At 47.1% G+C, this 144,179-nt stretch overlaps 2 pseudogenes; both read left to right on the forward strand.

The window, feature by feature from the left end:
* Positions 1-46,147: 46,147 nt before the first annotated feature.
* On the forward strand, positions 46,148-102,396 carry LOC148142376 (putative G protein-coupled receptor 139; annotated as a pseudogene).
* Positions 47,428-47,582, forward strand: LOC148142377 (U1 spliceosomal RNA; annotated as a pseudogene).
* Positions 102,397-144,179: the final 41,783 nt, after the last annotated feature.

A 144,179-nucleotide genomic window follows, 5' to 3' on the forward strand; every position in this document is an offset into this window, starting at 1 on the left:
CGGTCCTAACGGATGACCACGTGAGTTTTATGAGGAATTTATAAACCTGTTGTCAGAGCCGATGCCTACTATGTTCGTCACTCACACAGTCCACTGCGTCCCACCATCCTTACGAGAGGCTCATATCTCTCTTATTCTTAAGAAAAGGAAGACACCGAAAGATTATGCTTCTCGTCGGCCCATCTCACTTCAAAATGTTGATTTCCAAATTCTGTCTGAGTCCCTTACATTAAGGATGGAAACTATTTATCCTTCCATTGTCAAAGTATACCAAACCGGCTTATAAAAGGCTGCAGACATTCCAACAATGTTAGGAGATTAGTCAATATGATCCAAGCGTGTTAACAGCAAATTATGCAGGTATTAATAATCCCTTTAGATGCAGAGAAGGCATTTGCTTGGGTTGAATAGCTGTATCTCTCCTATACGTTAGAATGGTTTAGTCTCGGCAAAGTTTTTATCAAGTGGGTGAGAGTCCTTGAAAGTGACCCTCTGTGTACGATCCTGTAAAATTAATATTTCTAGAGGCAGTCAACAGGTTTTTTTATGCCAGTGTTGTTTACGATAGTGATTGAGCCACTGGCGAAGGCCATCTGCAGGGACCCCAACATATCTGCCCCAGAAGTGGGATAGAAGTCACGTAAGATTACATTGTCTGCAGATGATGGTCTTAACTTTTTGTTAAATCCCACAGTTTTGGTACCTCACCTCATGCAATGCATCAGTTCGTTTGGTGCCTTTTCCGGCTATACTATTGATTTCGCAAATGCGGAGGCCATGCCTCTGGGCGAACTCAGGGAAATACCTGATGCCGTGGGAGAATCCTGATTTCCTTTTCCATGGTCCCAGGGGGAAATGGGGATGTTCCGTATTTAGGTATATTCATTAATCCTATCTTTGAACTTATATTTAACGTGGGATTTGTCCATTTGTTTGACAAAATTAAACAAGACCTTCGAATATGGGAGACACTTCCAATATCCTGGCTGGGTCAGATAGCTCTTATTAACATGAATTCCCTCCCTTGTTTGCTATACCCCGTGTGAATGCTTTCTTTGATGTTTCTCAGACAGATATTTAGGAGACTAAATGGATGATGTAGCTCTGATTTGTCACCATAAGCGACCCCTTATCAAGTTAACCAAATTACAACGACCCCACCGTTTGTGGGGAGTAGATGTCCTGGATATTAAAAGCTATCAATTAAGCTCTTCTTCACCCGATGTTAGTGAGGCCTCGGCGTCAATATGGTTAGATATTGAATCTTCTCAGGGAAAGTGCTCCCTTATTAGTCTGCTATTCATAGACAAAATGAGGACAGTTACGAAGTATTACCATTTCCCAATAAATATCAATAATTTTAAAGTAGGGAGGGCAATGTGTCCGATTGAGGGCAACATAGCCAAACCTCATTTCTTACCCCAAAACGTGGTCCACCATGTTTCCGACCGGGAATACTGGATTCCAAATTAAACTATGGACAACTCGTGGGTGTATCTTGCTTTGATGATTTATCTGAGGGAGAAACAAGGATGTCCTTTGATCAAATAAGTCGTAACTATAAACTACCGAGTAGAGATCGCTTCTATTTTCTTTTTATCAGATCAGAAATGTTATTCAGAAAAGAACCACGCTTTTAACAGACCCGTACAGATCCGATACAGAGAAGAGGGTGCTTATTGCTAAGAACACACTCTCTGTCAGTACCCTTTATCATTTTTTGGAGAATGGCTCCTCAGACGAGACTTTGTGTATTTCTGAGGTCTGCAAAGAGTTTTGGGGGTTCAGATCTCTTCGGACACAGGGGAGGATATTTGTGAAAATGCAAGAAGTATTTCGATCTGTAAGAAGACTCTTGCCATGTAGTTGAAGATTCTTCATAGAGTCTATTTGGCCACGGATGCTCTCTCAAAATTCAAAGCGGGAGTATGTCCTAAATACAAAATGACTATGGACACTCTTACTCATTGATTGTTGAACTTCCAACGGCGCTTTAGGAGCGGTGTGTTCGGTGGGATGCAGGGGATCTTGCGGACAGAATTGGAGATGGGTCAGGTTTCCCTCTTCCTGGGCCTGCCCCGTCTACCTTACTCAGATGTGAATAGGAAAAAAATACTTCAATACCCTCAGTCTCTGAGTTCAGAAAAAAAATTCTGTTGTGTTGGGTGTCTGAAAACCCCTTGGGTCTATTGGTTTGTCATAATCTCGTCATGGAGCATAGCCCTTGGGACTTTTTTTAAAAGTATGTTGCACCAGAAAATAGAGGATTTTTATTAGACATGGCAGCCCTTTTTGAATTACCAAGGTACAGGCTGAGTTCTAGCATTCGTTTTGCATTTTGTTTTCTTCGGTCCGTTGATTTACCTTGTTTTTCTTATGTACATGCCACATGGGTGTAAATTGTGTTCAATTTGCGTTGTTTTTTTTTCGGTTGGGTACTTACTTATTGGTTCACTGAAGCAGTAAAAAGATTTTCTCTGAATAAAAATATTTTTTGAAAAATTAAAATGTTAACATGGATAGAATAGAGTCCCAAAGGACCACTTTCTCATTAGTGAGACCACAAATTATGGTTTATCACACCTCGGGTGACAGGATGATGTTGAAAGGGTGTGCCCTTCGTAGCAACCTCTGCCTGTGTGGGGAATTGAACATGCGCTGTTGGCTTTCCTCTGCATCACAAGCCAGTCATCCAGCCAACAGATTGCGAGACTGTGTAACTGCTTTAAATAGAAATAGCCAAATTCAAAGTAAAACATAAACTTTGATAAGAAGGAAAAAAGGTACAAGTCAGATAACGGTCAAGATAATGGCTGAGGAGAAAAACATTCTCCGCTGGAAATTGTACTTTATAACGAGAGAGTTGATTGGATGTTATCTTTCGTTGAATAAGTTGACCCAAGCGAAATAACCAGAATTACTAATTGTGATTAGATGTCGACAACTATACAATGTGAGTACATTTTTGATTGGTCTGTGTGAGCACGCTAACCATTGTATGAAAGTAAAAAGCTGATGGAACATATTTTTTAGAGGGTTGGTCCCCATGGGAAATGAAAATGTGTTGCTGGAAAAGAAGGGCTTATGCCCGAAGCGTCGATTCTCCTGTTCCCTGGATGCTGCCTGACCTGCTGCACTTTTCCATCAACACATTTTCAGCTCTGATCTCCAGCATCTGCAGTCCTCACTTTCTCCCCATGGGAAATGCCTCCCAGACACATGCTTGAAGAAATCCAGGGTAGAAAGTGCGTGACTGTCGTCTGGTTTGTGACAGGAAACCAGGGGGCTGAATGATTGAAAGTTCCTGCAACGTGAAGCTCAGGAGACAGTCAGATCACCCCGATCTTATTAAATGGTACAGCACATTTGAAGGGCTAAATGGACTCATTATGGATTTTAATTGCATATGATTTAAAAAAAAAAACCACTCTCTTCCTTCACCTAATGTTTTACACACTGCGGCACTGTCATTTTCCTGAAACTGGGAATTATTTGGAATATTATCTGAAACATTCCATAATCAGCATTCCCCGGAGCATTCTACAATCTGTGGAGAGATATTACAAAGGAAAGAGACACGGCCGGGGGTGGGGCGGGAGGGGCGGGGGGGGGGGAGGGGAGGGAAGCGCGCTGCATGAAGAGTGAGAGTGGTGGAGCATGAGCCTTGTTCGGGTGTCGGTGCTACGTTGAGTGTGAGGGACAAGACAGCATACGATTACCCTTATCCTCACAGAGCTGAAAATGTGTTGATGGAAAAGCGCAGCAGGTCAGGCAGCATCCAAGGAACAGGAGAATCAACGTTTCGGGCATAAGGGCTTCTTCAGGAAGGCCTGCCTGACCTGCTGTTCTTTGGATGCTGCCTGACCTGCGGCGCTTTTCCAGCAACACATTTTCAGCTCTGATCTCCAGCATCTGCAGTACTCACTTTCTCCTTATCCTCACAGAGTTGGGAATGTTATTGATGTTTGTCCTGTATTGCTGGACATTGCTACTGATCGCAGATAATGCACTGAACTGGGTGGTGAGCTCAGATCATGCTCGGTGGGTCTGGAGGTGTGGCCCACTCTGGGAATAGATGTACTAACCCATCCACCAAGATATCTGTGACCCTGTTGACAAACCGTGTGTAATTGACCCTTATCTGCTATGCTCTGGGTAAAACGAACATGGCAGCTCCAAACTGAGGAAAGTTCAATCGAGTGCCCATTGTCCTTTTAAAGATGGCACCAGTGTCAGGGATAATTGAATATCCAGCGGTATCTGGGCGATGGTGGGTACCTCCAGCCAAAGTAGTTGGGAGAATCGGTTTAACATTGAATGAGAGTGACACCATGGGTTAGGGTGGGTAGTTAATGAGGTGAGTTCGCTAAGATAGCACCAGGAAACTAGCTCGGCCTCGTGCAGACAATCCCCCTATCACACTCAATGAAAATCACTCAAAGATAAATTATTGTTAGTTTCAGGCGGATGAGTTGAAGACTCTGCTGACCCCATTCACAGTTACAGAGCTGCAGAACAGATCCTCATCCACAACTCTCCATCATCTGAACTCACACCTATATTCTGTTCACCATCATACCTGGTAATACTGGCTGATTTTGCATGATGCTATCGAAATGTCTATATCTCAGCATTCTGAAACCTGTGAGCACATCCTTCCATGATGTTGTTGCTCAATCACACCCTCTCTGTCTGTACCCAAAACCACTTTCATTTACAGTCATGCACGGAGATAGACCCTTCAGCCAAAAGTGGTCCATACCAACCAAAATGTCCGTCCACATTAACCCCAATTCCCTGCACTTGGCCCATACCCTTCTCTGCCTTTCCAATTCATATATTGTTTGAACAAAGTGCAGCGAGGTTTTGTGACAACAAGGAAGGACTCAGGAAAGATCTCGCTGAATCTACCATTCATCTCACCTTAGCAATCAGATTACACAGAAACAATTTGACTGGAGGTTATAAACAAGAAGTACAAGCAAACACTGGTGGGAGATGTGTATGGAAGTCAATACTGCAGGGAAAAATGTGTACGTTCTAAACAGGAAATTAGATATACAAGCGTTTGCAGACAGGACCCGACGGGTTTGGTACCATTTGAGGGAAGAAAGTCGAAAGTTTGGCCCTCGAGTAGCACAGCAAGTCAGGGCGCATCCAAGGAGCAGGAAAGTCCAAGTTTCGGTCATAAGCCCTTCATCAGGAATTCACTTTTTTAGATTAGATTAGATTACATTACAGTGTGGAAACAGGCCCTTAGGCCCAACAAGTCCACACCGACCCGCCGAAGCGCAACCCACCCATACCCCTACATTTACCCCTTACCTAACACTATGGACAATTTAGCATGGCCAATTCACCTGACCTGCACATCTTTGGACTGTGGGAGGAAACCGGAGCACCCGGAGGAAACCCACGCAGACACGGGGAGAACGTGCAAACTCCACACAGTGGGTCGCCTGAGGCGGGAATTGAACCCGGGTCTCAGGTGCTGTGAGGCAGCAGTGCTAACCACTGTGCCACCGTGCCGCCCACATTTTGCTAATCCTCTCTAAGAAGAGAGTGAGTCAACATTTTTAATTTGGAATTTCTTCATCAGAACAGCTTTTGTTTTCGATCTCCAGTATATGCAGCTCTTTGTTTTATTTTAGATTAGCAATTATTTTGCATGCTGCAGTATTAATGGACAACTTGATCTGGGAAGAGGGGAAGGGTTGAGGGCAAAGAGCAGGCAATGTGTCAGTCACAGCTTAAGGCCCTGTAGAGGTAAAGGAAGGCTTGTTGGAAGCACCACACTGGAATTCGGCATCATTTGAACAGATGTGACAGATCCAGAGAAAGAGGGAGGATGCAAATTCTCACGCAGCTGGTCATTGAGTGTCACAGTAGTTAGCGATACTGCCTTACAGCACCAATAACCTGGGTTCGATTCCACCCTTTGGTGACATTCTGTGCGGTGTTTGCACTCTCTACTTGTGTGTGCGTGAGTTTCCTCTGAGTGTTTGGTTTTCCTCTCACCGCCAAAAATGTCCAGGTTAGGTTCAGTGACCTCACTAAATTGTTCCGCAGTATCCAGGGATGTACAGGTTCGGTGGATTGTCTTTGGGTAATGTAGAGTTACCGGGGTAACGTTTGAGTTTGGTGGTCGGGATGTTATCTGGAGGGTCAGTGTGGACTCGGTGGGCCAAATGGCCTGGTTCCATACTGCAGGGCTTCTATAATTTCTATGCAGCTGTCTGTGTTTGAAAACACTTCCTAGGATCCTACCTTTAAGTGCTAACAAAAGTTGCCTCAACAAAATGTTACACCTTCCGTTTGTCTAGCATGAACTCCATCAGCCACTCCTCGATGTGTGATCAGCGTCTCGTTTTACTCTTAGTAAACCATCTTCACTGTCCATTACCTCACCAATTTTGGTGTTATCTGCAAACTCACTAACCATTTCTATTGTATTCACATCCAAATCATTTATATAAAATGAAAAAATCCATTCGATCCTTTTGGTGCGCTGCTGGTCATAGGCCTCCAGTCCAAAAATATTAACAGTTCACAAACTTTTACTTCGTCTATTACATTCGAGCCAATTACCTCCAACTCTCCCTGTATTCCATGCGATCTCACCATGCTAACCAGTTTACCATGCGGATCCTTTTTGAATGCTTTACTAAAGTCTACATTCTACTCCACAGTTCTATTTCTGTGCCTTCGACAATCTTATTCGTCACTTCTTTAAAACGCTCAATCAAATTAGTGGGACACGATTTCCCACACACAAAGTCATGTTGACTATCGCTAATCGAAATTTGCATTTCTAAACAAAAGCTGTCCTTCAGAATCCCCTCCAACAACTTACCCACCAATGACATCAGTCCCACTTGTCTACAGTTTCCTGGCTTTTCCTTACCAACTGTTCTTAAACAATGGCACAACCTTACCTGCAACTGTCCATGATACAAATAGCTCAGCCAGAGACCGAACAATTACTTCCCTAGCTTCCCAACAGATCTTGGGTACATCTGATTAGTTCATGGATCATAGAACAGTGCAGCACAGTACAGGCCCTTGAGCTGTTGATGTTGTGCCGGCAGTTTATCCTACTCTAAGGTCAGAGTAACCTTCATGCCTTTCATTGTACTAAAATCCATGTGCCTAACCAAGAGTCACTTAAATGGTCAGAGGGAATTATACACTTTAATGTATTTTAAAATATCCAGCTCCTCATCTTCTGTAATATGGACAAATTTCAAGATATCACTATTCATTTCCCCAAGTTCTCTAACTTCCATATCCTACTCCACAGTAAATACTGATGCCAAATATTTATTATCTCACCGATCTCGTGAAGTTCCACACATTGGTCACTTTGCTGATCTTTAAGGGGTCCTGTTCTCTCTCTGGTTACTCTTTTGACCTTAATGTATTTGTAGAATCACTGTGGAATGTCCCTTACCCTATTTTCGAAAGAAATCTTATGTCCCCATTTTGCCCTCCTGATTTCCCTCCTGGGTATTAGCCTACATCCCTGGTACTCCACAATGGATTCACTTGATCCCTACTGTCTGTACCTATCATATGCTTCCGCCTTTTTTTTAGATTAGATTAGATTACTTACAGTATGGAAACAGGCCCTTCGGCCCAACGAGTCCACACCGACCCGCCGAAGCGCAACCCACCCATATCCCTACATTTATCCCTTCACCTAACACTACGGGCAATTTAGCATGTCCAATTCACCTACCCTGCACATCTTTAGACTGTGGGAGGAAACCGGAGCACCCGGAGGAAACCCACGCAGACACGGGGAGAATGTGCAAACTCCACACAGTCAGTCACCTGAGGTGGGAATTGAACCCGGGTTCTGGTACTGTGAGGCAGCAGTGCTAACCACTGTGCCACCGTGCCGCCCATTCTTGAACAGAACCTCAATTCTGGTCGCCATTCACCTAACAGCCTTAACGTGCTCATGGACAATAACATGCTGTCGCTAGACTCTGTAAATCATTCGTGAAGGCCTCCCACTTTCCCGCCAAAACTTCGCCAAAGCAGCGTTTCAAAGTGCAAACAAAAAACGTTCAAAGTTGGCTTGACTCAACTTAAAACTTTACAATTTATATTCGGAATATTCTTCTCCATAAGTATTTTACAACTGGTAATTACTGCATAACAGGGTCAAGAAGCAGAATGGCCTCCTCCTGTCCCTCTGTAACAGACTTGAGAGGCTGAATGGCCTCCCCTGTCCCTTTGTAACTGGGGCATGGGGGCAGAATTACTTCCTCCTGTTCCTGTGCTGCAGTCTCGATGCTCTGAATGATGTCCCAAGGTTATGGAAGAATTTGACAACAGTGCACATAAAACCAGGAGCAACATTACACAAAGTAAATGGGCAATAAATATATACACTGATTTATTGGCTCTGGAAATTACCCCACCAGTCACCTTATGCAGCGGGTCTGTTACTTTCTCACTGTCGTACTTTATAAACAGTATGTAATATACACAGTCCTGCAGTACTCTGGCACTACTCCCACATACAAAAGAAGCAATAAGAATATTGAAAGACTTATGGTCCATCCCTAAGCAATGCCCATCCATTCCACCCACACCGAGTAAATGTTCCTTTTTATTAGGATATGAAAAGTGATGTCAGGAAGGGGTTAACTGGACCTGTTTGTTCAGTGACTGTGATTAATGTTCGTCGCCATGGGTTGTAATTACCCCAGTGGACGGTTTCCATCTTTTAATGATTATTGGGCTCCGTTCAATGTGTTATCCCACAGTGCGGTGGGAGCATCACCAACAGTGTTAACAGGGATCAGCAGCTCCAGAGGGACGGGGGGAGAGATCAGAGTCTAAGCACAAGAGTCTGGAATGTTTCAACAATGAATCAGAATCTGAGAACATTAGACTGGAATGTTACAGCAATAGATCACAATCTGAGAACATTAGACTGGAATGTCCCAAGAATGGGCAGGAGTTTGTACAGGGATGTTTGGTTTCTTTCTACATATTATGATCGAAAGTCATTATCGTGGCGCATCAAATATGCACTTTACATTATACAATATTTTTATTGTCCAATCCTGGCTTTTGTTGGTGTACCTGGTAAGTCGCACTGTTCAGTCATTAATTCTATTAATCATGTTTGATAGTGATACTGTTCTTTCACGCACTCTACCCTCCTTGCCACTGTTATTGTTCCTGCTCAGACTCTCAATCCACATATTCACTTGACAAACCACTACTAAATTGTTAAATCACTCTCTCCCTCCTTGCTTCTGGCAGTGTTACTCATGGGTTGGTATGTTGACTTGCTCAGTTTCAGCTGTGAACCATGATTCACTGTATCACTGCACTTGCTATCTCAACATTGAAAGCATTGATGTCACTATCTTCTGTTCTGGTTACAAACTGCATTTCCTACCTCTGACTCCATCTCATTCCCGGCCAATATCTGAAGCTGAAATAGACAAATAACAACAGTGGTGATCCCTTTGGACATGAACCAATTCCTAACACTATACCTTGACCATTCCTAATTATAACTGCTGATAAATCCAGCATATACTTCACTGGTTCATCCCATCTGCTATTTGAAACATGAGCTGTGAAATACAGTCTTAAAGATGGCACTCGTCTGTTGCTGATACTCACAGCTGCAAAGCTGCAGAAACAACTCTGCGTCAATACTCCACAGCTCATATCTGATATCACACAGAACTCCCCATCCATCCATCATTCCTGTGCGTACTGCTCTATAATGCTATTGGGTCTGGCAATGCCTTTATTTAATATTCTCAAGCACGTCATTAACAGCTGCCCATGAACTATCTCTCTCTGTCCATTATACCAAGCCCTAACAGTTGCTCACATTTAAACTGATTTCCTCCATGTGTGCTCTCTCTTAGACAATGATTTTCACATCTAACACTGCCCCAGAACCACACACAGACGCACACATAAAACCCCTTGTCTTGAACTGATGCATGAAAATACAGAGACATTAATTTGTGGGAGCCCATTTACTATCACTCGCAATATGGGCGGCAAATTGCCCCGTGTTAGTCAGTTACGTAGTGCAAATGTAGCAGTAATATACCGGCAAAGTATTGCAATACTGCCATTCTGGGCAGCTGGTCCAGCTTACTGAGCAATACACTGGCATAGTCAGCACAGCTCCCCATGCTGGCCAGATAGTCCACCTTACCGAGCAATACACTAACATAGTCTGCACAAATGCCCATGCTAGGCAGATAGTCCACCTTACTGAGCAATACACTAGCAGAGTCTGTACAGTTCCTCATGTGGCCAGATATTCCACCTTACCGAGCAATACACTAGCACAGTCTGCACAGCTCCCCATGCTGGGCAGATAGACCAGTTTACTGAGCAATACACTGACACAGTCTACATAGTTCTCCACGCTAGGTTGTCTGCTTGTCCCAGTTTATAGTTTCTGCGTTTGTTCTGTGAGGCAAATTCAAAATTTCTTGGAACAAATTTGGTCAGCTGATCTGGCAATGCCTTTATTCAATGTTCTCATTCTTGTGACCTGACCCGCCAAGGTCTCACTGCTCCAGATAGACCCCCTCCCTTGTTTTGTTTTTATATCATATTTCAACAACATGCTCTGGATTTGTCTGAATTGTCCATTTCTATCGTTAATGTGAATGTCTCTGTCCATCTGTATCTTCCTCTGGCCTTGGTTTTTGGTTGTGTATTGTATCGAATTCGGGCATTGTGAAGTTCAGAAATAATGTAATGGTGTGTGTCAGGCTGTTGTTCATTTCCCGCTGTGTCCCATATGGTCCTCCATGGACGGGGGGGGGGGGGGGGGGGGGAGTGCTGGGCTGTTGCTCACTTCCTGGTGTGTCCCTTGAGTTGCTTCATGAAGAGGTGTGTGTGTGTGCAGGGCAGTTATTCACTTGCCGGTGTGTCCCAGGTCGTGCACCATGTTGGACGGCGGTGTGTGTGCTGGGCTGTTGCTCACTGGCTGGTGTGTCCCATGTGGTGCTCCATGTTGGACAGGGAGTTTCAGCATCTTTGACTCATGTCTTTAAAACTTGGTTTGTGCCTGTCTACTGAACGCCTGTGTTTGTCCCTCTCAGCTGATCACGTGGTCATAAACACGATGAGGATCCTGAAGTATAATCATAAAGGAGCAGATATCTCACTTTTAGTGGACGGAAGTCTTATTCTCTCCTGTTATTGATAAGTTAGTGGAGGAGGTGGGGATGGTTTGCTGGCGGTTGTGCTGTGAGCTACCTCAGACATTCAGGGAGACCAGAGGATTTGGTGACTCAACTCTGGATGGAGCATGGGGACTGTAGTTACAGCATCAGTGTCTGTAACATGAACAACAAATGGAGCAGAGGCTGCAGAGCATGGACGCTCTGAAACTACGGACTGGGTGTGTGTGGGGAAAGGGATCTGCCAGATCTGACAGTGTCTTAACGTAAGCACAGGCTCTCACTCACATCCTTAAACACACACACACACACCCTCTTTCGCTCACACACATGGAAACAAACATACACATCCTCTCTCTCTCACTCGCACGCCAACTCTCCCCCCGCCCCCACCACACACACACACACTCCACATCTCTCGCACAGACACACCTATAAATCTGGGGGGCTAATTTGCGATTGAAGATTTATATTTGTTGATAGATTGTATTTTGTTCAAAACGGCATTCAATTTGTACGCAGCCAATCATTGTGGCATTTGATAAAGTCCTGCTTTGGAAATAAAACCAATATGACTCCACGGTAAAACAAGTCGGACTCCACACAAGACCTTCCATGATTTGTGCAGGGAAGGTCACATCTTAGCAAACATAATAGAATTCTTTGAGGAATGACAAAGTTGATAGTGCGGAAAGGGATGTAGATGTCATATACATGGACTTCAGTAAGGCGTTTGATGCGATAGACTGATGGAGAAGGTGAAGTCGCAGAGGTCCATGGTGTACTAGCTAGATGGATTAGAGAACTGTCTGGGCAACAGTAGACAGAGAGTAATAATGGAAGGGAGTTTCCAAAATGGACAATTGTTCTGTGTGATGTTTCACAGGGATCCGTGCTGGGACCACTGTTTGTTGTGATATATTTACATGATCTGATGGAAGGTATAGGTGGTCTGATTAGAAAGTTTGCAGATGAAACTAAGATTGTAGATTAGCAGAAAGTTGAGGGAACTGTCAGAGAACACAGCTGAATGTAGATAGATTGGAGAGTTGGGTGGAGAAAGGGCAGATGTGAGGTGATGCATTTTGGAAGATCCAATTCGAGAAAGAATAATACATTAAGTGGAAAAAACCCTGGGGAAAACTGATGTACAGAGAGATCTGGGTGTTCAGGTCCATTGTTCGCTGAAAGTGGAAGATCGATAGAATGATCAAGAAGGAATTTAGCATACTTTCCTTCCTTCATTCTAACAATTTAAGAAGTGGAGAACCACAGACCAGTTAACTCGTCACCAACAGGAGGGGATCTGTCGGAATCTATTGCGTACAAGAGTAGGCAGGCCATATTACAGTTGCATAGGACTTTGGTTCGGTCACATTCGGAATACTGTGAACAGTTCTGGTTGCCACATTACTGAAAGGATCTGGATGCTTTGGAAAGAGGGCAGAGGATCTTCACCAGAATATTGCCTAGTATGGAGCGAACGACATGTAAAGAGAGGTTTGATAAATTAGGATTATTTTCATTAGAAAGATGGAGGTTGAGGGAGGACTTGATTGTTGTCTACAAAATCATGAGAGATGTCAACAGGGTGGATAGAAAGAAGCTTATTCCAGAGTGGGGGACTCAGTTACTAGGGGTCAAGAATTCAAGATGAAAGGGGAAAAGTTTATTGGAGATATGCTCGAAAAGTTCTTTGCGCAGAGGGTAGTGGGTGGCTGGAAAGCGTTGCCAGCTGAGGTAGTAGAGGCGGGGACGATAGCATCATTTAATATGAGGAAGCAGAGATATACAGATCCTTATAAAATAGGCGACAGATTTAGATAGAGGATCTGATAGATACAGGCTTGGAGGGCTGAAGGGCCTGTTCATGTGCTGTGATTTTTTTGTTAATTGTAAATACTGGCGAAAAGCGTCTGTTGATAGTTCAAAGGAAAATGAAATCAGGTGGGCGGCATGGCGGCACAGTGGTAAGCACTGCTGCCTCACAGCGCCTGAGACCCGGGTTCAATGCCCGCCTCAGGCGACTGACTGTGTCTGCGTGGGTTTGCCTCCGGGTGCTCCGGTTTCCTCCCACAGTCACAAAGATGTGCAGGTCGAGGTGAATTGGCCATGCTAAATTACCCGTAGTGTTAGGTAAGGGTTAAATGTAGGGGTATGGGTGGGTTGCGCTTCGGCGGGTCGGTGTGGACTTGTTGGGCCGAAGGGCCTGTTTCCACACTAATGTAATCTAAAGATTGAATGTGTGGTTGCGATAATTTATTGTAGCGAACAGAAAAATGACAAGGAGATGAAACAGTTACATTGTATCTGTCTTCAAAGAGGAGATCCAGAAAATCTCCCAGAAATACCAAGTCACCATGGGACCGTTGTAACTAAAGATTAAAATCAATCATATACAGTTATGAGGTAGTATTTGGAAACAGAACTGGGATGAGGATTGATAAGTCTGACAGACCAGATATAATTCAAACTGAAATTTCAGAGAAAACAGCAATACAAATATGGATTGCAATAGGGGCCACTGTACTTTTCTGTATTCACGTTGGTAGGTTATAAATGCATTCAAATGATTTACGAAGGGAAGAAGTGGGAGAGTGGAGGACTATAGGCCAGTTAGTTGTTTATCCACAGTAGGAAATCTGTTGCAAACTATTGTAACGAAGATCTTATTGGACACTGAGAAAGTAATAGCAAATTTCAATGAATTGTTCTGCATTTATGAAAGGGATGTTATAATTTACAAAATTTGTCTCGAAGATATCTCTTGTATTTGGAAATAATGGCGAATCAGCGAACATGGTACAGTCAGATATTCAGGAGGAGTTTTAATCAGCACACACAGTAAGTTAGCAGAAAACATTAAAGCAAAGTATATTGGGAGGAACATATGCAAACAGGGGAAGGTAGAGAAACATAGGTGGTAGTAGAAGGTTATTTGTGTGACTGCAGACGGTGTATGCTAGTGTGCCACAGGTTTCAGTGCTGTGTCACTTTAAACGCCTTCATTTAAAGAGAATCCGAATACAGACGATGAAGGATCAGTTAGACTCTAAGTGTCAGCTTGCTCTCTCTTTACGGTACTGTCTGACTCACTGTGATCACTATCATGTGTTGGGTTCAGTACAGATTCAGCTTCTGCAGTGATTTGCTCCGACTAGAAGTAAAGACATTCCGCACCAGTAACACAGAGAGTTGGGAAGACTGTACCTGGACTGTACCTGTACAATTTTGATGTCTTGATCTAAGTAAAATATACTGATCACATATACTGAATGGACATCCTCCAGATTAATCCCTCAGATGGCACGATGGTCTGCTGAGGAGACTTGGACTAGGATCAAGGCGGAAATTTGTGCATGAAACTGGAGACGCTGATTTATTGTTGTATGAGAACTTCATGTCTGTTTTACGTTGAAAAGGAGGAGGCAGGTACAGAATTCAAGAAGATGGACTGAGAAGCTCTTTTACAGATTGATGTAAGATGTGAGCATGGATTGATATATTGGCTGGTATAAAATTGGACCAATGGCCATGTCCAGATCAGTTACATCTCAGGCTGCTGTTGGAGACAAGGGATGAAAGGCGCTGATGCAAATATTTAAACAGAAAATGGTCACAGGTGAGGTGTCCGAGGACTGGAGAACACCCTTTATAGGAAGGGTTGTAGAGATAGAGCAGGGAACTATACACCAGTGTGTTTCAGATCAGTGTTAAAGAAAATCTTGCACACAATCGGTGGTGATAGAAGGCTTTTCGTGTGACTGGAGACCGGTGTCCCCTGTTATACCATAGTGATCAGTGCTGTGTCCCTTATTACGCGTAGTATTCATAAATGGTGCAGGTGTGAATGTAAAAGGGGAGTCGGAGTGTGATAAGTAAGTCTGTGTTTGAAACAAAGATTGACCATGTAGTAGGCAGTGAGGAGGAAGGTCTTATGTTACAGTAAGATGCAGATGGAATGGTCAGATGGGTAGATCAATGGTAGATGGAATGTAACTCTGATAACTGAGGTGATGCACTTTGGAAGAAGGAACTAAATGGGGAATACGCAATGAATTGTAGCACACAAGAAAGCTCATAGGGAGCTTTTCCACACATTCTTGAATGTGACGCGGGAGAATAAAAGGTTACGTAAGAAGTAAATGGAAGCAGTAGGCATAACCTTTACTCATCGAGGCATAGATTACAAGATCTATTTCGCACTTTGGTGTGGCCAATATGGAATACTGTGTGGAGCTCTGGGAGCCACATTACAGGAAGTATGTGAGTATTCTGGAGGGGGTGCAGAGATTCACCTGGATGTTTCCAGTGATGGAGCATATCAGCTATGGAGAGAGGCTGGATAAGCTCGGGTTGTTTAGTTTGAATGAGAGAAGGCTGAGGGGGACGTGATTCAGAAGGATAAGATGCCGAGGGACATGGACAGTGTAGATAGACAGCAGCTATTCCTTTTAGTCAAATGGCCAAGAACAGGGGAGTACACTTTTAAAGGGAAGGATTTGAGGTTTAGAGATGATTCAGTGATTGTTTTTCACCCAGAGGGTCATGGGATCTGGAACGCACTTCCTAAGGGGGGCAGTTATCACTGGTCACCTCACAACCATTAAACATTATTTTGACGAGCACTTGAAGTGTCATACCATTCATGGCTACGGGACTGATGTCGGAAATTTGGAATAATATAAATCGTGCTGTATTTTTGATAGTATAGAGTCTATGCTTCTGTGATTGTATGGCGTTGGAAGGTCAATCATTGAACAGCTTAAGACAGGAAGTAATGGGTTTTGGAAGAATACATTAACAAGCGTGAAATGTAAAATCTTCTCAATGTACAATATACCAAGGTGAAATGTTGAAGAAGATAATTGTAGCTTCCTTACAGTCCAAAACTAGCGAATGGAGAAAAGGAAAATGGCAGACTATGAAGCATCGACTTCAGTTCTGTCTTCATGATAGGATTAAAAAAAAATACTTCCAAACAATTCTAGGTCTACTGAGAAAGAAAGAAAATACAATAAAACCACTAAATAAGCAGTTTGATTGAATTGACTGATTTGAGAGCAGAAAATGTAATCCCAATATTTCTAAAGGAGGCAGGGAGAAAGCAGGGAATTACAATCTGCTTAGCACCAAAGAAGCAGTCCAGACAATACAAGAGTCTATTAGAAAGAATGCTTTGCCAGGGAACTTTGAGAATTATGTTAATTTGAAAGTAATGAACATGGATCAAGTCAATATCAAATTATTAATGGCGAATCATATTTAAGAATCCGACTGCGAAATAAATTATGGCGGAGCAATATATGCAGTGAATTTGAATTTTCAGAAACATTTTTGATGACGTCCCAATTGTAGTATTGTGACAATGCTACTCCTTTAACAAGGTTATGCTGTCCTTGTTTTTCTTTCACAGCAGTCTGAAAAGCAGCGAATCCGAAGAGTCTGGGTTTGACTACTTGGGAATGCTTTCAAATCTACAATTAAAACACGTACAATGAGGAGTGAGCTATGCTAGATCCGGTCCTGTGTAATGAGACAGGAATAATTAATGACCTCATTGTTAGGAATCAACTTGGAAGGAATGATCACAGTATGGTTGAATTTAAAACACAGATGGAGAGTCAAGATAAAAGTCAATACCAGGGTCCTGTAGTTAAACGAAGGAGACTACAACAGAATGAGAAAGGACTTGGCAAAAGTCGACTGGAAATAAATACTTTATGGTGTGAGTTGACGAGCAGTGGGGGATTTTCAAAGGATTTTTTCAAAGTCCTAAGCACAAGTATATTCAGTGAAAAGGAAAGACTGTAAGAAAAGGGCAAGTCTGTCGTGGGTGCCTAAGCAAATACTCAAGGTTATCAAATTGAAAGAGATGGAATGCAAAATGACCAAGAACAGCAGGAACCTAGAAGATTGGGAAAAGATTAAAGGTCAACAGACAGCTACGAAAAGAGCTATAAAGAAAAGTAGGATAGAACACGAGAGAAAACAAAACTAGCACAGTACATGAAGACAGATAGCAGATGATTCCCTAAATATATAAAATGAAAATAAGTGGCTAACTTAAATGTTGATCCTTGAGAGGGTAAGAAGGAGCATTTAGTTATAGGATATGATGAAATGGCTGAGGCATTGAACAGGTACTTTGTATCAGTCTTCATAGTGAACTACACTAATAACATGCCTATGATCGACGAAGAGGTGAAGCGTCTAGATTAGAGTGGTGTTGGTAAAGCACAGCAGTTCAGGCAGCATCTGAGGAGCAGAGGAGTCGACGTTTCGAGCAAAAGCCTTTCATCAGGAATGCTCTGAACTGTTGTGCTTTACCAGCACCACTCTAGAATGTAGTTTCCAGCATCTACAGTCCTTGTTTTTACCAAAGAGATGAGGGTAGGTGAGGACTTGTGAACAATCATTATTACAGAGGAGATAGCGTTGGGCAAGTTAATGGAGATAAGGGTAGACGAATCCCCTGTCCCTGATGTAATGTATCCCAGGGTACTAAAATGATAGCGGGAGAAATAACAAGTGCACTTGTGGGAATTTTCTAAAATTTGCTGAACTCTGGAGCAGTCCCAGCAGATTGAAAAACAGCAAATGGGACGCCATTGTTGAAAAAGGAAGGTGGATAAAAGTTTGGGAATTATAAACTAGTTAACGTAATCTGAGTAGTGGGGATGATGCCTTGACTGTATTATCAAGGAAGAAATAGCAAGGCATTTTGATAGAAAACGGCCCATTGCACAGATGCAGCAAGGATGCATGAAGGGCAGATCATGCTTAACAAGTCTTTTGGAAATCTACGGAGACATTACGAACAAGATAGACAACGAGGCCGCAGTGATTGTGGTGTATCTAGGTTTCAAAAAGGCTTTGACAGGGTGCCACATAGTAGGCTGCTGCATAAGATAAAGATGGATGGCGTTACAGCTGAAGTATTAGCATGGATAAAAGATTGGGTGACTAACGGGAAGCAAAGTGTGGGTATAAATGAGTGCTATCCTGGCTGGCAATCAGTGCTGAGTGGTGTGCCTCCGGGATCAGTGTTGGGGTTGCAATTATTCACAATTTATATAGACGATGTGGAGTTGGGAGCATGCGTAGTTTGTCAAAGTTTGCAGCTGGCACGAAGATGAGCGGCAGAGCAACGTGTGCAGAGTACTGTGAAACTTTGCAGAGGAAAATAGTTACATTGCATGAATGGGTAAAGGTCTGGCAGATGGAATACAATGTTAATAAATATAAAATAATCTATTTTGTTAGGAGTACCAGTAAAAAGGATTATTACTTGAATTGTAAAAAGATGCAGCATACTGCTGTGCAGAGGGACCTGGGTGTCTTTGTGCATGAATCACAGAAGGTTTAACTGCAGGTACATCAAGTAATTAGGAATGTAAATGGTATTTTGTTCTTTATTGCGAAAGGGGTTGAATTTAAAAGCAGGGAGGTTATGTTGCAGCTGTACAGGGTGCTGGTGAGGTCATACCTGGAGTATTGTGAGCAGTTCTCGACTCCTTACTTGCAAAGCGATGTACTGCCAGTGGAGGTGGTGCAGAGGAGATTCACTCTGGTGATTCTGGAGTTGAGGGGGGAGTCTTATGAGGAGACACAGAGTAGATCAGCATTATATTCATTGGAATTTAGACGAATGAGGGGAGGATCTTATAGAAACATAAAAAATATTATTAAGGGATGACGTAAGAAAAAAGTAAAGAGGATGGTTCCACTGGCAGGTGAAGCTAGGACAAGATGGAATAACCTCAAAATGAGAGGGAGCAGATTTAGGATTGAATTAAGAAAGAACCTTTTCACCCAGAGGCTTGCAATTCTATGGAATTCCCTGCCCAGTGAAGTAGTTAACGCTACTTCAGTAAATGTTTTTCAAGCTGAGATAGATATGTTTTGAACAATGAAGTAAATTACGGATACGGTGAGAGCGGTGGTAAGTGGATATGAGTCCACGAAGAGATCAGCCTTGATGTTACAGAATAGCTGAGCAGGTTAGAAGGACCAGATGGCCTACTCCTGCTCCTAGTCCTTCTGTTCTTATGAAAGGGGAGTGGCCAGTTCTCCCAGCGCAGACCCTCTGCTTTGATTTGTTTGGCCTGATTTCTCACAGACTGGCTGTTTACTAAAAGCAGGCAGCCAGTTGTGAAGATATCAGGCCAAAGAAGAAGGTCCATGCTGATCCCCCCTCTCTCTGACATCTCTTCTGGAAGAACCTGGGTTTGATTTTTCCTTTCGAATTTTCCATGGGGTGTTTATGGGGATTGTTTCAAGTACTCCGAACAACACCTTAGATTATTTAGATACAGATTACTTACAGTGTGGAAACAGGCATTTTGGCCGAGCAAGTCCACACCGACCCTCCAAAGAGCAACCCATCCAGATCCATTTGCCGACATTTACTCCTTCACCTAACACTACGCGCAATTTTGCATGGCCAATTCAGCTAACCGGCACATTTTTGGACTGTGCGAGGAAACCGGAGCACCCGGAGGAAACCCACACAGACACGGGGAGAAGGTGCAAACTCCACACATACAGTTGCCTGAGGCTGGAATTGAACCCGGGTCCCTGGCGCTGTGAGGCAGCATGCTAACCATTGTGCCACGGTACCACCCAATGGCATTCAAACATTTTCAGATTCTCAGTTTAGAAGTGGAGTGCTACTGAAGACCAGAAAGCTTCACCTGGAAGATTGGTTGATTTGCCAACTTTTAATATTTTTTAATATTTATTCATAAAACTTTAAAATGGCAAAAGCTGGGAATAGTCACTTTAGTTCTACTGACTGTGGAACTAGTAGCATGGATATGGCTTCTAATTGGCTGTCTCTTGGTATTGTCATCCCTAATCATGCTACTCAGTAATGCCCTACATTTTTGTAGGCTGGATTAAAAGTCAGTTCTTGGTCTTCCCATGTACCCACTCCTTATGAATTTAATTTGCTAACATTATTAAGTTAGGATAATCTGTTGGGTTTTCGGATAGGCTGTTATTCTGCATGCTATTCTCTTCTGTTTGTGTTTCATTCCGTCACCTTGAAAATAAATTCTGTTTTATATCAAACTAAGTGGCTTGACCAGCTGCATCACTCCTGGAATATCTGCCTTACACCTGCTTAAGGCAACAAGAAAAGTTTGAGTCTGCACTACTTCCTTGAAATGACTTGAGGTGGTCTGTCCTGGCCCATAACAGTGTGCAGCAGTGAGATCTAATATACCGGCATGGGTTGAGAACGGTAGAGAGCTGAAAGAAAAAGTGAGTCAGAATAAGCAGTTCCTTTTTTTGGAGTGGAAAGCAATTACGAGCAGGATGATCCCGGAATTGTTGTTTGGCATCCATCTATTCAGGAAGCAGATTAAACATCTGCTCGAGGGTACTAAATGTAATGTTTCAAGATCTGCTGATAGCACCAAACTGAGAATTGATTGGGTGAGGCGGATGTAAAGACGTTCAAGGCAATTGAAACACGTGGAGGGAATGGGCAAATACGTGGCAGATGAACAGCAATGTGGATTGACGTAACACTGAACATTTTGGTTGGAAAAATATAATATCAGGCTAGCATTTCAAAAGGAACTATTATGAAAATGTCGGTCTATGAAGATACTAACGTGCATACTTTTGTTGACTTCTTCACCGAATTCTGAGGTCCATTCACGGCAGTGCATTCTGAAGCCAGACGTCAATACTTGGATTGGCACTGGCACGCTGCCCAGTGTACATAGTCCCACAAACTGGGTACATGTAACATTGAAAAGGATCTGGATCTCCCTGTACACCAGTCACTGAAAGCATTATTGGAGCAACTGAAAGCAGATAGGAAGGTAAATGATGTGTTGACCTTCATTTCCGGGGAATTTGAGTCCAGGCATAAGGGTATCTTATTACAGCTGTACGTGACCTTGGTGAGACCCCATCTCGAACATTGTGCAGTATTGTGTGCAATTTTGGCCTCCTTACCTAATAAAGGACAAAGCTGACATTGAGGGAGAACAGCAAAGAATGACCAGACTGATCTCCAGGATGACAAACTTGTTGTGGGAGCAGAGTTGGGGCGACTGAGTCTGTATTCCATGTGGTTTAGTAAAATGAGTGGAGATCTCAGTGAGATATATAATACTCTGACAGGGCGAGATATATTGGAAGTAGGGATGATAATTCGCCTGGCGAGGACGTCTAAAACAAGCGGCCACAGTATTAGGTACGGTCAGGGCACTCTGCATTGAGATGAGAATAAATGTCTGAACTCACAGAACTCACAATTAATCTGGGAATTCTATGCTACACAAGCCTGTGGAAGCCAAGGCACTGAATTTCGTTAAGTATTTCTTGACACTAAAGGGACAAGATAGCAGCAGAGGTTTGGTGTGGGGAGAAAGGATCAACAATCGTTATATTGAATGGGAAAGCAAAATTGATGGACCGAAGTTCCTAATTCATATTGTTCCAATAATTAATCACTTCAAAGGATATACAGTATGAAGTGTTTGTGAAAAAAAAATTGAAGAGATGTTAGACCAAAAACTAGAATGGGGGAGGATCAATGTGTTGAATGACCTTCTCCTTTCCTGATGTTTCTGTGCAGTCTGTGGGAAAACTCTGTAAATGTGTCACAAGCTCTCAGCTGTTAAGCAGGAGGCATCTGCTGGATCAACAGGACTATGTTTCCCATTACCTTTTCTGATACCGAGGCTGGTGCCGGGTGTTCTGTCCAATTATATCAATCAAGGGCTCGGAACAGTTTGATACAATAGAATGTCTTGCTTGGCATTTTCGAGACCGTTGAAGAGTTTGCCACATGTCTGGCGTCTGGAGGCACTTTTAGGCCGGAACAGGAAAGCAGGGGCCATTCACTGCCTGAAAGTACATTGGGAAGGCAATTGGTGTTTACAATCGACATTGGCTTCAAGGTCACTGTTACTGACAGCAAAGTTGAGATTTCGATATCTTAATAGTTGATGTTAACTTCCACCAGCTGCCAGAGCATTAGCCTGGTCGGGATTGGTAATCCAGTGACATATCCACAACAGCACCATCTCTACATGGGGACCAATCGGAAACCACACTGAGCAGATAATTTCTGTGCTGCTTGACAGCTCTGTCAAAAATAACTCACACTATTTTGTCTATCGTGATGGGACTGAGGGGGTGGTAAATGGTCAGTTTGTAACTATTCTTCTCTTAAGGGACTGGACATAGTTGAGGAATTTTCCACTTTGCCAGGGAGATGTCAGAGTTGGAGCTGGAATGAAACAGTTTCCCCAGGGACACGGCTTGTTATGCTGCACACGTCTTCACTCCTACTGCAGGAATGGTGTCAGGGCCCATTGCCTTTTCGTACCTACTGTGTTCAGCTGTTTCTTCATGTCAAGTGCAGCGGATCAAATTGGTTGGAGACTGGCATCTGTGATTCTGTGGGCATCATCTAAGGAACACTTCTTGCTGAGGATGGTGCAGACATAGCATACTGTCTTTTACACTGATGTGCAGCAAAGTTCCATTCTTTTGGGGAATGGCAAAGTAATAACCTAATGGTATTTTAGCTGTTCGTCTAGCGACCCAGGCAATGCTCATGTGACCTGAGTCCGAATACTGCCACAGCAAATGGTGGAATTCAAATCCAGTAAATGTTTGGAATTAAGAGTCTAATGATGATCCTGAAACAGTTGCTGATTGTGTGGGAAACCCATCTTGTTCGCAGATGCCCTTTCGGGAAGGAAACTGTCATTCATTCCTGCTCTGGCCTACTTGTACCTCCAGACCCACAGCAATGTGTTTGACTCTTAACTACCCTCCTGTCAATAAATGATGACTCTACCCAGCGACACACTAATCCCATTGAATATTTAAAAAAAAAATATTTGTGGAGTCCTCTTCTTTCGTCAGTTGTTACATAGTTCAATTCCATTTCTAACTGGCTGTGGCAGGACTGCAGAGCCTCGATCTGATCTGTTTGCTTTGTAATCATTTCGTCCTCTCTATCAGATGTTAGTCCTGCTGATTGCAATGTAAGTGAGCAGTCAAGTGTGGTAGCTTTAAATGGGTTGTCATCAGTTTTAGGTACACACGGCGCTGACCCTGGTATGTTCGCCTACAGTCGTGACTGAAACGTCAATCAGCTTAATGGGAATAATGGACTGAGGAATTATCCTGGGAAAAAAGTTACAGATTGTGACTCAGTACAATTCTCCTTCTGTCCAACTGTGATCTACACTATTACATGAATTCCCGGGTTTGAGCTGCAGTTTCTGCAATGCAATTCTGATGTCTGTTGCCCAGTTCAGACCGAGACACATTGACCCGTACCCCGTGAGCTACTCTGGTTTCTGCTGTGGTAGCACTTCCATTTTCATATTCTCATTCCTCTGAGCGTGTGTTTATTGTGTCACACCTCTTACTTGTCATGTTTTTCAATACTCCAAAACATATTCCATGAGGTAGCACTATGGCTCATTGTTTAGTGCCGCTGCCTCACAGCGCTATGGACCCAAGTTTGATTCCATCCTCCAGCGACCGTCTTTGTGGAACTTGCGCATTCTCCCTCTGGGATTCTTCTGAGTGCTTTGATTTCCCCCCCAAAAACCATAAATTTCCAGGTTAGGTGCATTAGTCAGGGGTAAATATAGGATAAGAAAATGTGTATGCTTGGTTTACTCTTCAGAGGATCGGTGTGGACTTGTTGGGCTGAAGGGCCTGCTTCCACACTGTAGCGATTCTAATTCTAACATTCATCTGAACGTTTTCCCTTGCAGTTATGCCATTTTCGGTGTTTAAATTGAAGGTGCTTCACTTTGTTCTCTCCATGGCTTCTAATAAGAACTCTGTAGTGTCAATGATTCCAGACTTATGTAGTTTCTGAACCAAGATGTTTGTGCATCTTTTGTTATTTTTCACTTCCCAGTGTACGGCAATCCAAGTGGGTCAGGACATTTCAGCAGCTCTGACATATACCTTTGAACATGTTCAAAACCAGAAATTTTTGGAGAAACTCAGCAGGTCTGTCAGCATCTGTGGAGGCAGAGAAACAGAGATAGTGTTTCAATTCCAGCGTGGCCCTTGTTCAGAACTGAAAAGGGCTGCTTAATGCCTTGGCAAATGTGGACGAGGGATGATAGGAAACAGAGCATGTGGAGACGCAATGGCACAGAGTGATGGGCTTTACATTGTGGTGAAAGAGAAACAGATATAAATTTGGTGTAAATTAAAGTGTGGATGGCAGAAATGGGTTGTCTCTATTGAGTGCAGGATAAAAAAAAGACACAGGCGAGATCATTGGGAGGCTGGGAAGTAGAATATATGAAAAATGGAGAACAGCCTCTTACTTGGAGTCAGGCTGTGAATTTGGAATTGTGTATTAACTCCTGCAGGCTGTGACACATCAAAGTTTAAAGTTAGGTGTTACTCGAGCTTGGATAGTGTTTCACTGGAACATTGCAGCAGCTCAGGACCGAAATGTTAGGATGAGCGCAAAGTTGGTTATTGAAATGAGAAGCAATGAGAGGCTCAGGGTTATTCCTACAGACAGAGTGAAAGTGGTCTTCGAACCAGTCTCTGTTTGGTCTCCCCAGTGTAAAGGAGACAGCATTGTGAGCAGCAATGACAAGAGACCGGATTGAAAGAGTAAAAGTGAAATGTTACTTCACCAGGAAGGTATGTTTGGGGTCTTGGACAGTGAGGAGGGAAAGGTGAATGGGCAAGTGTTGCAGCTTCTGTAATTGCATGGGAAGGTGTTATGGGGGAGTTGGGAAATGTTCGGGATGATGGAGGGTGTCATAGAAGAAATGGTTCCTGTGTTATGCTGTCAGTGGTCGCGAGAGAAAGATGTGTTTGATGGTGCTGTCCCATTGGAGATGGTGGAAGTGGCGGAAGATGATTCTGTGAATGTGGATTCTAGTACAGTAGAAGTGAGGATGAGGGGAGATCCATCATTGTTCTGGGAAGGAGGGGACGGAGTGAGGGCAGAAGCGTGGGAGATGGGATAGTCACAGCTGAAGGCCCTGTCCACTGGAATTAGAGGATTTATGATTTGAAGGAAAAGGAGGTCACGTCACAAGCAGTTCACTGGAATGTGGCGTCATCAAACGAAAACAACAGAGATGGAGAAACTGGAAGAATGGAGTCAGCCTCCGCTGATCATGTTTACAGCTACATGCAGAAGTCCCCCCTGAATGATTGAAAAGAACCAGACATCTAAATTGAGGCTTTCTGTCTCACATCTGATCTGAAGCTGGATGTGGAAGTAGACCCAGAGGAAGGTCAGTGGGTATACCTGGCCAGACATTCAAGCAGATATCCAATAACGCTCAGAAATTGTTGTTTCTGTTCAAGAAGAAGGACTCGATTAGAAGATGTACCACCCATGGTTGACAAGGATACTAGGATGAGCATTAGTGTAGGGCCAGATTTAGGATGTTTATTTCAGGGATCATAAGCAGATGCTGGGCATGACTTTCAGCTGTGCTTCCTGAATTCCCCCCAGAAACCCCTGCAATTGCTGTTCCATCCTCTTCGCTGCTCCTCTCCCCTTCCTGATTCCAGGTTCTCTATCTCAAATTACAGAGCACATTCTCTCACATTATGGTCCCTCCCCACTTCACCTGAAGCTCTGTGACCAAGTCTACCTTTCCTGCACTAGCATCAAGCTGCGTTTTGTGCTGCCACCTTGCCTCTGGTCTCAGTGTAGCTTGGCCTCTTCATTCATGCTGTTTTAGACCTCCCACTCACATCTCACTCCGGAAAGTTTCAGTCTTGGAGTAAACTGTATTGAAAACACCATTCTCCCTTTGCACTGAATTCACATTGTGATCCCAAATCCAAAAAGTACACCCAGCCTTCATCGCACCCTGCTAAAGGTGCATGCTGACCGTATGGTATAAGATTTTGTTTTTACATAGAACTGGCCAAAGATACGTTTTCCCTGTAGAGATCATCACTCCCTTTAGACAAAGGAATTTGTTTGCTTGACGCTTTATTAGCACTAGTAAGATTTGCAAGCTGCCTTAGTATTATAACATGGAGAAAAATAAATCACATTATGAAGTTTGGGCAGAGTGTTGTTTACCTGTCATTTTTAATACTGTTACAAATTTGCAGTGCTTATCTTTAAATGCTTGCTCTTGAAGCTACAATCAGATGGAGTGTTGAGGGGTGACATTCTAGAAGTTTTAATATCATGGGAGGCATGAATATCCAAGGTCTTTTTGAGAGGATAGGAGAGTCCAAACATAGATGACATAGCTTTAAGGTTAAAAGGAGGAAATTTAAAAGGGACAAATGGACAACGTTTTCACACAGAGTGTAATTTGCTTATGGAATGAGCTGCCAGAGGAAGATGCAAGTACAGCTACAACATTTCAAACACATTTGGACAAATATATAAATGGGAAACGTTCAGAACCATATGGGCCAAATGCAAGCAGATGGGACTCGTTTAGTTTGGAAACCCTGGTCAGCATGGACACGTTGGACCAAAGGGTCTGTTTGTGCGCAATATGACTGTATGAATCAAGAAAGCAAGGAAAAGGGGAAGAAAATATATGATGTCAGCATACTGACAAGAAATATAAAAGCAAGCAGCGCAAGCTTTAATGTGTATATAAAGAAAGTTCAATAGGAATGTATGCCCTTTGGTAGAAATGAAATCAGGAAAATATATTGAGGATGTTTGGAGGGTATGCCTAGAGGGAACAGACAGATAATTTACACCAGAACTTTATATCATTCCTCACATTAGAAGGCACTGTAAGTATTTCAATGATATAATCAAAATAGCAATAGGAGGGAAGTTCTTGAACTGCCTCTAACAAAAGGAACAAGGCTTTTTAATAAACAGATAAGAGTAAGGGTACGCAGGTCAGCAGTAATTCACAGTTGGTTTTAAAAGCGGCGGTTACAGAGTGACTGGTGTTAATGTGAGAAATATTTCATAACTCTTTCGATTGCAGGAATGTTCCAGTGAAACTGGAGACCCTACAATGTGACGCCTGTTTACAAGAAACCAGCGAGACTGAAAGCAGTAACCATTTAGCCTCAACATTATTGTTGGAATTCTGCTAGAGTCTATTATTAAGGAAGGAATTGCAGGGCATTTAGAAAAGCTTCACGCAAAGTCAACATGGTTTTGTGAAAGGCGATCTATATTTTGCCTGTTAAATAATGCAAAATTTTTTTCTGGAGATCCCTGAGAATGTAAAAGCAGACATGATGAAGGGAATCTGGTAGACACGAGGCTTTCTTGAGATTTTTCATAAGGTTTCACGAAATAAAACTTGTTACACAAGACAGAAGCTCATAATTTGATAGCTAATATATTAGCATTGGATGACAGTTGGTTTTAACACATAGAAATCGGGCTGTCAGGGTTAACGGATCTTCCAGATGAAATATATCTGCTGGAGTATCATAAATATCAGTCCAATGCAAGATTTAGTTACAATCTATACTGAAAGCCGGAGCTCAGTGCAATATATATCCGAGTTTGAGGATGACACTGAGAATCAAAAGACAGGCTGTTACTTAATGGAGAGGACACCCACAAAAGGAACAGTGCAAAGGGATGTTTTTGTGTCTGGAACATAACGACAGCATGCTGATGCAGCAAGTAACTAAGTTGGTTCATGAGGCGGGTTCCTGGAATGAAAGGGTCGAATTATTGAGTACATCTAAAATGTGTGAGGCGTTTATTCATTGTAGTTGACATGAATGTGGATGATATTACTGAAATGGACAAGATGCAGAGGGGGTAGCTTTCGAGAATGTGGATCAATTCCAGGGCAGAGAGCCGAACTCAGGGTTGTAGGTACAGAATAAGGGATATCGATTTCAAACTGAGATGCAAAGAAACGTCTTCTTTCAGAAGGTAGGGAATGCCTGGAATTCCCTAACCCAGAGGTTGTGGAGGCTGGGTCACTGAATGGATTTACAGACTGGCTGGATTGCGTTTTGACATATCACCGAGTTGAGGGATACAAAGGGTTAGCAGGAAAGTGTAGTTGAGCCCTGAAGTAGATCTGCCATGTTCTTATGAAATGACAGTGCAGGCTTGAGGGGCCGAATAGCCTGCTCCTGTTTCTATTTCTTACGTTCTTATGTTATTCTTCTGGAAATTAACTGGTTATTTTCCTGAAAATGGTGTTATACAATGTTGCATTCAGAGAGAGCAGAGGATTTCTTTGAGCGAACGCTGGATGTGGGTACAGGGCTGTATTCACAGCGAGGTAAAAACAATGACTGCAGATGCTGGAAACCAGATTCTGGATCAGTGGTGCTGGAAGAGCACAGCAATTCAGGCAGCATCCGACGAGCAGCAAAATCGACGTTTCGGGCAAAAGCCCTTCATCAGGAATAAAGGCAGAGAGCCTGAAGCGTGGAGAGATAAGGAGTGGAAGTGAATCAGAACAATAGACTGAAATGTTCCAGCAATGGATCCGAATCTGAGAATATTACATTGGAATATCACTACAATGAACAGGAGTTTATCTTTGGGTCTTTACTGGCTTTCTCAGGATTGGCCATCGTTAGAGTTGCGGATTGAAGTCGTACTGAGGATTATTAAAGCTGGTTACTACCACATCCTAGCAATTATTGGTGTTCCTGGTAAGTCTATCCCTGTCAATTCTATAAACTATGGTCAAAATCATTGCTAATTCTGTTATTCATATTTCGCAAAGACGTAGAGTATTTTATTCAGTTTCACTCACAAACTCCACTTCCTTTAAATTAATTTCAGACTTTTCACTCATAAACATCTCACAAGGAACATGACTGTTCACAACCTCAACCTGACTTTTGCCCTGAACTGTTTTATGTCTCGATATTCTTTCTGTCATCGAATCTTCCCACACCCAACTCGATAATATCCCTAGTCTCGACCTCTGCCTCAATGCTGGTGCTGAATTAAACGTCATCTAGCCCTTTGTTAACTTCAGAATTTATGGCTCCCGTTGTATTCTGACCTGTCTACCAGTGACAAATATTTTGACCACAAACTTGTTGCCGACACTACAGGTACTTCACAACAGGTACTCTGTATCAGATTCATAATGTCAATGCACGTGTAATTCAGAGGCAAAGGTGATGACTCTAAAGGCTTTGTTTGAAATCCTACCACAGCCTATGACTGAACTTAAAGTCGAATGACAAAAATTGGAATGAAATTTCACTGATGGAAAAAATAAACAATCAGGATTTCTTTTAATATTTCACTGATAGCCTTTGGTAAAGAAACTTAACATTATTACCCAGTCTGGACTAAGGGCGACTTCAGTTCCACAATAAAATAGATGGCTCCATGTTGTCTTGACCAATGGCCTCACAGTCAAGGGCAATTTGGACAGACAACACATGCTGCCCTTACCAGTGATGCTGACATAGCATGAAACATTAAAGGTGAAATAAACCAAGGAACTGTGGATAATGGAGATCTGAAATAAAATTCTCCAGTGTCCAGAGAGAGAGAGAGAGAAAGGAAACGAAAACAAAAGGATTGCTGATGATGGACTGGAAGGAAAATAGAATGACAAGATATCCTAACATTTCTGCCTTTCCCATATTCCCGAATATCACGTCCATTTAGGTATGTCCCTGATTAAAGTGAGTTATGTTCCCTCTGTCTCTCTTCTCTGAGTGTAATGATCTATTTCATTGGCAATACTGGTGCTGCCCTAACAGTTGCTGAGATACAGAAGAAGGAAATGTTACAGAGGCAGCTGCTTCTATGGAGAGAGATCTGTTACTGTGGGGCTTTCCAGAGATGCAACGGCTTTCTCAGCCAGGAAGAGAAAATAAGGAGAGGGAGGCATTTTCAACACTGAATGGGTGCACCATATGTGTGGGGCATTGACTTGCTGCTGTCATTAGAAAGTCAGTGGAGTTTCTGTGGATGGTGTTCTCATGTTTGTTTTGTCAGCTGCTGAGTTCATTCAGGGAGACCATAGGGTCCGGTGATCGTACTCTGGACACTGCATTTACAGCGTGTCTGGGTCCATGGTAAACAAATGGAGCGAAGACTACACAGAAGGGAAGCTCTGGAAACAAGGAGAAGCAAAGCACTGCACTTTCCTTCCTGGGATTTCCAGGAACATTTGTCTAAGCTGGACCCATTCAGCTGTAAAGTGTGAAACCAGCTTGTTTCAAAAATGAGTTGCTCACTGAGCTGTGTCCTTCCTTCAGTATAACCTGTAGCCTCACACCAGGGACAGGACTGTGCTGACACTCACTATGAATTTACTTGTTTTAATTATGTAACTTTCCAGGCAGGAGTGAGTAATGTATCCACCATCTCTGAAGTGTAGTCCTCCGATGTATAACGAGATGACAGAAGCCACCGCCTGCTTAGAGGAATGCATTGGTTCCATCCCCACAGGAGAAGGTACAGAAACCAACTTCCAGATATACTAGAGAGAAGGGGCACTGGTGAAAATGAGGAAATGCAGGAAATTAGAATTAATGCAGGTTATCCTTTTGGAAATCTAATTGAACTGAAGTTTCATAAGTTGCTGCATCTGATGAGTTACATCCCAGAGTATTGAGGAGATGAAAACAGAGCTAGTGAAAAAATTATTGATTATTCTTCAAAGCTGGTTAGATTCTGGAAAGGATTCTGCAGACTGGAAAACAGCTATTGGAAACATAAATATTTAAAACAGGACGGAGAGAGAAAACATAAAACTAAATAGTTTGGTGAAAAAAAAAATCACTGGAACCTTTCATAAGGAACGTGAAAACTAGACACTTGGAAAATAATGATATGACTTGGTAGAATCCGTCTAGATTCAGGAAAGGGAAATGATTGTCGATAAACCTTTTTGTGGAGATTGTGCATTGTGCCATCGACAATTGAGAACCAATGGGAGTGGACTATTTGAGTTTTTAGAAGACGCTTGACCAGATTGAATACAGGTGAGTGGGGAATGTGAGAGTCCATGGGTATGTCGGGGAGGAATATATTCCATATGGATTAAACATTGGTAATGGAGATACGAGAAGAATACTGTTTTTCTCTGGACTGAAGGCTTGATGGGTGGCAGCAGGATCAGTGTTTGGGCAATAGCTGTTCACAAAGTATAAAAATAATTCACATGTGAACAACAAATATCATCATGTACACTTATATTTATTAAATGGTTATAGACAGGGAAGAGCTTCTGTTGAAAAGGACCTGGACGTCCTTGGTCATAATTCGCAAACAGATTACTTATGGGGCAGGAAGTAAGTGATATGTGGCTCTACATGCAAAATGATTGAAGCACCAGAGTTAGAACATCTTTCCCATTGGTCGTGTTTATTGAGACAATATTTATTTGGTCTGCTTTATAGATAATGATCTCTTTGTCTCCGAGACAGTACAAAGGAGTTTTACCAGACTAAACCCTGGCATGATGGTACCACGCGGAGTGAGAGCAGTGACTATGTGTTTAATGTGTAGGGCTCTGAGAAAATAAGAAGCTGAAACTTGATGATTATGGACGGACATTCATTATGTCCCAAACAGCAAAATAGTGTAGAAATTCCATACTTTTCATTGAATGATTCATTTCCGATAGTTTACATGCATCTGCAGAGCTCCATGTCGATTGACAGAGAGCTACAGGCTCTGAATGAACTAGGGACACTTGAATGCACAGTTAGTGTTTGACACTGCATTGAATGTCACTTTGTGCACAATCCTGTCAGCAGCTACGATAACTTCATTTTGAAAGGGTTAGTCATTCCCCACCAGCTTCTGACCTCCATGGAGACCGTGGGTCTGCCTTCTTGGAGATTGAAAACAATTATTTGGAAATTACTTTAAAAAGGTTGACTTTATTTCGAATGCCAGAAAACCATGTTGAAGTAATACTTATGTAATGCCAGAGTATGAGTAATTAAGTCACGTGGATCAATTTGGAGCAGTCTATCTGTGCAGCCCCTGCTCCTTTTGTTTGCAACATTAAAACATCTCTGACCCATTCCTGTTCCTGTGTTAGTGGCTTGAGAATTGAATGACCTCTTCCTGTTCCTTTTTAATGACACCGGGAGTGAAATGGTCTCTTTCTGATCCTTTGTAAGTGGGTGTGGGAGTAAGCAGATTCCTTCTCTTCCTGTTTTATCGGCAGGAGGGACTGAATAGGCTATCCCTCTTTTTGATCAGTAGTTTTGATGGGCTGAATGGCTTCCCTATATTCTTGTGAAATCAGATTGAAGTGCTCAATGTGCTCCTCGTTTTACTGTGGAAATGTACAGTGCTGTAACATGAATGTTACCCAGATTTTAACAGCACAATCTTGAATGTTGTCCAGGTCTAGTTGCACATGGACACAGACTGCTTCAAGAGCTGAAGAGGGACAACTTGTTCTAAACATTATGCAAACTTCAGTGAATATCCCCACTTCTGTTAAGTGTTGACTCAATGGGCTGAAAGGCCTCCGTCCAAACTGCAGGATTCCCCGCTGACAAACAGAAGATGCCTGAGCTGAGGGAGCTACCTTGAGGATCTCCTGCAGAGATGACCCATGGCCGAGATGATTGATGCCCACCATTGATAGTCATCTTCCATTGTGCCGTGAATGGCTCCAAACAGTGAAGAGGTCACAATCGATTCTCAATAAGTGTGATTTTCCTCAGGCTCCTTGATCTCATCCTCAGTCAAATACAGCCTAGAGTTCAGGAACAGTCTCTCTTACTTGAGCCTCTGTGTTCCCTCTTTTGCTCATATCAATAGGTCATGATGGAGAAGCAGAGAATGTTTTCTTCAAACAGAGGGTAGTGAATGTCAGGAATTCTCTTAAACAAAGTTAGGGGAGCTAGATCACTGAAAGGGACCAGTGGTGTTCTGCGGGGAGCGGCTCTGGGACCCCTACTCTTTATTATTTCTATAAATTATTTGGATGTGGGTGTGGAATAGTGGGTTAGCAAGTTTGTCAATGACACAAAGGTTGTTGGTGTGGTACAGAATGTGGAGGGCTTTTGTAGGTTGCAACGGGACATTGACAGGATGCAGAGCTGGGCTGAGAAGTGGCAGATGGAGTTCAAACTGGACAAGTGTGAAGTGAATGCCTTTGCAAGCTCGAATGTGAATGCAGCATACATGGTTTTGGACCGGATTCTTGGCAGTGTAGAGGAACAGAGCGACCTTGAGGTCCGTGTCCACAGATCCCTCAAATATGCTCCAAAAGTTGATGGTGTGGTTAAGAAGGCATATGGTGTGTTGGCTTTCATTAGCCGTGAGGTTATGCTGAAGCTGTATCGAGCCCTGGATAGACCAGGATATTGTGTTCACTTCTGGTCACCCGATTATAGGAAGGATGTGGAAGCTTTAGACCGGAAATTTACCAAGATGCTGCCTTGACTGGAGGGCAAGTTTTATGAAGAAAGCATGAGGGAGCATGGGCTTTTCTCATTGGAGGAAAGAAAGATGACAGGTGACTTGATAGAGGTGTGCAAGATGATGAGAAGCATAGACAGAGTGAATAGCTAGCGACTGTTTCCTAGGGCAGAAATATCTATCACAAGGGGTGATAATTTTAAGGTAATTGAAGGAAGGTTTAGGGGAGATATCAGAGGTAGGTTCTTTAGACAGAGAGTGGTGTGTGTATGGAATGCACTGCCAGCAGTGGAAGTAGAGTCAATTACGTGAGGGAAACTTAAGAGAAACTTAGATAGGCATATGGAAAACGTGAACGGAAGCATGTAGGATAGTCTGATCATAGAGTAGGATAAACGGGTGGTACAACATCGAGGACCGAAGGTCCTGTACTGTGGTCTACTGTTCTTTGTTCTGTGTTGTGTGGACGTGCTCATAGAGGTTGGAAAGGGATTTTGTTGTATCAGAGAGATGTCGGCTATGAAGCCCTGATCTTAGGGAAAGGCAAGGCAGGCTTGGGAGGTGAACGACCTGCCTTTGTTTCTGATATTCTCACATACTATTATTGGAAAATTAGATTAGATTAGATTAGATTAGATTAGAGTACTTACAGGAAGGTACCTGGAAGGTCTGTTATGGAATGTTGCAGTCAAGGAGCCCAGAGGACTTCGTGAGCCATCTCTGGGTGAGGTGTGGGGGCTGTATTCACAGTGAATCTGGGTCTACTAACAAATGGAGCACAAGTTGCAGAAAGGGGAAGTTCTGTAAAGAGAAATGACGGACCGCTTTCATTTCCTGCCTGAGTTTTCCAATTACATTTTCCAAATCTCCCAAACCGAGTGTGACAGTCATGAGAAGTGAATGTTCTCCTCTGTTTCTGTGCACCAGGTGATAGCAGTAAGTGGCCTACAACTGCTCAGATCCAGCAGGTTTGAGGGTCTGAAAGGAACACAGAAACACGGGACTGACGAGTAGGAGTGTGTCCTGAGATACTTTGAGCCTTCTCCACCAGGCACTAAGATTGTGGCTGATCAGGTTTGGTTTCAGCCCCACTTTCTTGTCTGTATCCCATTAGCTATGACACAGTCTCTGTGAAATCTTTAACTAACTCAACTGTGAATACTTGCAATCAGAGAGGCACCACAAACTTCTGGGGAAGAGAATTCCCATTCAAAAAGCCTTTTAGCATTTTTCCTCATCCCTGTGATAGAATAGGAGAGTCATACAGCATGGAAACACATCCTTTTGTCCAAATTCTCCATGATGATCAGACATCCTAACTTGACCTAGTCCCAATGCCAGCATTTGGTCCATATCCCTCTGAACCATTTCTATTTATGTATCTATCCAGATATATTTTAAACATGTAATTGTACCCGCTTTCACCACTTCCTCTGACAGCACTTTCCGTGCACCCACCAGTCTATGCTTGAAAACGTTTCCCCTCAGGTTCCGTCTAAATCTTTCCCCTGTCCTCTTCAACCTATGCCGTCTAGTTCTGGAAGTCCCTACACTGGGAAAAAAGATGTTGGCCATTGAGACTATAAATGGCCCTCAGGATTTTATAAGCCTCTGTCATGTCACTATTCAGCCTCCAACAGTCCAGGGGGAAAAGCCTCAACCTGTTCATTCTTACCTGCAGCTCAATTCCTCAGGTTCCAGAACGTCCTTGTAAATTTTTCTGCACCCTCTCAAGCTTAGCAACATCCATCCTTTAGCAGTGCCAACTGAATTGTATGCAGTATTCTTAACGTGGCCTCACCAACGTCCTGTAGAAACGTAATATGCCACCGCATCTCCTCTACTCAATGTTCTGACTGAACATTAATACTCTGACTACCTGCTACTCCACTTTCAAGTAACTATGAACCTGCATCCGTAGGTCTCTTTGTTTAGCAACATTTCCCAGGGTACTACCCTGCTTTAACTTACTAAAATGCAAAATTTCACAAATGTCTGCATTAAATTCTATCTGCCAGTCCTTGGCCCTTTGTTTATCAAGGGTGCCATTGTACTCTGAAATAATCATCACTGACCACTGCCCCACTTTTTTTTATGTTACCTGTAAACCTACTAACCATGCCTCCGATAATCACATACAAGTTGTTTATATACATGATAAAAAGCACTGAGCTCAGCACTGATTCTTTCAGCGCACCCCCGCCCACAGGCCTACAGTCTGGAAAACAACACGTTACCTTCAATCCAATGTTGTATACAATTGGTTGGCCTTTCCTGAATTCCATATGACCTAACCTTAGTATTCTGTGTACAATGGGGAGCCTTATTAAATGCCTTGCTGAAGTCTGTGTGAACAATGTATACAACAGTGCCTTCCTCAATCTTTTTCGTCATTTTTTCAAAATACTAATCACATTAATGAGACATGATTTCCATCGTACAAAGCCAGGTTGACCATTCCGAAGAAGTCCTCGTCTTTCTAAATGCATGTAAATCCTATCCCTCAAAATCCCCTCCAAAAATCTCCTCTACACTGGCATTAGGCTGACTGAAACGATAATTTCCTGTGTTTTTGGATCGCTGTTCCCTTTTCTAGTCCCAATCGTCCACTAGCCGCAAAAAGTAATTATAATTAGATTGGTGATATGGCCAATGATATAGTCCTCAGAGTGTTTCAGGGTCAGTGTTAGGAACAAGTCAGACAGATTTCTTTAATCTGATAAAACAACATGTATATGACCAAAGCAAAGTTGCTCAAACTATGATGGAAAGAAGAATGACGAGTGGATATTGCAAATATGTACATTGATATTTCCCTTTGAAAAATACTGCAGAACACACACACACACATACACATACATACACACACACACACACATACACACACACACACACACACATCCATACATACATACACACAAACACACACACACACATACGTCTGTTTGATATCAAACTGAAAAGGAAAATCTCTGCAAAGTTATCTAGAAAGAACGTTGTCCAAGTATTATTCGAACTCATGACCAAAGGAAGAATGAGAGTTTGTCCCAAATGCTATTCTACTTGTGGAGTCATCAAGTCCTACAGAATGGAGAGAGGACCTTTGGCCCAAACTGGTCCATGCTGACGCAAATATCCATCTACATTAACCTCTTTTCCCAGCACATGTCACTTGTCGTCCTTTCCCGTCCATGTAATTGTCCAAATGCCGTTTAAATATTGTTAATATAAATACTTCAACGACTTCCACTGGCAGCTCATTCCCTTTGTATACCACTCTTTGTGTAAAACAGTTTCCATCTGTTTCCCTTTTATTCTTTCCCATCTCACCTTAAATTGATGCTCTCTCGTCCTCAATTCCCCAACTCTGGGAAAAAAGGCTCAGTCCATTCACCCTATCCATGTTTCTCATAATCTTGGACACTTCTATAAGATTCCTCTCAGTCTCCTATGCTCTAAAGAAAAAAAGTTCTCATTTGTCCAACCTCTTCCTATAATTCATACTATTGAGTCCTGGCAACATCTTTGTAAATTCCGTCTGCACACATTTCAATTTAAAAACATCCTTCTGATCGCAACGTGTCAAAAATTGAACACAACACTACAAGTGCAGTCTCACCGACATCCTGTAAAACTGTAACATAACTTATCAACTTCTCTCCTCCATGTCCTGACCGTTGACTGCCAGTGAGCCAAAAGCCTTCTTCACTGCCCATGTCTACCTGTGACTCCACTTTCATAGAACGGTGGACCTGAACTTCATGGTCCCTCTGCTCATCGACACTTCTTAAGGCCTTACCATTCACCATGAAACTCCTACATTGATCTAAGTTTGCAAAAAATATTCCTCAGCCCACTTCTCCAGTTGATCAAGATCCTGCTGCAATTTATGATAACCTTCCTCACTGTCCACAATACCACCAATTTTAGTTCACCTTCAAATTTACTAATCATGCCTTGTACATTCTGAAGAATATCATTGAAATAGATAATAAACAACAATTGGCCCAGCACTGACCCCTGAGGCATTTCATGCGTCACAGGCCTCCAGTCCGAGAGCATCCTTCCACAATAACACTCTGTTTACTACCATCAAGCCAATTGTGTATCCAATTTGTCAGCTCCCTCTGGAATCCATGCGATTCTAACCTTCAAGACCAGCCTATCAAGAGTAATTTTGTCAAAGGCCTTACTGAAAACCATACGACTATGTCTACCACGCTGCCCTCATCAACATTCCTGGTCACTTCATCAAAGAACTCAAAACAAATTTGTGAGGCATGATCTCCCACTCACAAAGTCATGCAATCGTTCCAGTCTAAAAACAACTATTAATAATAATTATTAAAATAAATAACAACAAACAATAATAAATAATAGCAACATGACATTTTCAGTGGACAATAAATTATCCATGGTTTGTGGCATTGGAATGTGCATCATTGGTGAAGGGCAGAATAGATTTTGTACCTGTGTCATTGAACTGCGTTGAAAAAAAAAGGGTGGCATGGTGGCTCAGTGATTAGCACTGCTGCCTCTTAGTGCCACGGATCCGGGTTTGATTTCAGTCTCGGGTGACTCTCTTGTGGAGTTTGCACGTTCTCCCTGTGTTTGTGTGGGTTTCCTCTGGGAGCTTCATTTTCCTTACACAATCCAAAGATGTATAAGTCAGGTGAATTGGCAACAGCCTTATGTGCATTAGTTAGGGATAAATATAGATTAGGGGCATGGGACTGGGCGGGTTGCTATTCAGAGGGTCGGTGTGGCCTTGTTGGGCCAAATGGCCTGTTTCCATACTGTAGAAAATTGAAAAAAATAAACTATTTCTAATCAAACCCTGTCTTTCCAAACATGTGCATATCTTATCCCTCAGGATCTTCTCAAGTAACCTACCTACTACAGATGTTAGGCTTCCCGGTCTATAGTTCCCAGATTTTTCTTTGCTCCCCTTCTTGAAAAATGGCACAACGTTTGCTACACTTCAATATTCTATAACCTAACCTGCGGCTAACGATGATGCAAAAATATCACCCAGGTCCCCGTAGTTTCTTCTGTAGCCTCTTGCAGTATTTTTGGATGCATCTGTTTAGGACCAGGAGATTTATCCACCTTCATACATTCTAATGCATCCAACACGTCCTCTCCTGTGATATTGAGTAACCCCCAAGATATCAACACGACCTTTGTTAACCTCCCAAGTCTTCTTGTATTTCTCCACAGTAAAGACAGAGGAGAAATATTCATTGAGAATCTCACACATCTGCTAGGGTTCTAGACATGAATGTCCACTTTGGACCTTGAGGGGTCATATTCTCATGTAGTTATTCATTTAACTTTAATATAATTAAAGAGCCTCTTTGGATTCACCCTAATCTTCTCAGACAATGCTATCGTGTGCGCCCTTTTCGCCCTTCTGAGTTTCTTCTTCAGTAAACTCCTGTATTCCCCGTACACCGCCAGGGATTCCGTTGATACCAGCTGCATGGACCTCTGCCACGCCTCCTTTTTGCCCGAGAAAACCTCAATATCTCCTGACATCCAGGGTTCTCTCTTCCTGCCAACCTTGCCTTTTACCCTCAAAGGAACATATAGACCTTGAACTCCAGCCATTTCACTTTTAAAGGTCTCCCACGAGCCGGAGGTCCCTTCGCCTCTAAACAAACTCCGCCAACCAACACCTATAAGCTCCTATCTAATTCCATCAAAGTTCGCCTTCCCCCAATTTAGAAATTGAACATGCGGGTCAGTTTTGTCCTTCTCCATAATTATTTTAAATCTATGGTCACTGGTCTCAGCGTGCTCCCCCACTGTCACCTCTGTCACCTGTCCTGCCGTATTTCTTAGAGTAGGTCAAGTTTTACCCCTTCCCGAATTGCACCCTCTACATACTGCTTGAGGAAACGTTTCTGAACACACTTAATAGATGTACCCCATCTCAGTCCTTAATACTGTGTAATTTACAGTCAATGTTAGGAAAACTAAAATCTACGACTATGGCAATCCTATTGGCCCTGCAAGTCTCCCCAATCTCTCTACATATTTTAATTATTCTAATTCCCGTTTACTATTAGGGGGCCTATAGTACAACCCAAATAATATCATCATTCCCTTTTTATTTCTTAGCTTCCCCCACAAATCCTCACTGGATGATCCATTAGTTATTTTATCTCTGATTACTGCTGTGGTACTCGCCTTAATCAAAAATGAAACTCTCCACACCTCCTTCCACCAACTCTGTCTCGCATAAAGCACCTGTACCCTGGTACATTAAGTTGCCAGTCCTGTCCCTCCCTTAGCCATGTTTCTGTAATGGCTTTAATATTGCAGTCCCACGTACCTCTCCACGCACTGAGTTCCTCGGCCTTACCTGTCAGCCATCTTACATTGAGACAGATGCAATTTAATCCAACAGGCATTCCTTGCTCCCTGTCGTGTTCCTGCCTAACCTATCTCTGCACTTTATTGTTTGTGATTACGGTATCTCCTTCCAGCCTCGCACGTGCAACCCTGCTGTTGAGGATCCCACGCCGTCCCCCACGACTGCCAATCTAGTTGAAGCACTCCCTTGTAGCACTAGCAAACCTGCCTGCCAGGATATTAGTCCCCTTCCAATTCAGGTACAACCCGTCTTTCCTGAACACGTCACCTCTGCCCCACAAAAGACCCGAGTGATCTAAAACTCCTGTACCAATTATTTAGCCACGCATTCCTCTGCCATGTCCGCCTGTTCTTACCCTCACTAACACGGAACACTGAAAGTAAACCGGGTATTACAACTGTCGTGGCCCTGTCTTTTACCCTTTTTCCTCGCTCTCTATTATCACTCTGCATGAACTCATCACTACTTCTACCTGTGTCATTTGTACCAATGTGCTCAATGACTTCTGGCTGCTCCCCCCACCCCGGTGAGAACGTTCTGCAGCCGCTCTAAGACATCCTGGACCCTGGCACGTAGGAGGCTATACATCATCTTGGATTCCCATTTGCAGCCATAGAATCTCTTGTCTGATCCCCGCACATATCAAGTCTGAATAATTACTTCTGAAGTTATTCATCTCGCATAACCTTCTGACAATGGGATTTCTTCCTGACACAGTTGGATTTGGCTGAATTGCTTTGCTTCAGGCAGTGGGGAGATTCCAATGAATCATCATCAGGAATCCTCCCTGAATGGAAAAGACGACTAGGCTTTTTTTCACTCCCACACAGTGCTGTGATGAGCGACAGGGAAACAGAAAAGGAGCAATAGGCTGTTCCTTCACAGATAGGCTATATTTTTCCATCTGTAAGCTAAATCAGTAACGTTATCAGGCCCCAAACTGGACCATGTGAGCTCTCCTTGAACATTGTCCGAACTATATGACTCCATCACGTTCTCGACTCCAGGTCAGTGCATTATTGCTTTTGTCGCACACCGAATCAATTCATTAACATTAAATGGCCCTACTTGTTTTGAAGATGTGTTAATATGTGCCTGTATAATGTAAACGCAAGCGTTTGATGACTGCACAATATCTGTGTTAAGATGAATATGTTTTATTCTTAAACAAATACAGAAATTGCTGGAAAAGCTCAGCCTGTCTGGCATCAGATATGAAGAGAAACCAGAGTTTAATTTTTCGGTCCAATGACTTTTCCTTTGAACCTGACTTGTTCTTAAATTATTTCCCCAATTTTATTCTCCCACATAAGAAGAAATATCCATCCGGTATTCACCAACTACACTCTTCTCAAGATGTTATACGGTCAATAAAACATCTCTTATTCTCAGGTCGAACTGTTCCTTCTTCGTAACGTAATGCCTTCATCCCAAGAATGAGTAAAGAGAAAAATCTTTGAAACGTTTCGAAAGCAATATTGTTTTTATCAATTAAGGCAATTATAACAACACATAATACATCAGATGTGATCTCAGCAATGCCCTGTACTGATGCAAAAATCATCACTAAGATCAAACACATCACCCCTTGCACGAAACAGAATAATTCAATTTACTTCCAAATCACCAGCTGCATCTTCAGAGTAATTTGATGTGGTTCATGTACTAAGACACACAGATCCCTCTGTACCACTCAGTTCTGCATTCTCCTTGCATTTAAATAATTTTCTGCTGTTTTGTCTTTTCACCAAAACAGAATAATTCCCATCACAGAAATGTTGTACTTTTTTTTCTGCTGAAGGTTTGCTCAAAACTGTTCTCTGTCTGTATGCCATTGCTTGATTCTCTGCCCCTCCCCTGTCTGCATCCCATTGCAGACGCTCTGCCCTCCGACCTGTCTGTATCTCATTGCAGAGGCCCTGCCCTTCCCCTGCCTGTATCCCATTGCAGACGTTCTGTCCTCCCCCTGCCTGTATCCAATTGCAGACGTTCTGCCCTCCCCGTCTGTATTCCAATGCAGACGCTCTGCCCTCCCCCTGTCTGTATCCCATTGCAGACCTCTGCCCTCCTCTGTCTGTATCATATTGTAGACGGTCTGCCCTCCCCCGTCTGTATTCCACTGTAGACGCTATGCCTTCCCCGTCTGTATCCCATTGCACACGCTCTGCCGTCCCCCTATCCGAATCTCATTGCAGATGCTCTTCCCTCCCCCTGTATGTATCCCATTGCAGACGCTCTGCCCTCCCCTGTCTGTATCTCATTGGAGATGCTCTGTCTCCATTTGACATCTTATTGATCAACTATCCTGATGTATGAGCAAACTGAGCTCCATCCCCTTCATCCAATTAATTGGTGTGGATTATAATTTGTTGATGACCTCACACAGGTCCCTGAAGAATTCCACTAGTTACAGCTTGCCAAAAACAAAATGAGTAATGATCTCTTCTCTGTATTTCCTGATGCTGCCCAAGGTGGCCCTGTTCCTGCGTAACAGCCTGGGATGGTTATATGACGTCCTCCTGCGCTGTGTAATTTACTGACATGATTAACATACTTCATTCTATTCCTGTCTAACCCCATTGAGGTGCATTATGGCCTTCCCCTGCTGTATTATCATGATGCTGACTGGCTGAATGGGATCTTTCTCTCCCTCTGTAACAGCCTTGGGGGTGAATTGACAGAACAACGGACGAGGTAGGAGCGGCAGTTGGTCATTCGTCCCCTCCAACTTGCTGCTCAGTTTAGACAATGGCTTGTCTGATTGTAACTGATTAGCCATTTCCTGTCAGTTCCCAATAAACATTGACCCTCCTGTCCATCAATGGTCAGTCAAGGTCAACCTTGAATATCCTCAATGACCCAGACTTCACTGTCCTCGGGATGAGAACGCCACAGATCGCATAATCCAAAGGAGAAAGGAGCAACGTTATCTCAAATGGAAATGGGAGACCCCTTTTATATTAAAGCGTGTTAACCTCACGGCAAGTCACCTACTCTTTTCAGAAACAAGGCACAGCAAACAGGAACAAACATATACCATTCAGCCCCTCAAACGTATCCCACAGTCACATTGACTGTTCAGTCAAGTATTTATCAAACTTAGCTTCTACTACACCCTTGGAAAATAATCCTGACACCTTAAGGCCACAAGAGCATAAGAAATTGGAATTAGGCCATTTGGCCCATCAAGTCTACTTTGCTATTTGTTCCTATCGGGTGTGTTTCTCAATACAAATTTCCCGCCTTCTCACTGTAACTCTCGATCGTTGTTTTAATCTAACCTTTGTCTTAAATACATGGTTGCGTCCGTATCTCTGTATGTGAGTGTGATTTCGTGTGTGTTTCTGGGTATATCTGTTTAATGGCAGGAGACAGGGTTGCGGTGGATGGTTGTTTTTTTGAAATGGAAGCCTGTGGGCAGCGATGATCCAGCGGCAAATTTGTTGGGTCCACTTTTGTTTGTCATTTCTATAAATTATTTAGATGAGAGTTATAGAAAGTATATTTCGCAAATTTGCGGATGACGTCAAGTTTGCGTGTACAGTGGACAGTGTTTGTATAATGGTGAACAACAGAAGATTACAAAGAGACCTTCATTAATTAAATCAATGATTCATAGAGATGTACAACAGGGAAACAGACCCTTCAACTCGTTCATGCCATCCGATTATTCTAAATTAATCCATTCCCTTTTGCCAGCATTTGGCCCATGTCCCACTAATCATAAAGCCATCCAGTTGCCTTTTAAATGCTGTAATTGTTCCACCCTCCACCAGTTTCTCTGGCAGCTTATTTCTCAGAAGCACCACCTTCTGCAGGAAAAGAAGTTGTTCTTCATTGTCTTTCAAATATTTCTCTTCTCACCTTAAACCTATGCCTTCGAGTTTTAGACTCCCCTACCTTGGGGGGAAGAAACCTTAACCACGCCCTTCATAATTTTATAAACCTGTCGAAAGTGTAAATGTGACTCCAATCAAGACGGTTGGCTGCGCTTTCAGCCATCCTGGGTCTATAGTCTCAAATTCAGTAGTCGTACCTCTTCCTTCTCCATCAAGGCACGATTCCAAAACAGTTTAATCAACTTGTTCAGACATATTATGAAACTGCTCTGTGGGATTTGAAACGGGAATGTTTGGCACAGTGATAGGGACACTACCATCATTCAGCATTAGCCCCTAAAACTGCAACATGATGCTCCTGTGTGTTTGTTCTTCAGCCTGTTTTAATACGCTGTGACACACTTCCACAGGACATGAATACACACCACCTTCTCCAGAGATAAGGGCAGTACCGCACGTTCATGGACAGGAATCGAATCCAGAGTTTCTGCTCAGAAACGTGGGCACCACCCAGTACACAAGGCCTAAACCATGCCCAGATTTTGGGTCTTATTTTAAGTATATGGATTTATTAAATTCTGGTTAATATTACCAAATTATGCAGGGGACATTTCTCATTGAAAAATAAGTACAATTTATTAGCCTCAACTATAGGATGTTGAGTGCATTCGCTGTGCCATTGAGATAAACTATGAGCTCTCTATGATTTCCGGTTTAAATGGCGATTACCAGTAGTCTGCTATATCAGGGAAATAAATCTTGCAAACGCACTCTGCACTATGAAGGATCTCGAGTAGATATCAATACTGAACACCAGAGACGTGGAGAGAGCATAATTCTGGGCCCAAAACACCGGTCACTATTTCAAATATCTAACATGTGGCTTCCCTCTTCCTAAAATCATTCAGTGTTACAAGATAACTGTTTCCTTTCCAGACTCTCCTTACCCACTCTTCCCTCTGCCCGCGCAAGGCAAACCAAGCTCTGTGACTTTAGGAAAGTCAAGGCTGTTGTTTGTGGACCTACTGGAGAGGGGAGTATCCTTTTAGTCCGAAGGGGGAATGTAAAGGGGGTAGTATTATCACCCACTGAGCTGATGTGTTTAACTTGGATACATGCGAGGTATTGCATTTTGGTAAATCAAACAAGGGGTGGGCTTGTACAATTAATGCTGGGCTTTGGTAGTTATATAGAGAAGAGGGACCCGGGGCACAGGTATAATTCTTTGAAGTTTGTAATGCAGAGTGTTTAAGGTTACTTCATTGCTCAGATTAGAAGTTGAGAAGTCATGCTGAGGTTGTGCAGAACATTGATGAAGCCTCTTCTGTTGTACTGTGTGCAATTCTAGTCGTGATGTTATAGGAGGGATATTATTAAGCTGGAGAGGGTTGGGAAGAGATTTACCAGGTTGTTATCATGAACACTTCATCTTCTGCCTCGGGACCCTACAAACACAAGGCATGAACATTGAATTGACCAGTTTCCAAATCACCCTCACCCACCGAGATCCCAATCCAACTCTCGGACTCAGGTCCGCCCTCTCGGGGACCTATCTGTTCATGTTCCTTCCCACCGACCGCTCCACACTCCCCTCGACCTATCACTATCACCTCCCACCTTCATCCACGTATCTCCTACCTTTCTACAGCCTCACCTCACCACCCGTTTTCTCTCAGCCCTCTTCCCCTTCCCCAGTCATGAAGAAGGGTCCTGACTGAAACGTTGACTGATTTGCTCCTCGGTTGTTGGCTGACCAGCCGTGCCTTTTCCACCACCACACTTTATCTACACTGAATTCTCCAGCATCTGCAGTCCCCACTGTTTCTTCGGTACAATTCTCTGTGAACATAATGCTGTTGTCTGTTGTAAACGCACATAGTCTAAGGGACATTTTCTTCAAGATCATGGATGATAGAAGTTCTCTCAATATTTTATTGATATTGTAAAGCCTGAGCAGCAGTTACAGGTTTTATAAACATTAATAAACATGGAAGCATATTCATGTTCCGATAAATCTCCAGCATTACTCCCATATCCAAGGCAGATTGAATTGAATTGACCTACCAGCCCCAACATTCGTTCCCTCAGTCACTTTCACATATCCCTATCAGAATGTGTAAATATTAATCATTATTTTGAATTTTAATAAGATAGTATTCAATTGAAACGGGTTAACTGCAGCTATTAGTTCAGTGAATGTTATTGATGCCAGTCTCCGTGGATCCTAAATGTGTCACGGGAATCCTATTAATTAAGGTTTCGGTTCAATGTGTTATCTCATAGTAGGAGCAGGAGCTCACTGACAGCACTAACAAGGATCAGCTGCTCCAGGGAGAGGGAGTGGAGAGATCATAATCTCAGAACATAAGACTGGCATGTTCTAACAATCTATCAGAATCTGAGAACATTAGACTGGAATGTTCCATCAATGGATCAGAATCCGAGAACATGAGACTCGAATGTTCCAACAATGGATCAAAATCTGAGAACATTAGACTGGAATGTTCTAACAATGGACAGGAGTTTATCGGATGGTATTTACTGGATTTCCCAACCTGGAATATCATTAACATGGTGGATCTATCATGTTCTGCTGGTTGTTCAAGCTGGTTACTATCCCGTCCTCGCTATAGTTGGTGTTCCTGGTAAGTCATTCTATCTGTTCATTAAGCCAGGTTAAACTGAATTGCGGCTCATATTATTTAAAATTTAGAAAGGTGGACATCAACATTTTCAATTCCAATGAAATATTCTAGTTCACCCAAATTATAGCGAGCAAATTACTCATGACAGATTACTCATCAATATGCACGGAAGAACCAGACTGATCTCAAACTCCATAATCCTTCTAGCCCTGCACAGATGTACATATCCATATCCTCCCCATTCACCAATAATGTCCAATCCCACCATCATGATATCTCCATCTCCTCCTCAGCCTCAGTGCACCTTCTGAATAAACCATCAATTGTACCTTTGTTAAATCTGGTCCCTTCTAACCACATGTTAATTACAGGATAATTGCTCTTGAGTATGTTGAACTTGTTCACTGCACAGAATCCGTCAGACAGACAGGCACTGCATGCTGCTTAAGTCATTGCATATAATCTAGAGGCACAGAATAATAATCTGTTGATATCTCATGAAGGACATTGGTGCAATTGAAATGAAACTATCATCATTTGTGAGAGAAAGCCCATCTGTTTACTTCATGTTCTTCAAAGAAATCAATGGGTTATCCTTCCCCAGTCAGGTCTGTGCAAACACCCAGCAATGTGTTTTACTCTTTACTGTCCTGTGGAATAGCTCATTCAGTCACTCAGTTCAAGATCCGTATAACATGCTGGCCTGGCCAGGGCTGCCAGATCCCGTGAGGGAAGTACAAAAGTAAAGTTAGCTCCCTTCCTGTGCCTGCTTTCCTTATTACTACACTTCATTTCCATTCAGCTAGGTGACCATTCCCTATTGCAAGTGCAATCTTTCTGACTGAGTCTCTCCCTAAGAGTGATGGTCATCTCCACGGGCACGTCTGGTGCTGGTTTTACTGATGTTGACATACCGATGTAAGAAACTTTTCAATTCCACGTCAGTGGCTGTGCATAGAGAAGGAATGGGTTTTTACATCATAATAAAGAAATGGAGACCGGTAAGTGAGGGGAAGGAATTATTATGATCATCGCTGAGATTGTTGTTGAGGCAGTATTTGGGATACCTGGCAGGGGAGATACCATGATCACCAAGGTGGTTCTCCCAGGACGAGGCTATCCCATTGCACTTCGGATGTGCTGACGCCTGCGATGTCCCCAAATGCGGGGCGGCACGGTGGCACAGTGGTTAGCACTGCTGCCTCGCAGCGCCAGAGACCCGGGTTCAATTCCCGACTCAGGCGACTGACTGTGTGGAGTTTGCATGTTCTCCCCGTGTCTGCGTGGGTTTCCTCCGGGGGCTCCGGTTTCCTCCCACAGTCCAAAGATGTGCAAATCAGGTGAATTGGCCATGCTAAATTGCCCGTAGTGTTAGGTAAAGGGGTAAATGTAGGGGTATGGGTGGGTTACGCTTCGGCGGGTCGATGTGGACTTGTTGGGCCGAAGGGCCTGTTTCCACACTGTAAGTAATCTAATCTAATCTAATAATGTGGATAGATATTCTGTCCTTTAAAAGGAATGATCTCATTGCAACAGAGACAGTGTAAAGGAATTCCACCAGAGTAATTCCTGGGCTGATGGTAAAAGAGGAGTGAGCGAAGGTTAATCTGTAGCACTGCCAGAGAATAAGAGGTCATTGCATTGAAACTTGATGGTGATGGACAATCACTTGTTATGTTCTACACAGACACTGAGAAGGTGATAAATGCCATTGCTTGTTTTTTTTTTTATTTTATCGGGATGCATGATTCTGGATATTTAAGTGCCACTGAGGATAATATCTTCAATCAAATCCTGCCTTGATATCCGGCTCAATCCCTCATACCTGAGCAAATCAGTTAACCCCTTTTGTTAATGTTAATAGTATGGTGTCTGTCTGGAGAGTGTTTTCTTCTCATTGAGGGTAGTGAATGTCAGCAATGTCAGTAAGAGACATGTATTCTGTGAGCCATCTCTGGGGGAGATGTGGGCCAAATATTTACAGTGAGTCTGGGTCTACAGCATGACCAACAAATGAAACCCCAGTTGCAGTGAGGAGACAATCTGTGAAGAGATGGGAGGACTCTGTTGTAACCAGCCTGGATTTCCCATCACATTTTCCAACCCACACCAAACCACTCAGTGTTAATGACTGAATGATATCCTGTGTTACTGCGGACCAGGTATTTGGAGCAAGTTCTCGCTAGCTGCTCCTGTTCAGGTGGTTGTAGCAGGAGTGGGTCATTAGACACTTTGTGATTGCTCGACCAGACAGTAAGTTCATGGATGATCTGAGTGTGGTCTCCGCAGCACTTTTCTGTCTGTCCACAATTTCCCTCCATTCACATGTCTGTCAAATGTTGAATAAACTCAACTTTGAATAAATACTAGGAAACTGCACAAAGTCAAAGTACACACAGCACAATTCTGGAAGGCAACAGACATTTATCTATCAGTCTTGTTCCTATCCAATTAATTCTGCTGTAGTTTATCATTTTTGATTTGTTCATGGAATGTGGCAGCTGTTGATAGGCCAATATTTATGGACCATGTGTAATTACACTGGAAGTGGTGGTGATGAGCTACGATTTTGGGATGAAACTACGGGGAAAGAGCATTCCCATTTGAACAGCTCCGTGAGAATTACTCATTCCTGCTCCGACCACAGTTGGAAGGTCACTGTTTCCTTTACCAGCCCCACTTCTCCACTGGTTATAACAGATTTGATGTGTAACCTAATTCATTTTCCCGAAAAATGTGAGACACAGAGTCACACACATACAGACACATACACAAATGCGCATGTCTTAAGACGAAAAAGAATAAGGAAAGGTTTCCAGAGTTTCATAGTAGTTGAACTTATATCAAATGGAAAAGTGATGATGTGTCCCAACTTCTATTCTGTCTGTGATATTATTCTACTCAAACAAACTGCAGGTATGAGACTTCTTCCTGAAACAGTTGGATTTGGCAGAATTTCCTTTACTTCAAGCAGTGGAGCGATTCCCATGAATCTTCAACAGGAATCCTCCATGTTTGGTAAAGATGACTCAGGGATTTTTTACTCTCGCACTTTGCTATCAGGAGGGTCAAAGTGATAGAGAGGAAGCAATCTACTGCGGCTTACGACCATCGGCCGTAGGAACTGAAATTAGACCAATCAGCCCAACTTGTCCGATCCACCATTCAATTATTGCTGACAAGTTTCTCAACCACATTCTCCTGCTTTCTCCCTGTAACCCTTGATCCCTTTGATCCCTTTGATACTCAAGAACCTATCTATCTCTGTCTTAAATATACTCAATGACCTAACATCCACTGCCTTCTGTGAAAATGAATTCCATAGATTCTCCACTCTCTGGCTGAAGACGTTTCTCCTTATCTCAATTTTAAAAGGTTTTCCCTTTACTCTAAGGCTTGTCCTTGGGTGTTAGAGTCTCCTACCAATGGAAGTCTTCTCAACATCCACACTGTCCAGACCATTCAGTATTCTGTATGTTTCAATTGGTTCCCCCCCTCATCCTTCTGAACTCCATCAAGAACAGACCCAGAGTCCTCAAACGTTCTCATATGTTAAGCTTTTCAGTCCTGGGACTATTCTCGTGAACCTCCTTTGAACCAATTCCAAGGCCAGCACATCCTTCCTGAAATATGGGGCTCAAAACAGCGCACAATACTCCAAATATGGTCTGACAAGAGCCTTATAGAGCCTCAGAAGTACGTCCCTGCTTTTACATTCAAATCCTTTCAAATAAATGCCATCATTGCATTTGCCTTCCTAACTACTGACTCAACCTGCACGTTTACGTTGAGTGAATCCTGGTGTAGAACTCCCAGTCTCCTTGCACTCCAGATATCTGAATTTTCTCCACATTTAGAAAGAAGTCCATGTTTGTATTCTTCCGACCAAAGTGCATGTTCTCACAATTCCCCACTTTGTACTCCACCCACCACTTCTTGGCCCATTATCCTAACCTGTCCAAATCCTTCCTGCCTCTTCGACATTACCTGTCCCTATACCTATCATCTTCAAATGTAGCCAGAATGCCTTCAGTTCCTTCATCTGGATCGTTAATGCATAAACTTATGGTTCCAACACTGAGACTTATGGAACACCACTTGTCACCGACTGTCAACCTGAGAAGGATACTTTTATCGGCATTGTTTGCTTCCTGCCAGACAGCCAAACGTCTACCCATGCTGGCACCTTGCCTCTAACACAATGCTGAAAATGTGTTGCTGGAAAAGCGCAGCAGATCAGGCAGCATCCAAGGAACAAGAGAATCGACATTTCGTGCCCGAAAATCGACATTTTCAGCTCTGATCTCCAGCATCTGCAGTCCTAACTTTCTCCTCTAACACAATGCCCCTTGCCTGACTCAGTAGCCTCCTGTCGGCACATTGTCAAAGACCTTATGGAAGTCCAGGTGGATGACGTCCATTGACTTTCCTGTTTGAAGCTGCTCATTACGTCCCCAAGGTTTTCTATCAGATTTTCCAGGCATGACCTCCCCTTGATGAAACCATACTAACTTTGTCCTACTTTACCATCCACCTCCAAGTATTCAGAAATCTCATACTTCACAATGGATTCCAGGATCTTACGCACAGCCAAGTTTAGATTAGTCAGTCTGTAAGTTTACGTATTTTGCTTTACTCCCTTTTTAAACAGGTGTATCACGTTAGCGATTTTCCAGTCCTCTGGGAATCTCCCTGATTCGCGCAACTCCTGAAAAATCACTACCAATGCCGTCACTGTGTTATCAGCTATCTGCCTTAGAACTCTGGATTGGAGTCCATCTGGTCCAGGTGATTCACTTACCTTCAAGGCCATTCAGTTTTCATTTCCAGTACTTTCTCCTTGGTGATGGCCACTATGCCTACCTCTGTCCATTCACTCTTTTCAATTTTTGGGATATTATTCGTATCTTCCACCGTGAATACTGACACCAAGTAATTATTCAGCTCCTCAACCATTTCCTTGTTCCACACTACTATCTCTCTTGTGTCAATTTCTTGCGATCAAATGCCAATGCTTGCCTCTCATTTGCCTTTTATATATCGAAAGAAGCTTTTACAGTCTTTCTTTACATGATTGGCTCAGTTACCCTCATATTTAATCTTCTCAATCTTTATTTCTTTTCTCGTTGCTCTCTGTTGATCTTTGCAACTGTTAAGACATGGCGGTGAAACCCTCTGTTAATTATACCAAACACCCAGGAAAGTTCATCTCACCTCGTAGTCTATTAGAATATGAGTGACAGAGAACTCTTAAATTTCATTAGTTAAAGAAAATAATGTGAATTTATTTTTTAAACTCTAAAAGTGAACATTACACAACAACTACTCACAAATTTAGCCCCCTCACAACTGAGTATTATCTGCCTCCAACTCATAAACTATATGCTGTTTCAATAATACATTTATGAAGTTTACATCAACTTAATTTCAAAACCACACAGCCACTGCTGTCCAATGTGACGTCACTCTTGGCTGTTGAATTCCCTGTGTCGTCATATTTCTGTTTACTGTGAATATGTTCCATATGAAAAAATATCTTTGATAGTGAGTATTTCCTAATGTCTTGCAGAGCAAGATGATTGATCCACATGCTTCTTCCGTCTCGATGGCATCTGCTCTTTCTCCAATTTTCAAGATGTCTGCGTTTTATATCGCCTTACTGGTTCGATGTTGGCAAAACAGTAAATTCAAACTCAATTTGCGTTCAGTGACACAAAGAGTGAAGGAAAGAGAGTGTTGCATGCAATAGTGAGAGTAGCGGAGCAAGCGCCTTGTTCAGGGCTAGGTGGTATAATAGATATGGCAAAAGTGAGGACTGTAGATGCTGGAAACAAGATTTACATGAAAGTGTTGCAGGAAAAGCACAGCAGGCAGCATCCTAGGAGCAGGAAAATCGACGTTTCGGGCAAAAGCTCTTCATCAGGAATATAGCAGAAACACAGTGAGTGTGAGGGACTAGAGACAATACGGAAACACTTGCCCTGGCAGAGTGCGGAAGGTTATTGATGCATGTCCTGTATTGATGGGTATTTCTTCGGATCCTCTCAGCATCGGGGTGAGCCTCCCAAATGTCTTGTCCACGTCTATCACTAATAACAGCACGGACCACATCCCTCAGCTTCTTCAGAATCAGTTTGCGTCGATCTTGTAAACAACAAGGAGGAACACACATTGGTGCCTTACATATCTAAACCAAAACTGATGTGCAAAGATTGTGCATCCTATGCTCTAGTATTAGATATACAAATATTATCGGTGCTGCCGTAGTACTGGATGATCTAAAATTGCATCTAAACTGCGTTAACTAAATATTGCTCATGCTGTGAAAAGTAAATGAGGTAGATTGAAGAGTATGTTGTTGATCAAACTAGAGAGCAGGTAATTTCGGGCGTGGTGTTGTGTGGTCACAAGGGCTAATTAATAATCTTGCTCTTACGTAGCTTTTGAGGAATCGTGACATTAATATGCTGCATTTTACACGGCGGCTGCAAGCAATATACAATTTTTGAACATTACACTCAAATATCATGGAAGCACGGGGATGAGAGGGTCAAGTGAATTGTAAAAATACAATATAACATTTAGTGTGAGCCAAATAATGGCTGTTATTGATAGAAATACTGCAATGTCTGAAAAATACATACATATCACTAAGTTACAAACATCAAAGAAAGGGAAGGTGACTCAATGATGGTTAATGAAAGAAAGTAAAGATTGCAGTAAATCAAATGGAGCAATTTCAGGAGAATTCCAGATATTGTGGAAACCTGAACATTCTGACAGATTTACGTTTCTGAAAATAAGGACGGAGGAAGTGTTAAGGAAATCAAAAAGAACATGAATACAAACAAACAGGAAACACAAAGACTGCTTACATCTACGATCTATATACTAAAGGAAACAAAAGCAAGGTCAAATGAGGAAATTTGTAAGGTATTAGAGAATTTATTGTGGTGAAAAAGGACAAGGGCAGATAAATAAACCAGTTACTTCACACCTGTCTTCATGGAGAAAACTCCAGGAAATCTCTGAGGTATAGCAAGTGGTCACATGGGTCTCGTGGAACTAAAGACATAAAGTCAATGGATATCAGCAACAAGATAGTACTTGAAAGTGAAGCTAGATGGATCATTGCTAAGTCTGATGGGCCAGATGTACTTCACATCAAAATGTCAGAAATAAATCAGCATATTAATTGAGCAATTCAAAAATGTGCAAGTTAGGTGAATTGGCCATGCTAAATTACCCGTAGTGTTAGATGAAGGGGTAAATGTAGGGGAATGGATCTGGGTGGGTTGCGCTTCGGCAGGTCTGTGTGGACTTGTTGGGCTGAAGGGCCTGTTTCCACACTAAGTAATCTAAGCTAATCAAAGATGGGCTCAGAGAGGGTGATCATCAGGAGAAACAGCGCGCTGCGGGGAGAAAGGAGGGCAGAACCTCCCAAACAGGAAACGACGAACCCTCTGAGGTGACCGGTAAAGACAACCTTCCACCAGGTGAAAACCAGGAGGTACTCACCACCCCATAGCTCCAGGTAACTGGGAGCAGCGACTCTCTTCTGATCTGAGCTGAGGATTAAGGAAACCATTGCCTCTCATGTCAAAGCCAGATTTGAGGAAGATCCTTTGGTACTCTCCCTGCTTCTGTACAGTCTGCCTGATGGAAGAGATGGTAGGTGATACAGAGTGCGATGGGTTTTTGGTTGCCAGTCTTTCCGCGGCAACGAGCCGAGTAAATGGATTCAATGGATGGGAAGCTGGCTTCCTTCATGGCATGGGCTGTGCACACAAAATTCTGTCATTTCTCGTTCTGTTCTGGGCTGGGCTGTAGCCTCACCAGGCCATTATGCACCCGGATGGTTTGCTCTCGGTGGTGTATTTGTAGAAATTGGTGAGGATCCTTGAGGGCATGCCAAATGTCCTGAGCTGCGGGAGAATGAAGAGGCGTTGTTGTGCCATCTCGACTGTCACAACTAACTGGGAAGTCCAGGACAGGATGTCAGTTATCGTCACTCCGAGGAACTTAATGCTGTCCACCATTTCAACTTCAGTTCCATTGATGAAGATGGGGGCATGTTCTCCTCCTTTCTTTCTGAAGTCATTGATCAGTTGGTTAGTTCTGCCAATGTTGAAAAAGAGATTGGTCTCAGTGCAGCACATCACAAAACCCTCTATTTCCCTTCTGTATTTTGACTTGCCATCATTTAATATGTGTCCTACTATGATGGTGTCATCAGTGAACATGTAGATGGCATTCGTTCAAAATTTGGCAATACAGTCGTAGGTGTACAGGGAGTATAGTAGGGGGCGGAGGAGACATCCTTTGGGATTTCAGTGTTGAATGTTATCATGGAAGAGACACACTTAACTATTTTCACTGATTGTGCACTGTGGGTCAGAAAGCTGAGGATCCAATTTCAGAGGGCGGAGCCAAGACTAAGGTCAGGGAGTTTTGTGACCAGTCTGAAGGGAATAATGGTGTTGAAGGTGAACCTATAGTCACTGAGCAGGAATCTGACGTGGGTGTCCTTGTTATCCAGAAGTTCCAGGGATATGGCATCCGCTATGGACTCATTCCACTGGTAGGAAAATTGTAGGAGATCGAGGCAGGCTGGGAGACTGGAACTGATGTGGGCTATGACTGGCCTCTCGAAGCACTTCATGCCCCCCTCAGTCTCCTGCGCTCGAAAGAGAAATGTCCCAGCTTATCCAGCCTCTCCCTATGACTCAGACCCTTGAGTCCTGGCAAAGTCGCTGTAAAGTTCCAGTTTAATACCATCCTTCCTATAGCAAGGTGACAAAAGCTGAACACAATGTTGAACTTGGAACTATTTGCAACTGTAAGTTTTTCTCTGCTGCCAATTGTTATGCTGCTGTGATATTATTTTATTATTTGTATTATTCTGAAGTCTCATTATTCATTAAATCATCTGATGGCAATCCCCTTGGGTGAACGTCCTCCTGACTGCTTGAATTTTAATCAATCTATTTTGTTTGGACAGATATTTTTGAGGCCGCTGCATATCAGAGAACAGGAAGAGATGATGGATGTTTGTGCAGTGGGTGTCCTTGACTGGACCAGCTTGTCTCTCCAGGCACCTAAAGCTTTTATTGTGGGTCAGACTACCTCAGAATTGTTACATCACAGAAGGAAGCTATTCAGCCCCTTGTAGGTACATGAACATAGAACATTACAGCTCAGTACCTGAAACATCCTTCAGCACTGCCCACAGCTCCACTGACCTTACTGCGAACCGTAAGTTTACAAACTCATCCTTCCATTCCCTCATTATGGTCATTTTCAAAAAGACAAACAATAGTCGCCCCCAAATAGTTTTTTGCAGTATACCACGAGCAACTGAACTCGAGGGTGAACAGTCCCTATCAACTACAACACTCTGTCTCTTTTCAGCTAGCCAATTTCTGATCCAAACCGCTAATTCACCCTCAATTCCAATGGACAGAGTCGTCATCTCTGGGTTGTTGCCGGTGCCACGTGACACTGAGGTAAGGAATAGGGAGAGAGTGCAGTTGAACACGTGGCTGCAAAGATGGTGTCGGAGGGAGGGCTTCAGGAATTTGGACAATTGGACTGCATTCTGGGGAAGGTGGGACCTGTACAAGCAGGACGGGTTGCACCTGAACCAGAAGGGCACCAATAGCGTGGGAGGTAGGTTTGCTAGCACTCTTCAGTGGGGTTTAAACTAATTTGGCAGGGGGATTGGATCAGGACTTGTAGTCCAGCAAGGAGGTTAGCTGTTTTTCAGGATGTCCAAGAATGAAGGGAGGCTGTGGAGAAGGTAGCACTGACAGGGAATACTTGCAGACACAGAGATGGGCTCAAGTGTGTATACTTCAACGCAAGGAGTATCAGAAATAAAGTGGGTGAACTTAAGGCGTGGATCGGTACTTGGGACTATGATGTGGTGGCCATCACGGAAACGTAGATAGAAGAGGGACAGGAATGGTTGTTGGAGGTTCCTGGTTACAGATGTTTCAGTAAGATTAGGGGAGGTGGTAAAAAAGGAGGGGGTGACGTTGCTAATTAGAAATGGTATAACGGCTGCAGAAAGGCAGTTCGAGGGGGATCTGCCTTTGGAGGTAGTATGGGCTGAAGTCAGAAATAAGAATGGAGCAGTCACCTTGTTGGGTGTTTACTATAGGCCCCCCAATAGCAGCAGAGATGTGGAGAAACAGATTGGGAAACAAATTTTGTAAAGGTGCAGAAGCCACAGGGTAGTGGTCTTGGGAAAATTCAACTTCCCAAATATTGATTGGAAGCTCTTTAGATCAAGTAGATTGAACGGGGCGGTGTTTGTGCAGTGTGTCCAGGAAGCTTTTCTAACACAGTATGTAGATTGTCCGACCAGAGGGGAGGACATATTGGATTTGGTACTTGGTATCGAACCGGGATAAGTGATGGGCTTGTTAGTGGGTGAGCATTTTGGTGATGGTGACCACAATTCTGTGACTTTCACCTTGGTTATGGAGAGAGATAAGTGCGTGCAACAGGGCCGGTTTTACAATTGGGGAAAGGGTAAATACGATGCTGCAAGACAGGATCTGAGGAGCATAAATTGGGAGCATAGGCTGTCAGGGAAGGATGTCGTTGAAATGTGGATCTTTTTCAAGGAACAGATACGACGTGCCCTAGATATGTATGGACCTGTCAGGCAGGAAAGAGATGGTTGTGTGAGGGGACCTTGGTTAACGAGGGAGGTTGAATGTCTTGTAAGGAGGAAGAAGGAGGCTTACATAAGGTTGAGGAAACAAGGTTCAGACAGAGCGTTGGAGGGATACAGGAAAGCCAGGAGGGAGCTGAAGAAAGAGATTTGGAGAGCTAAGAGAGGGCATGAAAAATCTTTGGCGGGTAGGATCAAGGATAACCCCAAGGCATTTTATGTGTATGTGAGAAACATGAGAATGACGAGAACGAGGGTAGGTCCGATCAAGGACAGTAGTGGGAGACTGTGTATTGAGTCGGAAGAGATAGGAGTGGTCTTGAATGTGTACTTCTCTTCAGTATTTACAAATGAGAGGGACCGTATTGTTGAAGAGGAGAGTATGAAAATGGGTTGGTAAGCTCGAGGAGGTACTTGTTAGGAAGGAAGGTGTGTTCGGCATTTTGAAAAACTTGAGGATAGACAAGTCCCCTGGGCCTGACGGGATATATCCTAGGATTATGTGGGAAGCAAGAGAGGAAATTGCAGAACCGTTGGAAATAATCTTTTCGCCTTCACTGTCAACGGGGGTGGTGCCAAAGACTGGAGAGTGGCGAATGTTGTGCCCCTGTTCAAAAAAGGGAATAGGGATAACCCCGGGAATAACAGGCCAGGTAGTCTTACTTCGGTGGTAGGCAAAGTAATGGAAAGGGTACTGAGGGATAGGATTTATGAGTATCTGGAAAGACACTGCTTGATTAGGGACAGCCAGCACGGATTTGTGAGGGGTAGGTCTTGCCTTACAAGTCTTATTGAATTCTTTGAGGAGGTGGCCAAGCATGTGGATGAGGATAAAGCAGTGGATGTAATGTACATGGATTTTAGTAAGGCATTTGATAAGATTCCCCATGGTAGGCTTATGCGGAAAATCAGGAGGCATGGGATAGAGAGAAATTTGGCCAGTTGGATAGAAAACTGGCTAACCGGTCGAAGTCAGAGAGTGGTGGTAGATAGTAAATATTCATCCTGGAGCTCAGTTACAAGTGGAGTTCCGCAGGGATCAGTTCTGGGTCCTCTGCTGTTTGTAATTTTTAATAATGACTTGGAAGAGGGAGTCGAAGGGTGGGTCAGTAAATTTGCAGACGATACTAAGATTGGTGGAGTTGTGGATAGTGAGGAGGACTGTTGTCGGCTGCAAATGGACTTAGATATGATGCAGAGCTGGGCTGAGGAGTGGCAGATGGAGTTCAACCCTGCCAAGTGTGAGGTTGTCCATTTTGGAAGGACAAATAAGAATGCGGAATACAGGGTTAATGGTAGGGTTCTTTGTAAGGTGGAGGAGCAGAGAGATCTTGGGGTCTATGTTCATAGATCTTTGAAAGTTGCTACTCAGGTGGATAGAGCTTGTAAGAAGGCCTATGGTGCATTTGCGTTCATTAGCAGAGGGATTGAATTCAAGAGTCGTGAGGTGATGTTGCAGCTGTACAGGACTTTCGTAAGGCCACATTTGGAGTACTGTGTGCAGTTCTGGTCGCCTCATTTTAGGAAAGATGTGGAAGCTTTGTAGAGGGTGCAGAGGAGATTTACCAGGATGTTGCCTGGAATGGAGAATAGGTCGTGCGAAGATAAGTTGAGAGTGCTAGGCCTTTTCTCATTGGAACGGCGAAGGATGAGGGGTGACTTGATAAAGGTTTATAAGATGATCGGGGAATAGATAGAGTAGACAGTCAGAGGCTTTATCCCCAGGTACAACAGAGTGTTACAAGGGGAAATCAATTTAAGGTGAAGGGTGGAAGATATAGGGAGGATGTCAGGGGTAGGTTCTTTACCCAGAGAGTGGTGGGGGCATGGAATGCGCTGCCTGTGAGAGTGGCGGAGTCAGAATCATTGGTGACCTTTCAGCGGCAATTAGATAAGTACATGGATAGGTGCTTAAGCTCGGACAAATGTTTGGCACAATATCGTGTGCTGTATTGTTCTATGTTCTATGTAATTCCACGTCCCCGTATTTTCTGGGAGAAGGTAAGGACTACAGATGTTTGAGATCAGAGTCGAAAGTGTGGTGCTGGAAAAGCACAGCAGGTCAGGCAGCATTCGAGGAGCTAAGAGAAAGTGAAGACTGCAGATGCTGGAGACCAGAACACTGATTCCTGATGAAGGGCTTACAAATGAAACATCGATTCTCCTACTACTTGGACGCTGCCTCATCTGTTCTGCTTTTCCAACACCACACTCGCCATATTTTCTGCAATAGCCTAACATGGGGTACTTATCAAATGTTTTACTGAAATCCTTATACCCCACTTTATCCTCATCCACCTGTTTGGTCACCTTCTCAATGAACTCATTAAGATTTGTGAGGCATGACATACCCTGCACAAAACCGTGTTGACTATACCTAATCAAATTATTCTTTTCTAGATGATAATAAATCCTATCTCTTATACTCCTTTCCAACACTTTACCCATATCCAAAGTAAGCCTGGTATATAATTACCAGGGTTGTCTCTTCTCAATTTCTTGAACAAAGGGACAACATTTGCTATTGTCCAGTCTTCTGGCACTATTCCTGTCGACAATGGCAATGTAAAGATTAGAAACAATGGTTGTGAAATCTCCTCTCTAACGTCTCAGAGAATCCTAGGATTAATTCCATATGGCCAAGGTGACTTATCTCTTTTCACACTGTCTAGAGTTTGCTCACATTTCCACCTTACGAACCTCAATCCCATCTAGTCTAATAGCCTGTACTTCATATAGGCATCGACAGCATTGTCTTTCCCTTGTGAATATTGATTCAAATATTTTTCAGTGCCTGTGCTATCTCCTTGGACTACATAGACAACTTCACACTACTCTCCTTGATTGGCCCTAATCTTAATTTGGTCATTCTTTTATTCGTGACACACTGATAGAAAGCTTGAGGGTTTTCCTGGATCCTACTTGCCAAAGACTTCTCATGCTCTCTCTTGGCTATTCTTAGCTCTTTCTTTAAGTCCTTCCAGGATAACTTGTAACTCTCAAGCATCCGAACTGAGCCTTCACGTTTCATCTTTACATAAGCCCCCTTCTTCCTCTTGACAAGAGATTCAAATTCTTCATAAAAACCACTCTCACTTGACCACTACCTTCTTTCCTGACAGATATAATCTTATAGATCAAAGACAATAGCTGTAGCTGTTGTTTGAAAAAGCTCTACATTTAAATTATGCCCATCCCCTGCAGTTGCCTTCCCCATTCTATGTATCCTATAAACCTGTCCTAATCGCATCATAATTGCCTTTCCCCCAGCTATAACACTTGCCCTGCGGTATAGACCTGTCCCTTTCCATCGGTAAGGGAAACATAACTGAATCGTGGTCACTATCAGCCAAGTGTTCACTTACCTCCAAATCTAATACCTTGTCTGGTTCATTACCCAGTACCAAATCCAATTTGGCCTTGTACCTTGTTGGCCAATGTACATACTGTGTGAGGAAACCATTCTGCACATATTGGACAAAAACTGGCCAATATAAAGTAATTGAACCGTAGCGTTTCCAGTCAATATTTGGAAAGGTAAAGTCTTCTCTAGCAACTACTCTGTTATTTTCGCTCCTATCCAGTTTCAGCTTTGTAATCCTTACTCTACATCTCTGGAACTTTTCAGAGGGCTATAGAGAACTGTCAAAAGTGTGACCTCTCCGTTTTTGTTTCTAACCTCGTCCCATACTAACTCAGTAGACGAGTCCTTATGAAACATCCTTTCTGCCAACGTAATATTGTCTTTGATTAACAATGCCACCACCCCCCGCCACTTTTAGTACCTTCCTTGTTCTTAATGAAGCATCGAAACCCCAGACCCTCAAACGATCAGAGCTGTCCTTGCTCTATCCATTTCTCCAAAATGGCCACAACATTTGTGAAAAGATTTGTAGCTCGGGTGCTCGTTGTTGTGGTTCTGTTCACCGAGCTGGGAATTTGTGTTGCAGACGTTTTGTCCCCTGTCTCGGTGACATCCTCAGTGCTTGAGAGCCTCCTGTGAAGCACTTCTGTGATCTTTCGTCCGCCATTTGTAGTGGTTTGTCTCTGCCGCTTCCGGTTGTCAGTTCCAGCTGTCTACTGCAATGGCCAGTATATTGGGTCCAGGTCGATGTGTTTGTTGATAGAATCTGTGGATGAGTGCCACGCCTCGAGGAATTCCCTGGCTGTTCTGTGTTTGACTTGTCCTATAATAGTTGTGTTGTCCCAGTCGGACATCAAGTTGTACAACTGCACAATTTCGAAACAGGGAATGATTGGAGGAATGTTAAACGAGGGTGTGTTGGATAGATCAGAAGACAGCATGAGGGGAGATAGACAGGAACAGACAGAAAATGAAAGTTTTATTTAGAAATTCTCGCGGATTGCAAGGCCTTTATCTAGTACCATACCCTGTGAGCACTGCACGGATACTGGCTGCGGCCTCAGATCATTTATCTACAATAATATCACAGAGCTGAGTTGCTGACAGTTACACAGAGCCCAAAAGGCGATCTTTGTTTTTGCAATTAGAAGGTGGTTAAATTTAAATACACTGGGTGAACAGCAGCAGGAACTGAGAATCCTGCTCGATACTGAGATACTGCGCCAGAGAATCTCAATGAGGTGGATCACTGACAGAGGGGAAATCAGCATCTCAGCTGTGGGCCAAATAATGACTGAGAAAGATTGCACACCAATTCCCTGGTTTTGTAATACACATTTCAATTTATGTAGCTCAACATCATAAGTGTATCTTATCTCTTTGTACTTTCCATAGTTTAGTATGGACAGAAAATCATTTTGTTCCTGTATTTTGTGTTCAATAATCAAATTTTACTCCTCATTCCTCACTTTAAATGTATCTTTGAATCTGTTCTTCATATGAGTTATAAAGGGTAACATTCAATACTGTTGACTGATGAATATTATTGTCCCTCCCTCCAGTCTGAACTGCCATGTCCCACAATTCTCTCTGTTTTCTGTCTCCTCCACAATGCTATAATCACACTGTAATTGAAGTCCAGTAAATGACACTTCATCACAGTTCACTAACATCGATAACATCGATAGCACAGGCCTCATCTGCCTCTCTCTGAAATTGGAATAACAATCTGAATGTCATTTGTCACGTTCAATTCTCTGTTAACATATCCATGCCATTTGTCCGTTATAACTCCAAGTTTCTCAGACACACATTCCCCTCCGATCATGAACTATAAAGATTATCTCAATGTTTTATTGAAATTATAATGCTTGATCACTAGTTACAGAATGTATGTTTTCATTTATAAACAGAGAAACATGTTTACGTTCTGATAAACTTATGGCATTACTCCTGCATCCAAGGCAGATTAAATGGTAACACTCAATTCATCTACCAGCTTCAAGATTTGGTCCATAAGTCACCCTCACATATCCCATCCAGAATGCGAATGTTTGAATCATTGTTTTGAATTTTAATAAAATATTGAATTGAAAGGCGTTGGCTGGAGCTATTTGTTCAGTGACTGTGATTGATGTCCGTCTCTGTGGATCGTAAATGTGTCATTGGAGGGTTTGCCTCTTCTATTAATTAAGGACTTGATTCAATGTGTTACCCCAGTATGGGTGGGAACATCATCGACTGGACTAACAGAGATCAGCAGCTCCAGAGACAGGGAGAAGAGATCAGAATCTGAGAACATTAGATTGGAATGTTCCAATAATGGATCAGAATCTGAGAACATTACACCACACAGGAGTTTATCCTCGGGTCTTTACTACCTTTCTCAGCCTTGGATATCATGAGCATCACGGATCGAAGGTATCCTTTGGATTATTCAAGGTGGTTACTATCCCATCCTCAGTATAGTTGGTGTTCCTGGTAAGTCATTCCATCTGACCATTAAACTGAGTTGAACTGAATTGCTGTTCATATTTAAATTTTAGAATTTGGAAGTCATCATTTTCAGATACGGTCAAAAATGTTATTCCTTTCAAATTATAACTATCACATTATTATTCACAACTTACTCAACAATACACGAGGAGAAACCAGACTGTTCTTAATCTCCATGACCTTTTCTCTCCATTCAGATTTACATTTCTACATATTCTCCCCACTCACCAATGCTGCCCAAGACCACTTTCAGGATATTTCAGTCTCCTTCGCGGGTCTGTCTTCTCAGGATTTGAATTAGATTTAGATTACCTAGATTACCTACAGTGTGGAAACAGGCCCTTCGGCCCAACAAGTCCACACCGACCCGCCGAAGCGTAACCCACCCAGACCCATACCCCTACATTTGCCCCTTACCTAACACGACGGGCAATTTAGCGTGGCCAATTCACCTAACCTGCACATTTTTGGATTGTGGGAGGAAACCGGAGCACCCGGAGGAAACCCACGCAGTCACGGGGAGAATGTGCAAACTCCACACAGTCAGTCGCCTGAGGCGGGAATTGAACCCGGGTCTCTGGCGCTGTGAGGCTGCAGTGCTAACCACTGTGCCACCGTGCCGCCCACCGTGCCGCCCATCTTTCTCGGTGATGAAAGATGCCCCTTTGAGACTTGGCACAAAACATCTGGCTTCCTTCCTCACTACCGGCAAACCACGTTAAAGTACCAGATGTTGCACAGGTCATGGAGCCACAAGGAACATCGTAAGCCGTCTATGAGTGCATTCTCTGCTCCATTGGTTATTCAGGTTGGAGCATCAATGACACTCTCCTGTTCATGTATAAGTATCTTGAGTGACTGAATGGCCTCCTCCTCGTTCCATCGGTTCAAGTGTCTGATTGGGCTCTACCTGTTCCTGTTTAACAGCTCAATGTACTGACCAGACCACTTCAATTCCTGGGGAACAGGCAGCAGGATTGAATGGGCTGTCACTCTTCTTGTTCAGTCATTTCGATGGGCTGAATGGCTTCTACATATCGATGTAACCAGCTTGAGATGCTGAATGAGATCCTTTTTTAACTGTGGAAATATGCAGTGTCTGGCCGTGCTGTTACATGAATGTTACCGACACTTTAACAGTACAAACCTGAATGCTGTCCAGGTCTTGCTGCACATGGACACAGAGACTGGTTCAGGAGCTGAGGAGGTACAAAATGTTCTAAACATTGTGTGATCTTCAGTGATCACCCCGCCGCTGATCTCATGAGGGATGTGGGGTGCCAGGGGTGCGGGTGCGTAGATGTCGACAAAGGAGCTGAAGATGTTTGCACTGAGGAAATTAACCTGAGGATCTCCTGAAGAGATGATCTGGGATTGAGAGGATAGTCTGCCACCGCCCACAAACATCTTCCTCTGTGCTCTGAAAGACCCCAACCAGTGGGAGGTTACCCCTGATTCCCATTCAGCTCAAATAAGTAGTTGGTCCCGATGACATTCTCAGTCAAATACTGCCTTGATATCAAGGCCATTCACTCTTTCCTGAGCCCCTATGTTCACCTCTTGTTCATATCAAAAGGTGATAGCGTATTTGCAGGGAGTGTTGTCCTCTCACAGAGGGTAATCACTGTCAGGAATTATCTGGGCTAGAGAGTTAAGGGAGCTACATCACTGAAACTATTTAAAGAGGCGGTAGATGGATAGGTGACCTGTCAGAGAGCTGAGGGGTGTGAAGAATTGGGCATTAAAGAGGAGTTAATGTTTACAGCAGATCAGCCAATATTGTATACAATGGCTTGACTGTCCGAATTACCTTATACTGTTCCTTATGTTCTCATTTTCTTTAATTGCAAAGTAAACGGTTGTAATTTTCCTGGATGTTCTGTTATTGAGTGTTGCACTCAGAGAGAACAAAGCAGTTTTGAGTCATCTCTGAGTGAGATATGGGGCTTTATTCATGATGAATCGTGGTCTAGACCAAGACCAACAAATGAAGCACAAGTTGCAGAGAGGGGGCACTCTGTAAAGAGACCAGAGACATCTTTAGAACCCAGCCTGCATTTCCAAATAACATTTTCCAATCCATACCAATCTGTGTGTGACAGTTGCGAGGGATTGAGTGAGATCCTGTATTGCAGTGGACCAGGTATTTGGAGCAAGTGGCCCCCATCTGCTCCTTGCAGGAGCTGTGAGGAGCTGAATGGAACATAGGAACATAGCACTGAGGAGCAGGAGTTTGTCATGAGACACTTTGTCACTGCTCCACCAAGGAATAAGTTCTGATTATCGTCTCAACAACAGTTTTCTGTCTGTGTGCCATTTACCGACATTCGTTTGTCTGTCAAATGTTTAACATACACAATTTTTAATAAATGGAAATATCCAGGCATCACAAACTTCTGGGGAAGGGAATTCACACTTTAACAGCCCTTTGAGAATCTCTTGTTCATGTTCTAACCAATGTTCGAGGGTCTCTAATGCTTTTCCCACACCTCCGGGTGAAAGCAAATTTCAAATGTAACGCGTTTAGTCATGTGTCCAATGATATAGGTGTCAGGCTGGGTAATTTCCTAGAAAAGTGTGAGACACACAAAGTTGAACTCTTAACAAATGGTAGAATGACAGAGTGTCTCAAATGTTTTTCTGCCATTGAAATTATTCTGCTCCCACAAATGTCTGGTAATGGGATTTTTCCCCAGAACAGTTGGATTTGGCTGAATTCCCTTTGCTTCGGGCAGTGGAGAGATTTCTATGAATCCTCATCAGGAATCCTCTACGAGAGGTAAAGATGACGCAGGGATTTTCTGCTCTTATACCTTGATTTCAGGCAGAACAAAGTCAGAGACAGAGAGAGCAATTGGCTTCTACTTCTGAGGTAGGTAATATTTTTCTCCCTCCCTGTGTGGAAAAATAAAATAATGTCAACTGACCACCAAACTGGGCCATGTGTACTCTCCATGAACACGCTCTGGAATGGATGGTATTGGAATATATGTTGTATGCAGCATCATTGCTTTTGTTATGCACAGTGTCTTTCATTAGCAAAAAAAAGTGCCCACTTTATAATCTGACGACATGTTTATATGTGTCTGCGTAATTTTCAAAAATGGGTTAATATCTTCATAATATTTGTGTTAATATCAATACATCTCATTCGTAAAAAATAATCTCCAGCTTTAGCCTCTTTAGCAAGAGAAAATATGTATCCAGCTGATACACTTTTCTGAAAACCGTGGTTCAATAAGATTTCTCATCGAAGACCCAAACAGATCATCCCCGATAACAAATGGCTTTCATTTCAGGAATGAGTAAAGGGAAGCATCTTTGAAAATCTTAGGAAGGAATTATATCAGTTTTTTAGTTTAAAGGATCAAAACTGCACCCAGTGTATCTGATGTAGTTTCAGTAATGCCCTGTACAGATGAAGCAAAACATTCCTGATTAAACCCAATACCCGTGGCCACAAACAGCATCATTTCACTTACCGTCCAAGCCACTTGCAGCATCTGCAGACAGACTTCATATGATTCATGTACCAGGAATATGAAAAAACTCTGCATCACAGAGTTCTGTGATCTCTCTCCATTTAAATTGTTTCCGGCTGTTCTATCCTTCCTACCACAATAGAAATCTCACGTTATATTATTTCTGCTGAAGGTTTGCTCACTAACCTTCCCTGTCTATATCACAATGCAGATTCACTACCTCCATTCGAAGATATATCGAATGATATCCATTCAATCCCTTCGTCCAACTACCTATATATTGGTAAAAATATTCATTTATTTCTACTGTCTATTTCCTGTTAGGGACAGCATCCCTGTTCCTATGCAGTAGTTTAGGCGGGTTGAATGGCCTCCTCCTGGGCTGTGAAATGTACTCAACGAGCTGAATTACTTCAATCTATATTCCTGTGTCACTCCTTTGACAAGCAGAATGGTCTCTTCCCATCTCATTGTAACGACCTGTGTAGCTGAATGGGGTGGTCCCCTACCCTGTAATAGACTCGAGGGCTGGATTGAGGGAACCACACATGGGGTAGGGGCGGCAGTTGGCCATTCGGCTGCACCATTCGGAATGCTCATGGCAGATCCGATTGTGTCTAACCATCCCTCTCCTGTCTGTTCCCAACAAACATTGACTCTCCAGTCCAGCAAAGATCAGTCGAGCTCAGCCTAGAATATCTTCAATAACTGAGTCTTCACTGCTCTCTGAGGATGAGTACACCACAGGGAGCAAAACACTAAAGGGAAGGGCACATCCTGATTTCACTGTGGGACCCATTATTTTAAATCTGCCTTGATCTCACATCAAATGACTGCCCCTTTTCGGATAAAAGGATACGATAACTATGAATAGACATAAACCATTCCGGCATCCAGCTCTGTTCCACAATACCACTGATTCTTTCCAATCAAATAGTTATCAAACCCAGCCTCTGCTGCTGTCTCAGGAAGAGAATACCTGATAGAATAACACCACACAAGCATTAAAGAAAGGAACAGAATTAGGCCATTCGGCCCATCAAGTCTGTCATGCTGTTCAATTATTTCTTACATGTTTCTCAACATCATTCTACTACCTTCTCCCTAGAATTCTTGATCTCCTTATCAATCAAAAACTTATTTATTTGTGTCTTAATGACACTAGTGTCTGTGTCTTTGTGTGTATGTGTGTGTGTGTCTATGTGCTTGTTATCTGTGTATTTTTGTGACTACCTCTGTCTGTCTGGGTATCAGACTGTGTGTTTCTATCTGTGTTTCTGTCTATTTGTGAGTGACTATATATGTCTCTGTGTGCTTCTGTGTGTGTGTATGCTTATCTCCTTGTATGCGCTGTGCATGTTAGTATATTGTGGTGGTTACCAATATTTCTGTGTATTTCAATGCCTGCATCTCTGTGCAATGGGGCACCTGTTCTTTTTACGAGTGAGAGAGATGAGGTTGGAGTTGCCAGTGAGTTTAAATTGAGAACTGCTCTTTAATGACTATTGCTCCTTACTCGCTTGGTGGGATGTGGATGTTTCAGAATTTCCACACAAGGCCTCCTGGTCCTTTCCGGCTCCTACAAGGGTCCTCCTCACATGGCGGAGTAGGGGGATGAGGGAATGGATGTCAGGCACTCCACCATCTGGCTTGGTCCTTCCTGTCCTATTACAGGCTATTTCTCCAGGAATGGGAGAAAGGAAGGGAAGGAGTGAGGGTGGGAGTGGGTAGCCCTGCTGTTAGTGCTGGTGTAGGTGGATGGGGGAAGGGTGAGGTGTCAGGATGGAGACTGTCCATAGTGTTGTAGCCACGCCATGTTATTAATGTGCAGGGCTATTGTGTCAGTGACAGAAAATTTCGGGGAAGGAAGGTGCTGAATTCAAGAGTGAGAGTGGTCATGCTTGAGCCTTATTTGGAGAGACAGTGTGAGCCTTGTTCAGGGGTAGGTGCTATAACAGGTATACAGTGAGTGTGAGGGAGCAGAGAGAATATAGTAACACTTATCCTGACAGAGCGGAGAGGATGTTGATGAATATCCTGTATTGCTGACCAATTCTTCATATCATCCCAGCATCGAGGCGAGTCTCCCTTTATGTCTTGTCCAAGTCGATCACTACCAACGCCACAGACACTGTCCCTCAGATTCCACAGAATCAGTTTGGGTGGATCTTACAAATAGCAAAGAAAAGCAAACATTGGTGCGTTATATATCGAGACCAAAACTGTCGCACAAATATTTTGCATCATATGCTCTGGAAATTGGAGATCCAAGTATATGCAAGGGGAAAAATTGCCTCGTGGTATTATCGCTGGGCTCTTAACCCAGAGACCCAGGGAATGTTCTGAGAACCAAGTTTGAATCCTGTCATGGCGGATGGTGGAATGTGAATTCAATAAGTATCTGGAATCAAGGGTTTATGATGACCAGTAACCCATTGTCGAATGTTGGAAATACTCATCTGGTTCACTGATGTCCTTCAGGGAAGGAAACTGCTGTCCTTACCTGGTCTGGCCTGCATGTGACTCCAGATCAAGGCAATGTTGTTGACTCTTAACAGCCTTCAGACATGGGCAATAAATGCTGGTTATAAATGCGACGCCCTCATCCTGTAAATGAGTAACAAATAATCGTGGGTGCTGCAGTAATACTGGATGGCATCAAGTTGCATCGAAACTGCGTTAACTAAGTGACTGCTAGTGTTGTGACAAATAAATTCCGTAAGTGTGTATCAGGTGGGTTGAAGAGTATATTGTGAACCAAATTAGAGAGCAGGTTATTTGGGATTTGGTGTTCTGTGGTCAGAAAGACTAATTACTAACCTTGCTCTGAAGCAGCTTTGAGGAATTGAGACATTAATATGTTGCATTTTACATACTGTCTGCATGTAATATAGAAATTTTGAACATTATAGTCAAACATCGTGGAAGCCTGGAGGCGAGAGGGTCATGTTAGCTCCAGTGAATTGGAAAAGTACAATATAACATTCAGTCAGAGACAAGCAATGGTTGTTCGAGTCACAGAGTCCTGCAGCATAGAGAAAGGCCCTTCGGCCCAAAGTAGTCCATTCCAGACAAAATGTCCATTCACACTAACACCGTTTTCCTGCTCTTTCCCGGTATCCTTCTCAGCCTTTCCTGTTCATGTATTTGTCCAAATGCCTGTTAAGTGTTGTTAATGTACCTGCCTCAATGATTTCCGCTGGCAGCTCATTCTATATGCATACCACCCTCTGTGTAAAAAATGTTGCCCCTCATATTCCCTTTTATTCTTTCTCGTCTGACTTTAAACTGATGCCCTCTAGTCTGGGATTGTCCAACATTGGGGAAAAAAGACTGAGTGCATTCACTATCCATGCCTCCCATTATCTTATACACTTCCATCAGATTCCCCCTCAGTCTCATACACGATAAAGTAAAATGTCCTAGCTTGTCCACCCTCTCATTAAAACCCAGACCATTGAGCCCTTGGCAACAGCCCTTGTCAAGTTCCTCTTTCCAGTTCTTCCAGTTTAATAACATCCTTCCCTTAACAAAGTGAACAAAACTGAATATAATGCTGCAAGTATGGCCTCATCAGCATGCTGTATAACTGTAACATAAATCCCCAACTTCGATATTCAATGCCCTGACCGATGAAGGTCAGTGTGCCAAAAGCCTTCCTCACTCTCCTGTCTATGTCTGAATCAACTTTCATAGAACCGTGCATCTGAATTCCAGGGTCTGGCTGTTCCACTACAACCCTTAAAGCCCAACCATTCACCATGAAACGCCGACCCTGAATTGACTTTGTAAAATGCAAGAACTCATATTTATTCACATTCAACTCCATTTGCCATTTCTTGGCCCACTTCCTTAGCTGATTAAGATCCTGCAACAATGTCTGACAACCTTCCTCACTGTGCACGATACCACATTATTTATTGTCATCTACAATCTTAATAATCATTCCTTGTACATTCAAAATTAAATCATTATACATAAAACAAACAGAAATGGTCCCTGCACCGAACACTGAGGCACTCCACTAGTGACAGGCATTCAGTCCGACAAGCATCCTTCCACTATAACTCTCTGCTTCCTACCATCAAGACAATTTTGTATCTAATTTGCCCTGTTCCTACTCAATTCCATGCAATCTAACCTTTCAGAGCAGCGTACCATGAACGCCTTGCTGAAATCAATTGGACTACATATATCACCCTGCCCTCGTCAACGTTTCTGGTCACTTTTCATCAAACAACTCGAATAAATTTGTCAGCAATGATCTCCCATACACAAAGCCGTGCAGACTGCTCCTAATCATACCCTGCCTTTCCAAATGTATGTTTATCTTATCTTTCAGAATCTTCTCAAGTACCTTACCAACTACAGATGTTTGGTTTACTGGTCTATAGTTCCCAGGTTTTTCTTTGTAGCCCTTTTTGAAGAAGAGCACAGCATTCCCTCTCTTCCAGTCATCCGGGACCTCACCCATGGCCAGCGATGATGCAAACATATCAGCCAGGCCCCCGCAATCTCTTTTCTGTCCTCTTGAAATGTTCTTGGATATACCTGTTTCTCGAAATATTGCAAAGTCTGAAGCAAAAGTCAATTTCTTTACGGTAAAAAACACCTAAGAGTGAGAAAGTGACTTAATGATGGTTAACATAACAAATGAAAGATTATATTAATCATAAGAAGTGACTTCAGAAGAATTCCAGACATTATGGAACCCTGAGAAATGTCAGAAATTTACAGTCCAGAAAAGGAGGGCCATGAAACTGATAAGGAAATCAAAAAGCGAACATGCGTGCTAACAAACAGGAACACAAAGACTGCATACATCTACATATGTATTTCAAAGGAAACAAAATAGAAGCAAGGTCAAATGTGGATATTTGTAATCGGGAGAGGAGATGTTATTGTGGAGAACAGGGAAATGGCCAAGAAAATAATCAGTTACTTTGCATCTATCTTCATGGAGGAAGATCCAGAAAATCACCCAGTAATACTAAGTGATCATATAGGACGTGTGGAACTAAAGACACAAAGTCAATTCATATCAGTAACAAGGTAATACTTGAACATGGAGCTGGATGGAGCATTGCCATGTCTAACGAAACAGATGTAATTCATTTCAAAGTGTCAGAAATAAATCAGCAATAGAAGTATTAATTGCACTGCCGATGACTGTCTTTTATTTTCCTGTACATTCTTGAGGCTGGAAAGCCAGTGTCAATAAATGGAAGGGAATAAACGTGATCCAAGCATGGTAGGGAGATGAATGTAATGGATTCAGGCATCTAGACACGGAAAAAGTGATAGTGTGAAGAAATGCAGACCAATTAACTTGACACCTGTAGAGAAACGTTTGGAATCTATGAGACAGGATGCGATATTGGATATTTAGAAATTAACAGCAACATTGGAGAGAATCAGTATACATTTCTGAAAGGAAATCACACTTCATAATTTCGGACTTTTTGAAGGGTATTTGGAAGAATATATGTAAGTGGAAAGTTAAAGTTGGGTTCACCTTCAATGAAAGGAATCAGAATATCGATGCAATAAAATGCTGAAGTAGTTTCATATAGTATTGGTGAGACTGTACCTGGAATATTGTGTGCAGGGTTGGTTAGACTGTACCTGGAGTATTGTGTACAGTTTTGCTGAGACTGCATCTGGAATATTGTGTACAGTTTTGGTGACCTAATCTGAGAAAGAATATATTGACCACAGAGGAATTGCAATGGATATTCTTCAGATTCGTCCTTCAGATGGCAAGATTGTCTGATGCAGAAACTCGGCCCGTGTTCTCTAGGGTTTCAAAGAATGAGAGGTGACTGCAGTGAAGTTTAGAAAATTCACTAAACATATGACAAGGTGGAAATAATAAGGATGATTTTCTGGCTGTCTACTCTACATTTAAGGCAAATAATGGCAGGATATAGGACAAGCCATTTAAGACAGTAATAAGGAGGAAATTCTTGACTCGGAGAGGACTGACTAATACAGGGAGATGGAAACCTGCTGGCACAGCAAGTTTAGGAAGAATCCCCAGGGATTCAACAAGTGTGTCATGTCGAACAGAATAACCAGGGAAGAGGTAGGAGTCATTAGTGACTTGCCAAGTTGCATCTAAATCAACTTTAGTGGTAGGAGTCAGAGGGTGATGGTAGAAGCCTGTTGGTATGACTGGAGGCCGGTGTCTAATGGTGCACCATAGGGATCTATGTTGTGACTCTTATTATTTGTGATTCAGAGGTGCCTGTGTTGGACTGGGGTGGATAAAGTTAAAACTCATGCACACCAGGTTTATTCGGAGGCACGAGCTTTCAAAGCGCACAACCACCTGATTACAGAGCAGCACTTCAAAAGCTGGTGCCTCCGAATAAACCTGTTGGACTATAACCTGGTGTTGTGTGATATATAACCTTATTATTTGTGGTATTCATAAATGGTGCATCTGTAAATATGGACGAGGGGTGGGGAGAGTGTGATAACTAAGTTTGTGTTTGATACAACGAATGACCGGTTGGTTGGCAGTGAGGAGGAAGGTCTTATATTACAGGAAGATACAGATGGAATGGTCAGATGGACAGATCAATAGCAGATGGAATGCAACCTTGATAAAAATGAGGTGATGCACTTTGGAAGAAGGAACCAGACAGTGGAGTACTCAGTGAATGGCAGCACACGAGGGAGCTCAGAGGGAGCTTCTCCACACAACCCTGCATGTGACTGGACTGGTTAATACACAAGTTCAGAAAGCAAAGGGGAGCGTAAGCATAGCTTTCATTCATCGAGGCACAGATTATAAGAGCTCTGCAGAACTTTGGTTAGGCCAAGATGGAATACTGTGTGTAGTTCTGGGAGCCACATTCCAGGAAGGATGTGATTGTACTGGAGGGGGTTGCAGAGGAGATTCACCAGCATGTTCCCTGTGATGGAGCATATCAGCTATGGAGAGAGGCTGGATAAGCTCGGGTTGTTTACATTGGAGTTGAAAATGTGTTGCTCGAAAAGTGCAGCAGGTCAGGCAGCATCCAAGGAGGAGGAGAATCGACCTTTCGGGCATGATCCCGTCTTCAGGAAGAAGGGTTCATGCCTGAAACGTCGGTTCTCCTGCTCCTTGGATGTTGCCTGACCTGCTGCGCTTTTCCAGCAACGCATTTTCAGCTCGGATCTCCAGATCTGCAGTCCTCACTTTCTCCTTGTTTACATTGGAGCAGAGAAGGCTGAGGGGGATGTGATTCAGAAGGAAGATTATGAGGGACATGGACAGGGTGGATATACAACAGCTGTTCCTTTTAGTCAGAGGGAGAAGAACAAAGGGAGCACATTCTTAAAGTAAAGGGTTTGAGATTTAGAGGGGACTTGAGGATCATACTTCTCCCAGAGGGAGTTTAGATTAGATTAGATTACTTTACAGTGTGGAAACAGGCCCTTCGACCCAACAAGTCCACACCGCCCCGCCGAAGCACAAACCACCCATACCCCTACCCCTACATTTACCCCTTACCTAACACTATGGGCAATTTAGCATGGCCAATTCACCTGACCTGCACATCTTTGGTCTGTGGGAGGAAACCGGAGCACCCGGAGGAAACCCACGCAGACACGGGGAGAATGTGCAAACTCCACACAGTCAGTCGCCTGAGGCGGGAATTGAACCCGGGTCTCTGGCGCTGCGAGGCAGCAGTGCTAACCACTGTGCCATGTCACGGGTAATCTCACATTTGTTACTTGGACGACCACTTGAATTGTCATAGCATTCCCAGCTATGGGGCTCGTGAAGAAAAGTGGGGCTCGTGTGTGTATTTCTGATGTATTTTTGATCAGCATATTTTTGTGCAAGGTCAATCACTGAGAAGCTTAAGACAGGAATTCATGGGTTTCAGAACATTCTATATGCAGAAGGGTAATAAGAGTGAACTTGTAATAGCTTCAAAAAGTACATCAATGTCAAAATTAAGGGAAAAAAAAGTGCAGGTTTGTTACCATTTTCCATTCTTGGTTGGAGAATGGAGAAGAGGAAAATGGCAGAACTATGCAGCAAACATTTCAGTTATGTCTTCACATAAGAAAACAAACCAAAAATCAATCTGCCCAGCAACACAAGGAAAGTTTAATCTGGTGAGAGAGAAAAGGGGAGTAGAATACAATTAGCAAATAAACGTTATGGAGAAAGTACTTTAACTGAAAGTAGTGGGCTGAGACAAAGGCAACAGAGATTTATCAAATGGGAATCATATTTGAGAACCTGACTTTTAGCAAAACTATGGAGAAGCAATCAATGCAATACGATTGGATTTTCAGGAAGATTTTTGATAAAGCCCCAAGCCTACTATGCAAATTCGAATCCTATGGGACTGGGGCTAACAGAAGGGCATGGTTTTAGAATGGGAGAGCAAACAGGAAACAGTGAGTAGGAATAAATCGATTTTGTTTACAGCAGAGGACTCGGGGGTGTAGCAGAATTCAGTGTTTGGGCCATAGCTATTTCAAATACACACCAAACGTTTGTTAGAGGGAATCAAATGTAATATTTCCAAGCCTGCTGATGGCACTAATCGATGTCGGTTTATGAGTGCGTGAGGAGGATGTAAAAGTAGCTCCAAGGTAACTGAGGCAAGTGGAGTGTCTGGGCAAATACGCGGCAATGAAGAGCAATGACGTTGTACCCTTTGATGCGAAAAAGAGAACGGTAGCCTACCAGTTGAAAAGGTTGGAAAATGTTACGCTATAAAGGGACTTATGATTCTTTTTGTTTCATTCTTCACCGACCTCCGCCGTCTATACAGGGTAGTGAGTTCTGAAGCCAGAAGAAAATACTGGGAATGGCATTGGGACACTTACTAGTGTACATAGACCCACCAGTTGGGTAGCTGTAACATTGAAAAGGGGGATTTGTGTCCAGGTGTCAGGGTGTCTTACTACAGCTGTATAGGCCCTTGATGAGACCCCATCTCGAACATTGTGCAGTATTATGTGCAGTTTTGGTCTCCTTACCTAATAAAGGACAAGACTGACATTCCAGGACAGTAGTGAAGGATGGCCAGACTGATATCTGGGATGACAGGCTTGTTGTGGGAGCAGAGTTTGGGTCGACTGAACCTATATTCCATGTGCTTTAGCAAAATATAGCAGTGAAATATATAAAACTCTGACAGGGTGAGACAGATTACAAGTAAGGATGATAATTGTGGAGCCATTTCAGGGACCATTGAAGAGTTTATCACATGTCTGTGCGTCTGGAGTCACTTTTATGCCAGACCAGGAAAGCACGGGAGATTTACTTCCTGAAAGTACATTGGAGAAGAAAACTGATATTTACAATCGACATTGGCTTCAGGGTAACTATTACTGACACCAGATGTTATGTCTCAACATTTTATTAATTGTTTTTAACTTCCACCAGGTGCCAGAGCATTATCATTGTCTGGATTAGTAATCCAGTGACATTTCCACAATAGCACCTTCTCCACATGGGGACCTATCAGAAACCACACTGAACAGGTTATTTCTGCGCTGCTTGACAGCTCTGTCAAAAAGAACTCCCATCAATTTGACTATCGTGATTGTACTGAGGGTGTGGTAATTGGTCAGGTTTCCATTATTCTTCTCTTAAGGGAGTGGACATAGCTGAGTAATTTTCCGCATTGCCAGGGAGATGTCAGAGTTGGAGCTGGAATGAAACCGCTTCCCCAGGGACACGGCTTGTTGTGCAGCACACGCCTTCAGTCCTATTGCAGGAATGGTGTCAGGGCCCATTGCCTTTGTTGTATCTACTGTGTTCAGCTTCTTCATCTCACATGCAGTGAAACAAATTAGAACATAGAACAAAGAAGAATACAGCGCAGTACAGGCCCTTTGCCCCTCGATGTTGCGCCGATCCAAACGCACCTAACCTCCACTAGCCCACTATCCTCCATATGCCTATCCAATGCCCGCTTATATGCCCATAAAGAGGGAGAGTCCACCACTGCTACTGGCAGGGCATTCCATGAACTCACGACTCTCTGAGTAAAGAATCTACCCCTAACATCTGTCCTATGCCTACCACCCCTTAATTTAAAGTTATGCCCCCTCGTAATAGCTGACTCCATACGTGGAAAAAGATTCTCATGCTCAACACTATCGAAACCGCAATCATCTTGTACACCTCTATCAAGTCACTCCTAAACCTTCTTTTCTCCAATGAAAACAGTCCCAAGTGCCTCAGCCTTTCTTCATACGATCTTCCTACCATCTCAACATCCTGGTAAACCTCCTCTGCACCTGTTCCAGTGCCTCCACATCCTACCGATAGTATGGCGACCAAACCTGCACACAATCCTCCAGATGGGGCCGCACCAGAGTCCTAGACAACTGCAACATGACCTCAGGACTCTGGAACTCAATTCCTCTACCAATAAAAGCCAGTACGCCATATGCCTTCTTCACCGCACTATTTACCTGGGTGGCAACTTTCAAAGATCTGTGTACATGGACACCAAGATCCCTCTGCTCATCCACACTACCAAGTATCCGACCATTAGCCCAGTACCCCATCTTTTTGTTACTCTTACCAAAGTGAATCACCTCACACTTAGCTACATTGAACTCCATTTGCCACCTTTCTGCCCAGCTCTGCAGCTTATCTATATCCCGCTGTAACCTGACACATCCTTCTTCACTGTCAACAACTCCACCGACTTTCGTGTCATCCGCAAACATGCTCACGCAACCTTCTAGCCCCTCCTCCAGGTCATTTATAAAAATGACAAACAGCAATGGTCCCAATACAGATCCTTGCGGAACACCGCTAGTAACTGCACTCCAAGATGAACCTTTACCATCAACTAATACCCTCTGTCTTCTTCCAGCCAGCCAATTCCTAATCCAAACCTCCAACTCACCCTCAATGCCATACCTCCGTATTCTTTGCAGTAGCCTACCATGAGGAACCTTATCAATCGCCTTACTAACTTCCATATACACCACATCTACCGCTTTACCCTCGTCCACCTGCTTAGTCACCTTCTCGAAGAATTCAATAAGGTTTGTGAGGCACGGCCTGCCCTTCACAAAACCATGCTGACTATCCTTGATCACATTATTCCTATCCAGATGTTCATAAATCCTATCCCTTACCATTCTCTCTAAGACTTTGCCCACAACAGAAGTGAGACTCACCGGCCGATAGTTACTAGGGTTATCCCAACTCCCCCTCTTGAACAAGGGAACCACATTTGCTATCCTCCAGTCTTCTGGCACTATACCTGTAGACAACGAGGACATAAAAATCAAGGCCAATGGCTCCGCAAACTGCTCCCTTGCTTCCCAGAGAATCCTAGGATAAATGCCATCAGGCCCAGGGGACTTATCTATTTTCACCCTTTCCAGAATTTCCAACACCTCTTCCCTACGTACCTCAAAGCCGTCCATTCTAATTAATTGTGACTCAGTATTCACATCGGCAACAATGTCCTGTTCCTGAGTGAATACTGACGAAAAGTATTCATTCGGTATCTCTCCAATCTCTTCAGCCTCCACATGCAACGTCCCTCTCCTATTCTTGACTGGACCTATTCCTACCCTAGTCATTCTTTTATTGTTGACATACCTATAGAAAGCCTTTGGGTTTTCCCTAAAACTACCAACTAAGGACTTTTCATGTCCCCTCCTTGCTGCTCTTAGCTCTCTCTTCAGATCCTTCCTGGCTACCTTATAACACTCCAATTGAACCTTCATGCCTCATCTTTACATAGGCCGCCCTCTTCCATTTAACCAGGGATTCCAATTCCTCATTAAACCACGGCTCCCTCAGACGACCCTTTTCTCCATGCCTGACAGGTACATACTTATCAAGGACACTCAATATTTGTTCCTTGAACAAGCTCCACATATCAATTACGCCCTTGCCTTGAAGCCTACTTTTCCAAGCCGTGCATCCCAATTCATGCCTCACCGCATCATAATTTCCCTGCCCCCAGCTATAACTCTTGCCCTGCAGTGCACACTTATCCCTCTCCATCACTAGAGTAAAAGTCACCGAATTGTGGTCACTGTCCTCAACGTGCTCACCTACCTCTACTTCTAACACCTGGCCTAACACCCAGAACCAAATCCAGTATGGCCTCACCTCTTGTTGGCCTGTCTACATATTGTGTCAGGAAACCCTCCTGCATACATTGGACAAACACCGACGCATCTAACGAACTCGAGCTATAGCTTTCCCAGTCAATATCAGGAAAGTTAAGTCTCCCATAACAACCACGCTATTACTTTCACTCTTCTCCTGAATCATCCTCGCAATCCTTTTTTTCTACGTTTCTAGGACTATTAGGAGGCCTGTAAAAAACTCCAAACAGGGTGACCTCACCTTTCCTATTCCTAACCTCAGCCCAAACTATCTCAGATGGCGAGTCTTCATCCATCGTCCTTTCCACCGCTGTAATACTATCTTTGACAAACAATGCCACACCTCCCCCTCTTTTACCCCCACCTCTGACCCTACTAAAACAGTTAAACCCTGGAACCTGCAACAGCCAATCCTGTCCCTGTTCTACCCATGTCTCCGCAATAGCCACAACATCGAAATCCCAGGTACCAACCCACGCTGCAAGTTCACCTACCTTATTTCGTATACTTCTTGCATTGAAGTATACAATCTTCAAGCCACTTTCCTGTTTACAGGCACCCTCCTTTGAGATTGATGCCATGTTCTCAACCTCCCTACACTTCAGGTCCTGCACCCTAAAGCTACAGTCTAGGTTCCTATGCCCCTGCAGAGTTAGTTGGTTGAAGAGTGACATCTGTGATTCTATGAGCATCATGGCGAGGGTGAGGTTGGTCATGCACTCAACGCTTCTGGCTGAGGACGGTACAGATACTATATCCTTGTCTTTTACACTGATGTGCAGGTCTGTTCCGTTATTTAGGATGGGGATGTTTGTGGAGCCCTTTCTCTGTGTGTTTGTTTAATCGTCCATCACCATTTGTGACTGAATGTGGCAGGACTGCAGAGCTTCGATCAGATCTGTTGGTCAAGTGCGGTAGCTTTAATGGGTTAGCATCAGGTTTAGGTTCACGTGGTTCTGACCCTGACATGTTAACCCACACTCATCACTGAGCCATAGATCGTGTTGATAATGGCAGACTGAAGGATTATCCTCGGCAAAAAAGTTACAGGTTGTGGTCGAACGCAGGTCTGCTTCTCCTGCTCCTGGGGTCTATAGCACTATATGAAAACGCAGTTTTGAACTGGAATATCTGCAATGCAATTCTGCTGCCTATCCCTCAATTCTCACTGAGACCCATTCACCCATCAGCCCTGTATTCAGTGACCAACTCTGGTTTCTGATGTAGGAGTACTTCCATCTTCTAAAATTCTCATTCTGCTGAGGGTCTCTCCCCGGGTCATGCTTTCAATCTGACACATTCCACAAAAGCATTTAAATGATTTTAATTCAACTGTTTATTTCATCTGAATCTTTTTCCTTCATTAATGCCATCTTCGGTCTTAAAGTGAATGTATTTCCTTCTGTTTCTCTCCCTGACCATGATTAAGAGCTCGGTCGTGTCAGTGAAGCCAGCCTTATGTCGTTCCAGAGCCAATGAAGTCTCTGTATTCCCAATAATCTTCACCATATTGTATGTTTTCTCTTTTGGTTTGATGCTGTCCCTTATTTGCCTTATCATTAATGGCTGCCTTGTTCTCGCATGAATATGTTTCATCTTTTTTCGGATGAATTTCATTATGTTCCGAATTATCCTCAGAAACTCCTGCGATTCCTGCTCCATGGTCTTCCCTGCTCGGCTTCTCTTCCAATTAACTCTGGCCATCTCCTCCCGAATGTCTTTGTAGGTAAATTGCTCAATTATAATCACATTACATCAAGGAAAGAGCAATGGATATAAACCGAAAGAAGGACTTTTGAGAGATGGGACACAAAGAATAATTGGTGGATTTCTTAACTAGATACAAAGAGAGAACGAGAGATAGGATGTAGATGTGAAGATAAGAAAAATGAGAAAACTAGATTACTGAAAGAATTAGATATATATCCCTCAATGTTTTGGCAATTCCCGCGTGCTGTGGTCCTTTGTACAGTGCATTTACAACAGAGGAATACGTTCAAATGCTGGGTCTGATGCCTGAATATTTCTCTCCAATAATATGACAGACAGTAGCTTTGGAAAGACCCAGCAGGCCAATATATTGAATTCCTGGTAGAAAGGGGATTAACTGAAATAAGTTGAGATACCATAAGCAAGATTTATAACACACATCCTGATAAGAATGATAGGCAAGACTAAGGAATCCCAGAAATAGGGGGAACTTTGAGATAAGGGGAACATATCACTTCAGATGAGGATCAAATAATGCTTTAATGCTTTATAAATGTTATTCATCATGTGCAATATTTTTCGTTAACTGTGTCTCCATTGTTCATTCATAATGTGTTGTACACATATGAACAATCTTCCTTATCTGAACACACACTGATTAAACAGTGTATATGAAATCATTTTTCCACCATTTCAAACTGTCCTGTTGTCGTGCTACCAGGATACATGAACACCAACTGGCCACCAAAGGACATGACCCACTATCACTAGTTTCGATACATACAGACAAAGAAGGACACCACTTTGACTGGGACTACACACACATTGTAGGAAAGGCGAAACAAATAACACGCATGAAAGTTCATAGGGGCATGGCATTCTAACCAGAAGTACATTAATAACCACATCAATTTCGATCCTATCTACTTTCCCTTGAAAAAAAGAACTGGAAATGACATCACCCAACTTAAGAAACCAAAATCTATAAATGGAGAGCCGGGAAATATCACCAGTGGGTCACCGGAGATTCTAACTGATTATGTTACCTAGTCATGGTAACAAAACATCTGAAAACACACCTCCAAACTCAGCGAGCTAACTTACATACTTATAAATTGCTATTTTTTCTTTTAATAGATGAATTTGGGACTTCTCTGTCACTCATGTTTTAACAGATTACGAGGCGAGGTGAGCTTCTCTGGGTGCGTGGTTTTAATTAACAGAGAGGTTCGACATAATAACAGCTTTAGGGCTTGTCGTATGGGATTAGGACAGATTTTAACAGATTTGGGGTACAAAAGGTCCCAGCAGATTCCATCACTTGGCAGTTGGTGACCTAGATCTTCAAATAAAGCAGGAGAGAAAATTCATTTAATTTTGTATCCTTGTGGTTGTTTAAATTAAAAGAAATGGCTTTTAACATTCCTAAAGAATTTCTGGGTTTTGAATATGATTCCCAAATTTGCCACGTAAGTTTAGAAAGACAGAGGAAGGGCATACTTTTAGAATTAACAAGTAGATTAGAATTGGATTTCACCAGGGACAAAAGGAAAGCTGAAATTGTAATGGAGTTGGTCAAGCACTTCGGTGTATCAGTTAACTGCAGTCGAGTGAGAAAAAAACTTCAATTGCAAATGTGGCAACTGACCTTAGAAGATAAGGAAAGACATAGAAAGAGAGAGAGAGAAAAGAGAAAGAGGAAGAGAGGAAAAATAAAGAGATAGAATTTGAAATTCAGAAGTTGGAAATTACGTAAGAAAGTTAAATTAACAGAATGAAGATAAAGGGAGGATGTAGGGATGTATACAATTATGTTAATATATTGCCATATTTCGGTGAGAAAAATGTCAAAACCGTTTTTATTTCATTCGAAAAACTGACTCGGCAGATGGTATGTCCAGTGAACTTGTGGGTAATGCTACTTCAGACTAATCTGGTGCGCACAGCTGGTGAGGTGTGTGCAGCGCTATCAGATGAGGTATCAACAGATTATGCAGATGTCAAACACGCTGTTTTGAGTTCTTATGAATTGGTACTAGAAGCATATAAATGGAAGTTCAGAAATATAGAGATGGAACCAGATCAGAGTTATGTTGAGTTTGAAAGAATTAAACACAGTCATTTTGATAGATGGGAGCAGGCCTTATATATGGATAAGCCCTGTGAGGCACGAAGGAGGTGTTTAAGAACTCACTTCCAGAGATGGTAAGAATTCATGTGAATGTATAGAAAGTTCAAGAAGTGAGTAGCGCGGCAGAAATGGCAGGTAAATATGCATTGGTCCATGAGATGAAATTTAGCTTCTGGGAGGTTTTTGCATCCTATGACGGATAGAAATTGGGAGAAGGGGAGATCCTGCACTGCAAAACATAGAGTAAAGCACACTGGAGATACTTTACCACAGATGAAGAAAGAAGTCCAAGGAGGTCGAAAGTAGTTCTAACTCGTCGTGAGTGGAGCGCATAAAATTACAGTACCGATGGTTTAAGAAGGGCACAGGGAAAAGGTGTTTTCACTGCAGCAAGCTGGGACACACAGTACTGGGCATTGAAGGAATATATTTTGGGAAAAGATGTGGTAAAAGAGGCTAAGCCAGTGGCATTAGTGAAACTGGTAAAGGAGACCCCAAGTAGAGCCGATGAGCTGCAGGAGAATTTTCAGCTGAGGCAGGGTCTGGGTATGGAGGCTGTGCCTGATCTCTATAAAGAATTTGCCTCTGTGGATAAACATTACTCAGAAAGGACGGCGGGGTGGGAGGAAACAAGAGGTTACAATTTGCGAGATACGGGATCTGCTCAGTCTCTAATTGTTGAGAAGTGAGACGCAGGAAAAGCACAACAGATCAGGCAGCATCCAAACAGCAGGAAAATCGAATATCAGGCATAAACCCATATCAGGAATGTGGTGGGGGGACAGGGGGGCTGAAAGATAAATAGGAGGGTAGGAGCTGGGCTGGCAGCAGGGTCACTGGGAAGGCGATGGGAAGTTGTAGGTGGGAGTGACAGTGATCTGTCGGAGGGGAGGGTGGAATGGATAGGTGGGAAGATGGACAATTAAAACATTCAAGAGGGCGGTGCTAATTTGAAAGTTTGGATTTGGGATGAGGTTGGGGAGAGGAGATTTGGAAATTGGTGAAGTCGATGTTGATGCTGTATATTTTGAGGGTTCCAGCTGTCCTACAACCTACCCACTTCATCCTCCTCGCCAACCAACCACCATCACCCCCACCTGCATCTACCTATCGCCTTCCAAGCTACCTTCCACCCAGCTCCACCCCCACCCTCCTGTTTATTTCTTAGCCCCCTTTCCTCTCCCTTACCCCCACATTGTTGGTGAAGGACTTGTGCCTGAAACGTCAACTCTTGTACCTCTCGGATGCTGCCTGACCTGATATGCTTTTCCAGCGCCACATTTTTCAACTCGGATCTCCAGCATCTGCAGTCCTCACTTTTTCTCAGCTTCTAATAGTAAGAGATAGAAGTATTTTCACTCTTCCTGACATGGTGATAATCTGTGGAATGGAGACAGAAATTAAGCATTCCCTTGTCTAACATCAGGTTGGAGTGCCAAATCAGGATTGAGGAAGTGACAGTGCGAGTGAGTGAGAGACTGTCCGTTCCAGGAATACAGTTTGTTCTTGGGAACGATTTAGCAGGAGCCAAGGTGGGAGAGTCACCCCTTGTGGTGGAGAAGCCAATGGCAGACGAGGGAACTGGAGAGTGAAAAGAAAAATAACGAGGAATTTTTCCAGGCTGTGTAGTAATACGATCCCATTGTCATAAGTTACAGCAGGAAGGAAAAACGAAAAAAAAGACGAAGGAGCTGATGTGCAGTTACCTGACACACTGTTTGATGTCACGGTGCAGGAAACAAAACATGAACAGGCAGAGGGCCAGGCAGATGGCCAGGCAGAGGTGTTTAGTCCTGAAAGGCGAATGGAATTACAACCATATTCACACACAGAAAAGGAATCAGAACATATTGTCAAGCGTTATTAATTTAAAGATAGAATCCTAAAATTAAAATGGAGACCACGATAGGTTAGTGCAGAAGGGGAATGGGCCGAAGTGCACCAGATTGTGTTACCGGTTGCATACAGTGTTAGGGGTAGCACATGAAATAACTGCTGGCAGTCACCTAGGTGTACGGAAGACTTAGACCAAGGTACAAAAGCATTTGTTGTAGCCTGGAATGCACAATGACATGGTTCATTTTTGTTGTACTTCATCCATGCCAAATATTAGAAAAGTCACGGGCAGTATTAAAACCAGCACCTTTGTTACCAATTCCTGTATTCAAAGAACCTTTCACGTGGGTTATGATTAATTGTACAGCTCCCCTTTCTAAAATAAAAGTGGAAACCAATATTTGCTGAGCATGATAGATGTGTCTACCAGATTTCTAAAGGCAATTCCATTACGAAGTGTTAAGACAAAAAGGCAGATGAAGGAGTTGGTAGCTTTCTTTACTCGCTGTGGGCTGCCCAGAGAGATTCAGTCAGACCAAGGGTCTCATTTTACCGCTCAGCTGTTTAAGTAAATCATGGATAGCTTAGGCATACAGCACTTCAAATCAAGTGTGTCCCATTTTGAATCCCATGGAATCTTAGAAAGTTAGCATCAGATGCTGAAGATCATGTTAACAGCATACTGTCACGATTGCCTGAATGCTTGCGATAAAGGTATCCCTTTAAATTGAATACCATTGGAGATGTCCTTAATAAATCTACTCAGTTTACTTCCTTTGAGTTAATATTCGTACATGAAGTGAGAGGTCATTTGAAATTAATTAAATATAAATTGACAGGACCGAAGTTGGGGAGCTCACACTTGGATTATGTATGTGAGGTGAGGGAGAGATTAGACGGAGTAGGTGAGTTGGAGAAACAGCACATGAACAGGGCACAGCATAGAGTAAAGCAGGTGACAGATAAAAACTCTAAATCTTTGATGATTTCCTGTGAGGATGACGTATTAGTATCGCCACCAGTGGTACGAAATCCCTTCAAAGCCAGGTTTAGTGGCCCCTTTCAAATTAAAAAGAAAGTTGAGTCAGTTAAACTATCTGGTAACGATACTGGATATGATAAAAACGTTATCGAGTGTGTCATGTGAATGAATAATGCTTCAGCCACATTTAAGACTCAGGAATAAAGTTGTGGCCAGATGAACAAATTATGCAGCTTATCTATCTCCCACGTTACAGTTGGCACAGCATGTTGAACGATTACAAGAAGCAAACTTGGCTAAAAAAAAACTTAACGAAAACAGAATTCACGAAGTTAGAGGTGATGTTCTTAGGACATTACATTGGACATGGGAGGTTGATCCCATGGCACACACAGACGAAGGACACTGAGGAACTTCCAGGACCATCCTCAAAGAATGAAGTCCTTTGATTTTTGGAACTGAGTGGATTCTATCATAAGTTTGTTCCAAATGCCAGCAGCGTATTGGCACCACTGGTGGATGTAGTAACTAAGAACACAGAATTGTGGTGGACAGAACAAGGCCAGGAGGCATTTGAGAATTTTAAAGCAGGATTAATCACCGCACCAGTTTTAACTGCACCAAATATTTTGAAATCTCTTGAAAATTGTGTCTGATGATCAGGATATAGGGGTCGTAGATATATTGTTACAGAAAGATGATGATGGAATTGAATGGCTAATTGGCTATTTGTCGAAAAAACGCAATATCCACAAGACAAAATACAAAATCTCCATTATTGAAAAAGATTGATTTAGTTTCGTACTGGCCTGACAATTTTTTAATGTTTATATGACAAATTGTCGGAGACGGTTGTGGACAACAACGACAATCCTCTCGGACCTTTTGGGATATTTAAGACCAAAATATGAGACCATTTCATTGGAGTCTCATGTTACCGACTTTAAACTTACAAAATGCACATGCAGTGGGCCCGAAAAATGTGATAGCAGATGTGTTATTGTGATTTAAAGGAAACAGTGTAGATAAGATTTGACTAATTCCAGTGTTATATATGTGTGCAGAATGGTATAACTGAGATTAATACTTTTGTATTTCATAATAATGGGATTAAGAATTAGAGGAAAAGAAATGAACCCATCTTTTGATGGTGCGTTTTAATTCTGAAGGGAGAGTTGTTATGAAGCCGAAATCATGTTTGTTCACTTTAAGACAGAATAGGTTTTGCTGAATAGAAAATTACAGACACAGATGCCAGCTAAAGGTCAGACTGTTCCAAATGTAACAATTAGCTGGGAAACGGAAGCCTGAGTTTTGATTGCTGTTTTGACAGCACTTCAAATGCAATCAAGGAGTTTAAATAATACTCAGCATACCAGAAACCAAAGGAATTTGAATATTATTGTTTTTACTCCTGGAAATCAATCAAATTATGAGAATTATTGTATCATGGGAAGTACATAAACCCAGCATTTTGAACACTAGTTCATGCCATCCAACAGCAGAGTAACTGCTGTAGAGCAGGAGTGCTAACTGACCATCTCAAACACTCCCTATCAAAGATACATGTTCATGTAAAACCTGCTTGCGTAAAAAAAAATGACCCTGGAGATCAGCAGCTGGAAGAGTGAACACAGCGGGGAAGACTGGGTGCTCTTGAGATTGTAATGTTTAATATGTGGGTTGTTGGAACAGCATATTTTTACAGAGTTGGAGTCAGATAGTAAGTAGTTAAGACAAGCGGGACTTTGATTTGTGAATAGTTGTTGTTCAGTGTTCACTATTAAAGTTAAGAAACTAACTTGCAAAGTTTGTTTAAATAGTGGAATGTAGGAGATCTGTGTCACTCATATTTTAACAGATTATGAGGTGAGGCGAGCTATTCTGGGTGATTGGTTTTAATTAACAGAGGGGTTTGACTCCACCTTGTAAATGTCCTTCCACGCTAACCCCATTTCACTGCAGTTGGCCCATATCCTTCCAGTCCTTTCCTATCCACATATTTATCCAAATGCTTTTGAAATGTTGTTAATGTACCCCCCTCAGCCACATCTGCTGGCAGCTCATCCACGTATCATCCTCTGTGTTAAGAAGTGGCCCCTCAGGTTCCCTTTTATTCCTTCCCCTTTAACCTTTAACTGATCCCCTCTCGTTCTAGATTTTCTATACCTTGGAAAAGACTGAGAACTTTCATTCTATCCATATCCCTCATGATCTTATATAGCTCAATAAGGTTCCCCCCTCAGTCTCCTCCACTCTAAAGAAAAGGTCCTAGCTTGGCCAACCTCTCCCTATAACTCAGACCATTGGGTCCTGGCAATGTCCTTGTAAATTTCTTCTGCACTCTTTCTAATTTCATTATATCCTCCCTATAACAAGTTGACAAAACTTAACACAATACTCCAAGTGCGGCCTTACCAAAGTCCTGTATAACTGAAACATAAATTCCCAACTTCTATACTCAATGTCCTGCCTGATGAAGGCCAGTGTCCCAAATGCCTTTTTCACTGACCTGTCTACCTGTGACTCCACTCTCAGGGAACCGTGCAACTGAACGCCAAGGTCTCTCTGCCTACTACACCCCTTAAGAGCCTCCCAGGCACCATGAAAACCCTACCTGGATTTGCGTTTCCAAAATGCAAGACCTCACACATCTATATTAAATGTCATTTGCCATTTCTCGGTCCACTTCCCCACCTGATTAAGGACCTGCTGCAATTTCTGATAATCTTCCTCACGGATCACGTTACCAAATATTTTAGTGATACCTGCAAACTTACTAATCATGCCTTGTACATTCTCAACCAAATCATAGATAATAAACAGCAATGGACCCAGCCTCCGGACTGACAAGCATCCTTCCACTAAACACTCTGCTTCCTACCATCAAGCCAACTATGTATCCAATTGGTCTGTCCCCCCAGCATTCCACGTGATGGAACCTTCCAGACCAGCCTGCCAGGTGGAAATTTATCAAAGGCCTTACTGAAATCCATAGAGACTACGTTTACTGCGCTGCCCTCATCAATCTTCTTGGTCACTTCACTAAAGGATTCTAACTAATTTGGGAAGCATGATGTCCCACTCACAAGTTTATGCTGACCGGTCTGAATCAAACCCTGTGTAAGTAATGGGTGCAGTGAATGGTATGCTGTCCTTCATTGTAAGATGATTCGAGTACATAAGTATAGCTATCTTCATGCTGTTGTAGAGCCTTGCTGAGAGAGTATTAGGGTCACTCTGTACAGATTTGGTCTCCTTTGTAAGGAATTATCTTCTTACCACAGACACGGATGATTGTAACATGAGGATAGAGTAAACAAGCTGAGTGTTTAATCTGTAGAGCTGTGAGAGACGAAGAAATGGTGATGCTGAAACACGAGAAGTGGCAGCGATCACTTATTTCCAAAAGATACATTGACAGGGAGAGAAATTCCATACTTTACCCAGGATTCATTGATTTGATCTATTGCCACGTGTACCTCAGTACAGGGGAAAACTATTTATGAGCACTGGAGGAAGATCATAGTAAGCATGGCCAGACAGATCATAAGGTGGAAATAGGCTTACACAGAGTAAGGCATATGGGTTACACTGAACAGGACGTGTACTCGACAAGATCAGCATTACTTGAACTTAGAGAGTCCATTTATTAGTCTAATGTGACTTTCCTAATAGTTTATATGCCTAAATTAACTCTCCCCACATTACTGTCCAGTCAGCGTGTGAAGCCATATAGAACGCCATGTTGCCCCAATCCACAACAGCAGCCAAAATACCTTCTATCTGGAATAGGTAGCCATACTCACCAGCTTCCGCCCTGCATGGAGAACACCAGGCTGTCTTCTTGGAGATGAAATATGCCTTCTTGAGACTTCACAGAAGACATATGGCTTCCCTGCTCACGCTAGAAAACCATGTTAAAGTCCCACGTGTGTCTGATAAGCAACGGAGCCAGGAGGAACAACGTGGAGCAGTCTGTCTGTGCAGCCTCTGCTCTACTTGGTCATCATGTTAGAGCAACAATCTGGAGACAGTGAGGACTGCCGATGCTGGAGATCAGAGTAGTGATTCGATTGCTGGACAAGCACAGCAGGTCAGGCAGTATCCGAGAAGCAGGAGAATCGACGTTTCGGGCATAAGACATTCATCAGGAATCAGGATCAATTACCACATTCTGCCCCCGTGTAAGTGTTTTGAAGTGGGAATGGCCTTCCACTGTTCTTGTATAAGTGACTAAAGGGACTGATTGGCTTCTTCCTTGTCAGATTGGACAGGGCCAAGGGCCTGACTGGGTTTCCCTGGTTCCTGTTTGACAGCTCGATGTACTGACAAGTGTGATGGTGCTGCAGCTTTAAGAGATTTGTTTTGTCCTGGTTTCTTTTATGAGAGAGATTGAACGACCGTTACCAATCTGGCTAGTTAAGACCACTTGCGTAAACAGCTAGCAAGTCCTTAGGTTTATTTTTATGCAACCTGAATGGGTGTGGCCAGCTCTCACAGATTAGGATCACTGGGTTTTGGTTTCTCAGTAACATCAAAAACTATAGTGGTCTCCACAGAGATGGAAGCTTCATGGAATGTCTCCTGGCTGCTACTCTTTCTGACTTTTCTCTTGATGCTGTTTCCAATTCCTGAATGTTCCTTTTGCCAATGGCTGTGTTTATGGGAATTTCCTATGTTGGACTAGTTCATTTGTAATAGCTCCTAGATCTATTATTCTGTTAAGTTGTCCTATCGAATTATGTTATTCTAAATTCCTCTTTCTTTAGTTTTATTTAATCTTCCGTGTTTAAATAAATGGTGTTTTGCTTCGCACCGAGTAGTTTGACCAGTAACATTACATCTGGAACAGACAGTTTACATTTCCTTTAAAATACGAAAACATTACAGTCAAGGCTACCGCCTTCAAATATTTTCGAGGGGTTCTGGTGTGGCCCATCACACTAGACTCCTTCCCTTACTGAGTAATAGGCTGCAGCCACTGAATGGGCTGTCCCTCTTCTTCTCCAATAGTTTCAATGGGCTGAATGGCTTCCTCATATTCCTGTGAAACCAACGTTAGGTGCTAATGAACTCTTGTTTTACTGTGGCAGTGTCAGGCAGTGATTTTACATGAATGTTACAGACATTTGAACAGCACAAGTCTCAATGGAGTCTGGGTTTTGCTGCACATGGACACAAACCAGTTCAGGAGCTGACAGGGCATAAAATGTTCTGAACCTTGTCGAATCTTCAATGACCATCCGCACTTCTGATCTTATGGTGGAGAGGTTGGGGACGGGGAGACATTGATGAAGCAACTGAAGATGTTTGTGAAGATGAAGCTACCCTGCGGATCTCCCACAGAGGTGACACAGGACTGAGATGATGAACATCTTCCTTTGTGCCATGTTTGACTCCAAACACTGGAGAGTTTACTTTGATTTCCATTAAGTTCAGTTTTGTTAAGCTCCTTGATGTCAACAGAAGTTAACCACTGCTTTGATATCAGGGCCGGTCATTTTTACCTGAACCCGTGTGTCAACCCCTTTTGTTCATATCAATAATCCATGATACAGGAGCAGTAAGTGTTTTCTTCAAACAGGTGGTGTTGGATGCCAGGATTTCTCTTCTCAAGAGTGTTGGGGAGCAAGATGAAAGTATTTGAAGAGGAGGTAGATAGATATTGACCTGTCAGAGAGGCGACGGCTATGAGGAATTGGGCATTAAAGAGGATTTCAGACCGAGAGCAGATCAGCCACAATCTTAGTGAAGGACAAGGCAGGCTTGGGGAGTGAACGACTTGCCCCTGCTTCTGATGTTCTCCCATTCTGTTATTGGAAAGTTAGTGGGAATTATTTTAATGAATGTTTGTTATTAAATTTTGCATTCAGGAAGCCCAGAGAAGTTTGTGAACCATCGCTGGGTGCGGTATAGTGGCTGCATTCTCAGTGAATCTGGGTCTACAACATGACCAACAAATGAAGCACAAGTTGCAGAGAGGGAAAACTCTCTGAAGAGAGATTAGGCCTCTTTCATACCCAGTCTGTGTTTTCCAATTGCATTTCTCAAATCACCTCAAAGCATGTGTAACAGTCTTGAGAGGCTGAATGGTCTCCTCTGTTTCTTTGCATCAGATTATAGGAGTACGTAGCCTCCAACTGTTCCTGTCTAGCAGGTATGAGGGGCTGAATGGAACACAGAAACATGGGACTGAGGAGCAGGAGTGGGACATTAGATACTTTGAGCCTTCTCCACCAGGCAGTAAGATTGTGGCTGATCAGGTTGTAGTCTCAGCCCCACTTTCCTGCCTGTGTCCCATGGTGCATGACTCACTTCTCTGTCAAATATTTACCTAACTCACTTTCAATCAATGTGAACTTAGAGGCACGATAAAATTCCAGTGAAGAGAATTCCGACTTGAATGGCCCTTTCAGAATTTTTCATCATCCCTTTTATAGAATCAGAGAGTCATGCAGAACGGACACAGACCCGTCTCAAATCTGATTTAATCTCATTTGCCAGCGTTTGGTGAATATCCCTCGTCTTTCAGATATGTTTTAAATGTGCGATTGTAACCGCCATCACCACTTCCTCTGACAGCACTTTCTGTGCAAACACCACTCTCTGTGTGAAACATTTAACTTCAGGTCCCTTCTAAATCATTCGCCCTCGCCCCTCCAACTTATGCTCTCCTGTTCTGGACTCCCCTATCCTGGAAAGCAGAACGTGGCTGTTCAGAATATCCATGCCCCTGATGATTTTATAAACCTCTATAATGTCACCCTTCACCCTCTGACACTCCAGGTGGAAACACCTCAAACTAATCAGTCTTTCCCTAAAGCTCAAACCTCCAGTCCTGGAACATTCGTCTAAGTCATTTCTGCAGAAAACCGAGTTGTATTCTTAAAGTGGCCTCACCAACATACTGTACAGATGCAACATGCTACCACAACTCCTATACTCAATGCTCTGACTGATTAAGGCAAATGTGCCAAATGTGTTCTGCACCTCCAAGTTGACCTGCGACTCCACTTTCAAGGAACAATGTACCTGCAGCCCTATGTCCCTTTGTTCTACAACACTCCGCAGGACCTTATCATTAAGTGTATAATTTCTGCCCTGATTTGCCTTCCCAAATTGCAAAACCTCGTCTTTATCTAAATTAAACTTAATCTGTCACTCCTTGCCCCTTTGTCCCATCTATTTGTGGTCTCGTTGTACTCTGAGGTAATCCACTACACCACCTTTCTGATGTAATCTGTAAACTTACTAACTATGGCCCCAATATTCACATCTAAATCCTTTACATAAATGATGAAATGCAATGAAGTCAGTACTGTTTCTTGCAGCACACTGCTGCTGACAAGCCTCCAGTCTAGAAAATATCCCTCTCCCTTCAAGCCATTTGTGACTAGTTTCTTCTGTATCCCATGTGATTGAAACTTACTAATCTGTCTACCAATCAGAATGAAATACTAGCGTTGAAGAGAGACTGAGTAGGTTAGGTTTATTTTCACTAGAAAAAAGGAGATTGGGGGGGACGGGGACCTGATTGAAGTTTGCAAAATCATGAAGGGTATAGACAGGGTGGACAGAGACAAGCATTTTCCCAGGGTGAAGGATTTAATAGCGAGAGGTCGTGCTTTCAAAGTGAGGGGTGGAAAGTTTAAGGGGGATACACGCGGTAAGTACTTCACACAGAGGGTGGTGGGCGTTTGGAACGCGTTGCTAGCAGATGTGGTAGAGGCAGGCACAGTAGATTCATTAAGATGCATCTGGACAGATGCATGAGTAGGTGGGGAGCAGAGGGAGACAGATGCTTAGGAATTGACTGACAGATTTAGACAGTACATTAAGTTCGGCTCAGGCTTGGAGGGCGAAGGGCCTGTTCCTGGGCTGTAAGTTTTCTTTGGTCTTTGTTCTTTAAATGAACACCTTGCTGAAGTCCATATAGACAATATCTACCAAATTTCCTACATCAATCTTCTTTGTCACCTCTTCATAAAACTCAACCAAATTAATTAGACATGATTTCCCATGCAGAAAGCCACGTTGTCTACTCCGATCAGCCCTTGCCTTCCCAAATGTATGTAAATGCTATCCCTCAGAATCCCCTCTAACAACTTACCCACCACTGACATCAGGCTCAGCGGTCTATAGTTCCCCAGCTTTTTGGGTCACTGTTTCCTTTTCTAGTCCCACTCCTCCACGACTCACAACAAATGTTAAATGTAACCAGGTCGGTGATATGGCCGATCATATCGGTCTCAGGCTGGGTCAGGGTCAGTTTTAGGAAAAAGTCAGGCTAGTTTCTTTAATCTGCTAAAACAACACGTTTATGATCCAGAGCAATGTTACTCAAACTATGATGGAAAGATGAATGGCAAACTGTTTGGGTATTGCAATTATATAATAAATACTTCCATTTCTAAAAATGCTGACACACACACACACACACACACACACACACACACACACACACACACACACACACACACACACACACACACACACACACACACACACACACACACACACACACACACACACACACACATATAAACACACACACACACACACAAAATCTCTGCAATTTTAACTTGAAAGAACTTGGTCCAAATATTATTGGAACTCATGACAAAGGAAAAATTGTGAGATTGTCCAAAACATTACTCTGCTTCTGAAGATATTGTACTCACACAAGCTGCTAGCAATGGGATTTCATCCTGGGAGAGTTGGATTTGGCTGAATTCCCTTTGCTTTAGGCAGTGAGTAGATTCCAGTGAATTCTGGTTAGGTATCATCCAAAGGGTAGCACGGTGGTTAGCACTGCTGCCTCACAGCACCAGGGACTTGGGGTTGATTCCAGCCTTGGGTGACTGTCTGTGTGAAGTTTGTACATTCTCCCCTTGTCTGTGTGGGATTCTAATGGGTGATCCAGTTTCCTACCACAAACTGTGTAGGTTCGGTGGATTGGTCCGTAGTGTTCAGGCATTTCTAGGTTATGTGCAATAGTCAGGAGTAAATATAGGGAAATGGGTTGGGAAAGTTGGTATGGACTTGTTGGGTCGAAGGGCATGTTTCAACACTGCAGGGATACTATAAAAATAAAAAAGGTAACGATGATAGTAGAGGATTTTTGTTAGCTCGCACACATTGCTGTGATGAGGAACAATGAAGGAGAGAGAGTGCAATCGGCTGTTTCTTCTCGGGCAGATTACATTTTCTCCCTCTCTGAGTTGAATCACACAGTAATGTCATCCTCACCCAAACTGGACCATGTGAGGTTTCCTTGTACATTGTCCAAACTATGTCTCCATCACATTCCCTGTTCCATGTGGTGCATCATTGTTGCTGTCATACACAGAGCCATACCATTCGCAGAAAATGGTATCGGTCAATTTGAAGATATGTTTATATGTCCCTGCGTCATTAAAAAATAAAAATGTTTAGTTTATTCAGAATACCTGTGTTGAACTGAATGCATTTTTAAAGAAATACAGAAATTGCTGGAAAAGCTCGCCAGGTCTCTCAGTACCCAGATGCTGTAGTTGTACCATCTCCACCATTTCCTCTGGCAGCTCATTCCAGATGCACACCACCCTCTGCGTGAAAAGGTGCCCTTTAGGCCTCCTCAAAACCTTTCTCCTCTCACTTTCAACCAATGCCCTCTAGTTTTGGATGCCCCTAACCTGGGGAAAAACCCCTGACTACTCACCCTATCCATAGCCATTTTGATTTTATAAACCTTTACTGCTGCAATATGTGACCCCAATCAACACGAATGGCTGTACTTTCAGTCATCCTGGGTCTAAATTCTGAAATGCAATACTGACACCTCTTCCTTCTCCATCAAGTCACAATTTTACGTACATTTTAATCAGTTTGTTCAGATGTATTCTGAGACACTTCTGTGGGCTTTATGCCTGGACCTTTGTGCCCGGAGGTAGGGATACTATCATCACTCAGCAATACCCATAAAGCTGTAACATTATTCTCCTGTGTGTTTGTTCATCAGACTATCCTGACATGCTGGGACATACCGCTGCAACAGACAGGACTTGAATCCAGGCCTTCTAGCCCAGAGCTAGGAACACTACAACACAAGTTCAGGAATTGGAATCAAATCCAGAGCTCTGGCTCAGAGACAGGGACACTACCCACCACACTACTATACCCAGATTTTGGGTCATATTTTCGTGCCCACTTTCATCTTGGTGTGGATTTATTATAATCAGGTTACCATTACTGAATTACAAACAACACTTTGTATTATTAAACAAATGCAAGATATTTGTCTCAACTGTAGGATAGTGAGTGTACGTGTTATGCTATCGAAATTAACTATTAACATCTTTAATTGCTATTGTCTGTAATCTGAAATATTAGGGAAAGAAATCCTGCATACACAGTCTGCCCAATGAAGGGTCTCAAATAGATATTTATTACTGAACACCAGATACGAAGCTTAATTTCTGACCCCAAAACACCGATCACTCTTACCCAACTCTCACGTGCGACTCCCCTTTTCCTAAAACCATGAAATGACACAAGGCCGCTGATTACTGTCCAGCCTCTCCTCCCCACTGACTGTGTCTGCAACCTGTCCCTCCTCCCCCTAACCATACAAGGCATGCCAAGCTCAGGGACTTTGTGAAAACCAAGGCCGGAGTGTGTCGGCATCCTGGAGACGGATGGGCGTTTTAAAATTGAAGAGGGAGGGTGAGGTGACAGTAATATCATACACTGGGCTGAGGTGTGGCTGATGGAGTTTAGGTTCGATTAATGTGAGGTATTGAATTTGGTAAATCAAACAACAGCCGGACCTGTACAATTAAAAGTAGAGCCTTTGGCAGTGCTGTAGAACAGAAACCTTGGCCGTCAGGTTTAATTCTTTAAAATTTGCATCTCATATAGATAGTGTGGTTATGAAGGTGTTTAACACATATGTCTTCATAGGACAGACCTTTGAATATCGGAATTGGGATATCATGTTGTGGTTGTACAGGACATTTGTGAGACCTCTTCTGGAATACTGTGTCCAGTCTGGTCACCTTGCCCGCTCATTCCTAGGCACACCACCCTCTGGGTGAAAAAGCTGCCCCTAGGACACTTCCAAATGTTTCCCCTCTCACCTTAAGCCTATGTCCTCTAGTTTTGGTCTCCCCGTACCTTAGAAAACACCTTGACTATTCAATTTGATATTACTGACCTTGATATTATTAAGCTGGAGAGGATGGAGAAGAGATTAACCTGGATGGTGCTGGGAAAGGAGGGAGTGAGCGAGAAGAAGAGGCTGGATCGGCTGGGACTTTTTCACTGGAGAGTATGAGATTAAGCAGTAGCTTTACAGAGGTTTATAAAATAATGAAGTTTACAGAGAAGCTGAAGGACTGATGTCTTTTCTCTAGAGTTGGGGATTCAATACTGAGGGATTTTTAAGATGCGTGGAAAAAAGATTTACGAAAGTCATGAGAGGTAATTATGTTAGACAGAAGCTGGCTTGTGTGTGGAATGAACTTCCAGAGGAAGTGGTGAAAGCAGGGACAGTTACAACGTTTAAAGGGCATTTAGATGAGTCCATGGATAAGACATCAGTTTGGATGGTGCTGTGAGCAGCTGCCCTCTCCCGCCCCATCTTTGAATGAATCCCTGTTGGTTTTCACCCTCTGCCAATGCATGTGCAGTGGCATGTGGAGGCCAGCAGAGAGTGGCATTGCATCATTTAAGCACCACAGAGACTGCCAGACCTGCCCCACACAGAGACACACAGATACACACACAGCGATGGTGAGGACACAGCGTGAGGCTCATCTGGCAATTTAAATGAAACATAAAGAAATACTCAATTCGCCTTGTAAACGTTAAAATATGAGGGACAGATCTGTCAAATTCCACTGCTTAAATAAAACACATCAATTTATTTTTTCACTCTGAAAGTGAACATTTTACACCAATTATGCACAACTCTGGGACTCCCTTTCTCTTAACTGCTTATTACATGACTCCAGCTCTATAGCAATATATTGTGTCTGAGTCCGCCATCCTCTCGTATCACAGGTGCTTGTAATCTCTCAGTTCAGAACAGCATTTCCTCTCTCTTGAAGGGATAGTACACTTTCAACTTTCAACTTCATCACATTATACCCTGATGAATATAGATAAGTGGAACTTGTCCGGATTTCCCTTGCTCTGTGGTTTGTCAATAATTCATCCACTCCCGTCTCGTATGCGTCAGGACTTTTGTTGCTCCATTGACAGCATGTCATTATTTTACTTTGTCCATGGGAATATAGCAGTATTTCAATTGCTCACACTCATGTGTGTGGGGCAGGATTTTAGTTGTTTCATGGCGACTGTGACGCTATAACAATCTCAATGTTTGAAGATGGCACCGAACCTGGAAGAACTCTGAAGTCTATGGAGGAGAGAGTGGAACTCTAACAGGACAATCACACGTTGGTGTAGTGTTCATCTTTATGGCAGATGGGGATCAATGCAGAGCAGTTTGAGGTGATACACATTGGTAGGAAAGACAATGAAAGACAGTTTAAAACAGGCTGTGCCATTATAAAGGGGCTGCAGGAGCAGAGGGTCCTGGGTGTATATGAGCACAGATTGTTGAAGATGTCAGGACAAGTGGGGAGAGCAGTAATTATCACAGATCAGTTTCAATATCTGAGCTGTTTACAGGGGGAGGTGTAGGAGGGAGTCTCGGTGCTCCCTTCCTGGGAGGTGGGGGTGACGATGTGCTGTGAGCCCACTCTCCTGCCCACCGAGACCGTCGGGATTCCATTTGTACCAGCGCAAAACAAAAGGGAGATGGCATCAGGGCCACGGCTTCTAAGTTGTGCCAGGGGGAAAACGGAACTGCCAGTGGGTTTAAATTGAGAATTGCCCTTCACTGAGCATTGCTCCTTACTCGGTCGGTGGGACGTGCATGTTTCAGAATCCCTGTCCCTGTCCTCTCCGGCTCATACCAGGGTCCTCCCACATGGCGGGGGGAGGGGGGGGAGGGAAAGGATATCGGGAACTCCATCACATGGCTTGGCCCTTTCTGACCTATTCCAGGCTGTTTCTCTTGGAATGGGAGAAGGGGAGGGAGAGAGTGAGGGTGGGAGTGGGTGGTCCTGCTGTTAGTGTTAGTGTAGGTGGAGAGGGGGTCATGGTGAGGTGTCCGCAGGGATTCAGTACACAGTGTTGTATCCATGCAGTGTTATTAGTGTGGGGGTGAAGTGGAGGGAGGGGTGGAGAGAGAGGGAGAGAGAGAGAGAGAGAGACAGAGACAGAGAGAGAAGGTGCAGCATGCGGCAGTGAGAGTGGTGGACCATGAGCCTTGTTCGGAGGTAGGTGCTATAACGGTTATACAGTGAGTGTGAGGGAGCAGAGAGAATACAGTGACCCTTATCCTGACAGAGCGGGGAAGGTTATTGATACTTGTCCTGTATTGCTGGACATTTCTTCAGACCGCAGAAACTGCACTGAGCTGGGTGGTGAGCTCAGACCATGCTCGGTGGGTCTGGTGGTGTCGCCCCCTCTGGGAAGAGAATGATCCCCCTCTGTACTAGCCCATCCACCAGGACCTACATGCCCCTGACAAACCGTGGTGTAATTGTCCCTTATCTGTCATGCTCGGGGTAAACTATGCAGGGCAGCTCCAAACTGAGAAAGCTCAACCGTGTGCCCATTGGCCTTTTAAAGACATCAGTGTCTTTAAAAAGCTGTGGAACAAATGCTCATCCAAAACTCTCCATCATCTGAACTCACACCAATATCACGTTTTCCCATCTTTCCAGGGAAGACAGGCTCATGTTACAGGATGCTATTGAAGTGTCTACATTTCAGCATTCTGAAACCTGGAAACAAATCCTTCCAAGACACTGTCTCTCAGTATCCTCATCTCTGTCTATTTCCCAAACCCCTCCCATGTGATGATATTTAAACTGATTCCCCCGCCATCCCTCCCTGGCAGTGATGTTCACACCCACAGCACCCCGTTGTCAGGGCACAATGGAGATATGGAGCTGTAAATGGATGGGAGCTGCACATCCTGTCACTTCCAGCCCGGGCTGTAAGTTTCCCCACGCTGGACAGGGATCTACACAGTGTTACTGAGCAATGCACTGGGGTGGGGTACACAGTCCTACATGCTGGGAGGGTAACTGCTCCTGGGTTACAGATCAATGCACTGGGGTGTGGAACACAGTCCGACATGTTGGGAGGGTAACTGCTCCTGGTTTCCAGATCAATGCACTGGGGTGGGGTACACAGTCCTACATGCTGGGAGGGTAACTGCTCCTGGTTTCCAGATCAATGCACTGGGGTGGTGTAGACAGTCCTACATGCTGGGAGGGTAACTGCTCCTGGTTTGCAAATTAATTCACGGGTGATCACTGCACAGATCGCTGTGCTGGTCAGTCAATCTGGTTGAGGTTTATAGATAATGCAATGATGTGGTCTGTGCAGTTTCCCATGCTGGATGCGTATTTATTTCAGGTTCATAAATTAGTGCCCATCTGTGGTCTGCACAGCTCCTGGTGCTGGACAGATATTTAATCCGGGTTTATAGATCAATGCACTGCTGTGGTCTGCACAGCTCCCCGTGCTGAACAGATATCTAGTCCGGGTTTATAGATCAATGCACTATTGTGGTCTGCGCAGTGTTCCACTCTGGACAGATCACTGGATTATATTGACCAGTGTAATGGATAAATCTGGACAGATTGCTGGGTTGTACTGAGCAGTCCGCTTGTCTGGTCTGGACAGTGTTCCACAGTGAACAGATATCTCCTCTGGGTGTATGGTGTTTGGGCTAGTTCTGTGAGGTTTATTGAGAATGTGGTATATCTAACCATTTCAGCTGATCTGGCAATGTCTTTAGTTTCCATCCCTGTGATTGGACCCTCCGTCTCTCATCCCATTAATGTTACAGTGTGCCCAGGCACAGTACATCATGTTGGTGGGGTGGATAATGGGTAAAGGTGATGGACAGGTCAAGGGGTTCCCCGGAACGTTCTGTCACCAACATTCTATAACTGACATTCCCCGCAAAGTTCTGCCCCCAACATTCTATAACTGCCATTCCCCGGAATGTTCTGTCCCCAACATTCTATAACTGACATTCCCCGGAACGTACTGCCCCCAACATTCTATAACTGTCATCCCCTGGAACGTTCTGTCCCTGACATTCTATAACTGACATTCCCTGGAGCGTTCTGTCCCTGACATTCTATAACTGATATTCCCTGGAACGTTCTGCCCCCAACATTCTATAACTGACATTCCCCGGAATGTTCTGCCCCCAACAGTCTATAACTGCCATTCCCCGGAACGTTCTGCCCCCAACATTCTATAACTGACATTCCCCGGAATGTTCTGTCCCTGACATTCTATAACTGATATTCCCTGGAACATTCTGCCCCCAACAGTCTACAACTGCCATTCCCCGGAACGTTCTGCCCCCAACATTCTATAACTGACATTCCCCGGAATGTTCTGTCCCTGACATTCTATAACTGACATTCCCCGGAATGTTCTGTCCCCGACAATCTATAACTGCCATTCCCCGGAACGTTCTATCCCCGACATTCTATAACTGCCATTTCCTGGAACGTTCTGTCCCTGACATTCTATAACTGACATTCCCCGGAATGTTCTGTCCCCGACAATCTATAACTGACATTCCCCGGAACGTTCTGTCCCTGACATTCTATATCTGACATTCCCCGGAACGTTCTGTCCCCGACATTCTATAACTGACATTCCCCGGAACGTTCTGTCCCTGACATTGTTTGTGAACGGCCGGACGTCAGTGAATTGAACAAACGATAAGATCCCGAGGGAAGAGATCCCGTTCCAGGGAGAAGGAGACACTGTTCCAAAGGCCCCTCAGGCAGTTAAAGCGGTGAATGCGTTTTCCCTACGTTTACATTTCTCCACGACACAGGATCGACCACAATTTAGACCAAAATACACGAATTCCCAAACTCCGTTTGTCTTCAGGAAACTGGGAGAGAATCCTTCAGGACAGCAACTTTTCCATCCTCCGTATTAGGAACTGGGAAGGAGTGACCTGTGTCTGCTCTCGAGTGAGCGAGTGTGTGGGAATGTTCTAGAAACCATCTGTCCTTATGGATGTGTCTCTGTGTATTTGGGGAGGGAGGGTTTCTTGTGGTTTATGTCACATTTTTGTCAGTAATTCCAACCGCCCCATTTGTTATTCCAGCTCCAATTACTTTAATAAATCCCTGAATACATGGACACATTTGAAAATCTCACTGGGTCCCCGATCAAACGGGTCCCTTTGCCTCCAGGCTGATGGATAATGGGTATGTTTTCCTTCCTCACAGTTAACGTAGTGACCATCTACGTCCTGCTTTATAAAGATTGTGGATTGTCTCCATGTGTCAGACGTTACCTGGGGGCCATGGCAGCGGCGGATCTCCTGGTCATTATCCTCGACCTGATCCTGAGACACATTCCCATTGTTTATGAGGAACAGTTTTATTTCCTGAGGGACTCCGTCCCCGTGTGTAATATCCACGCCGTCCTGCTTTATGCAGCCACTGACTGCTCTGTCTGGTTCACCGTCACTTTCACCTTTGATCGGTTTGTGGCAATTTGTTGCCAGAAGCTGAAAAGTAAATATTGCAGTGAGAAAACGGCGGCTGTGGTTCTGGGAGCAGTGACTGTGCTGAGCTGTTTAAAGAACATTTCCTGGTATTTTATGCTCACAGTTTGGTATTGGCTGGGGAACTCCCCCTGGTTTTGTGGTGTACCAGCCGCTGTTGCATACTCCAGTGTCTGGGCCACAATCGAGTTCCTCCACCACATTCTAACCCCGGGGCTCCCATTTCTCCAGGTTCTGCTGCTCAATGTTCTCACCATCAGACACATTGTAGTGACCAGCAGAGCCCGCAGGAGACTCCGCGCTCACGCCAATGGGGACGCTCAGTCTGATACTGAAATGAGAAACCGAAAAAAATCCATCATTTTACTGTTTGTGATCTCGGCCAATTTCATCCTGTTATGGTCAACCTTAATGCTGTATTCTATATGGATGCGGATGTATTGGATTGGGCATGCGTCTGTGTATCTCGATGGCTTTGTGCAGGAATTGGGCTTCATGCTACAGCTCCTCAGTTGCTGCACAAACACCGCGATTTATGCCGTGACCCAGACTAAGTTCAGGCAGCAGCTGAAGAATGTGCTGAAATATCCCTTCACCCAAATCCATCCATCCATCAAATTCCCTCATTAATCACAGAATCCGGGATTTTCTCATTTCAGTTCAGTGTTTCAGCGATGGAGCAGCCTGTCACTATGGAAACAGGCTGAGGATAGCGCTGGTTTGTCCATCCTTATCCTACAGGGAGGTTACAGGGACACATTTCAATGTTTCTCACAACTCAGGGGCCAGTGAGAAAAGGCACCATCCCACTGACTGTATCCATCACTTCCATTTGTAAACAATAAAAATGATCATTAAAGTGTGCCGAGCAGCAGAGTGACCGATGTTGTTGTGTGTCTTTGTTTTGGAGAAGCTGAGCTAGAGAGAGACAGACTCAGCCCCAAGTCCTGGTCCTCGGGGATTGGCGGGCACCGCGCTCTGAGCTCAGGAGCTGGGTTTAACTCCCTCTGTCCTTACTTTCACCTCTGGGTCTCCCACTCCAACTTGGCTCTCAGCAGAATTCAACTTGCTCCCTTTGTCACTTTCCCTCCATATATCCCTCCTGCTCTCACACTGCACTGCTATTTCTCTCTCCTTTTCCCATTTACACACTCAATTCCACTGTCCTTGCCTTCCCCAATCTCATTCACTCTCTCTCCATCTTGCGATCATAACCTCCCAATGTTACTGTCTTCCTCGAGTCCTTCGGTGCTGGGGGAACAGAAGAGAGTTGTCGATCTTCAGACCGATGTGAGGGAACAGAGATTGGGACGGCATATCAGGCCATTGCCATGGCAACAGTATGGAGCTTGGGCCAAACGCCATTGCTCGGGGACAGAGTGGGTGTGAGAACATGAGCCGTTACTAGGTGGTAATAGGTGGAGTGTCACCGTAGGCTGTGGCTGACACTGGTACAACAGGAGAAAGTGAGGTCTGCAGATGCTGGAGATCAAAGATGGAAATGTGTTGCTGGAAAAGCGCAGCAGGTCAGGCAACATCTAGGGAACAGGAGAATCGACGTTTCGGGCATTAGCCCTTCTTCAGGAATGAGGAAAGTTGGTCCAGCAGGCTAAGATAAAAGATAGGGAGGAGGGACTTGGGGGAGGGGCGTCGGAAATGTGATAGGTGGAAAGAGGTCAAGGTGAGGGTGATAGGTCAGACTGGGGTGGGGCGGAGATGTCGGGAAGAAGATTGCAGGTTAGGAAGGCGGTGCTGAATTTGATGGATTTGACTGAGACAGGCTGTGGGGAGGGAAAATGAGGAAACTGGTGAAATCCGCGTTCATCCCTTGTGGTTGGAGGGTTCCTAGCCGGAAGATGAGGCGTTCTTCCTCCAACCGTCGTTTCGCTGTGGTCTGACGATGGAGGAGTCCATCCATCCATCGTCAGACCACAGCGAAACGACGGCTGGAGGAAGAACGCCTCATCTTCCGGCTAGGAACCCTCCAACCACAAGGGATGAACTCGGATTTCACCAGTTTCCTCATTTCCCCTCCCCCCAGCCTGTCTCAGTCAAATCCATCAAAATCAGCACCGCCTTCCTAACCTGCAATCTTCTTCCCGACATCTCCGACCCCACCCCAGTCTGACCTATCACCCTCACCTTGACCTCTTTCCACCTATCACATTTACGACGCCTCTCCCCCAAGTCCCTCCTCCCTATCTTTGCTCTTAGCCTGCTGGACCAACTTTCCTCATTCCTGAAGAAGGGCTAATGCCCGAAACGTCGATTCCCCTGTTCCCTAGATGCTGCCTGACCTTCTGCGCTTTTCCAGCAACACATTTCCATCACTGGTACAACAGGATATCTCAAACAGAACACATTGTGTGGGACATACTGTCTGTTACTCAGGGAATAGAATGGGGATGGGGTTAAAGGTCATTTAGAGGGGATCAACTGGGTCGGTGTTCACAGGCAGGACCTCAGTTTAAGGTGTGTGAGGGGTGTGATGGTGGGAGACTGCATGGGCGTGTGAGCATGATGCTGGGGGAGTGTGCGAGGGAGTGAGCGTGTTGGTGGGGGAATGTGTGGGGGAGTGAGTGTGATGCTGGGCGACTGTGCAGGAGAGTGAACGTGACGGTAGGGGATTGTGTGGGCGAATGGTGGATTATGTGGAGGTGAGTGTGAAGGTGAGGGTGGTGTGGTGGAGTGTGTGGGGGTGAGCGTGATGGTGGGGGAGGTGTGGGGCAGCGTGTGTAAGGGTGGTTGAGTGCGTGGGGGTGAGCGTGGCAGCGAGGGTGGTGTAGGGCAGTGTGTGTGATGGTGGTGGAGTGTGTGATGGTGAGCGTGACGGTGGGGGAGGTGTGGGGCAATGTGTGTGATGGTGGGGAAGTGTGTTGGGGTGAGCGTGACGGTGGGGAGGTGTGGGCAGTCTGTGTGAGGGTGGTGGAGTGTGTGATTGGGGATGGTTTTGAGCAGTGTGTGTTATGGTGGTGGAGTGTGTGACGGTGAGTGCGATGGTGAGGGTGGTGTGGGGCAGTGTGTGTGAGGGTGGCAGAGTGTTTGGGGGTGAGCGTGACGGTGGGGGTGTGGCGGGACAGTGTGTGTGATGCTGTTGGAGTGTGTGGTGGTGGGTGTGATGGTGAGGGTGGTGTTGGGCAGTGTGTGTGAGGGTGGTGGAGTGTTTGGGGGTGAGTGTGACGATGGGGGTGGTGTGGTGAAGTGTGTGTGATGCTGGTGGAGTGTGTGGTGATGAGTGTGATGGTGGGGGTGGTGTGGTGCAGTGTGTGTGATGCTGGTGGAGTGTGTGGTGGTGAGTGTGACGGTGAGGGTGGTGTTGGGCAGTGTGTGTGATGCTGGTGGACTGTGTGGTGGTGAGTGTGATGGTGAGGGAGGTGTGGGGCAGTGTGTGAAGGTGGTGGAGTGTTTGGGAGTGAGCGTGACAGTGGCGGTGGTATGGGGCAGTGTGTGAAGTTGGTAGAGAGTGTGGGGTTCAGTGTGACGGTGAGTGTGGAGTGGGGCGGGGGTGTGAGTGTGGTGGAGTGTGTGGGGTGAGCATGTCGGTGGGGGAGGTGTGGCGCAGTGTGTTTGAGGGTGGTGGAGTGTGTGGGGATGAGCGTGATGGTGGGGGAGGTGTGGGGCAGTGTGTGTGAAGGTGGAGGATTGTGTGGTGGTGAGTGTGACGGTGAGGGTGGAGTGGGGTATTTTGTGTGATGGTGGTTGAGTGTGTGGGGGGAACGTGACGGTGGGGATGGTGTGGGGCACTGTATGAGGTTGGTAGAGAGTGTGTGGGTGAGCGTGACAGTGGGGGTGGTGTGGGGCAATGTGTGTGATGGTGGTGGATGGTGTAGGGGTGAGCGTGACAGTGGGGAGGTGTGAGGCATTGTTCGTGAGAGTGGTGAAGTGTGAGGGGGTGAGCGTAATGATGAGGGTGGTATGGTGCAATGTGGGTGATGATAGTGGAGTGTGAGGGGGTGAGCGTCACCGTGAGAGTGGGGTGGGGCAGTGTGTGATGGTGGTAGAGTGTGAGGGGTTGAGCGCGACGGTGGGGAGGTGTAGGGCAGTGTGTGTGATGATGGTGGAGTGTGAGGGGGTGACCGTGACAGTGAGAGTGGTTTGGGGCAGTATGTGTATGATGGTGGTGGAGTGTGAGGGGGTGAGCTGATGGTGGAGGTGATGTGGGGAAGTGTGTGCGATGGTGGTGGAGTGTGAGGGGGTGAGTGTGACAGTGAGGGTGGTGTGGGGCAGTATGTGTGATGGTATTGGAGTGTAAGGGGGTGAGCGTGACAGTGAGGGTGGTGTGGGGCAGTATGTGTGTGATGGTGGTGGAGTGTGTGGGGGTGAGCTGATGGTGGGGTTAATGTGGAGCAGTTTGTGTGATGGTGGTGGAGTGTGAGGGAGTGAGTGTGACGGTGGGGGAGGAGTGGGGCAGTGTGTGTGATGCTGGTGGAGTGTGTGGGGATGTGCGTGACTGTAGGGGTGGTGTGGGGTAATATGTGTGAGGGTGGTGCAGTGTGAGGGGGTGAGCATGAAAGTGGGGGAAGTGTGGTACAATGTGTGTGAGGTTGGTGGAATGTGAGGGGGTGAGCGTGAAGGTGGGGAGGTGTGGGGCAGTGTGCCTGATGGTGGTGGAGTGTGAGGGAGTGAGCGTGACGGTGGGGGTGGTGTGGGGCAATGCGTGTGAGTGTGGTGGAGTGTGAGGGGGTGAGCATGAAGGTGGGGGAGGTGTGGGGCAGTGTGTCTGATGGTGGTGGAGTGTGAGGGGTGAGCGTGACGGTGGGGGAGGTGTAGGGCAGTGTGAGTGTTGGTGGTGGAGTGTGAGGGAGTGGGCATGACAGTGAGGGTGGTGTGGGGCAGTGTGTGTGAGGGTGGTTGAGTGTGAGGGGGTGAGCATGATGGTGGGGGTTGGTGTGGGGCAATGTGTGTGAGGGTGGTGGAGTGTGAGGGGGTGAGCGTGAATTTGGGGGAGGTGTGCGGCAATGTATGTGAGAGTGGTGGAGTGTGAGAGGGTGAGCGTGAAGGTGGGGGAGGTGTGGGGCAATGTGTGTAAGAGTGGTGGAGTGTGAGAGGGTGAGCGTGAAGGTGGGGGAGCTGTGGGGCAATGTGTGTGAGGTTGGTGGAGTGTGAGAGGGTGAACGTGATGGTGGGGAAGTTGTGGGGCAATGTGTGAGAAGGTGGTGGATGGTGTGTGGGTGAGCGTGACAGTGGGGAGGTGTGGGGCATTGTTGGTGAGAGTGGTGGAGTGTGAGGGATGAGCGTGACAGTGTGGGTGGTGTGGGGCAATGCGTGTGAGGGTGATGGAGTGTAAGGGGATGAGCGTGAAGGTGGGACTGGTGTGGGGCAGTGTGTGTGATGGTAGTGGAGTGTGAGGGGTGAGCGTGAAGGTGGGGGTGGTGTGGGGCAGTGTGTGTGATGGTAGTGGATGTTGTGGGGGTGAGCGTGACAGTGGGGAGGTGTGGGGCAGTGTTTGTGAGAGTGGTGGAGTGTGGGGGGTTGAGCGTGACGGTGAATGTGGTGTGGTGCAGTGTGTGTAATGATGGTGGAGTGTGAGGGCTGAGCGTGAAGGTGAGGGTGGTGTGGGACAGTGTGTGTGAGGGTGGTGGAGTGTGAGGGGTTGAGCGTGACGGTGGGGATGTTTACGGCAGTGTGTGTGATGGTGGTGGAGTGTGTGGGGGTGAGTGTGAAGGTAGGGATGGTGTGGTGCAGTGTATGTGATGGTGGTGGAGTGTGAGGGGGGAGTATGACCGTGGGGGTGATGTGGAGCAGTGTGTGTGATGGTAGTGGAGTGTGTGGGGGTGAGCGTGAATGTGGGGGTGGTGTGGGGCAGTGTGTGTGTTGGTTTTGGAGTGTGAGGAGGTGAGCATGACAGTGAGGGTGGTGTGGGGCAGTGTGTTTGAGGGTGGTGGAGTGTTAGGGGGTGAGCGTGACAGTGAGGGTGGTGTGGGGTAGTGTGTGTGATGGTGTTGGATTGAGTGGGTGTGTGAGTGATGGTGGTGGATGGTGTGGTGGTGAGCGCGATAGTGAGGGTGGTGTGTGGCAGGGTGTGACATATGGGAGTGAGGGGGTCAGGGTGATGGTGATGGAGTGACTGTGAGGGGGTCAGGGTGACGGTGATGGAGTGAGTGTGAAGGGGTCAGGGTGACGGTGATGGAGTGAATGTGAGGGGATCTGTGTGACCGTGATGGAGTGAGTGTGAGAGGATCTGTGTGACGGTGAGGGAGTGACTGTGAGGGGGTCAGGGTGACGGAGAAGGAGTGAGTGTGAGAGGGTCAGTGTGATGGTGACAGAGTGAGTGTGAGGGGGGTCAGGGTGATGGTGACAGAGTGAGTGTGAGGGGGTCAGGGTGACGGTGATGGAGTGAGTGAGAGAGAGTCAGGGTGACGGTGATGGAGTGAGTGTGACAGAGTCAGGGTGACGGTGATGGAGTGAGTGTGAGGGGGTCAGGTTGACAGTGATGGAGTGAGTGCGAGGGGATCAGTGTGACCGTGATGGAGTGAGTGTGAGAGGATCTGTGTGATGGTGAGGGAGTGAATGTGAGGGGGTCAGGTTGACGGAGATGGAGTGTGTGTGATGGGGTCAGTGTGACATTGATGGAGTGAGTGTGAGGAGGTCAGGGAGCGAGTGATCGAGTGAGTGCGAGTGGGCCGGTGTGATGCTGACGGAGTGAGTGTGAGAGAGAAAGGATGACTGTGATAGAGTGAGTGTGACGGGGTAAGCATGACAGTGGGGGTGGTGTGGGGCAGTGTGTGTGATGGTGGTGGCGTGTGAGGGGGTGAACGTGAAGGTGGGGGTGGTGAGGGGCAGTGTGTGTGATGGTGGTGGAGTGTGAGGGGGAGAATGACGGTGGGGGTGGTGTGGAGCAGTGTGTGTGATGGTGGTGGAGTGTGAAGGGGTAAGCATGACAGTGGGGGTGGTGTGGGGCAGTGTGTGTGATGGTGGTGGAGTGTGAGGGGGTGAGCGTGAAGGTGGGGGTGGTGTGGGGCAATGTGTGTGAGGGTGGTGGAGTGTGAGGGGGTGAGCTTCACCATGAGGGTGGGGTGGGGCAGTGTGTGTGATGGTGGTGGAGTGTGTGGGGGTGAGCGTGAACGTGGGGTGGTGTGGGGCAGTGTGTGAGATGGTTTTGGAGTGTGAGGAGGTGAGCATGACAGTGAGGGTGGTGTGGAGCAGTGTGTGTGAGGGTGGTGGAGTGTGAGGGGGTGAGCGTGACAGTGATGGTGGTGTGGGGCAGTTTGTGTGATGGTGTTGGATTGTGTGGGTGTGTGAGTGATGGTGGTGGATGGCGTGGTGGCGAGCGCGACAGTGAGGGTGGTTTGTGGGAGGGTGTGACATATGTGAGTGAGGGGGTCAGGGTGATGGTGATGGAGTGACTGAGAGGGGGTCAGGGTGACGGAGATGGGGTGAGTGTAAGGGGGTCAGTGTGATGGTCACAGAGTGAGTGTGAGGGGGTCAGGGTGACGGTGATGGAATGAGCGTGAAGTGGTCAGGGTGACGGTGATGGAGTGAGTGTGAGAGAGTCAGGGTGACGGTGATGGAGTGAGTGTGAGGGGGTCAGGGTGACAGTGATGGAGTGAGTGTGAGAGAGTCAGGGTGACAGTGATGGAGTGAGTGTGAGGGCGTCAGGGTGACGGTGATGTAGTGAGTGGAGAGGGTCAGGGTGACGGTGATGCAGTGAGTGTGAGGGGGTCAGGATGACATTGATGGAGTGAGTGTGAAGGGGTCAGGGTGACGGTGATGGAGTGAGTGTGAGGGGATCTGTGTGACCGTGATGGAGTTAGTGTGAGAGAGAAAGGATGACTGTGATAGAGTGTGTATGAGGGGGTCACCGTGACAGTGATGGAGTGAGTGTGAATGGGCCGGTGTGACGGCCATCGAGTGAGTGTGGGGAGTCAGGGTGATTGTGATAGAATGAGTGTGAGTGGGTCAGGGTGACAGTGATGGAGTGAGTGTGAAGTGGTCAGGGTGACATTGATGGAGTGAGTGTGAGAGGGTTAGGATGACAGAGATCAAGTGAGTGTGAGAGGGCCAGTGTGACGGTGATAGTGTGTGAGTGAGGGGGTCAGTGTGACGGTGATGGAGTGAGTGTGAAGTGGTCAGGGTGACAGTGGCGGAGTGAGTGTGAGGGGGTTAGGATGACAGAGATCGAGTGAGTGTGAGAGGGTCAGTGTGATGGTAATGGAGTGAGTGTGAGGCAGTCAGTGTGACAGAGGTGGAGTGAGTTTGAGGGGGTCAGGGTGACGGTGATGGAGTGAGTGTGCGGGGATCAGGGTGACGGTGATGGATTGAGTGTGAGGGGGTTAGTGTGACGGTGATAGAGTGAGTTTGCGGGGGTCAGTGTGACAGTAATGGATTGAGTGTGAGTGGATTACGGTGACAGTGATGGAATGAGTATGAGGGTTTCAGGGTGTGGGTGATGGAGTGAGTGTGAGGGGGTCAGAGGAACGGCGATGGAGTGAGTGTGAGGGGATCAGGGTGACGGTGATGGAGTGAGTGTGAGGCAGTCTCGGTGACTGTGATGGAGTGAGTGTGAGGGGTTAAGTGCGACGTGGATGAAGTGAGTGTGAGGGGTTGAGTGTCGGTGAGGGAGTGAGTATGAGGCGGTCAGGGGAACGATGATGGAGTGAGTGTGAGGGGGTCAGGGTGACGGTGATGTAGTGAGTGTGAGCGGTTCAGGGTGACGTTGATGGAGTGAGTTTGAGTTGGTCAGTGTGACGGTCATGGAGTGAGTGGGAGGGTGTCAGTGTGACGGTGATAGAGTGAGTTTTCATGGCTCAGTGGGACAGTGATGGAGTGAGTGTGAGGGGGTGAAGGTGACGGCGATGGAGTGGGTGTGAGGGGGTCAGGGTGACGGTGCTGAAGTCAGTGAGGGGGGTCATGGTGACGGTGATGGAGTGAGTGTGAGGGGGTCAGGGTGACGGTGATGGAGTAAGTGTGAGGGTCTCAGTGTGACGGTGATAGAGTGAGTTTGCGGGGGTCAGTGTGACAGTACTGGAGTGAATGTGAGTGGGTCAGGGTGACAGTGATGGAATGAGTGTGAGGGTTTCAGGGTGGTGGTGATTGAGTGAGTGTGAGGGGGTCAGTGTGACGGTGATGGAGTGAGAGTGTGGGTGTCAGTGTGACGGTGATGAAGTGAGTGTGAGGAGGTCATGGTGATGGTGATGGAGTGAGTGTGAGTCGGTCAGGGTGACCGTGATGGAGTGAGTGTGAGGGTGTCAGGGTGACGGTGATGGAGTGATTGTGAGAGGATCAGTGTGCAATTGATGGAATGAGTGTGAGGCGGTCAGGGGAACTGTGCTGAAGTGAGTGTGAGAGGGTCAGGGTGACAGTGATGGAATGAGTGTGAGGGTGTCAGGGTAACGGTGATGGAGTCAGTGTGAGGGGGTCAGGGTGACGGCGGTGGACTGAGTGTGACTAGTTAAGTGTGACGTGGATGGAGTGAGTGTGAGCGGTTAAGAGTACGGTGATGGAGTGAGTGTGAGGGGGGTCAGGGTATTGGTGATGTAGTGAGTTTGAGTTGGTCAGTGTGACAGTGATAGAGTGAGAGTAAGGGTTTCAGGGTGTGGGTGATGGAGTGAGTGAGAGGGGTTAAGGGAGACTGAGCTCGAATGAGTGTGAGTAGATCAGTGTGACGGTGATAGAGTGAGTTTGCGGGGGTCAGTGTGCCGGTGATGGAGTGTGTGCGAAGGAGTCAGGTTTACAGAGATGGAGTGAGTGTGAGAGGGTCAGTATGACGGTGATGCAATGAGAGTGTGGGAGTCAGCGTGACGCTGATGGAGAGAGTGTGAGGGTTTAAGGGTGACGGCGATGGAGCGAGTGTGAGGGTTTAAAGGTGACGGCGATGGAGTGACTGTGAGAGTTTAAGGGTGACGGTGATGGAGTGAGTGTGAGGCAGTCTCGGTGACTGCGATGGAGTGAGTGAGGGGTTAAGTGCGACGTGGATGAAGTGACTGTGAGGGGTTAAGATTGTCGGTGATGGAGTGAGTGTGAGGCGGTCAGTGTGACGGTCATGGGGTGAGTGTGAGGGTGTCAGTGTGAAGGTGATAGAGTGAGTGTGAGGGGCTCAGTGTGACGGTGATAGAGTGAGTTTGCATGGGTCAGTGTGACAGTGATGGAGTGAGTGTGAGGGGGTGAGGGTGACGGCGATGGAGTGAGTGTGAGGGGTTAAGGGTGACGTTGTTGAAGCCAGTGAGTGGGGGTCAGGGTGACGGTGATGGAGTGAGTGTGAGGGGGTCAGGGTGACGGTGATGGAGTCAGTGTGAGGGTGTCAGTGTGACGGTGATAGAGTGAGTTTGCGGGGGTCAGTGTGACAGTACTGGAGTGAGTGTGAGTGGGTCAGGATGACAGTGATGGAGCGAGTGTGAGGGTTTCAGTGTGTTGGTGATGGAGTGAGCGTGAGGGGGTCAGGGGAACGGCGATGGAGTGAGTGTGAGGGGGTCATGGTGATGGTGATGGAGTGAGTGTAAGAGTGTCAGGGTGATGGTGATGGAGTGAGTGTAAGAGTGTCAGGGTGATGGTGATGGAGTGATTGTGAGAGGGTCAGTGTGCCATTGATGGAATGAGTGTGAGGCGGTCAAGGGAACTGTGCTGAAGTGAGTGTGAGGGTGTCAGGGTGACGGTGATGGTGTGAGTGTGAGAGGGTCAGGGTGACAGTGATAGAATGAGTGTGAGGGGGTCAGGGTAACGGCGATGGAGTGAGTGTGACTAGTTAAGTGTGACGTGTATGGAGTGAGTGTGAGGGGTTAAGAGTACCGTGATGGTATGAGTGTGAGGGAATCAGTGTGACAGTGATGGAGTGAGTGTGAGGGGGTCAGGGTGATGGTGATGTAGTGAGTTTGAGTTGGTCAGTGTGACAGTGATGGAGTGAGTATGATGGGGTCAGGGTGACGGTGATAGAGTGAGTTTGCGGGGGTAAGTATGACAGTGATGGAGTGAGAGTAAGGGTTTCAGGGTGTGGGTGATGGAGTGAGTGAGAGGGGTTAAGGGAGACTGAGCTCGAATGCGTGTGAGTAGATCAGTGTGACGGTGATAGAGTGAGTTTGCGGGGGTCAGTGTGCCGGTGATGGAGTATGTGCGAAGGGGTCAGGTTTACAGAGATGGAGTGAGTGTGAGAGGGTCAGGATGACTGTGATGCAATGAGTGTGTGGGGGTCAGCGTGACGTTGATGGAGTGAGTGTGAGGGTTTAAGGGTGACGGTGATGGAGTGAGTGTGAGGGTTTAAGGGTGACGGTGATGGAGTGAGTGTGGGGGGGCAGGGTGGCAATGATGGACTGAGTGTGAGAGTGTCAGTGTGACGGTGAGGGAGTGAGTGTGACAAGGTTCAGGGTGACGGCAATGGAGTGAGTGTGAGCGGGTCTGTGTGATGATGATGGAGTGAGAGTGAGGGTGTCAGGGTGATGGTGATTTTTTTGAGTGTGAGTGGGTCAGTGTGACCGTGATGGAGTGAGTGTGAGGGTGTCAGGGGAACGATGATGGAGTGAATGTGAGACGATCAGTGTGCCATTGATGAAATGAGTGTGAGGCGGTCAGGGGAACGGTGCTGAAGTGAGTGTGAGGGTGGCAGGGTGACGGTGATGGTGTGAGTGTGAGAGGGTCAGGGTGACAGTGACGGAATGAGTGTGAGGGGGTCAGGGTAACGGTGATGGAGTGAGTGTGAGGGGGTCAGGGTGACGGCGATGGAGTGAGTGTGACTAGTTAAGTGTGACGTGGATGGAGTGAGTGTGAGGGGTTAAGAGTACGGTGATGGAGTGAGTGTGAGTGAATCAGTGTGTCGGTGATGGAGTGAGTGTGAGGGGGTCTGGGTGATGGTGATGTAGTGAGTTTGAGTTGGTCAGTATGACAGTGATGGAGTGAGTATGATGGGGTCAGGGTGACGGTGATAGAGTGAGTTTGCGGGGGTAAGTATGACAGTGATGGAGTGAGAGTAAGGTTTCAGGGTGTGGGTGATGGAGTGAGTGAGAAGGATTAAGGGTGACTGAGCTCGAATGAGTGTGAGTAGATCAGTGTGACGGTGATAGAGTGAGTTTGCGTGGGTCAGTGTGCCGGTGATGGAGTGTGCGCAAAGGAGTCAGGTTGACAGTGATGGAATAAGTTTGAGGGGGTCAGGATGACTGTGATGGAGTGAGTGTGAGAGGGTCGGTATGACGGTGATGAAATGAGTGTGTGGGGGTCAGCGTGACGATGATGGAGTGAGTGTGAGGGGGTCAGGTTGACAGTGATGGCGTGAGTGTGCGGGGATCAGGGTGACGGTGGAGTGAGTGCGAGGGTGTCAGGGTGACGGTGATGGAGTGAGTGTGAGGAGGTTAGTGTGATGGTGATAGAGTGAGTTTGCGGGGGTCAGGGTGACTGTAATGGATTGAGTGTGAGTGGATTAGGGTTACAGTGATGGAATAAGTATGAGGGTTTCAGTGCGTGGGTAATGGAGTGATTGTGAGCGGGTCAGGGGAACAGCGATGGAGTGAGTGTGGGGGGTCAGTGTGACGGTGATGGAGTGAGTGTGAGAGGGTCAGGGTGACGATGATGTAGTGAATGTGAGGGGGTCATGGTGACGGTGATGGAGTGAGTGTGAGTGGGTCAGGGTGACGGTGATGGAGTGAGTGTGAGGCAGTCTCGGTGACTGTGATGGAGTGAGTGTGAGGGGTTAATTGCGACGTGGATGAAGTGACTGTGAGGGGTTAAGATTGTCGATGATGGAGTGAGTGTGAGGCGGTCAGGGGAACGGTGATGGAGTGAGTGTGAGGGGGTCAGGGTGACGGTGATGGAGTGAGTTTGAGTTGGTCAGTGTGACGGTCATGGAGTGAGTGTGAGGGTGTCAGTGTGACGGTGATAGAGTGAGTGTGAGGGGCTCAGTGTGACGGTGATAGAATGAGTTTGCATGGATCAGTGGGACAGTGATGGAGTGAGTGTGACGGGGTGAGGGTGACGGCGATGGAGTGAGTGTGAGGGGTTAAGGGTGACGTTGCTGATGTCAGTGAGAGGGGGTCAGGGTGACGGTGATGGAGTGAGTCTGAGGGGGCCAGGGTGACAATGATGGAGTGAGTGTGAGGGGGTCAGTGTGACGGTGATGGAGTGAGTGTGTGGGGGTCAGCGTGACGGTGATGGATTGTGAGTTTGGGGGTCAGGGTGACAGTGATTGAGTGAGAGTGAGGGTTTAAGTGTGTGGGTGATGGGGTGAGTGTAAGCGGTTAAGGGTGACGGCGATGGAGTGAGTGTGAGCGTTTAAGGGTGGCCATGATGGAGTGAGTGTGAGGGGGGTCAAGGTGAAAGTGATGTAGTGAGTGTGAGTGCGTCAGGGTGATTGTGATGGAGTGAGTGTGAGGGTGGCAGTGTGGCAATGATGGAGTGAGTGGGAAAGGGTCGGTGTGACGGTGATGGAGTGGGTGTGAGGAGGTTAGGGTGACGGTGATGAAGAGTGTGAGGGGATCAGTTTAACGGTGATGGATTGAGTGTGAGGGAGTCAGGGTGTCGGTGATGGAGTGAGTGTGAGGCGGTCAGGGTGACGGTGATGGAGTGACTGTGAGGCGGCCAGGGTGACAGTGACTGAGTGAGTGTGAGGGGGTCAGGGTGATGGTGATGAAGTGAGTGTGAGAGAGTCAGGGTGACGGTGATGGAGTGAGTGTGAGGGGTTAAGGCTGACGATGATGGAGTGAGTTTGAGGGGGCCAGTGTGACAGTGATTGAGTGAGTGTGAAGGAGTCAGATTGACGGCGATGGAGTGATTGTGGGGGGTTAAGGTTGACGGTGATTGTGTGAGTGTAAGGTGGTCAGGACGGCAGTGATGGAATGAGAGTGAGGGGGTCAGGGTGATGGTGATGAAGTGATTGTGAGAGAGACAGGGTGACGGTGATGGTGAGAGTGTGAGGGGATCAGTTTGACGGTGATGGAGTGAGTGTGAGGGAGTCAGGGTGTCGGTGATGGAGTGAGTGTGAGGGGGTCAGTATGACTGTGATGTCAGGGTGACGGTGATGGATTGAGTGTGAGGGAGTCAGGGTGACGGTGATGGAGTGAGTGTGAGGCGGTCAGGATGACGGTGATGGAGTGAGTGTGAGGGCTAAGAGTGACGGTGATGGAGTGAGTGTGAGTGGTTAAGGATGATGATGATGGAGTGGGTGTGAGGGGGCCAGGGTGATGGCGATGAAGTGCGTGTGAGAGAGTCAGGGTGACAGCGATGGAGTGAGTGTGAGGGTTTAAGGGGGACGACGATGCAGTGAGTGTGAGAGGGTCAGTGTGGCGGTGATGGAGTGAGTGTGAGGGGATCAGTGTGACGGTGATACAGTGAGTGTGAGGGGGTCAGGGTGACGGTTATGGTGTGAGTGTGAGATGGTCAAGGTGGCAGTGATGGAGGGAGTGTGAGGGCATCAGGGTGAGAATGATGGAGTGAGTATGAGGGGTCAGGGGAACGGCGATGGAGTGAGTGTGAGGGGGTCTGGGTGACGGTGATGAAGTGAGTGTGAGGGTGTCACGGTGACAGTGATGGAGTGAGTGTGAGGGAGTCAGAGGAACGGCAATGGAGTGAGTGTGAGGTGGTCAGGGTGACGGTGATGGAGTGAGTTTAAGGGGTTAGTTGTGACAGTGATGGAGTGAATGTGCGTGAGTCATGGTGATGGGATGAAGCAAGTGTGAGGGGTTCAGTGCGATGTGGATGGAGTGAGTGTGAGGGGTTAAGAGTGACGGTGATGAAGTGAGTGTGAGAGAGTCAGGGTGATGGTGTTGGAGTGAAAGTGAGAGGGTCAGTGGGACGGTGATTGAGTGAGTGTGAGGGGTTAACGGTGACAGTGATGGTGTGAGTGTGAGGTGGTCAGGGCGGCACTGATGGAGTGAGTGTGAGGGGGTCAGGGTGACGGTGATGGAGTGAGTGTGAGGGGATCAGGGTGACGGTGATGGAGTGAGTGTGAGGCGGTCAGTGTGTCGGGGATGGAGTGAGTGTGACGGTGAGCGTGGTGTGGGACAGTGTGTGTCAGGGTAGTGGAGTCTGTGGCGCTGAGCGTGATGGAGAGGGTGGTGTGGGTCAGTGTGTGTGATGGTGGTGAAGTGTGTGGGGGTGAGCGTGACGGTGAGGGTTGTGTGAGGCAGTGTGTGTGTGTGGTGGTGGAGTATGTGGCGGTCAGCATGACGGTGAGGGTGATGTGGGGCAGTGTATGTGATGGTGGTGGTGTGTTTGAGGTGACCGTGACGGTGAGGGTGTTTGGGGCAGCTTGTGTGATGGTGATAGAGTGTGTGGGGGTGACCGTGACGGTGAGGGTTGTTTGGGGCTGTGTGTATGAAAATGGTGGAGTGTGTGGGGTATAGTGTGACTGTGTGCGTGGTGTGGGGCACTGCGTGAGATGGGAGTGGAGTGTGTGGGGGATAGCGTGACGGTGAGGGTGGTGAGGGACAGTGTGTGTGATGGTAGTGAATTGTATGGAGGATAGCGTGACAGTGAGGATGGTGTGGGGCAGTGTGTGAGGTTGAGTGTGACGGTGGGGGTAATGTGGGGCGGTGTGTGTGATGGTGGTGGAGTGTGTGGGTGTGAGCATGATGGTGAGGGTGGTGTGTGGCATTGTGTGTGATGGTGGATTGTGTGAGGGTGAGCGTAACGGTGACGGTGGTGTGGGGCAGTGTGTATGATGGTGAGGGAGTGTGTGGCGGATAGCGTGACGGTGAGGGTGGTGTGGGGTGGTGTGTGTGATGGTGGTGGAGTGTGTGGGTGTGAGCGTACGGTGAGGGTGGTGTGTGGCAGTGTGTTTGATGGTGGATTGTGTGAGGGTGAGCGTAACGGTGACGGTAGTGTTCTGCAGTGTGTGTCAGGGTGGGGGTGGAGCGGGGCAGTGTGTGTGTGGGTGGTGGAGTGTGAGGGGTGAACGTGACAGTGAGGATGGTGTGGCGCGGTGTGTGTGAGTGGTGGATTTTGTGGGGATTTGCGTAATGGTGACAGTGGTGTGGGGCATTGTGTGTGTTTGGTGGAGTATGTGGCGGTGAACGTGACGGTGAGGGTGGTGTGGGGCGGTGTGTGTAATTGTGGAGGAGTGTGTGGGGGTGAGCATGATGATGAGGGTGGTATGGGGTTGTGTATGGTGGTGGTGGAGTGTGTGGTGTGAGCGTGACGGTGGGGGTAGTTGCGGCAGTGTGTGTAATGGTGGTGGAGTTTTTGGGGGTGAGTGTGACAGTTGGGATGGTGTGGGCCAGTGTGTGTGATGGTGGTGGAGTGTGTGGCGCTGAGTGTGATGGTGAGGGTGATGTTGGGCAGTACGTACTATGGTGCTGGAGTGGGTGGGGTCGCATGAAAGTGAGTGTGTGAGGGTGGTGTCGTATGTGGGGCTGAGCGTGACGGTGAGGAGGGTGTGGGGCAGTGTGTGTGATGGTGGTGGAGTTTGTGGGGGTGAGTGTGAAAGTGGGTGTGTTGTGGGGCATATGTATGATAGTGGTAGAGTTTGTGAGGGTGAGTGTGACCGTGTGGGTGGTGCGTGCCAGTCTGTGTTGTGGTGGTAGAGTGTGTGGCAGTAAGCGTGATGGTGAGTGTGGTGTGGGGCAGTGTGTGTGATGTTGGTGGAGAGTGTGGGTGTGAGCGTGACGTTGTGGGTGATGAGGGGTTATGTTTATGAGCGTTGTGGAGTGTGTGGGTGTGATCATGACGGTGGGGCTGGTGTGGGGCGGTGTATGTGATGGTTTTGGCATGTGTGGGTGTGAGCGTGATGGTCGGGGAGGTGTGTGGCCGTGTGTGTGATGGTAGTGGAGTGTGTGGGTGTGGGCGTGACGGTGGAGGTGTTGTGGGGCCGAGTGTGTGATGATGCTGGAGTGTGTGGGGGTGAGTGTGATGGTGAGGGTGTTGTGGGGCAGTGTGTGTGATGGTGGTGGATTTTGTGGGGGTGAGTGTGACGGTGAGTGTTGTGTGGGGCAGTATGCGTGAGGGTGCTGGACTGTTTGCGGGAAAGCGTGATAGTGAGGGTGGAGTGGGGCAGTGTGTGTGATGGTGGTGGAGTGTGTGGGAGTGAGCGTGACGGTGGGGGTGTTGTGGGGCCGAGTGTGTGATGATGCTGGAGTGTGTGGGGGTGAGTGTGATGGTGAGGGTGTTGTGGGGCAGAGTGTGTGATGATGCTGGAGTGTGTGGAGTGAGCGTGACTGTGGGGGTGGTGTGTTGCAGAGTGTGTGATTGTGGTGGTGTGCGAGGCAGTGAGCGTGACGGTGCAGATGGTGCTGGGTAGTGTGTGTGATTGTGCTTGAGTGTTTGGTGGTGAGCGTGACGGTGGGGGTGGTGTGGGCCAGTGTGTATGAGGGCGATGGTGTGTGTGGTGGTGAGCGTGACGGTGGGGGTGGTTTAGGGCAGTGTGTGTGAAAATGATGGTGTTTTTGGGGGTGAGTGTCAAAGTGGGGGTGGTCAGGGGCAGTGTGTGTGAGGGCGATGGTGTGTGTGTTGGTGAGTGTGACGGTGAGGGTTGTGTGGGGCAGTGTGTGTGAGGGTGGTGGATTGTGTGGGAGTCTGTGTGATGGTGAGGGTGGTGTTGGGCATTGTGTGTGATTTTGGTGGAGTGTGTGAGTGTGAGCGTGGTGGTGAGGGTGGTGTGGGGCTGTGAGTGTGATTGTGGTGGAGTGTGTGGAGGCGTTCGTGACGGTGAGACTGGTTTGGGGCAGTGTGTGTGATGGTGGTGGAGTTTGTGGGGGTGACTGTGAAAGTGGGGGTGGTGTGTGCCAGTGTATGTGATGGTGGTAGAATGTGTGGCAGTGAGCGTGACGGTGAGGGTGGTGTGGGGCAGTGTGTGTGATGGTGGTGGAGTGTGTGGGGGTGAGTGTGACAGTGAGTGTTGTGTGGGACAGTGTGTGTGAGGGTGCTGGAGTATGTGGGGGAAAGCGTGACGGTGAGGGTGAAGTGGGGCAGTGTGTATGATGGTAGTGGAGTGTGTGGGGTGAGCGTGACGGTGGGGAAGGTGTGGGACAGTGTGTGTGATGGTGATGCAGTGTGTGGGCGTCAAAGTGATGGTGAGGGTGGTGTGGGGCAGTGTGTGTGAGGTGGTGGAATGTCTGGGGTATAGCGTGACGGTGAGCGTGATGTGGGGCACTGTGTGAGATGGTAGTGGAGTGTGTGGGAGTGAACGTGACGGTGAAGGTGGTGTGGGACAGTGTGTGTAATGGTGATGGAATTTTTGGGGGTGAGTGTGACAGTCGCGATGTTTTGGGCCAGTGTGTATGATTCTGGTGCAGTGTGTGGCGCTGAGTTTGACGGTGAGGGTGGTGTTGGGCAGTATGTGTTATGTTGCTGGAGTGGGTGGGTTCGGGTGAAAGTGGGTGTGGCGTGGGGCTGAGTGTGAGAGGGTGGTGCAGTACGTGTGGCTGAGCGTGACGGTGAGGATGGTGTGGGGCATTGAGTGTGATGGTCGTGGAATGTGTGGGGTTGATTCTGACGGTGAGACTGGTGTGGGGCAGTGTGTGTGATGGTAGTGGAGTTTTTGGGGGTGAGTGTGACCGTGGGTGTTGTGTGGGGCAGAGTGTGTGATGGTGGTGGAGTGTGTGGGAATGAGTGTGACCGTGAGTGTTGTGTGGGGTAGAGTCTGTGATGGTGGTGGAGTGTGTGGGGTGAGCGTGATGTTGGGTGTGTTGTGGGGCAGAGTGTGTGATGGCGGTGGAGTACGAGGAGGTGAGTGTGATGGTGAAGGTGGTGTGGGGCTGTGTGTGTGATGGTGGTGGAGTGTGTGGGTTAAAGCCTGACGGTAAGCGCGGTGTGGCGCACTGTGTGTGATGGTAGTGGAGTATGTGGGGCATAGCGTGACGGTGAACGTGGTGTGGGGCACTGTGTGTGATGATGGTGGAATGTGTGGCGGTGTGCGTGACGGTGAGAGTGATGTGGGGCGGTGTGTGTGATGGTAGTGGAGTGTGTGGATGTGAGCGTGACGGTGGGGGCAGCGTGGGGCGGTGTGTGTGATCGTGGAGGACTGTGTGGCGTTAAGTGTGACGGTGGGTGCGGTATCCGGCAGTGTTTGTGATAGTAGTGGAGTGTGTGGGGGTGAGCGTGACGGTGAGGGTGGTGTGTGGCAGTGTGTGTGTTGGTAGATTGTGTGAGGGTGAGCGTAACGGTGACGGTGGTGTGGGGCAGTGTGAGTGAGGGTGTTGGAGTGTGAGGGGTGAACGTGACGGTGGGGGAAGTGTGGGGCGGTGTGTGTGGATGGAAGTGTGTGGGAATGAACGTGACGGTGAGGGTGGTGTGCGCCGGTGTGTGTGATTGTGGAGGAATGTGTGGGGGTGAGCATGATGATGAGGGTGGTGTGGGGCTGTGTCTGGTGGTGGTGAAGTGTATGGAGGTGAGCGTGACGGTGGGGGTAGTGTGGGGCAGTGTGTGTAATGTTGGTGGAGTTTTGGGGGTGAGTGTGACATGTTGGGATGGTGCAGGCCAGTGTGTGTGATGCTGTTGGAGTGTGTGGCGCTGAGTGTGACTGTGAGTGTGGTGAGGGGCAGTGTGTGTTATGGTACTCGAGTGGGTGGGGTCGCGTGAAAGTGGTAGTGGCGTGGGGCTGAGTGTGTGACGGTGGTGCAGAATGTGGGGCTGAGCGTGACGGTGAGGATGGTGTAGGGTAGTGGGTGTGATGCTAGTGGAGTTTGTGGGGGTGAGCGTGATGGTGGGGCTGGTGCCGGGCAGTGTGTGTGATGGTGGAGGAGTGTGTAGCCGTGAGCGTGACGGTGGGGGAGGTGTGGGGCAGTGTGTGTGATGGGGGTGGTGTGTGTGGGTGTGAGCGTAGCGGTGGGGGAGGTTTGGGGGCAGTGTGTGTGATTTTGATGGAGTGTGTGGGGATTAGCATAACTGTGGGGGTGTTGTGGGGCAGAGAGCATGATTAATGTTTGGTGTGTGTGCCGGTGAGCGTTACGGTGGGGTGGTGTGTGACAGAGTGTGTGATGGTGGTGAAGTGTGAGGTGAGCGTGACGGTGAGGGTGGTGTGTGGCAGTGAGAGTGATTGTGGTGGAGTGTGTGGGGGTGACCGTGACGGGCAGTGTGTTTGATGGTGGTGGAGCGTGTGGTGTTTAGCATAACTGGGGGTGTTGTGGGGCAGTGCACATGATTGATGTTTGGTGTGTGTGCCGATGAGCGTGACGGTGGGGGTGGTGTGTGACAGAGTGTGTGATGGTGGTGGAGTGTGTCAGGATACGCCTGACGATGAGGGTGCTGAGGGGCAGTGTGTGTGATGGTGGTGGAGTGTTTGTGGGAGAGCGTGATGCTGGGGGTAGTGTGGGGCAGTGTGTGTGATGGTGGTGGAGTGTTTGTGGGGGTGAGTGTGACTGTGACGGTGGTATGGGGCCGTGTGTGTGATGGTGGTTGAGTGTGTGAGTGTGAGCGTGATGGTGGGGGTGCTGTCGGGCAGCCTGTGTGATGGTGGTGGAGTGCGTGGGAATGAGCGTGATGTTGTGGATGGTGTGGGGCATTGAGTGTGAGGGTGGTGGTGTGTATGTTGGTAACCATAACGCTGGGTGTGGCGTAGGGCATAGAGTGTGGGGGTGAGTGTGACGGTGGGGTGGTGTGGGCCAGTGTATGTGATGGTTGGGGAGTGTGTGATGGTTGGGATGCTGTGGGGCAGTGAGTGTGATGATGGTGGAGCGTGTGGGGGTGCACTTGAAAGTGGGTGTGGCGTGGGGCAGAGTGTGTGAGTTTGGTGCAGTAAGCAGGGGTGCGCGTGATGGTGAGGATGGTGTGGGGAAGTGTGTGTTATGGTGCTGGAGTGGGTCGGTGTGCTCGTAAAAGTGGGTGTGGCGTGGGGCAGTGTGTGTGAGTTTGGTACTGGAAGTGGGGGTGAGCATGACGGTGAGGATGGTATGGGGCAGTGTGTGTGATGTTGGTGAAGTTTGTGGAGGTGAGCTTGATGGTGGGGATGGTGTGGGGCAGTGAGTGTGATGGTGGTGGAGCGTGTGGGGGTGAGAGTGACGTGGGCGTCATGTGGTGCTGTGTGTGTGATGGTGGTGGAATTTGTGGGGTAATGTGGGTGATGTGCGGCAGTGTGTGGGTGTGAGCATGCCGGTGAAGTTGGTGTGGGGCAGTGTGTGTGATGGTAGTGGAGCGTGTGGGATTGAGTGTGACGGTGGGGGTAATGTGGAGCGTTGTGTGTGATCGTGGAAGAGTGTGTGGCGGTAAGTGTGATGGTGGGTGCGGTGTCCGGCAGTGTGTGTGATGGTGGTGGAGTGTGTGGGTGTGAGCGTGACGATGAGGGTGGTGTGTGGCAGTGTGTGTGGGTGGTGGATTGTGTTGGGGTGACCGTAATCGTGACGGAGGTGTGGGGCAGTGTGTGTGATGGTGGGGGTAGTGTATTGCAGTGTGTGTGGTGGAGTGTGTGGGAGTGAACGTGATGGTGAGGGTGGTGTGGGGCTGTGTGTGGTGTTGGTGGAGTGTGTGGGGGTGAGTGTGACAGTCGGGATGGTGTGGGCCAGTGTGTGTGATGATGGTGCAGTGTGGGGCACTGACTGTGATGGTGAGGGTGGTGTGGGGTAGTATGTGTTATGTTGCTGGAGTGGGTGGGGTCGCGTGAAAGTGGGTGTGGCGTGGGGCTGAGTGTAAGAGGGTGGTGCAGTACGTGGGGCTGAGCGTGATGGTGAGGATGGTGTGGGGCATTGACTGATGGCCTTGGAGTATGTGGTGTTGATCCTGACGGTGAGAGTGGTGTGGGGCAAGTGTGTGATGGTGGTGGAGTTTGTGGGGGTGAGCGTGATGGTGGGTGTGTTGTGGGGCAGAGTGTGTGATGGTGGTAGTGTGTGGGGGGTGAGCGTGACGGTGGGTGTGTTGTGGGGCAGAATGTGTGATGGTGTGGAGTGCGAGGCGGTGAAGGTGTTGTGGGGCCGTGTGTGTGATGGTGGTTGATTGTGTGGTGGTGAGCGTGACGGTGGGAGTGGTGTGGGGCAGTGTGTGTGATGGTGGTGGAGTGTATGGGTTATAGCGTGACGGTGAGCGCGGTGTGGTGTTCTGTGTGTGATGGTTGTGGAGTATGTGGGGGATAGCGTGACGGTGAGCGTGGTGTGGTGCACTGTGTGTGATGGTGGTGGAGTGTGTGGGGTGAGCGTGAAGGTGAGGTGATGTGGGGCAGTGTGTGTGATGGTAGTGGAGTGTGTGTGATTGAGTGTGACCGTGGGGGCAGTGTGGGGCGGTGTGTGTGATCGTGGGGGAGTGTGTGGCGGTGAGTGTGACGGTGGGTACGGTGTCCGGCAGTGTTTGTGATAGTAGTGGAGTGTGTGGGGGTGAGCGTGACGGTGAGGGTGGTGAGTGGCAGTGTGTGTGATGGTGGATTGTGTGAGGGTGAGCGTAACGGTGACGGTGGTGTGGGGCAGTGTGTGTGAAGGTGGTGGAGTGTGAGGGGTGAACGTGACGGTGGGGGTAGTGTGGGGCGGTGTGTGTGGGTGGTGGATTGTGTGGCGGGGATGCATAATTGTGACGGTGGTCTGGGGCAGTGTGTGTGACGGTGGGTGTGGTGTGTGGCAGTGTGTGTGTGTGGTGGAGTGTGTGGCGGTAAATGTGACGGTGAGTGTGGTGTGAGCCGATGTGTGTGATTGTGGAGGAGTGTGTGGGGGTGAGCATGATGATGAGGGTGGTGTGGGGCAGTGTGTGGTGGTGGTGGAGTGTATGGAGATGAGCGTGACGGTGGGGGTAGTGTGGGGCAGTGTGGGTAATGGTGGTGGAGTTTTTGGGAGTGAGTGTGACGGTGCGGGTAGTGTGCAGCAGTGTGTGTAATGGTGATGAAGTTTTGGGGGTGAGTGTGACATGTCGGGATGGTGCGGGCCAGTGTGTGTGATGGTGTTGGGGTGTGTGGCGCTGAGTGTGACTGTGAGTGTGGTGAGGGGCAGTGTGTGTTATGGTACTCGAGTGGGAGGGGTCGTGTGAAAGTGGGAGTGGCGTGGGGCTGATTGTGTGAGGGTGGAGCAGAATGTGGGGATGAGCGTGACGGTGGGGATGGTGTGGGGCAGTGAGTGTGATGCTAGTGGAGTTTGTGGGGGTGACCATGTTGGTGGGGGTGGTGCGGGGCAGTGTGTGTGATGGTGGAGGAGTGTGTAGCCATGAGCGTGACGGTGGGGGAGGTGTGGGGCGGTGTGTGTGATGGGGGTGGAGTGTGTGGGGGTGATCATGACGGTGGGAGTGGTGTCGGGCAGTGTGTGTGATGGTGGTGGAGCGTGTGGGGTTTAGCATAACTGTGGGGGTGTTGTGAGGCAGTGCGCGTGATTGATGTTTGGTGTGTGTGCCGGTGAGCGTGACGGTGGGGGTGGTGTGTGACAGAGTGTGTGATGGTGGTGGAGTGTGTCAGGATACGCCTGACGATGAGGGTGCTGAGGGGCAGTGTGTGTAATGGTGGTGGAGTGTTTCTGGGAGAGCGTGACGCTGGGGGTAGTGTGAGGCAGTGTGTGTGATGGTGGTGGAGTGTTTGTGGGGGTGAGCGTGACTGTGAGGGTGGTATGGAGCCGTGTGTGTGATGGTGGTTGAGTGTGTGAGTGTGAGCGTGATGGTGGGGGTGCTGTCGGGCAGCCTGTGTGATGGTGGTGGAGTGCATGGGGATGAGCGTGATGTTGTGGATGGTGTGGGGCATTGAGTGTGAGGGTGGTGGAGTGTATGGTGGTAAGCATAACGGTGGGTGTGGCGTAGGGCAATGAGTATGGGGGTGAGTGTGACGGTGGGGTGGTGTGGGCCAGTGTGTGTGATGGTGGTGGAGCGTGTGGGGGTGCGCGTGACGGTGGCGGTCATGTGGTGCTGTGTGTGTTATGGTGGTGAAATGTGTGGGGTAATGTTGTGGGTGGTGTGCGGCAGTGTGTGTAATGATTGTGGAGTGTGTGGGGGTGAGCATGATGGTGGGGCGTTTTGGGGCAGTGTGTGGGGGGTTGGAGGTGTGTGTGGTTGTGAGCGTGAGGGTGGGGGTAGTGTGGGGCAGTGTATGTGATGGTGGTGGGGTGTGTCGGGTTGAACGTGACGGTGGGGGAAGTGTGGGGCAGTGTGTGTGAGGGTGGTGAAGTGTGTGGGTGTGAGCGTGATGGTGAGGGTGTTGTGGTTCATTGTGTGTGAGGTGGTAGAGTGTGTGGGTTTCCGTGTGAAGGTGAGGTGGTGTCTTGCAGTGTGAGTGATGGTGGTGGAGTGTGTGGGGGTGAGCGTGATGGTGGGGGTGGTGTTGGTCATTGAGTGTGAGGGTGGTGGAGTGTGTGTGTTTGTGAGCGTGACAATGTGTGTGGTGTGGGGCTGTGTGCGTGATGGTGGTGGAGTGTGTGGGGTTGAGCGTGACGGTGGGGTTGGTGTGGTGCAGTGTGTGTGAGTGTGTGGTGTTTGTGGGGTTGTGTGTGATTCTGCGATTGCTCTGGTGCAGTGTGTGTTGGTGGTGGTGAGTGTGGGGGTGCCCGTAAAGGTGGGGGTGGTCTGGTGCAGTGTGTTTGATAGTGGTGGATTGTATGGGGGTGAGAGTGACGGTGGGGGTCGTTTGGGGCTGTGTGTGTGATGATGGTGGAGTGTGTAGTGGTGAGTGTGATATTGTGGGTAGTGTGGGGCAGTGTGTGTAATGATTGTGGAGTGAGGGGGTATGAGAGTGATGGTGGGGGTAGTGTGGGGCTGTGTGTGTGAGAGTGGTGGAGTGTGTGGGTTTGTGTGTGATGGTGGGGGTGTTGTGGTGCAGTGTGTGTGAGGGTGGTGGTGTGTGTGATCGTTATCGTGACGGTGAGGGTGGTGTGTGGCAGGTTCTGTGATGGTGGTGCAGTGTGTCGGGATGAGCGTGATGGTGGGGGTGGTGTGGGGCAGTGTGTGTGATGGTGGTGGAGTGTGTGGGTGTAAGCGTGACAGTGGTGATGGTGTGGTTCAGTGTGTGTGAGGGTGGTGGAATCTGTGGGGTTGAGTGTGAAGGTGAGGGTGGTGTCGGGCCATGTGTGTGATGGTGGTGGAGTGTGTGTCAGTGAGCGTGAAGGTGAGGATGGTGTGGTGCAATGTTTGTGAAGGTGGTGGATTGCGTGGGGGTGAGTGTGAGGGTGGGGGAGCAGTGGGGTGGTGTTTAAGATGGTGTTGGAGAGTGTGAGTGTGCGTGTGACGGTAACGTTGGTGTGGGGCAGTGGGTTTGATGGTGGTGGTGTGTGTGGGGGTGAGCATGAAAGTGGGGGTGTTGTGGGGCAGTGTGTGTGTTGGGGGTGGAGTGTGTGGGGTTGAGCGTGACGGTGGGGATAGTGTGGTGCAGTGAGTGTGATGGTGGTGAGGTGAGTGGTGGTGAGCGTGATGGTGGCGGTTGTGTGGGGACGAGTGTGTGATGGAAGTAGAGTGTGTGGAGGTGAGCGTGACGGTGGGATGGTGTGGTGCAGTGAGTGTGATGGTGGTGGCGTGTGTTGGGGTGAGCGTGACGGTGCGGGTGGTGTGGGGCAGGGTGTGTGATGGAGGTGGGGTGTGTGGTGCTGAGCGTAACGGTGGGAATGGTGTGGGGCAGAGTATGTGATGGTGGTGGAGTGTGTGGGGGTGAGCGTGACGGTGAGGGTGGAGTGGGGCAGTGTGTGTGTGTGGGTGGTGGCATGTGTGGGGGTGAGCGTGACCGTGGGGGTGGAATGGGGCAGTGTGTGTGATGTGGTTGAGTGTGTGAGGGTGAGTGTGACGCTGGGGGTGGTGTGGGCAGTGTGCGTGATGGTGGTGTAATGCGATGGTGTGGTTGGTATGGGGCTATGTGTGTGAGCATGGTGGAATGTGTTGTGGTGAGCATGACGGTGGGGGTGGTGTGGGGCAGTGTGTGTGATGGTGGTGTAGCGTGTGGGGTTTAGCGTAACTGTGGGGGTGTTGTAGGGCAGTGTGTGTGATTGGGGTTTGTTGTATGTGCTGGTGAGTGTGACGGTGGAGGTGGTGTGGGACAGAGTGTGTGATGGTGGTGGAGTGTTTGGGGAGAGCGTGACACTGGGGGTGCTGTGTGGCAGTGTGTGTGATGGTGTTGGAGTGTGTGGGGTTGAGTGTGACTCTGGGTGTCGCGTGGAGCAGCGTGTGTGAGGATGGTGGAGTGCGTGGGGATGAGCGTGATGTTGTAGGTGGTGTGGGGCATTGAGTGTGAGGGTGGTGGAGTGTGTGTTAGAGAGTGTGACGCGGGGGTTTGGTGTTGGGCAGTGTGTGTGAGGGTGGTGGAGTGTGTGGGGGTGAGCGTGACCGTGCAGGTGGTTTGGAGCAGTGTGTGTGTTGGTGGTGGAGCGTGTGAGTGTGAGCGTGACGGTGGGTGTGTTGTCCGGCAGTGTGTGTGATGGTGGTGGAGTGCGTGGGGATGAGCATGATGGTTGGGATAGTATGGGCCACTGTGTGTGAGGGTGGTGGAGTGTGTGGGCGTGAGCATGACGGTGAGCGTGACGGTGTGGCACTGTGTGTGTGAGGGTGTTGGAGTGTGTGGGTGTGAGCATGACGGTGAGGATGGTGTGGGCAGTGTGTGTGATGGCGGTGGAGTTTGTAGGGGTGAGCGAGACGGTGGGATGGTGTGGGGCGTTGAGGGTGATGCTGGTGGATTTTGTGGTGGTGAGATTGACGATGAGGGTGGTTTGGAGCAGTGTGTGTGATGGTGGTGAAGTTTGCGGGGGTGAGTGTGACGGTGGGGGTGGTGTCCGGCAGTGTGTGTGTGAGGATGTTGGAGTGTGTGGAGGTGAGCGTGACCGCGTGGGTGGTGTAGGGCATTGAGTGTGAGGATGATGGAGTGTGGTGTGGTGAGCGTGACGGTAAAGGTGGTTTGGAGCAGTGTTTCTGATGGTGGTGAAATGTGTGCGGCTGAGCGTGACGGTGAGGGTGGTGTGGGGCACTTTGTGAAATGATTTTAGAGTGTGTGGGGGTGAGCGTGATGGTGGGGGTGTTGTGGGGCAGAGTGTGTGATGGTGGTGGTGCGTGTGGACGTGAGCGTGACAGTGAGGGTTGTGTAGGGCAGTGTATGTGATGTGTTGGGGTGTGTCGGGATGAGCGTGACGGTGGCGGTGGTATGGGGCAGTGTGTTTGATGGTGGTGGAGTGTGTGGGCGTGAGCGTGACAGTGAGGGTGGTGTGGGGCACTTTGTGAAATGATTTTGGAGTATGTGGTGGTGATCGTGATGGTGGGGGTGTTGTGGGTAAGAGTGTGTGATGGTGGTGGTGCGTGTGGTCGTGAGCGTGACGGTGAGGGTTGTGTAGGGCAGTGTATGTGATGTGTTGGAGTGTGTCGGGATGTGCGCGACGGTGGCGGTGGTATGGGGCATGGTGTTTGATGGTGGTGGAGTGTGTGGGTGTGAGCGTGACAGTGAGGGTGGTGTGGTTCAGTGTGTGTGAGGGAGGTGGAGTGTGTGCGTTTGAGTGTGAAGTGAGGTGGTGTCGGACAATGTGTGTGATGGTGTGGAATGTGTGGAGCTGGGTGTGATGGTGCGGGTGGTTTGGAGCAGTGTGTGTGATGGTGGTGGAGTATGTGGGGGTGAGCGTGACGGTGGAGATGGTGTGGGGCAGTGTGTGATGCTGGAGGAACGTGTCAGGTGTAGCGTAACTGTGGGGGTGTTGTGGGGCAGTGCGTGTGATTACTGTTTGGTGTGTGATGGTGGTGGAGTGTTTGGGTGTGAGCGTGACTCTGGGGGTGGTGTGGGGCAGTGTGTGTAAGGGTGGTGAAGTGTGTGGGTGTGAGCGTGATGGTGGGGGTGGTGTGGAGCAGTGTGTGAGAGGATGGTGGAGTGTGTGGGGGTGAGTTTGACGGTGAGTAGTGTGGGGCATTGAGTGTGAGGGTGGTGGAGTGTGTGGTGGTGCGCATGACGGTGAGGGTGGTATGGGGCAGTGTGTGTGATGGTTTTGGTGCGTGTGGGGGTGAGTGTAACTGTGAGGGTGATGTGGGGCAATGTGTGTGATGGTGGTGCAGTGTGTCTGGATGAGCGTGACAGTGGGAGTGGTGTGGGGCAGTGAGTGTGATGGTGGTGGAGTGTGTGGAGGTGAGCGTGATGGTGAGGGTGGAGTGGGGCAGTGTGTGTGATGATGGTGGCGTGTGTGGTGATGAGCATGACGGTGGGGGTGGTCTGGTGCAGTGTGTTTGAAAGTGTTGGATTTTGTGGGGTGAGATTGACGGTGGGGGTCGTGTGGGGCTGTGTGTGTGATGGTGGTGGAGTGTGTGGGTGGAGCATGACGGTGAGGGTGGTGTGGTGCAGTGTGTGTGAGAGTGGTATAGTTTGTGGTGGTGAGCGTGACGGGTGTTGGTGTAGGGCAGTGAGTGTGAGTGTGGTGGTGGTGTGGGGCAGAGTGTGTGATGGTGGTGGAGTGTGTGGTGCTGAGTGTAACGGTGGGAATGGTGTGGGGCAGATTATATGATGGTGGTGGAGTGTTTGGGGAGAGTGTGACGCTGGGGGTGCTATGGGGCAGTGTGTGTGATGGTGTTGGAGTGTGTGGGGTTGAGTGTGACTTTGGGTGTCGCATGGGGCAGCATGTGTGAGGGTGGTGCAGTGCGTGGGGATGAGCGTGATGTTGTGTGTTGTGTGGGGCAGTGTGTGTGAGGGTGGTGGAGTGTGTGTTAGAGACCGTGACGCCGGGGTTTGGTGTGAGGCAGTGTGTTTGATGGTGGTGGAGTACGTGGGGTGAGCATGATGGTGGGGATGGTGTGCAGCAGTGTGTGTGATTGTGGTGGAGTGTGTGGGGGTTAGTGTGATTGTGGGGGTTTTGTGGGGCAGTGAGTGTGTGGATGTCGGGATGAGCGTGATGTTGTGGGTGGTGTAGGGCATTGTGCGTGATAGTGATGGAATGTGTGGGGGTGAGCATGATTGTGAGGGTGGTGTGGGGCAGTGGGTGATGGTGCTGGCATGTATGGGGGTAAGCGTGACGGTGGGAGTGGTGTGGGGCAGTGTGTGATGCTGGTGGAGCGTGTCGGGTTTAGCGTCCCTGTGGGGATGTTGTGGGGCAGTGCATGTGATTACTGTTTGGTGTGTGATGGTGGTGGAGTGTGTTGGGATGGGCGTGAAGGTAGGAGTTCTGTGGGGCATTGTATGTGTTGGTGGTGGCGTGTGTGGGGGTGAGCGTGAGGGTAGGAGTGGTGTGGTGCAGTGTGTGTGATGATGGTGGAGTGTGTGGGGGTGAGTATGACGGTGGGGGTGGTGTGTGGCAGTGTTTGCAAGGGTGGTGGAGTGTGTGGTGGCAACCGTGATGGTAGCGGTGTTGTGGGGCACTGTGCTTGATGGTGCTGGTGTGTGTGGGGTTTAGCGTGACAGTGGGGGTTGTGTGGGGCAGTGTGTGAGAGGGTAGTGTAGCGTGTGGGTGTGAGCGTGATGGTGGGTGTGGTGTGGGGCAGTGTGTGTGATAATGGTGGAGTGTGTGGAAGTAGTCGTGATGGTGAGATTGGTGTGGTGCAGTGTGTGTGATCGTGGTAGAGTTTGTGGGGGTGAGTGTGACAGTGGGGGTGGTGTGTGCAAGTGTGTGTGATGGTGGTGGAGTGTGTGGGAGTGAGCGTAAGGGTGGGAGTGGAGTGGGACAGTATGTGTGATGATGGTGGACTATGTGAGGGAGAGCGTGGCGCTGTGGGTGGTATGGGGCAGTGCGTGTGTGAGGGTGCTGGAGTGTGTGTGGGAAAGCGTGACACAGGGGGTGGTGTTGGGCAGTGTCTGTGATGGTTGTGGAGTGTGTGGGTGTGGGCGTGACTGTGCGGCTTGTATGGGGCATTGTGTGTGTTGGTGGTGGAGTGTGTGGGGGTGAGTGTGACGGTTGGGGTGCTGTCGGGCAGTGTGTGTGATGACGGTGGAGTGTGTGGGGGTGAGTGTGACGGTGGGGATGGTGTGGTGCAGTGAGTATGATGGTGGTGGAGTGTGTGGGCGTGAGCGTGATGGTGGGGATGGTGTGGTGCAGTGAGTGTGATGGTGGTGGAGTGTGTGGGGGAGAGCGTGACGGTGGGGGTGGTGTGCGGCCGTGTGTCTGATGGTGGTGTAGTGCGAGGGCTTGAGTATGACAATGAGGTTGGTGTGGAGCAGTGTGTGTGAGGGTGGTGGAGTGTGTGTGGGTGAGCGTGACGGTGGGGTTTCTGTGGGGCAGTGTGTGTGAGGCCGGTGGAGTGTCTGATGGTGCGCGTGACATTGGGGGAGGGGTGGGGCACTGTCTGTTATGGTGGTGGGATGTGTCGGGGCGCGCGTGACTATGGTGGTGGTGTGAGGCAGTGTGTGAGGGTGTGGCGTTTTTGTGGGGATGAGCGTGAAGCTGGACCTGGTGTGGTGCAGCGTGTTTGATGGTGGTGGAGTGTGCGGGGGAGAGCGGAATGGTGAGGGTGGTGTTGGGCAGTATGTGTGATGGTGTGGTTTGTGGGGGGTGCGCGTGATGGTGAGGGTGGTATGGGGCAGTGTCTGTGATGGTGTTGGTGCGTGTGGAGGTGAGCGTAACTGTGAGGGTGGTGTGGGGCTGTGTGTGTTATGTTAGTGCAGTGTGTCAGGATGAGCATGACGGTGGGGGTGGTGTGGGGCAGTGAGTGTGATGGTGGTGAAGTGTGTTGTGGTGAGCGTAACGGTGAGGGTGGTGTGTGGCAGTGTGTATAATGGTGATGGAGTGTATGTGGGTGAGCGTGATAGTTAGGATGGAGTGGTGCAGTATGTATGATGGTGGTGGAGTGTGTGGGGGATGAGCGTGATGGTGAGGGTGGAGTGGGGCAGTGTGTGTGATGATGGTGGCGTGTGTGTTGGTGAGCATGACGGTGGGGATGGTCTGGTGCAGTGTTTTTGATAGTATTGGATTCTGTGGGGTGAGATTGACGGTGGGGTCGTGTGGGGCTGTGTTTGTGATGGTGGTGGAGTGTGTGGGTGGAGCGTGATGGTGGGGGTGTTGTGGGGCAGTGTGTGCGATAGTGGTGTAGTGTGTGGTGGTGAGCGTGACGGTGGGTGTGGTGTAGGGCAGTGAGTGTGATCGTGGTGGTGTGTCTGAGGTAGTGAGTGATGGTGAGATTACTCTGGTGCAGGGTGTGATGGTGGTGGTGAGTGTGGGGGTGGTCTGGTGCAGTGTGTTTGATAGTGGTGGATTGTGTGGGGGTGAGAGTGACGGTGGGGGTCGTGTGGGGCTGTGTGTGTGATGTTAGTGCAGTGTGTCAGGATGAGCGTGACGGTGGGGGTGGTGTGGGGCAGTGAGTGTGAAGGTGGTGAAGTGTGTTGTGGTGAGCGTGACGGTGAGTGATGTGTGTGTGTGATGGTGGTGGAGTGTGTAGTGGTGAGTGTGATAATGTGGGTAGTGTGGGTCAGTGTGTGTAATGATTGTGGAGTGTGGGGGTATGAGATTGATGGTTGGGGTGGTGTGGGGCTGTGTGTATGAGAGTGGTGGAGTGTGTGGGTGTGTGTCTGATGGTGGGGGTGTTGTGGTGCCGTGTGTGTGAGGGTGGTGGTGTGTCTGATCGTGAGCGTGACGGCGAGGGTGATGTGGGCCAGGTTCTGTGATGGTGGTGCAGTATGTCGAGATGAGCGTGACGGTGGGTGTGGTGTGGGGCAGTGTGTGGTGTGGGGCAGTGTGTGGTGGTGGTGGAGTGTGTGTGCATGAGCGTGACGGTGGGGGTGGTGTGAGGCAGTGTGTGTGATGGTGGTAGAGTGTGTGGATGTGTGTGAGACAGGGGAGCTTGTATGGGTCAATGTGTGTGATGTTGGTGTTAGAATGTATGGGGGTGAGCATGACCGTGAGGGTGGTGTGGAGCAGTGTGTGAGAGGGTTATAGAATGTGTGGGGTTGAGTGTGACGGTGAGGGAGGTGGGGAGTAGTGTGTGACGGTGGTGGGATGTGTGGGGGTGAGGGTGGAGTGGGGCAGTGCATGTGATGGTGGTGGAGTGAGTGGGTGAGTGTGTGACGGTGGGGGTTGTGTGGCAGCGCGTGTGTTTGTGGTGTGGTGAGTGGTGTGAGCGTGAGGGTGAGTGGGGTTTAGGGCAGTCTGTGACGTAGTGATTGTGAGGGGGTCAGTGTGACTGTGACGGAGTGAGTGTAAGAGCGTCAGGGTGACGGTGATGGAGTGAGTGTGGGGAGATGAGTGTGATGGTGATGGAGTAAGTGTGAGACGGGTCAGTGTAACTGTTAAGGAGTGAGTGTGAGAGGTTCCAGGTGACGGTGATGGGGTGAGTGTGAAGGGTCAGTGTGATAGTGAAGCAGTGAGTGTGAGGGGATCAGTGTGACGGTGATGGAGTAAGTGTGAGGAGGGCAGGGTGACGGTGGTGGAGTAAGGTGTGAGGAGGTCAGGGTGAGGGTGATGGTGTGAGTGTGAGGGGGTCAGTGTGACGGAGACAGAGTGAGTGTGAGGGGGTCCGTGTGACGGAGACAGAGTAAGTGTGAGGAGGTCAATGTGACAGAGGCGGAGTGAGTGTGAGGGGGTCAGTGTGACAGAGACAGAGTGAGGGTGAGGGGTTCAGTGTGACGGAGACGGAGTAAGTGTGAGGGGGTCAGTGTAACGGTGATGAAGTAAGTGTGAGGTGGGCAGGGTGGCGGTGATGGAGTGAGTGTGAGGGGGTCAGGGTGACAGTGATCATGTAAGTGTGAGGGGTTCAGTGTGACGGAGACGGAGTAAGTGTGAGGGGGTCAGTGTAACGGTGATGAAGTAAGTGTGAGGTGGGCAGGGTGGCGGTGATTGAGTGAGTGTGAGGGGGTCAGGGTGACAGTGATGATGTACGTGTGAGGGGGTCAGTGTGACGGTGATGAAATGAGTGTGAGGGGGTCAGAGTGACAGTGAGGGAGTGAGTGTGAGGTGGTCAGGGTGACGGTGATAAAGTAAGTGTGAGATGGGCAGGGTGACGGAGATGGAGTCTGTGTCAGGGGGTCAGGGTGATAGTGATGCAGAGAGTGTGAGGGGATCAGTGTGACGGTGATGAAGTAAGTGTGAGGAGGGCAGAGTGACGGTGATGAAGAGAGTGTGAGGGGGGTCAGGGTAAGTGTGGTGGTGTGAGTGTGAGGGAGTCAGGGTGAAGGTGATGGAGTGAGAGTGAGGGGGGTCAGTGTGACAGTGATGAAGTGATTGTGAGGTGGGCAGGGTGACGGTGACGGAGTGAGTGTGAGGGGGTAAAGGTGACGTTGATGGAGTGAGTGTGAGGGGGTCAGTATGATGGTGGTGAAGTGTGTGTGAGGGGGTCAGGGTGACAGAGATGGAATGAGTGTGAGTGCGTCAGTGTGGCGGAGACGGAGTGAGTGTGAGGGGGTCAGTGTAATGGTGATGAAGTAAGTGTGAGGTGGGCAGGGTGACGGTGATGGAGTGAGTGTGAGTGGGTCAGAGTGACAGTGATGGTGTGAGTGTGAGGGGGACAGTGTGACTGTGATGAAGTGAGTGTGAGGGGGTAAGGGTGACAGTGATAGATTGAGTGTGAGGGGCTCAAGGTGACGGTGATGAAGCCAATGTGAGGTGGGCAGTGTGACGGACATGGAGTGAGTGTGAAGGGGTCAGTGTGACGGTGATGAAGTGAGTGTGACAAGGTAAAGGTGACGGTGATGAAGTGAGTGTGAGGGGGTCAGGGTGACGGTGATGAAGTAAGTGTGCGGTGGGCAGTGTGACGGTGATGATGTGAATGTGAGGGGGTCAGGGTGATGTTGATGGAGTGAGTGTGAGGGGGTCAGTGTGATGGTGATGAAGTAAGTGTGAGGTGCGCAGGGTGACAGTGATGGAGTGAGTGTGAGGAGGTCAAGGTGACGGTGATGAAGTAAGTTGAGGTGGGCAGTGTGACGGACATGGAGTGAGTGTGAAGGGGTCATTGTGGCGGTGATGAAGTGAGTGTGACAGGGTCAAGGTGACGGTGATGAAGTAAGTGTGAGGTGGGCAGTGTGTCGGTGATGGAGTGAGTGTGAGGGTGTCAGGGTGACGGTGATGAAGTGAGTGTGAGGGGGTCAGGGTGATGTTGATGGAGTGAGTGTGAGGGGGTCAGTGTATGGTGAGCGAGTGGGTGTGAGGGGGTCAGGGTGATGTTGATGGAGTGAGTGTGAGGGGGTCAGTGTGATGGTGATGAAGTAAGTGTGAGGTGCGCAGGGTGACGGTGATGGAGTGAGTGTGAACGTGTCAGAGTGACAGTGATGAAGTAAGTGTGAGGTGGGCAGCGTAACGCTGATGATGTGAGTGTGAGGGGCTCAGGGTGAGGATGATGACGTAAGTGTGAGGGGGTCAGTGTGACTGAGACGGAGTGAGTGTGAGGGGGTCAGAGTGACGGCGATGAAGTGACTGTGACGGAGTCAGGTTGACGTTGATGTAGTGAGTGTGAGGGGTCAGTGTGATGGTGATGGAGTGAGGGTGAGGGGGTCAGTGTGATGGTGATGGAGAGAGTGTGAGTGGGTCAGGGTGATGTTGTTGGAGTGAGTGTGAGGGGGTCAGTGTGATGGTGAGGGAGTGAGTGTGAGGGGGTCAGGGTGATGTTGATGGAGTGATTGTGAGGGGGTCAGTGTGATGGTGAGGGAGTGGGTGTGAGGGGGTCAGGGTGATGTTGATGGAGTGAGTGTGAGGGGGTCAGTGTGATGGTGATGAAGTAAGTGTGAGGGGCGCAGGGTGACGGTGATGGAGTGAGTGTGAGCGTGTCAGGGTGACAGTGATGAAGTAAGTGTGAGGTGGGCAGCGTAACGCTGATGATGTGAGTGTGAGGGGCTCAGGGTGAGGATGATGACGTAAGTGTGAGGGGGTCAGTGTGACTGAGACGGAGTGAGTGTGAGGGGGTCAGGGTGACGGCGATGAAGTGAGTGTGAGGGAGTCAGGTTGACGTTGATGTAGTGAGTGTGAGGGGTCAGTGTGATGGTGATGGAGTGAGGGTGAGGGGGTCAGTGTGATGGTGATGGAGAGAGTGTGAGGGGGTCAGGGTGATGTTGTTGGAGTGAGTGTGAGGGGGTCAGTGTGATGGTGAGGGAGTGAGTGTGAGGGGGTCAGGGTGATGTTGATGGAGTGAGCGTGAGGGGGTCAGTGTGATGGTGAGGGAGTGGGTGTGAGGGGGTCAGGGTGATGTTGATGGAGTGAGTGTGAGGGGGCCAGTGTGATGGTGATGAAGTAAGTGTGAGGTACGCAGGGTGACGGTGATGGAGTGAGTGTGAGCGTGTCAGGGTGACAGTGATGAAGTAAGTGTGAGGTGGGCAGCGTAACGCTGATGATGTGAGTGTGAGAGGCTCAGGGTGAGGATGATGAAGTAAGTGAGAGGGGGTCAGTGTGACTGAGACGGAGTGAGTGTGAGGTGGTCAGGGTGACGGCGATGAAGTGAGTGTGAGGGAGTCAGGTTGACGTTGATGTAGTGAGTGTGAGGGGTCAGTGTGATGGTGATGGAGTGAGTGTGAGGGGGTCAGGGTGATGTTGTTGGAGTGAGTGTGAGGGGGTCAGTGTGACAGTGACGGAGTGAGTGTGTGGGTTCAGGGTGATGGTGATGGAGTGAGTGTGAGGGTGTCAGTGTGACAGTGATGGAGTGAGTGTGAGGGGGTCAGTTTGACGCTGATGGAGTGAGTGTGTGGGCGTCAGGGTGATGATGATGGAGTGAGTGTGAGGGGGTCAGGTTGACAATGATGGAGTGAGTGTGAGGGGGTCAGTGTGCTTTCGATGGCGTGAGTGTGAGGGGGTCAGAGTGACGGTGATGAAGTGAGTGTGAGGTGGACAGAGTGATGATGATGGAGTGTGTGTGTGGGGGTAAAGGTGACGTTGATGGAGTGAGTGTGAGGGGGTCAGTGTGATGGTGATGAAGTGTGTGTGAGGGGGTCAGGGTGATGGTGATGGACTGAGTGTGAGGGGTCAGTGTGACAGTGATGAAGTAAGTGTGCGGTGGTCAGTGTGACAGAGACGGAGTGAGTGTGAGGGGGTCAGTGTGACGGAGACGGAGTGAGTGTGAGTGGGTCACTGTGATGGTGATGGAGTGAGTGTGAGGGGGTCAGAGTGACGGAGACGGATTGAGTGTGAGGGGGTCAGTGTGACGGAGACGGAGTAGAGTGTGAGGAGGTCAATGTGACAGAGATGGAGTGAGTGTGATTGGGTCAGGATGACAGTGATGGAGTGAGTACGAGGGGGTCAGGCTAACTGTGATGAAGTAAGTGTGAGGTGGGCAGTGTGTCGGTGATGGAGTGAGTGTGAGGGTGTCAGGGTGACGGTGATGAAGTGAGTGTGAGGGGGTCAGGGTGACAGTGATGAAGTAAGTGTGAGGTGCGCAGGGTGACGGTGATGGAGTGAGTGTGAGCGCGTCAGGGTGACAGTGATGAAGTAAGTGTGAGGTGGGCAGCGTAACGCTGATGATGTGAGTGTGAGTGGCTCAGGGTGAGGATGATGAAGTAAGTGTGAGGGGGTCAGTGTGACTGAGACGGAGTGAGTGTGAGGGGGTCAGGGTGACGGCGACCAAGTGAGTGTGAGGGAGTCAGGTTGACGTTGATGTAGTGAGTGTGAGGGGTCAGTGTGATGGTGATGGAGTGAGGGTGAGGGGGGTCAGTGTGATGGTGATGGAGTGAGTGTGAGGGGGTCAGTGTGATGGTGAGGGAGTGAGTGTGAGGGGGTCAGGGTGATGTTAGTGGAGTGAGTGTGAGGGGGTCAGTGTGATGGTGATGGTGTGAGTGTGAGGGGGTCAGGATGACGTTGATGTCGTGATTGTGAGGGAGCAGTGTGACAGTGACGGAGTGAGTGTGTGGGGTTCAGGGTGATGGTGATGGAGTGAGTGTGAGGGTGTCAGTGTGATGTGATGGAGTGAGTGTGAGGGGGTCAGTTTGACGCTGATGGAGTGAGTGTGTGGGCGTCAGGGTGATGGTGATGGAGTGAGTGTGAGGGGGTCAGGTTGACAATGATGGAGTGAGTGTGAGGGGGTCAGTGTGCTTTCGATGGCGTGAGTGTGAGGGGGTCAGTGTGACGGTGATGGAGTGAGTGTGAGGGGGTGAGGGTGATGGTGATGAAGTGAGTGAGAGCGGGTCAGTGTGATGGTGATGAAGTGAGTGTGAGTAGGACAGGGTGCCGGTGATGGAGTGAATGTGAGGGTGTCAGAGTGACGGTGATGAAGTGAGTGTGAGGTGGACAGAGTGATGATGATGGAGTGTGTGTGGGAGTAAAGGTGGCGTTGATGGAGTGAGTGTGAGGGGGTCAGTGTGATGGTGATGAAGTGTGTGTGAGGGGGTCAGGGTGATGGTGATGGACTGAGTGTGAGGGGTCAGTGTGACAGTGATGAAGGAAGTGTGAGGTGGTCAGTGTGACAGAGACGGAGTGAGTGTGAGGGGGTCAGTGTGACGGAGACGGAGTGAGTGTGAGTAGGACAGGGTGTCGGTGATGGAGTGAGTGTGAGGGTGTCAGGGTGACGGTGATGAATTGAGTGTGAGGGGGTCAGTGTGACGATGATGGAATGAGTGTGAGGGGGTCAGTGTGACGGTGATGGAGTGTGTGTGAGGGTGTCAGAGTGACGGTGATGAAGTGAGTGTGAGGGGGTCAGTGTGATGGTGATGAAGTGTGTGTGAGGTGGGCAGTGTGTCGGTGATGGAGTGAGTGTGAGGGTGTCAGGGTGACGGTGATGAAGTGAGTGTGAGGTGGTCAGTGTGACAGTGATGAAGTAAGTGTGAGGTGGGCAGGATGACGGTGATGAAGTCAGTGTGAGGTGCGCAGGGTGACGGTGATGGAGTGAGTATGAGAGGGTCAGGGTGACAGTGATGAAGTAAGTATGAGGTGGGCAGTGTATCGGTGATGGAGTGAGTGTGAGGGTGTCAGGGTGACGGTGATGAAGTGAGTGTGAGGGGGTCAGGGTGACAGTGATGAAGTAAGTATGAGGTGCGCAGGGTGACGTTGATGGAGTGAGTGTGAGCGTGTCAGGGTGACAGTGATGAAGTAAGTGTGAGGTGGGCAGCGTAACGCTGATGATGTGAGTGTGAGGGGCTCAGGGTGAGGATGATGAAGTAAGTGTGAGGGGGTCAGTGTGACTGAGACGGAGTGAGTGTGAGGGGGTCAGGGTGACGGCGATGAAGTGAGTGTGAGGGAGTCAGGTTGACGTTGATGTAGTGAGTGTGAGGGGTCAGTGTGATGGTGATGGAGCGACTGTGAGGGGGTCAGTGTGATGGTGATGGAGTGAGTGTGAGGGGGTCAGGCTGATGTTGATGGAGTGAGTGTGAGGGGGTCAGTGTGATGGTGAGGGAGTGAGTGTGAGGGGGTCAGGGAGATGTTGATGGAGTGAGTGTGAGGGGGTCAGTGTGATGGTGATGGAGTGAGTGTGAGGGGGTCAGGGTGACGTTGATATAGTGATTGTGAGGGAGCAGTGTGGCAGTGACGGAGTGAGTGTGTGGGGTTCAGGGTGATGGTAATGGAGTGAGTGTGAGGGGTCAGTGTGACAGTGATGGAGTGAGTGTGAGGGGGTCAGTGTGACGCTGATGGAGTGAGTGTGTCGGCTTCAGGGTGATGGTGATGGAGTGAGTGTGAGGGGGTCAGGTTGACAATGATGGAGTGAGTGTGAGGGGGTTAGTGTGCTTTCGTTGGCGTGTGTGTGAGGGGGTCAGTGTGACGGTGATGGAGTGAGTGTGAGGGGGTGAGGGTGATGGTGATGAAGTGAGTGAGAGCGGGTCAGTGTGATGGTGATGAAATGAGTGTGAGTAGGACAGGGTGTCGGTGATGGAGTGAGTGTGAGGGTGTCAGGGTGACGGTAATGAAGTGAGTGTGAGGGGGTCAGTGTGACGGTGATGGAGTGTGTGTGAGGGTGTCAGAGTGACGGTGATGAAGTGAGTGTGAGGGGGTCAGTGTGATGGTGATGAAGTGTGTGTGAGATGGTCAGGGTGATGGTGATGGACTTAGTGTGAGGGGTCAGTGTGACAGTGATGAAGTAAGTGTGAGGTGGTCAGTGTGACAGAGACGGAGTGAGTATGAGGGGGTCAGTGTGACGGAGATGGAGTGAGTGTGAGTGGGTCACTGTGATGGTGATGGAGTGAGTGTGAGGGGGTCAGAGTGACGGAGACGGATTGAGTGTGAGGGGGTCAGTGTGACGGTCATGAAGTAAGCGTGAGTTGCGCAGGGTGACGGTGATGGTGTGAGTGTGAGGTGGTCAGGGTGACGTTGATGTAGTGAGTGTGAGGGAGCAGAGTGACAGTGACGGAGTGAGTGTGAGGGGGTCAGGGTGATGGTGATGGAGTGAGTGTGAGGGGGTCAGCGTTACAGTGATGGAGTGAGTGTGAGGGGGTCAGTGTGATGGTGATGAAGTGAGTGTGAGAGGGTCAGTGTGACAGTGATGGAGTGAATGTGAGGGTGTCAGAGTGACGGTGATGAAGTGAGTGTGAGGTGGACAGAGTGATGATGATGGAGTGTGTGTGGGGGTAAAGGTGGCGTTGATGGAGTGAGTGTGAGGGGGTCAGTGTGATGGTGATGAAGTGTGTGTGAGGGGGTCAGGGTGATGGTGATGGACTCAGTGTGAGGGGTCAGTGTGACAGTGATGAAGTAAGTGTGAGGTGGTCAGTGTGACAGAGACGGAGTGAGTGTGAGGGGTCAGTGTGATGGAGACGGAGTGAGTGTGAGTAGGACAGGGTGTCGGTGATGGAGTGAGTGTGAGGGTGTCAGGGTGACGGTGATGAATTGAGTGTGAGGGGGTCAGTGTGACGGTGATGGAATGAGTGTGAGGGGGTCAGTGTGACGGTGATGGAGTGTGTGTGAGGGTGTCAGAGTGACGGTGATGAAGTGAGTGTGAGGGGGTCAGTGTGATGGTGATGAAGTGTGTGTGAGGTGGGCAGTGTGTCGGTGATGGAGTGAGTGTGAGGGTGTCAGGGTGACGGTGATGAAGTGAGTGTGAGGTGGTCAGTGTGACAGTGATGAAGTAAGTGTGAGGTGGGCAGGATGACGGTGATGAAGTCAGTGTGAGGTGCGCAGGGTGACGGTGATGGAGTGAGTATGAGGGGGTCAGGGTGACAGTGATGAAGTAAGTATGAGGTGGGCAGTGTATCGGTGATGGAGTGAGTGTGAGGGTGTCAGGGTGACGGTGATGAAGTGAGTGTGAGGGGGTCAGGGTGACAGTGATGAAGTAAGTATGAGGTGCGCAGGGTGACGGTGATGGAGTGAGTGTGAGCGTGTCAGGGTGACAGTGATGAAGTCAGTGTGAGGTGGGCAGCGTAACGCTGATGATGTGAGTGTGAGGGGCTCAGGGTGAGGATGATGAAGTAAGTGTGAGGGGGTCAGTGTGACTGAGACGGAGTGAGTGTGAGGGGGTCAGGGTGACGGCGATGAAGTGAGTGTGAGGGAGTCAGGTTGACGTTGATGTAGTGAGTGTGAGGGGTCAGTGTGATGGTGATGGAGCGACTGTGAGGGGGTCAGTGTGATGGTGATGGAGTGAGTGTGAGGGGGTCAGGCTGATGTTGATGGAGTGAGTGTGAGGGGGTCAGTGTGATGGTGAGGGAGTGAGTGTGAGGGGGTCAGGGAGATGTTGATGGAGTGAGTGTGAGGGGGTCAGTGTGATGGTGATGGAGTGAGTGTGAGGGGGTCAGGGTGACGTTGATATAGTGATTGTGAGGGAGCAGTGTGGCAGTGACGGAGTGAGTGTGTGGGGTTCAGGGTGATGGTAATGGAGTGAGTGTGAGGGGTCAGTGTGACAGTGATGGAGTGAGTGTGAGGGGGTCAGTGTGACGCTGATGGAGTGAGTGTGTCGGCTTCAGGGTGATGGTGATGGAGTGAGTGTGAGGGGGTCAGGTTGACAATGATGGAGTGAGTGTGAGGGGGTTAGTGTGCTTTCGTTGGCGTGTGTGTGAGGGGGTCAGTGTGACGGTGATGGAGTGAGTGTGAGGGGGTGAGGGTGATGGTGATGAAGTGAGTGAGAGCGGGTCAGTGTGATGGTGATGAAATGAGTGTGAGTAGGACAGGGTGTCGGTGATGGAGTGAGTGTGAGGGTGTCAGGGTGACGGTAATAAAGTGAGTGTGAGGGGGTCAGTGTGACGGTGATGGAGTGTGTGTGAGGGTGTCAGAGTGACGGTGATGAAGTGAGTATGAGGGGGTCAGTGTGATGGTGATGAAGTCTGTGTGAGATGGTCAGGGTGATGGTGATGGACTTAGTGTGAGGGGTCAGTGTGACAGTGATGAAGTAAGTGTGAGGTGGTCAGTGTGACAGAGACGGAGTGAGTATGAGGGGGTCAGTGTGACGGAGATGGAGTGAGTGTGAGTGGGTCACTGTGATTGTGATGGAGTGAGTGTGAGGGGGTCAGAGTGACGGAGACGGATTGAGTGTGAGGGGGTCAGTGTGACGGTCATGAAGTAAGCGTGAGTTGTGCAGGGTGACGGTGATGGATTGAGTGTGAGCATGTCAAGTTAACAGTGATGAAGTAAGTGTGAGGTGGGCAGGGTGACGGTGATGGTGTGAGTGTGAGGTGGTCAGGGTGACGTTGATGTAGTGAGTGTGAGGGAGCAGGGTGACAGTGACGGAGTGAGTGTGAGGGGGTCAGGGTGATGGTGATGGAGTGAGTGTGAGGGGGTCAGTGTTACAGTGATGGAGTGAGTGTGAGGGGGTCAGTGTGATGGTGATGAAGTGTGTGTGAGATGGTCAGGGTGATGGTGATGGACTTAGTGTGAGGGGTCAGTGTGACAGTGATGAAGTAAGTGTGAGGTGGTCAGTGTGACAGAGACGGAGTGAGTATGAGGGGGTCAGTGTGACGGAGATGGAGTGAGTGTGAGTGGGTCACTGTGATTGTGATGGAGTGAGTGTGAGGGGGTCAGAGTGACGGAGACGGATTGAGTGTGAGGGGGTCAGTGTGACGGTCATGAAGTAAGCGTGAGTTGTGCAGGGTGACGGTGATGGAGTGAGTGTGAGCATGTCAAGTTAACAGTGATGAAGTAAGTGTGAGGTGGGCAGGGTGACGGTGATGGTGTGAGTGTGAGGTGGTCAGGGTGACGTTGATGTAGTGAGTGTGAGGGAGCAGGGTGACAGTGACGGAGTGAGTGTGAGGGGGTCAGGGTGATGGTGATGGAGTGAGTTTGAGGGGGTCAGTGTTACAGTGATGGAGTGAGTGTGAGGGGGTCAGTGTGATGGTGATGAAGTGAGTGTGAGAGGGTCAGTGTGACAGTGATGGAGTGAGTGTGAGGGGGTCAGGGTGATGGTGATGGAGTGAGTTTGAGGGGGTCAGTGTGACAGTGATGGAGTGAGTGTGAGGGGGTCAGGGTGATGGTGATGGAGTGAGTGTGAGTGGGTCAGGGTGACAGTGATGGAGTGAGTGTGAGGGGATCAGGGTGATGTTGATGGAGTGAATGTGAGGGGTCAGTGTGACGGTGATGAAGTGAGTGTGAGGGGGTCAGTGTGATGGTGAGGAAGTGAATGAGGGGGTCAGGGTGACGATGATGGTGTTAGTGTGAGGGGTCAGGGTGACGGTGACGGAGAGAGTGTGAGCGGGTCAGGGTGACAGTGATGAAGTGAGTGTGAGGTTGGCAGGGTGACGGTGATGGAGTGAGTGTGAGGGGGGTCAGTGTGACAGTGATGAAGTAAGTGTGAGGTGGGCAGGGTGACGGTGATGGAGTGAGTGTGAGGCGGGTCAGGGTGACAGTGATGAAGTAAGTGTGAGGTGGGCAGGGTGACGGTGATGGAGTGAGTGTGAGGGGGGTCAGTGTGACAGTGATGAAGTGAGTGTGAGGTTGGCAGGGTGATGGTGATGGTGTGAGTGTGAGGGGGTAAATGTGACGTTGATG

The sequence above is a fragment of the Chiloscyllium plagiosum genome, unplaced genomic scaffold (genome assembly GCF_037043375.1).
Source record: "Chiloscyllium plagiosum isolate Xiang-an unplaced genomic scaffold, Cpla_swu_hap1 HiC_scaffold_29, whole genome shotgun sequence".
Taxonomy (NCBI): domain Eukaryota; kingdom Metazoa; phylum Chordata; class Chondrichthyes; order Orectolobiformes; family Hemiscylliidae; genus Chiloscyllium; species Chiloscyllium plagiosum.